This window comes from Sciurus carolinensis, chromosome 10 (assembly GCF_902686445.1).
Source record: "Sciurus carolinensis chromosome 10, mSciCar1.2, whole genome shotgun sequence".
NCBI classification, from domain to species: domain Eukaryota; kingdom Metazoa; phylum Chordata; class Mammalia; order Rodentia; family Sciuridae; genus Sciurus; species Sciurus carolinensis.
Genome location: NC_062222.1, coordinates 68882720 through 69009913, shown reverse-complemented (window position 1 = coordinate 69009913; position 127194 = coordinate 68882720). Strand labels below are relative to the sequence as shown.

At 36.7% G+C, this 127194-nt stretch overlaps 2 protein-coding genes and 1 long non-coding RNA gene across 7 annotated transcripts; 1 reads left to right on the top strand and 2 right to left on the bottom strand.

Annotated features, from left to right (window-relative positions):
• The first annotated feature begins 23681 nt into the window (after window positions 1–23681).
• On the top strand, window positions 23682–54772 carry Nudt9 (nudix hydrolase 9). Of its 5 annotated transcripts, none has more exons than XM_047566575.1 (9): window positions 23683–24086; window positions 30014–30095; window positions 31096–31296; window positions 35537–35632; window positions 37534–37620; window positions 45016–45127; window positions 47072–47218; window positions 48430–48514; window positions 51433–54772. In XM_047566575.1, the coding sequence occupies exons 3-9, from the start codon at window positions 31100–31102 to the stop codon at window positions 51609–51611; spliced, it is 903 nt and encodes a 300-aa protein (XP_047422531.1). In that variant the 5' UTR covers window positions 23683–24086; window positions 30014–30095; window positions 31096–31099; the 3' UTR covers window positions 51612–54772. The 5 variants fall into 5 exon arrangements, with proteins under 5 accessions (XP_047422527.1, XP_047422531.1, XP_047422528.1 ...); XM_047566572.1 differs by having other exon boundaries at window positions 31057–31296; window positions 51433–54771; XM_047566571.1 differs by lacking the exon at window positions 30014–30095 and having other exon boundaries at window positions 23682–24086.
• Window positions 54397–55936, bottom strand: LOC124994525 (uncharacterized). Its single transcript, XR_007110510.1, has 3 exons — window positions 55604–55936; window positions 54936–54965; window positions 54397–54832 (listed from the first exon to the last, which is right to left on the bottom strand). It is a non-coding gene; the product is annotated as an uncharacterized LOC124994525 (long non-coding RNA).
• An 8227-nt stretch (window positions 55937–64163) lies between these two features.
• On the bottom strand, window positions 64164–101379 carry Sparcl1 (SPARC like 1). Its single transcript, XM_047566989.1, has 11 exons — window positions 100998–101379; window positions 81415–81479; window positions 78687–78833; window positions 77324–78307; window positions 75671–75743; window positions 74846–74964; window positions 74354–74474; window positions 72903–73039; window positions 70197–70345; window positions 69452–69600; window positions 64164–64288 (listed from the first exon to the last, which is right to left on the bottom strand). Exons 2-11 carry the CDS (start codon window positions 81466–81468, stop codon window positions 64260–64262), a joined length of 1962 nt encoding a protein of 653 aa, XP_047422945.1. The 5' UTR covers window positions 81469–81479; window positions 100998–101379; the 3' UTR covers window positions 64164–64259.
• Window positions 101380–127194: the final 25815 nt, after the last annotated feature.

The following is a 127194-nucleotide window of genomic DNA, read 5'->3' as shown; positions in this document are numbered from 1 at the left end:
AGTCACCTTGGCCCATATTCACTTGCTTGTCCATGGCTATTACTTGGTATTTCCTAGGACTGAGTAATATGCCAGGAGCTTATTTTCAAACAACAAATAGTTCTCTGCCATGAAAGACGGAGTCCTGCTCCAGAGCCCTAAGGGTTTTGATCTTGACTCTCTTACTAGGACCAACCAGAGACTCTGCAGAGCCTTCCTGTCCATTGAGGGGGGTTCTCCTGCCATGTCCCGCATGGATGAGGGAAAGAGTTTCTGTTGGAGGACGGTGCCGGCTTTCAATTAATCACCAAGAAACTTATCTAATCAAATAAACACAAGAGTCAATAATCTTTTCAAATGGGAGGGGGCATGACAGATTGGGCCATGCCAGATCTGGCCTCTAAAACAACATGGAGGAGCCCACCTTTACTTTTCTTTATAGCCACACAGATAAAGAGGGACGAGGAGGGGCTTCTTCTGTGAGGAACAGGATGAGGTGGGGTTAGGGAAACCATTTGCTTAGAGAATTAACATTTCCTCAGGCGGTGAGCCACCTGCACAAGTCACCTGTACCAGGCTATCTGAAACAGTCTCTCATGACTGCCAGGTCCGGGGACTCAGACCCCTGTATCCCATGACTCAGCCAAACCTGATTCTGCTAAACATGGATGGCTTCCCATAGTCCACTGCTACAGTTTGTATCTTGAATGTCCCTTAAAGCCCATAAGTGAAAGATTAGTTGCTAGCCTATGGTGTAATGGGGAGGCTATAGATCGTTTAGGAGGTAGATCATGGTGTAAGGAAGTTAGATCATTGAGGGTATGCCCATAAAAGAGATATTGTACTCCTTTCTCTCTCTCTTTGCTTCCCAACTACCATGAGGTAAGCATCTTTGGTACACTGAGTACTCCTTGCCATGATGCTCTGCCTCAAAAGCAGTGGAACCAACTGACCATAGACTGAAACCTCTGAAACCATGAACCAAAACAAACCTTTCTTCCTTTAAGTTGATTTTTCTGAGGTATATTGTCATGGTGATGGAACCTGACTAACATATCCCCCGTGGATAACTCTTGTACCAACAAATCTTGAGGGTTATGTGGGCCAAGATGCAAGCAATCTTGTAACAACCTGGACTTGACATGTTACACTCTGTCCTCTTGCCTTAATAAAAATTTTAGCATTCCAAGTTAGTCTATAAATGTGTTAAAGCAGTGTCTCAATAGCCATACTTGTGAATATGTGACCTTCAAAAGCCAACGAGGCCATGATTAATTATCTCTCTTAGTAGTGGATGATATAACATATGACAACTTGTTATTTACCTTGGAGGGATTCTTCAGATTACTGAGCTTCTAAAATTCATAGATGTGGCAGATTTCTTAATTTGTATGGAGTTTATTTCCACCCTCTGGTAGTCACATGTTTCCCTAGGGACTCCAGAGTACATGCCCCTCTGCCCACTGGCTCCAGTACTTGTGATGTTGTCAACATAATGGACTGGAACATGCTAAGTAAGGCCCTGTGGACTGTATTTGTGAAAGAGAACTATAAAGTTACTAAAACACTGGTGTAAGTCTCTCTCCTTTCCAAAAGGGAACTGATTTTGATTCTCCTTAAAATTATAAGGATTAAAAAAAACAATACACAAACTTAACAATTATATACCAAGTGTCAGAGACTGTATTTTAGTAAAGATACCACAGTGGTAGAGCATCTAAAATTGGGGCTACTATCTGATTAGTCTTATTAGAAGCCATCTATAGCATCTACTACAATCCATTTGGTTTTGGCAAGGGCCATAAGAGTGACTTGAATGAGAATATTATGAGGACTACCACCCTTCTTCATAAAAACTGTGATAGTGGTGCTAATCTTTGCTGTCCTGTGAAGAATTAATTCTTATTTACTTGACCCTTCTCTTCATAATATCTCATCCATAGCTCAGGGAACCAATGCAAAGTATGTCTATTCAAGTTACTCATAATAAACCAGAGAAATAACCAAACAGTGGTCAGAGATGCAAAGGATCTCTTGGGACAAGATTTCATTTATCTCCTATTCTTCATAAACTTCTGAGGGGTCCTGATAATTTCTTAGGTTCCCTGGTAACATTGTTAGATCAAATACTGTTATTGGGAGGCCATAGATCATCTAACAGCCCTTAAAAAAGTCTGGGTATTACCTTTTTCCCCAGGATATGATTACTCTGGATTCCTAATTCTGTTGTTACCTCTGCAAGTTCCTGAAACACATGCTTCCTGACGTGCATGGAGGCCAACAGCACCAAGCACCCAGCAACTTCTGCAGGTACTCCATCCCCCAAACATCATTCCTTGGCACCCTAGAGGATATATTTCCCACAAGACCCAAAGGGTATTTCTACAGATGGGTACCAACACTCACTTGTCTGCCATCTAGTGAGCCATGGCCATAACCTTTTCAATAAGTTCTTAATCCCAACGTGGGAATGAAGAACTTTTCTTTGATCATTGTCTTTTACCCCTAGTGGTGTGACTTTTCCTTATTTCTGCTTTTCCTATGTACTTCAGCATTTTCTACTTTTTGTGTGCGTGTGTGTAGGGGGTGGCACTGAACCAAGGGGTGCTCTACTAATGAGCTCATCCTCAGTTCTTTTTATTTGATACAGGGTCTCAGTAATTGCTAAGGTTCTTGCTAAATTGTTGAGGTTGGTCTTTAAATTGTGGTACTCCTGTCTCAGTCTCCCAAGTTGTTAGGATTACAGGTGTGCACCACCATGCCCAGCAGTATTCTCTACTTCTAACTAGCCAATCACTCATCATGCCAATTCCCTCTTATAGTTATAATTATTCCTGTTAAACTTTTCCTGTTTACATTGCTGTGTGGGTTCACTGATTATACCCAGACTGATACCACCTTCAAGATTTATTCCTTTCTTGCCCCTCTGGTTCATGCCAGTACAAAAAAAAGCAGGACCTGTAAGTTTTAGATTATACTACATTTTCCTGGAGCAGGGACTGTCTCTCCCCATTATTGTTGTGCTGCAACCTGACCAGTATTTATTGGTCAAGAGAGAATGAAAGGAGGCAGGAGGTCTTTGCAGGGTTTTCCAGTGAAGGGAGACTTCTATACCTTTTATAAAAAGGGGGAGAGAGGGAAATACCCATGCAGGCCTGGAGAAGTCTGGGGAGTCTGGAAGTTCAAAATTCTTAGGTTCCCTACCCAAATATTCTGATTCCGGCTCCAAGTCTTGATCTTTTCCTATCAGGGCTCAAACTCTGTCCTCATATACATAGTGAACTGTGCATTCAGTCTTCTTTAAATTTCTCCTAGCTCTACAATTAAATCCTGTCTTCACTTTTTGTTCAGTCTATAATATGTTTGCTTCATGTAAGGTTTTCTTTAGTGCCAAGGAAGATTTCTGAATTTTATATCATACCTCCAGAAGATAATTAATCTGATTCTGTAATTTTTTTTTCATGACACTTCAAATCAGCACCTCTATTTCTCAGCAGAATGATTTCTCCTATAGTATTTAGGAGACAATGCCACCTGTAAAAGCCAAAGCTTCACTTAATACTTGCACTTCATCCACCACAAGTGAAGTCTTAGTAGATGTATTACTGTATACTCCAGTAGTTATCACCATTCAATCAGTTGCAGTAAGGTCCTTATTGCTGTGCATGATCCAGTTCCAGAATCCTATTCTGAGTGTCTTATTCCATGGTTACTTCCCACACCAACTCTCTTAGCCTAGGTTACCTCAGGAAAGCAGATCCCAAGGGTTTAAATGTGGAGAGTTTGTGAAGTGATCCTAGGAGAGTGAGTAGGAGAACTATAAAGTATACAAAAAGGGAAAAAAATAAAACCAGTATAGGGTGTGTTATGGATATAGTCACTGCAGTGGGCAATTGACAGTCATGATTCTGAAAAACCATAGAATTCAGAATTTTCCACCTCAGCATGGAAGAGAAGAGCATTTATCTACAGGTTTTTGGTCTCCATTTTCCAAAAGGTTACCTGTGGAGTGCACCTCCAGGTAGTGCAAGTAGCCTCCATGACAACCAGATTGGGTCCTTGTGGGTGTACCTTGCAGCGTTAGCATCTGAAAGGCCCCAGAGCAAAAAGAGAGATACGTTGTGCAGTTGAGTGGAAGTGCTATAAGTTTACTTCTGGGAAAAACTGGTTGTGGCACAAATGCTGGGGTAAAATATGGACAAGAGAATGTGGGGTGGGGCACAGTGGATGTCTGACATGTGAACAAGGAGAAGGGTATTATAAAATGAAGCTCCAAGAGGTAAACAAATGCTGGACTCTGCTGGATCTTGTAAGTTATGGTAAAATATTTGAATTTTATTCTAAATTTAACAGGAAACCATTAAGAAGGTTTTAAACAAATGGAATAATGTAATTTGACTTGGGATTTTAAAAGAAGGTTAAAAAAAAAAGAATGCTCTATTAACTGTGTAGAAAATGCAGCTGTGTCAATTTTGGGGCAGTAAAGAGGAAGTACAGAGATCAATTAGAAAGCTATTTCAGGAGCCCAAGAAAAAGATGCTGGTAGACAGGCATAGGATGATGATAGTAGAGGGCATATGTTTGAGTTGGAGAGATCATTCAGGTTTAAACCAGATAGGATTTACTGATGGCTTGGATGTAGAAATTAGCAAAATAGAGAACTCCAGTTTGATTCTTGGGTTTTTCTTATAGGAAATATGATATTCATATGATCCAGCAATTGCATTTCTGAGCATATACTAAAAAATAAATTGAACTGAGCATTGTTGTATGTGCCTGGTCCCAGCTACTCATGAGGTTGAGACAGAAGGATCACACGAACCCAGGAGTTCTATGCTAGCCTGAGAAACATAGCAAGACCTGATTTCGAGAAAATAATTAAAAAAAAGAAGAAACAAAAACAGAGACTCCCACTGATATTTGTATACCAATGTTCAAATCAGCCTTATTTACAATAGCCCCAAAGAGGAAACAACTTCAGATGCCCACTGATGATTAACAAATAAACAAAACGTGTCTACAAATACAGTGGAGCACGACTGAGCCATAAAATGAAATGACATTCTGATACATACAACGACATGGATGAAACATATTATTTTTCTTAGGGAAATAAGCCATGAAAAGACAGATATTGATTCTTATATCTTATGTGAGATATCTAGAATAGTCAAATTCAGAGAGACAGAATGTAGGAGACTTATTGTCAGGTTGGGAATGAGTATGGTGTTTCAGTTGGGAAAATGAAAAATTTCTAGAGATGGAGAATGGTGATGGTTACATGATATTGTGAATTATACACACTTAATGTCACTGAATTATACACTTAAATGGTTAAAATGGTAAAATTTTTATGTATGATTTACTAAAATAAAAGAAATGCAGTATTGTATTCAACATGGAAGATGCTGTACCCAAACTGTTAACAAATGAAAAGCACATATAGGCTGTTAGATAAGAATAGTGTAAGGTGGAAAGATGGGGAGGGAACTCATAATTATGGAAGCACATTCAGGTAGCTTTTCTACTATACACTTTAGTTTCTATTTGCTGTAAACTCACAGTTCTCAGTTCCTTCTCTAGCTATAAATTCTGACAAGAGGTCACTAATGGAACCTTATGGAACTTGCTAAAAAGAACAAAAATTATTTTCTTAAAATATAAAAACTATTTCATGTTTTGTTTTTGACTAGCAGTTAAACAAAGTAACTTTATTTTTTTCACATAACAAATGTCAGTGAAAACTTTGAAGTTTATTTTCAGCTGCAAAAACACTTTTTCTGAAATCTCTTTCATGTAACCCATAATAACAGTTGCAAAGATTGTCCTTGAACAACTTTATCTTGCACAATAACTAATCTGAGATAGAGTCAACAAGACCTTCTTTTTAAAAAATGTCCTGTTAATAGATTATCTGTTGGTCTCTGGGAATGTCCTTGATCATGTCTCCATCCTATTTTATAGCACTAACAGCATTGAGAAAATGCTTGTCACTTTACACAGCATACTAAGAGTTTATTTCTTGGTTCCTGCCTTGCTGAAGCAAGCAAGGTATATGAAAGATTAGTTAAAATTTACACTGATCAACTAAGACTTCTGAAGACATATGGAATATTGCATAGAGTGTGAATTAGAAAGACTCTCAAGGAACCTGTGTATTTTATAGTAATAACCCTGTAGGTACACTAGCAGACTTCCTAAAGAAGGGAGGGTAACGAGAGAGGGAACTTGATTTTCTGAGCACTTAAATGTGCCGAAACTACTCCTAGCAGAACTACAGAAGGGCTTTTGCTTGTTCTCATTTTATGTCTAAGGCGTCCTATTCTTCCTTGAGATCTCATCTCAAGTGTTACTTCTCATGTGGAAGGTTCCCAGACTTGGCCAGATTTCCCTATCATATGTTCTCAGAGCACCATGAACCTCTCAATACAACATATATCATATTCACAACTTGGTATTTATGTGATTTTTTTTTTTAACCAATGTTTATCTCCCCAGTTAACCTATAGGTTTATAGGGGCTGCCTCAATCCACCAATGGTCGTCGGTTTTGCTCACCATTACAGCACAGTATCTACCACAGTGCTTGCACATATCAGGTGTTTAATAAATAGTGAACAAATGCATGGTTAGGAAATTGAGCTTAGAACCATATAGACCTAAATTTTAATCTTGATATAGTAAACAGAGTGAGGACCCCAAAAGATGCGAGGTCCAAATTCCTGGAACCTATAGTATTACCTAACCTGTAATATTATCATTGAGATGATGATATTATCATGAACAATCTGGGAAGCCATGTGTCCTTATAAAACACAAGTCAAAACATAAAAGGGGGAAGACATCATGACCACAAAAACAGAGATTAGAGTGATGTGACTCTAAGCCATGGAATGCTGGCTGCCCTCAGAAGATGGAAGAGACAAAGAATGGAGCCTCTGGACTCCTGCTGACACCTTGATTTTGGTTCTGTGAAACTGATTTCAGATTTCTGATCTTCAGAACTGTGAGAGAATGGAATTATGTTGTTTTAAACTGCAAATTTGTAGGGTGCTAAAGATATAGCTCAGTGGTAGAGTACTTGCCTGGCATGCGCAAAGCTCTGAGTTTGATCCCAAGTACTGGGGGAAAAAATCAGCTAAACTACAAATTTGTGGTAACTTGTTAAGTAGTTAAAGATAATTAATATACGTGGTCCTACAAATTATTAGATAGATTTATGACCTTTAGCAAGTTATATACCTTTTAAGTTCTTTGAGTCTGTATTCTCATCTCTACAGTAGGGGCAACTACACCAGATGTCCTGGTAAATATAGTAATGTGTGTAAAGTACAGAGAAAATAGCAGGAACTGTATTGTAAATGCTTGAAAAGAATGATTACAATTTTTGTTATGCATTTTAAAAATCATCTTCTTTAAGAATTCTCATAGTTCCATGATGTCAAGGACCATACCTCCTTATTTTACAGGGGAAGAAATAGGTGTGGAGAAGTTAAACTATTTGCTCAAATTACATGGTCAAAATTTAAAATATTATAATTTGAATGTTTTTGAAATATTTTTTAATGTATTTTTAAATATTCTGAGTATCTTATTTCCCTGAGGCACCTTATCCATTGAAATAATGGTTTCAGTGTTTCAGAGGGAAGGTCAGACATGAATTAGAACAAAGACGTGTCTGTCAAATGGGATTTTTTGAGTTTCTAGCACAGGATTAATCTTGAAAGCAAGGCTTTGTGAAGTGAGAAAGGATTTAAAAAATTCTTTTAGCATTACCAACTAACAAGAAGCAGGACCAGTAGATGTGAAGTTTTTCCTGATTGAATGATCATAGATCAAATGAAGAAAATCCTTGCCACAAGGAAGAAAGAGGGTAGAAGCTACTAATGACCCAGTAGATTATGGATAGAAGGGAGAGATGATAGCAGTGAAAGCAATTATTAAGAATCCAGTAATCGGACTCCCTACTCTGCTGTAGTTTGAATTTTGGATACCCCACGTGGGCCCATGTGTGAACAATTGGCGTAGTCAGCAGTATCCCAAAAGAGGATGTGTTGGGTTGACTCCAGAGTTGGGAAAGGGCATGGGGGGATAGCTGTAGGGGACATCTCAGACTGGCCATAAGCCTCCATGAAGTTTGAGGTGACTTCCCCATCAGAGGGGTGGGGATTACCATGTGAGTACAGGAATGCCCTGAAAACACAAAGAAGGGTCCTACAAATGTTGGGAGCAGCACCCAAAGTAGTCACAGAAAAGCAAAAGGAATTCAAGGTAGTTATGGGATTCAAGCAGAGTAAATACTGTTTCTCTGTGGGGCAGCCATTACTGCCCACCTATATCCTGCTGTTTAGCCCCATTTGTCCCCCGAGATCACCGCCATCAGCCAACATATGGCCTGCCTTTTGAACAGAAGATTGCTACTGACTGCTACCTACCATCTGCCACTTGCCTGTTTGCTGCCTCTTGCCTGCCCACCACCTGCCTTTCACCTAACCATGGTCTGCCTCCCTGATGGTTCACCCACCAATGGTATGGTATGTTAACCTGCAGACCGCCTGCAGACTGCCAGTGGATTGCCCACTGCCTGCTGTTGCCTGGAGGTCCATTGTTACAGTACCCACAGATGAAGTACTAGAAGCCTTCAAGAACACTATAAGACTACAGGGTAGATACTGTACTGCTTCAATACCATACTGCTAGATGGGAAGACACACAAACAACATGAAAAAACAAGGGAACAAAATGCCTCAAACAAACCTAGATGTTCCAACAATAGAATCCATGGACAACACAGTAGAAGAAATGTCAGATAAGAAGTTTAGAAAATGCATAGATTGATCTTCAAAATAAAGGATAGTATTAGAAAATACAGGAAGTGAAAGATTACTTCAATAAAGAGGCAGAGATTATAAAAAGGGATCAAGCAGAATTCTCAAAATGAGGGAAACAATAAACCAAATTAAAAATTCAGTGGAAAGTATCACCAACAGACTAGACCACTTAGAAGACAGAAACCCAGACAATGAAGACAAAATATATACTCCTGAAAATAAAATTGACCACACAGAGAAGATGATAAGAAACCATGAACAGAACTTCCAAGAAATATGGGATAACATGAAAAGATCAAATGTAAGATTTATTGGAATAGACAAAGGCATGGAGATACAAACCAAAGGAATGCACAATCTATTCAATGACATAATATCAGAAAACTTCCCAAATCTAAACAATGAAATGGAACATCAACTACAAGAGGCTTAGAGGACCCCAAATGTACAATATTATGGCAGACCCACACCAAGGTCTTATTATAATAAGAATGACTAACATACAGAATAAGGATAGAATTTTAAAGACTTTGAGAGAAAAAAATCAAATTACATAATAGGAGAAACCAATTCAAATCTCAGCTGATTTCTCAACCCAGATCCTCAATGCCAGGAGGTCCTGGAATAATATATATCAAGCTCTGGAAGAAAATGGATGCCAACTGAGAATTTTATATCCAGCAAAATTAAGCTTCAAATTTAAAGATAAAATAAAAACCTTCCACAATAAACAAAAGTTAAAAGAATTCACACCTGGAAAGCCTGCACTACAGAACATTCTCAGCAAAATATTCCATGAGGAGGAAATGAAAACAAAAAACAAAAAAACAATGAAAACCAGGAAAAGGGAGGAACTACATTAAAGGAAAGGTCAATTAAAGGATAAACTAAGTCAAGTTAAAAACTGAAAATAAACCAAAATGACTGGGAATACATATCACATCTCAATAATAACCCTGAATGTTAATGGCCTAAACTAATCTATCAAAAGACATAGACTGGCAGATTGGATTTTAAAAAAGACCCAACAATATACTGTCTTCAAGAGAATCACCTCCTAGGAAAAGATATCCACAGACTGAAGGTGAAAGATTGGGAAAAACATCACTCATATGGACTGTGAAAACAAGCAGGGGTTTTCATCCTCATATCAGACAAAGTGGACTTCAAACCAAAGTTAGTCAGAAAGGATAAAGAAGGACATTTCATACTGCTTAAGGGACTCATACACCAACAAGACATAACAATCATAAATATATATGCCCCAAACAATGGAGTATCTACGTACATCAAACAAACCCTTCTCAATTTCAAGAATCAAAAAGACTACAACACAATAATACTGGGTGACTTTAACACACTTCACTCACCACTGGATAGATCTTCTAAACAAAAACTAAGCAAAGAAACTGTAGAATTAAATAATACAATCAATGATTTAGACTTAAGGAACATATATAGAGTATTTCATCCATCATGGAGTGAATACACTTTCTTCTCAGCAGCACATGGATCCTTCTCTAAAATAGACCATATGTTATGCCACAAAACAACTCTCAGCAAATACAAAAAAATAGAAATATTCCCCTGCATTCTATCAGATCATAATGGAATGAAACTAGAAATCAACAATAAAATAAAAAATAGAAGCTACTCCAACACCTGGAGACTAAATAGCATGCTGTTGAATGATGAATGAATAAAAGAAGAAGTCAGGGAGGAAATAAAAAAAATACTTAGAGGCAAATGAGAACACCAATACAACATATCAAAATCTCTGGGACACTATGAAGGCAGTGCTAAGAGGAAAGTTCATTGCATTGAGCTCATACATTAAAAGAATAAACAGTCAACAAATACATGACCTAACATTACATCTCAAAGCCCTAGAAAAAGAAGAACAAATGAACACCAAAAGCAGTAGAAGACATGAAATAATTAAAAGCAGAGCTGAAATCAATGAAATTGAAATAAAAGAAACAATTCAAAAAATTGACAAAATGAAAAGTTGATTCTTTAAAAAAATAAAATCGATAAACCCTTAGTCACAATAATGAAGAGAAGGAGAAAACTTGAATTATTAAAATTCAATGATGAAAAAGGAAATATCATGATGGACACTACTGAAATACAGAAGATAATTAGAAACTATTTTGAAAAGTTATGCTCAAATAAATTAGAAAGTCTTGAAGACATCAACAAATTTCTAGAGACATTTGAGACCCAAACTGAAGCAGGAGGACATACACAATTTAAACAGAACAAATTCAAGTAATGAAATATGAGACACCATCAAAAGCCTACCAACCAAGGAAAGCCCAGGACCAGATGGATTCTCAGCTGAGTTCTAAAAGACCCTCAAAGAAGAATTAACACCAATACTCCTCAAACTATCCCATGAAATAGAAAGGGAGGGAACCCTTCCAAACTCATTCTATGAGGCTAGTATCACCCTGATACTCAAATCAGAAAAAGACACATCAAGGAAAGAAAACTTCAGACCAATATCCCTGATGAACATAGAGGCAAAAATTCTCAATAAAATTCTGGCAAATTGCATACAAAAACATTAAAAAGACAATGCACTGTGATCAAGTGGGGTTCATCCCAGGGATGCAAAGCTGGTTCAACATATAGAAATAAATAAACGTAACAAATCACATCAATAGATTTAAGGACAAGAATCATATGGTTAAATAGATGCAGAAAAAAAGCATTTGACAAAATACATGATCAAAATACTAAAAGAAATACGGATAGCAGGAACATACCTCAACATTGTAAAAGCTATCTATGCTAAGCCCAAGGTCAACTTTGTTCTAAATGGAGAAAAATTGAAAGGATTCTCTCTAAAAACTGGAACAAGACAGGGATGCCCTCTTTCACCACTTCCACTGAAATACAGAAGATAATTAGAAACTACGTTGAAGTTATATTCAAACATCGTCCTTGAAACTCTAGACAGAGCAATTAGACAGACAAAAGAAATTAAAGGGATATGAATAAGAAAAGAAGAACTCAAGTTATCACTATTTGATGACAACATGATTCTATATTTAGAAGATCCAAAAAATTCCACCAGAAAGTTTCTAGAACTAATAAATGAATTCAGCAAAGTAGCAGGATATAAAATCAATACCCATAAATCAACTGTGTTTCCATACATAAGTGATGAATTCACTGCAAGAGAAATTAGGAAAACTACCCCATTCACAATAACCTCAAAAAAAAAAATTAAAACGCTAGGGAATCAATCTAACAAAAGATGTGAAAGACCTTTACAATGAAAACTATAGAACACTAAAGAAAGAAATTGAAGAAGACCTTAGAAGATGGAAATATCTCCCATGCTCTTTTATAGGCAGAATTAATATTGTCAAAATGGCCATACTACCAAAAGTGTTATACAGATTTAATGCAATTCCTGTTAAAATCCCAATGATATTCTTCATAGAACTAGAAAAAGCAATTATGAAATTCATTTGGAAAAATGAGACCCAGAATAGCCAAAGTAATCCTTAGCAAGAAAAGGGAAGCAGGAAGCATCAAAATATCAGACCTCAAACTATACTACAGAGCATTAGTAACAAAAACAGCATGATATTGGCACCAAAGTAGACATGTAGACTCATTAATCTCATTAGGTACAGAATAGAAGGCACAGAAAAAACCCCACATAAATATGGTTATCTCATATTAGACAAAAGTACCAAAAACATACATTGGAGAAATGATAGCCTCTTCAACAAATGGTGCTGGGAAAAATGGAAATCCATATGTAACCAAATGAAGTTAAACCTCTATCTCTCACCCTGCACAAAAATCAACTCAAAGTGGTTCAAAGATTTGGGCACTAGAATAGAGATCCTGTGACTAATAGAAGAAAAAGTAGGCCCAAATCTTCATCATGTTGACTTAGGACCTGACTTCCTTAACAAGACTCCTAAAGCGTAAGAAGTAAAATTAAGAATCAATAAATGGGTTGGATTCAAACTGAAAAGCTTCTCAGCAAAGGAAATAATCAATAATGTGAAGAGAGAGCACACAGAATGGAAGAAAATCTTTACCACTTGCACCTCAAATAGAGCACTAATCTCTAGGATATAAAAAGAACTCAAAAACTTAATACCAAAAAAACCAAATAACTCAATCAATAAATGGGCTAAGGAACTGAACAATTAACAGAGAAGAAATACAATCAATCAACAACATATGAAAATATGTCCATAATTCTTACAATTAGAGAGATGCAAATCAAAACCATTCCAAGATTTCATCTTACTCCAGTCAGAATGGCAATTTTCAAGAACATAAGCAGCAATAAGTGCTGGTGAGGATGTGGGGAAAAAGGTACTCTCATACATTGCTAGTATGACTGCAGATTAGTGAAACCATTATGGAAAGCAGTATGGAGATTCCTCAGAAAACTGGGAATGGAAAAGTTATCCCACTCCTCCATTTGTACCCAAAGGACTTAAAGTCAGCATACCACAGTGATGCAACCACATCAATGTTTATAGCAGCTCAATTCACAATATCTAAACTATGAAACCAACCTAGGCACCCTTCAACAGATGAATGGATAAAGAAATTGTGATACATATATACAATGGAATAGTACTCAGTCTTAAAGAAGAATGTAATTATGGCATTTGCAGATTAATAGAAAATATCATGCTAAGTGAAATAAGTCAATCCCAAAAAACCAAAGTCCAAATGCTTTCTCTGATACGCGGATGCTGATCCATAGTGGTGGTAGGGGGTTAGGGAAGAATGAGGGAACTTTGGATTATGCAGAGGGGAGTGAGGGGAGGGGTGGGGTTGTGGGGATGGGAAGGACTGTAGAATGAGACAGACATTATAACCCTATATGCATGTATGATTACATTATTGGTGTGACTCTGCACCATGTACAGTCAGAGGAATGAGAAGTTATGCTCCATTTGTGTACAATGTGTCAAAATGCATTCTACTGTCATGTGTGACCAAATAGAAAAGATAAAAAGAATTTAAAAAGAAAAGAAAAAAAGGTAACATAATGGAAAAAAAAGCTACAAAGAGAGGCCTGTTTAGCACAGATTGATGCAAAGATGAGCTGTTGCAGTGCATAGAACTTGCAGCTGAGTGTCTGCAGGTCATAGCATGCCATTATGCTAAACTGAATGGATGTCACTGACCCATAGTCCATATTGAGGCATGGGTGACTAGAGAAAACTGGGACCCTCAGATGTGGGATCCACTCAGGGAGTCCAATTGCCAGTGAACTAGAAGTTGAGGTGGAGGATGAAGATATAATAGCAGCTAGACCAGTGATGGTTCAAAACTTGAGGAAACAGCAGGAGTGGCTTAAGTAGCCGACCCAGATCTACTCCACATCCACAAAGAGATTTACATACCACCCTGAAACACTATAACCCAGCAGAGCTGGTGGAACTGGGGTTCAAGTTCAGTTAGAAAACAAAAGCAAGTACCTACGTGGTTACTCCACTTGTGGGACACAGGAGCCGATGGGCTTATGTTGAGTGATATAGAATTGTCTAAAATGGCTTGCACTGCTTTATGTCAACAGTTTTATACCAATGCCACTGATGAAAGTGTGTGGTATTACTAGCTTAGCTGCTTCTGGCCATTTGCAATACATGGTTAAATTCTGGAGTTATTCCTAGGCCCAGAGGCACCTGGGCCTCTGTGGAAGAACTACAGAGCTATTTATGTGCAGCCTTTCCCAGGATCAGACAATATGACTTTTACTGCCAGGATGAGGGATGCAGTGTTACACATGGTCCCTCCATGGTGCCCTAACAGCAGTATTATCCACATTAGTATGGCAGCTCCTCCAGTAAGCAACACGACTGATAACAGATCTAGGGGAAGCAGAAAGATTGCAGCAGAATTTGGGAGTCTAGAAAAAGCTCTTTAAGTCTCCAGTAAACAGATATGGGTGAACTTAATAGTAGCAAGAGTAGATGAAAGGAAAATAGATACACAATCTAAGGCTAACCTGGTATAATTGTAGAATCAATGACCAAAGAACAAGAGATTTCAGCCATTATCTCTCAATGAGAAAAATGAAGGTATCAGAAAGTCAAAATGAACTTCAACTCTAAAAAGAGATAAAGAGAAGCATCTCCTTAGGAGAGGCTGTGAAAGCAGAGACCACAGTTCTCCCTGAGGAGTCTTTGAGCCTTGGATGTGGGATGAGGAGGGGAAAAGTGAAGGTTCTTGGATTTGAGCCATGTCTCTGGATGGGAGGCCATAAATAGACTTGGCAGTACATTGGTCTTCAAAAAATATTCAGAAAGTAGCAGCACTGGTGGACACAGGAGCTGAATGTGTATTGATATATAGTAATCCCGACAAATCCTCAGGCAGGTAAACTGCTGTTGATGGATATAGGGGGGAGAACAGTCAGAGCCAAGCTGTCACATTGACATCAAAGCTTGGATGCCTGCCACCCACTGTAGCACAGAGCTTGAAATTAGGTTCTTTGTCTCATGAGTTTGAAGAATAAAATTCATAAACACAAGGGTGAGAGCAAAGTAACTGTATTTATCAGAGTAATAGAAAGAAAGCAGAGCTCCCAAAGAGGGAGGGGTTCTAAGCAAGAGATTCCGAAGAGTGGCTGTCATCTAGGGATTTATATAGATCTACTGGATTAAGGAAATCAGCTCCCTACCCAATCCGGGGTAAGGCATTCAGTGTCTACGAGGTATTCATGCAGCCTTTAGTCCAATCAAAACATCAGTCAGGCATTTTTCTTCTTTGGAAAGGCATGGACCCCAGTTTTATAGGTCCTGATTTTAAAATAGACTTTTGTAAATTCCTTAGCAAATATCTGAAGGTGTTGTTTGTGCTCTACTGGCCAGGAAGTCACCCAGTGGTCCATCTCCCTGTCCTCTCAGCTTTATCTCTTCCTCCCAATGTCATCACCCCTACCCTGCGTTCATAGATCCCATTCCTGAATATTTAATAGGTGTTGATATCTTGGGGTAAATGCCTACAAACTACCATAGGGGAATTCTATTTGCATTGCCAGGTGATTAAACATGTGTTTACTATAAAGCCAACATTAAGAGGGCTTGCTAACCAGCCGCCTTTTTTGACTGTACGCCGCTGAATTGTTGCCTCCCAAACAATATGGCTCCATGATGGCTCCCAAGATATAATAGACACTATATGTAAATTGGCTAAAGTAGACACAATTTTCCCAACCCACAGTCCTTTTAACTCCCCAGCATGAATGGTAAGAAACCCCAAAGAACTTTGCATATGATAGTGAATTATAGAGAATGAAATATGGTGATCTATCCTATCCACTTTATGAAGCCATTCCTAATGTAGCCACCATTCTATAAGGGAACATAACATTATCCATTAGACTTTGCTAATGCCATCTTTAGAATAAGTAAAGTCTCTGAGAATAAAGGTCCATTTGCTTTCATGAGGGGAGCTGGACGATTAATGTTTGCAATATTACCTAGAGCATGTCTCCATCATACCATCTTGTGTCACAGTATGGTAAGAAACCTGCTGCCGGCATTAACTGGTAAAAACGTTCACATAATGATCACATCAGATTCTCTTTCAGTGCTCACCAAGGATACTCACATGCTTTTTCTTCATTTGCAAAGGAGAGGGTAGGCCATGAATTCTGCCAAAGTGCAGGATTGTGGCTTATCAGTGAAATTCTTGGGTGTTGTTTGGTCAGGAAAGACAAAGGTTATCTATCACGTCAGGCTGTGATAGATAAAGTTTATGTGTTTCTGTTTTTCAAACATCATCATTGGATTGGCATTGGGGACAAGGACAAAAATTTGTGGGGTTACTGGGCTATTGGAGGGGTTTCACCCCTCATCTGGCTCAATTATTAGTACACCTCTATAATTTGTGTAGAAGGGTTACAGTACAGGATTGGACTGGCATACTGAGGCATTTATTTCATCAAACCAAACCAATAGTCAAGCAGGCACAAGTCCTTGGGACACTAGACTTGGAAACCTACTGTGCTTACCATCCATGTTACTCTAGATGGCTTTTGATGGGGCTATGGCAGTGGATTAAGGGACATAAGACATCCATTGAATGTCGGTCACAGTATGGAAATAGATAGAGGAATGCTATAGTTGTTGGAAAAAAACCCATGTGCTACTTGTGTTGCCTTCCTAGCCATGGAGCCCATCACCAATCAAGGTCATAACTACCTATATATGTGTAACAGGAGTTCACTTAATGCTTTAAACAACTCTTGCTGCTCTGCCACTGCGGCTTATTTTAAAACTGATATTTCCCCCCCTTTTTTCTTCTACCTCACCACCTTCCTAACCTTTGGAGAAACAAGGTTACCCTTCTTGCCATCGTAGGCCATGTTATCTGTCCTTGAGTACACATGCCAGCGGAATAAATAAATTCGGATCTTGGGACTGAACTGGCATCAGAAGAACTAAGAAACTGCTCTTTCTCTCTCAGGGCCACAAGAGAATTTCGACCCCCTAACAAGGTTCAACTGGAATGTGGCCTTTGAATCGCCTTTCTAAAAGCCCTCTGTTCCCCCTGACAAGCAGATTCACAGCCTCTAGGACAGGAATCCCCTGTGTTTCTCCTTGCGAGCAAAGAAATGAAACTTCGTTTTCCTTTTTTCCTCCAAATTTAGTCTTCATCATTGGATTGGCATTGGGGACAAGGACTAAGCTTTTGGTAACAAGTGGATGGCTACATCAAATGGCCAAGGCTCCATGATTGGGGGTAGCTCAGAGGGCAACCACTAAGAAATATGATAAATACCTTTGACAGAAAGGAATACAGAACACTTTGCCTCTCAACTTAGAACTTGAACAGTTCCTGGGACCCATTACATATGTAGCAGAACAGGATGAAACATCAGAAGACACACTTTTACTCCCTTCACCCATACAAAAAGGCCTTTCTCCAACATCAGAGCCAGCCTGGCACACTAATGGATCAGCAAAAGGAAACCCCCCAAAGTGAAGAGCTGTAGCCTCTCATCCAGTGACTGAGATTGTGGATTGATAGAGGACAAGGAAACAGCAGCCAGTAGAATGAATTGTGAGTGGTATGGATATTTATTGCTCACAAAAGTGGGCCATTAGCTATCTTTACAGATAGTGGAGTTATATTCAGAGAACTTAACAACAAGACTGCTTCAATGGAAACAATAGTAGATGATACATGGCAGACCTCTGTGGGGAAAGAGATATGATAAGATATTTGGTATGGTGTCCAAACCAAAATTGTTACAATGTACCATGTAATTGCCATTGTCCTTTCTGATTTATAGGAAATGATGAGGCTGACTAACTGGCGAAGATAAGATGACTAGAGCAAACCCCAGTAGAAGAAATTGCCACTTGGCTACATCATAGATTAAAGCATGCAAGTTGGAAGAGTATGTGAGCAGCTGTGACATACTGGGGGCTGCCCATAAAGATGTCTAATGTTGTTGCTGCATGCTAGAACCGGTCAGTCAACACTCTCCATCACAACTGCATACTACCAAGAGACATATTAAGCGAGGTGATGTCCCTCTTCAGCAATGGTGGATAGACTACATTGGCCCTCTCACATTATCAGAAGGGACCAAATATGCATTGACTTGTGTGGCTACTGTTACAACCTTGGTGCAGTCCTCCCTAGCAAAAAGAGTCAATCAAAAGGCAATTGTTAAGGGACTGACTGCCAGACTGCCATGTGTGGCACACCACTGGTAACTGAGAGTGACCAAGGAACTCATTTCACAGATCATGACATACAACAATGGGCTCAAGACTGGGTCATACTATGAATTTTTCAACTGCCATGAAATCCAACAGGAGCTGGATTAACTGAAAGAATTAATGGCCTGCTGAAACAAGTCTTAAAGACTGAGAATGACTCTATGCAGGGATGGATTTTCCCTAGGAGAAATCCAGACATGAGCTGCCTGAAGCCGTTTCTATTTTATCTTGTCCACAACTGCCAGTGTTAAGGTTACAGATAAAGAACACATCACTGAATGTTTTCTTAAACTGGGCTGGCGCACAAGTAACAATTTACCATTGCCAGCTCCTCAAGACATCACATCAGAGACAAGGAACATTAGCTGGCCATGAATGTAATCAGTAAACCCCCAGTGGTTTGCCTTTCTGGTCCCTTGTGGAGAGGAAGAATGTCTAAATGTAAAAGAAAAGCCTATAATGTTGGGAACCTGGCCTTCACAAGTGCAGGTGATGTTATTCTTGGTGCTATCACCTGAGAAAAATTTTCTATCAGTTTATGGCAGTTTTATATTCCAGAGTTGTCTTATTCCTTCTATACCCCTGAGATGCTAATAGATGGCATGGTTTACTTGCCCAGGCAAGCCTATTTGCAGGCTACTTTATGAACACAAGATTACACAGTAGCCTGCATACTGCCTCATGGAGTTGATTTGCTATTACTGATGTTTATTAAACATTTTTCATCTTCTCCATAGGTAAGCAATAAGTAATGTATTCTTAGACTGAGTAATAAAAATTGCACATCATGCCAAACAGAATGAATGTTGCATCTACTCAGAACTCTCTGTGACTGCAGCACAGAATTTCCTTGGATGTATCACCTGCAAATGAAATGGAATAGACTTGGATGCCACTGACTAGACAGAAAACACTCACCTGCAAAAATGGCCTTCATATGATTACAATAAAGAAAAAACTGTTTGATTTGATTAGAGACATTAAAGATTTCTCAAGTACCTGGGTATACTTATATATGGAATGGACTTTCATGGGAGGTAGCAATTAAGGTTGTAGTTAAAAAGTAAACTTTCCTTTGTGTTACCTAGTATGGTCATAATAACAAGATGGTGGATTTTATGCCTGCCCCTCTATGTGAGAAAAGTCAATTCAGCAGATGTCCTCGTTCATCACCCCATGTTGCTCATGGGGCTTTCCCTCTGCCATGGGATATATCACCTATATGTGATGGCTACTAAGGATGGCTTACCTACCTTACCACTCAATGTAAAGGTCTTATTTCCCAGCCCAAGTTCTGCCTCTTTTACCACATATACCTAGTAAATGGGATAGCATAACCATACAACATACCAGGCACTGGGCCATGCCTTCTGGTGATTTTAACCATTAGCTAATCTTTCCGCACAATCTACAGTGATTGATGTAGAAACTTAGGTCTTGACTTTAACCTCCCACACTGTTCATGTTCTTAATAAGACTAAACATGCCATAATGTTGTTAACTGAGGAAACTACTCTGATAAGAAAGGAAATTTTTACAAAATAAGATGGCATTATTCTCATGGCTGCCCAAAGTGGTATATGTTCAGTCTTGGGGACAGAATGATGTGTGTATATGCCTGATAATGGACACAATTACTCATGCTTAAACCCCTGTGTCTAAACAAATTAATGACATCTTTATTACTTTAGCAAGTTTGCAGATAGGTTCTTGCTATTGTAAAATATAGATGCAAGATTCCTCTGGAACCCTGTCCAAAAGACTTTTTTGAAGATGTAAAAAAATATTAGATTGTGAGGGATATGATGGGGCTTCTGGGGCATTGAAGGGGTGGAATGTTGGGTTAAATACTAATTTGTGCCTAAGAGAGCTAATAGTAAGAGAGGATCTCTAAAGAATGTGATGATGAAAGAAATGGAGAGGGGAAGCGTGTCACTTCCCTTATCTCCCATCTTTAGAAGAGGACATAAACAGAATGACACTTGTTGTAAACTAAAGGAACGTACTCATAAAACATCTGAGAAATCCACTGTACAGTGGGCATGCAACCTATCTTATATATTCCCCCTGCTTATAGATGAGTCATGGCCCTCCACTGGATGGCCTGTTGCCATGAAAAGTATGGGTAATAAAATGTCTAAAACCTCCCTTTTGAGTCATCCAAGTTCTTTCTTTGGGAATCTGTAAACAATGCATTGGGGCATTTGCAGTCCTGGGGCTGAACACCATCTTGTAAACAACTGTATTCCTGGCACCCATGACAGTGCTTGGTAAATAGTAAGTAAGTACTCAGTAAATATTTGTGGCACAATGCAATAATGGAAAAAGGGGGAAATAGTTAATATTCCTAATCATTCTTATTTTAAACATACATATTAATTTCAATAATCAGATACATGGTTATTCTACTTAAAAACTTTCATTTCTCAGTGTCTCTTGCCTATCTTAGTATTTTAAGATGCCTCTGTCCTTAAAGCTGATATGGTTTCTAAATTAAGAAGAAAATAAAAGTGCTCACTTTTCTTAGGATGATATGCACTTGATTAATTTTGGAATGTAAGTAAGTTGATGAGAAGGTGTTTAAGTTCTGCCCAAGAGTAACCTGCAGCATGTGTACTTGCTACACTCTCAGAGGGAGTATACCTCTCTGAAGGGAGGAGCCCAGAAGACCTGAGGTCTGAGTCCATTGTGGTTCAATTTCAGTGCACAGAATGGTTTTGTTTGCATATTGTGTGGTTCTAAAAACTAGCACCACTCTAGACTCCCCTCAATGTGGAGTTAGAAGAGTAAGGTGTAAGGGGCTTCCTGTGAGAACTTTCTGTTACTCCCTTTTATGAGAGGTGTTGAGAGTCTCTGCCTTACTCCTTTTCTCCCTAGTGACTAATTTGCCAGCAAACTTTTGATGAGCTGAACATTGCAAACAAAGCCTGCCTAACATGGGTCTGGTTGAAGTAGTGATTAATGGATGCTAAGAACATTGAAAACAAAGCTTATCTGAGCAAAGAAAGCCAAGTGCTCATATTTTATTTAAGACAGGGTTTCCCTACATTGCCTAGGCTATCCTGGAACTCCTGGTCTCAGGACAGGGTCTCCCTATGTTGCCTAGGCTATCCTGGAACTCCTGGGTTCCTGAGCAGCTGGAACCACAGCTACATCACTGCCATGCCTGGCTTGATATTTATCTTTGAAGTGCATATTTTAATAAAAGTACTTTGTTACCTGAATGAGTTGTCAATGATAAACAAAAGTTAGCTCTAGTTAAAATGTTAAGGAAAGATTTTATAAGTACTTTTTCCAAAAGGCAGAGAATACAGTATGAACTGAACTCTACTTCCCTGAAAGAAAAGGTGGGAGATGTTTTAAAGGCTGTGGCATGTTAAAGTAAAAGCACTGCAGAATCTAAAATGTTTGTGTGTGTGTGTGTTGATGTATATGACCAAGCTATTTGGACTTAACTGGCACTTATCCAGAGGAGAAACAAATTTCTATCTTTATGACAGAAGACAGTGGTGCAAATTGAAACAAGTCACTTCTCACAAGGACTCAGGTTAGTATGAGTTATGTTATGAGTGTCTCAAGTCCAACAGGGTTGTGTGGTAGGGAAAGAATTTATAATTGCAAGCTTTCTAAAGTAACTTCCCCTAGAGTGTTACAGCACTGGGGCCTTCTGGGAAACTGAGGCAGCATTACTGCTCTCTTCAAACCCTGATTCTTGGCATTAAGTCAGAAAGATTTAGACATGTCACTCACAGTAACAGGGATGAGTTTATTGAAGGGTTAAGAAAAGGGAAAAGGGAAACTCTCAAGGGAGAGAGTGGGTCCTTTCAGAGAGGAGAGGGACAGTGTGCCTCTCCTGTACTACAGTTTTATTGGGGATCCCAGAGAAATTTCCAGAGTCCCACGTAGGTCCTCTTCTTGACTTTTGTCTCACAGCTAGATGGCATCACACTTTCAAGTCCCTACTGCCATGGCAACTTGAGGTCACTTTGGTCCATGCTCACCAGTTCTAAATGGATTCTTAACCATAAATTCTTACAGATGGTTAGGAGGAACTATCCTTATTTCCCCGGGTTTTGGGATCTGGTCTGTGCAAAGGGTCATAAAATTCTCCCCCTTCAAGAGTAACTTGGGTTCCTTTTATGGACAGTATTTCAAGCCTGCATCTCTTCTGCAAAATAACAGGCAGTTTGCTGAGAAATGTGACATATCAAGTCCACTTAAGCTGAACTTGAAATAAAATGCTTCTTGGAAAAGAAAGCATATGGGGGGTGGTGGTTTTCAGCACAGTGAGCCCATTTTATACTCTTAATCTCCTGTTCCCACCATTCCCATTTGTCTCTTCTTAAGAGAAGTGAAGACACCTATCTGCATATGACTGGATTTTGACTGGAACAACAGTAAATTCTACTAGCTTCAGGTTCGGGCAGGCTTTTCAAGAGGGTCTGGGGTCATCTCAAAGACACGCCCTAATGCTGCTGAGAACCATGCTAGCGGGTGATCAAATCTTAGTGCATAGGTTTAGTCAGAGTCACTATGTGCCAAGAGTTCTGCAGCTTTCAGGAAAAGGGTTGTTAAAATTTGATTAACTGGTTTTTAAATAGTCAAATGTCTGTAAGATAGTACAATGTCTGCATCTGAGCTGTATCCCTTAAACAGTGGATTATGTATTTTAACATTACGAATTTGCTATATTAATCATGAATACAAAAAAAATATAAACCAGATCATGAACTGCTTTGGACAACTTAGGTTTCCAACTTGGCTAATGTCTGCTTTTCAAGTTTATTATCCAGGCTGTGTGCCTACTTTACATCCTGCTTATTCAGCCGCAAGTTTCCAAGGGCCACACCCAGCGAAGCCCTGCGAAATTTACCAATCGCAGAGAACGACTTGTTAAAAAAGGTAGGGAAGCGCCTCCAGGTGCGTGGACTCCAGGTTCCTTTTCTTCTTCTGAATATAACCACCGATTGTTCAACATATGACTATGACGCGCGTGGTTCTTCCTTTCGCTCAAGGGCTCTTTTCTCCTGCAGTCTGGGTACTCCCCTCCACCTCGCCGCAGTACGCTTGCGCAAATTCGGCCGTCAGCCAGGACAGGCGCTGCCAAGTCTGCACGGCTTTTGCTTTGCGACGGGGTCGTAAAGCACCGCCACGCACGTGGGTCGTCATGGGTGCCGGGTGGCTGTTCCCGGCAGCTGACCCTGGGCTAGTCAGCTGTACTTGAGTGGAGATTTCTGTATAGCACTGGGGAAAGCGGCGGTCTGTTTTGGGAGGGCTTCTGGGCTGTGTATATTTTTGGATAGACACAGCTGGAGAGCCGGAGAGGTTCCGGGTCCTAGTGCCCGTAGATATCCGGAGCCAGGGCTTGAGCGCTGGGGCCTGCGGACGCTGAGGCCCAAGCCAAGAGCTTAGCTCCGCGAAGCCGCCCGTGGGGCGCTGATGGCCGGACGCTCCCTGGGAAAGGCTTTAGCCACGGTGTCTCTCTCAGTGGCCTTGGCCTCTGTGACTGTCAGGTCCTCAGTCTGTCGCAGTATCCCGGCGTACAGGTATTCACCCCTCCAGGTGCCGGCCCCTATCCTGAGACCTTGGGTTCAGCGGGTGGGAATCCGCTTCCTTTCCGCGTTTTCAGTAGGCTTTGCTTCTGTCCCCGATTTACGCAGCCCCATACCAAAAACGAAACCAACCAAACAAACAAACAACAAAAAAAAAACCCTTCAAAATGTATTTGATTTTTGAGGGAAATTAGTTCTGGGACCCTTATTGACCTCTGATTTTGAAATTTGTCATCCCTTAGAAGTCATCAACATTGTAGTCATCAGAGAGATCAGCGCTTGTTTGGGGTTCTGTTGTCCTGTGTCATTTTCTTTTCTGGTTAATTTCGTGGACATTGGCTATATTTTATTAACATAAATAGTCGTTGTTTTCTCTATTCGGGAAGACTGATTGACATTGGCTGTTTGTATTTGGTTCCTAATCTGAAAGTTTTCAGTCGAGAGTGTGTGAGCTCGTACCAGGTGTACAGACCTGAATCCTTTTACCCCAGAATTTACAGTAGTGGTATAGTTTCCTCAACTTTATTTTCTAGTCTGATTTGTAAAGTTATTAAACTTGTTTCTGCTTTGTTTTCTAACACCCAATATTCATGGTAAGGGTCTTAAGCCAACAAATATGTGTGGAGTACCTAGTTTTTAATGTTGCAAAAGTATCCTGGAGGAGACAAAAGAAATGTATCATCAAGAATTTTAATATTCTTTAGTAATTGGGGAAAATCCAGACAGTGACAGTTTTACAGTTTTTTGAGTTGACCAGAAAGTTTCAAATGTCTGTTTTCTAGAAGAAGTGGTTGTATATGGATTATCATATTTCCAGGTTTCCCAAAAGGATCTACCACAACATAGCTTGGTGGAGAACATTGTATATTTTGTTTCTGTGAATATATGTAAACATGGCTGAACTAAAGATGAAGTAGAGATAGTATTGCATAGTGTTTAGACCCTGAACCTCTGAGCCAGTTTGCTATGATTTGGTTCTGATTCTGTTCTCAGTTGTGTGACCTTGGTCAACTTACTTAACCTCTCTGGGCCTTCATATTCTTTTTTATTTTATTTTTTTTCTAGATTAGCCTTAATGATCTTATTTCTAAAAGAAGAATAGTAGCACCTAAATTCAGTGTTGAGGATCAAATAAGTTAATAATATTACAATATTTGGAACAATGTCTCACACAGCATGCACTCACTATATATGTGTAGTTGTTATTATAACTATTATGATTATTGCAATTTTTTTGTTGTTTATATTTAAAGCACATGTCACTGTTACATTTCTTTTTTCTTTTTGGTACCAGGGATTGAACCTGGGGGCACTTAACCACTAAGCCATATCCCCAGCTTTTTTGCATTTTATTTAGAGACAGGGTCTCATTGAGTTTCTTAGGGCCCCAGTAAGTTGCTGAGGCTGTCTTTGAAATCAGGATCCTATTGCTTCAGCCTTCTGAGTCACTGGGATCATAGGTGGGTGCCACTGTGCCTGGCAATATTGTATTACTTTAAATTTGCCAGTTTTGGTAACTGGATTTTGCTTTGTAAGATGAACTTTATCAGCTACTTAATTGCCATTTGTTAGGCCAGATAAATTTCTTGCATCTATTCAGTAATGCAGTTGAGAGAGGCTTAGGCCATATATGTTAAGTATGTCACATTACACAGAAGATGTAAATGGCATTAGTGCTTCTTTGTAGGGTAAGATGAATTTTTGATGTTTTTCTTGCAAAATTAAAATTATTTAGAAAAGTGAACAATCAGGTGTGTTGAATTTTCTCATTTGAATAAGTAGCAGATTTGTGGAATTCCATATGTTTAACCTTGCTAAATCAGGGAACAGAGAACCCAGAGTCACTTAGAGAACATTTTTTGTACCTGTCGAGGTGGAGTGTAACAAGATCCATGTTGCCTGTGGACATTTTTTTTCCTTCCCTGCTCTCAAATATTGAAACATAATTCTTATTTGTAATAGAATTTATTTAGAGACCAGGGCTTCATATATTTTGCTTTTTAAATCACATACCTGAAATCTAATTTTGATAAATCTGTTTCATATTTGTACATTTTTATTGAGTATGAATTTTAGAATGAGTGAGAAAGATCTTTTCAGAGTAATCATTATTTGGATTTCCACAGTTGTGGCAGCTAAAGCAAGCAAGTTGTCATAACATGAAAACAGTGAATAAAACTACCACTTTTAATAGAGTTAATCACAAGTTGAAATTCTCCTACTTTACACTACTTTTCATTCTCTCAGGGGATATTAACTTCTTTACTAGTTAGGCTCTCCCTGAATTTTGGGTGTTTGACAATATTCACAGATGCAAAGGGAATGCAAAAACAAACTGGTGCTTGTTTCGAAGTCTTTAGGATGAAAGAAGCTTGAATTGTACAAGTGCTATAGATAAAAGAACAGGAAAGAATTAAACCATAAAAAAATCAAGGAAAAAAAGACAGTTTGGCAGTTTTTTAGAAAACTAAACATATTGTTATTGTGTGTCTCACAATTCTTGGTATTCATCCAAATTAATGAGGTTGTGTCCACACAAAAACCTGCACACAGATATCAACTTTATTCAGGAGTGCCAAAACTTGGATACAACCAAGATGTCCTTTCATAGGTGAATGGGTAAGCTGTGGTACATCCAGATAGCGGAATAATAATTTCTAAAAAAAAATGAACTAGTTAAGTCATGGAAAGATGTGGAGGAATCTTGTATGCCTATTATTAAGTGAAAGAAACCAATCTGAAAAGGTTATCTGATTCAAACTATATGACAAATCTTTTTTTTTAATGTTTTTAGTTGTAGATGGACACAATGCCTTTATTTTGTTTATTTAGTTTTATGTGCTGAGAATTCAGCCTAGTGCCTCACATGTGCTAGGCAAGCACTCTACCACTGAGCCTCAGCCCCAGCCCCTATATGACAATTCTTGAAAGCAAGACAATGAAAACAGTAACAAGATGAGGAGTTGCGGGGGAGAGATGAATGAATAGGGGGAGCACAGATGATTACTCTTTAATAGCTTATTTTTTTAGAGCAAAATTGAAGGGAAAGTACAGAGATTTCACATATATCCCTAACCCTTATGCATGCATAGCTTCCCCCTTATAGTGTATCCCACAGAATGGTACATTTGTTATAGCCGATGAACCTGTGTTGATGTGTCATTGTCACCTAGAGTCCTATAGTTTATATTAGAGTCACTCAGTGTTTTATTTATGGATTTGGATAAACTGTATAATTACATGTTTTCATATGTTCATCATATATATGAAACACATTGAAAAGTGGCCAGGAGGAGGTGTGATAGGCAGTCCTTGAAGGTCAGGTTAAGAATTTTAATCCTCAAACACCATTACCCTATGTAAATGTATGATTACACAAATGGTATGCCTCTACTTCCCGTACAGAGAAACAAGTTGTACAAGTTTTATTTACAATAAAATAAAGAGTTTGAAGAACAAAAACAAAACTTTTTAAGTAAAAAAAAGAATTTTAATCTGTTTTTAATAAGTTTAAATACATAATTTGACCTTAATTCATAAATTTGATCACTTGATTCATATCTCCCTTTATTTAATACGTTTTGAAAGTCCTTTTTCCCTTGCTTCCTTTTCTTATCCCTTCTTTCAACCTGCCCCCTTTTCTTCTTTCTCTTCCTTTTTCTTCCTCTTCCCCTTTTTCCTTTTTCTTCTCCCAACCTTTCCCTCATACTGTGCTTTTTTTCTGTCTCTACCTCACAGTGATACTATATTTTCTAATCCATACAGATATGATTAAGTTTAAAGACTTTGAGCTGGGAAATCATCCTGGATTATCCAGGTGCATTTGATCTATTCAAGTCCTTAGAAATGGAGTCATGTTCTAGACTGTGTTCAGAGAAAGAAGTGACTACTGAAAAATGGTCAGAGAGAGAGAGATTCAGTATTGTTGTCTTTGAAGATGATGAAAGGGGGCCATTGCTGTAGAACCATGGTACTCTCTAGAAACTGGGAAAGTCAAGGCAATGGATTTTCTCTAGAACCCCTAGAAAAGAATGCAGCCTTGTCAACATATTTGCTTCTGCCCTATGAGATCTGTGTTGGATTTCTAACACAGAATAATATAGAATTCTAACATAGAATTCTATGTTACAATTCTAACATAGAATTGTAAGATCATAAATTTGTATTGTTTTAAGCTGCTGAGTTTGTTATGGCAGCAGTAGAAAATGGTATATTATGTATATACTGTTACATAAAGTCATCATTTTATAAAATTAAGATCTTATTGTATACAGTTTTCTACATTTTTCTTTTTAAACATTACCATACAAAAATACAGCCAAGTCTTTGATGTTATTTTTAGCAGCAAATTAATTTCTCTACATCCTTTCCAGTACTTGCTCTGTTCTTTCTTTTTTCATAATGACCACCATAATGGGTATGAGATGACATCTCCTTGTGGTTTTGTGTTGCATTTTTGCTTATTTTATAATTGAATTGTTTTCTTGTTGAGTTATAGGAATTCTTTACATTTTCCAGATTTTAACCAACACTTTATCAGAGATATGATTTATACTTTTCTTCCATTTTATGAGTTCCCTTTTCACCATGTTGATTGTGTTCTTTGTTGGACAGAAATTTTAAATTTCAATGTCCAATTTACCTAGTTCTTACTTTTGTTGCCCATGTTTTGGTTGTCATATTTAAGGAATCTTTTCAGATCCACTATTGTGAAGCTTTCCTGTATGTGTTTTTCTAAGAGTTTTATCATTTTTGGTTTATGATTAGATCTTTGATTTTTTTTTTTGTTTTGTTGTTGTTGTTGTTGTACTGGGGTGGGGGTCAAACTCAGGGCTCACATGTTTTAGACAAGTGCACTGCCACTGAGCCGTATCGCCAGCTCTGATCTAGTTTTAGTTAATGTTTGTATATGGCATACAGAAAAGGTTCAACTTCATCTTTTTGCATGTGAATAGCCAGTTTTCCCAGTATAATTTGTTGAAAAGACTGTCCTTTCCTGGTTGTATGGTCCTGGCACACTTGTTGAAAACATTTGGGGAGTTAAGGAATCAGTGTAGGTGTCCATGAGTAGATGAGCGGATAAAGAAAATGTGGTATACCTACAAAATGGAGTTTTGTTCAGCCATAAAGGAGAATGAAACTATGTTGTTTGTGGGAAATTGGATGGCGCTTGAGAGTATTTTGTAAGTGAAATAAGCCAGACTCAGAAAGTCAAGGGTCATGTGTTTTCTTCTATGTTTGGAAGCTAGAGAGAATAAAGGAACAACAAAGGGGTTGGGGAATCTTATGAAATGAGAAAGGAGACCAACAGAGTAGAGAAAGGGGACAGGGAGGAAGGCTAGAAGGGAAAGTGAAAGTACTGGGGAAAAATTGACCAAATATCTTCACAATAATTATGTATAATTATATTTCATCAATAAAAAATAATTAAAAAAAAAACTTTTGGCCACATACATAAGAAGGTTTTTTTCTTGAACTTGCTATTCTATTCCATTTATCTTGTGCCAGTACCACACTTTTGTGAGTGCTGTGGTTTTGTAGTGAATTTTGAGATTGCAAAGTGTGAGACATTGAACTTTATTTTTCCTTTTCAAGATTGCTTTGACAGTTTGGGGTCCCTTGCGATTTCATATGAATTTTAGGATGGAGTTTTCTATTTTTGGAAAAAATAGAATTGGGGATTGAAGTGAATTTGTAGATTACTTTGGGTAGTTTTAACATCTTTACAATATGAAATCCTTCGAAGAACGTGGAATGTCTTTTTATTTATTAATATCTTATTTAATGTCTCTTAGCAACCTTATGTAGTATTCAACATGACAGGAATTTTGCCTCTTTGAAGTTAATCACTAAATAATAATTCTGTGCTATTTTAAATGGAATTGTTTCCTTAACTTCCTTTTTGGATTGTTCATTTTTAGTGTTTTGAATATAAATATTTTGTTGAATTCATTTATTCCAACAACTTTCTTCATGGAATCCTTTGCATTTTCTACATAAAAGGTAATGTGGGGTTGGGGATATAGCTCAGTTGGTAGAGTGCTTGCCTCGTATGCACAAGGCCCTGGGTTCAATCCCCAGCACCACAAAAAAAAAAAAAAAAGAAAGAAAGAAAAAAAATGATAATGTGATTTGCAAATAGATAATTTTATTTCTTGCTTTCCAATTTGAATGTATTTTATTTCAGAGCTGTCATCAGTTTACCATGTTCTCAGAGTCATTTTCTCCACATTAGGTGTTCTAATTTAGGGTCATTGGGAATTTTAATTTTTATTGTAAGAATATTGAGAATCTAAACTTTAAGGCAAGAGGAGATTTGTGTATGCTCTGAGGTGAGAGTGAAGGTTTAGTTATTTTTTTGCTGTGCTCTCCAAATATTTTCTATCCCTTAATTTCGTTAAATTTTGCTCTAAAGCTATTTATATAACTCACATGTATGTACATACATACACACACATACATATATCTATCACAGTCTAACTTCAAATATTACTACATCGATTATTTCACTACTTCATTTCATTGAATGGAAGAACTTTACAACAGTAAAATTTTCATCTTCCCATTCTTTGTGCTGTTTTTGTCATGTTCTACACATATGTTAGACTATAGATGCTTTTTAAAAAATATTCCTTCACATAAGCAGTTTTACTTCATTTTTATGGTTGAGTTATAACAAATTTTTGCTTCTCCAACAAATAATACAAAAGTAAATGTGTTCTTTTTTTTTCAATTAAAATCAGTGAGCAGCCTCCAATTAATAAAATTTAACTAAATTAAAATTTTTTTTTCATATTTAAAAACCTCTTACAGATGCCTGATATAAATATATATCAAATTGAATTTTCTGGTTTTTAAAAGCTTTTAAAATTGAAAACTGTTTTTTGTGGTCTTTGAATTAAGTTTTTAAATTAACATATTTTTGGTATTTCTGTAAAATGTTTCTCCTTTTTTTCCTTCCCAGAAACTCACTTTTATCCTCTTGGTTTCATCTTAACTCCAGCATAATGTCTAATTCTAATGGTGTCAAAGACAATTCCCACAACAAGGCGAGGACATCTCCCTACCCAGGTTCAAAAGTTCAAAGAAGCCAGGTTCCTAATGAGAAAGTAGGCTGGCTCGTTGAGTGGCAGGACTATAACCCTGTGGAATATACTGCAGTTTCTGTTTTGGCTGGTCCCCGGTGGGCAGATCCTCAAATCAGGTGAGCAAAGAACCTGTCATTAGCTGGGTATAAGACTTTTAGAAAAGTGAATATATTTGTAAAATTATTTTTATGATTTATACTTGAAACATTTTTTATCTGTTTGACTTTTATACAATTCAGTTTCAGTATTTGCTTGAATTTTTGCCAAAGCTAAGAAGTTCACATTTGTTAATTTTGGGGGGAATTTTATGAGTACCCTTTATAATAGGTAAGTCCATTTTGACCATTTGTTATGAAATAACAGCTGGTGGTATCTATTTTCATGTGTTTTTTGGGTTATCAATAGTTTATCTTTCAGAGCTAGACTTGTATTTGAAGTAGTGAAAATATTTTTCAGATACTTTTTCAGATTGTTGAGAACAGGATGATAAGAAATTACACCTCTGTGAAAAAATAGAAAAGGGATTGATAAAGGGTGGGCAGGGATGGGGATACAGAGAGGGAGAGGGAAAGAGAAATATTGATTGAGACTTGACTCAAGTAAAAATGATCTCTTGATTAAATTCATTGAAGTGCAGCATTGGTGCACATTTTATATTTCTTTTTTTCCCCTAACTTCATCAAAGTATAATAGACAAAAGTGTATATTTAAGGTATAAAACTTGATATTTTGATACATGTATATGTTGTGAAATGAGTGCCACAGTAAAACCAACTAACATACCTGTCACTTCACATCGTTACCTCTTTTTCTTTTTTTTGTGGTGCCAACATATGAGATCTACTTTCAGCAAGTTTTGGGGATACATTATATTATTATTAGCCATGGTCACTAAATCGTACATGAGATCTCTAGAATTTATTCATTCTGTGTAACTGAAACCTTGTATCCTTTGATCAACATCTCCCCATTTCATTCACCCATGTTTCTTTTAATAATAAATGTTATGATAAATATTTTTCTTTTTAAAAATTAGTTATTATTTTTCTATGGTACTGGGTATTGAACACAGGGCCTTGCATATGCTAGGCAAATGAGCTATTTCCTCAGCCTTTTCCTTTTTTTTTAAATTTCAATTTTGAGATAGGGTCTACTAAGTTGCCCAGACTGACTTTGAACTTGCGATTCTCCTGTCTCAACCTCCCACGTTGCTGGTGATAGAGTCGTGCCATCATGCCTGAGTAGTTACTGTTATTAATTAGATTTATTTTTATTATTATTATTATTTTTTAGTGTTGGGGAGTGCTAAGCTTGCACTCTTCAACTGAGATATACATCCAGGCTAAATTTATTTTTAAACTTATACATAGAAACTGTTCATCTTAATGAGGTACTATGTGACGTTTTGATGCACGTATACATTGTGTGATGTTTAAATGAGGTTAAACATACCTGTCTTCTCAAACATTTGTCCTTTCTTTATGGTAAAAACATTCAAAATCCTTTCTTCTAGCTTTTGTATACAGTACATACTGTTTTCTGTAGTCACTCTCCTTTGCAGCAACACACCAGAACTTGTTAGTTCTAAATGTAACTTAGGACCCATTGGTAAACCTTTTCCCATTCCTATTTTCCCAGCCTCTGGTGATGTCCATTCTACCCTCAACTTCTGTGAAATCAACTTTTTTTTAGATTCCATATGAGTGAGATAATGTGGTAATGATAGAGGCTTTTTATGTATTAACTGTGATCTGGGCAGTGTACTCCATGCTTTTTTTAAAAGCATTATTTTACCTTATTCTAATAACCTTTCTGGAAAGCAAACATGTTTATTTCTCTAGAAAAAAAAAAAAAGCAGAAAGACAAATACCACATGTTCTCACTCATATGTGGAAGCTAAAAAAGTCAATTTCAGAGGTTAGGAAGAGTAGGTGAGAGGTTGGATTAATGGTACCAAAGTATAGTTACACAGGGAGAATAAGTTAAAGTCTTGTACAGCACAGTAGGGTAGGGTGACATTAGTTCCTAATAATTTGTTATATGTCTTATAAAGAACTAGAAAGGAAAAGTTTGAAGATTCCTACCACAAAGAAATGATAAATGTTTAAGGAGATGGAAATGCTAATTACTCTAATTCAGTCATCATACTTCTGTACATGTATCAAATTATCACACTACCCATAAATATGTACTGTTTTTATGTCAATTAAAAAAAAACAACAGAAGATTGAAGCACAAAAAAATTGTCCTTTGCCTATGGTTACAGAGCTGGTAGATGGTATAGTTTGTACTTGAACTCAGACTGATTCCAGAATTGATTCTCTTTTAACTGTTTTGTTACAATGACATCTTACTTTTAGAACATTTAAAAAAGTTTGATTCATTGAGTAAGTTTATTATAAATGAAAGTCCTCACACAATAATTATTGTGAACTCCCTTGTGCTAAATAAGACATTTGCTAATTGAATAGGTCTAGTAATAGTTCATTAGGTTATTAAGCTTCAGCATGGGTTTATTTCTGTGATTTGATTTTGACTCATGGTTTCCTTATTGTATTCACAGATAATGTCTGTAACTTTATGATAGTCTTAGGATTATTAATCATGCAACCATCCTGTGGAGAAATTATTAGTTTTAAATAAGTTCCATTTTCCCCATTTTAGAGGTTGTACATATTTCTATATCTATTACACATAGACATTTGACTCAATTAAGATTAATAATATTGGCAGGATGTTATATAGTGTAAATAGAGGAAAAAGGAATTTTTTTTGTTCTTATTTATTTTTTAAGAGTTAACTTTGTATCTATCTAAGTCAAACCTTATTACTAATATTAATGCTTCAATTATAATTAGATTCACATTTTTTAAAAAATGGTGAATACTGAGAATCTCTTGAACATTGTAATCCTGGTTTTATAATTTCATGGTTTTTATCATTTAATTTTTAAATATTTGTGGCAGATTGGCTAAAAATCTTGAGAGAATGTCTGGATCATTCAAATTGTATATTATTCCTAAAACAGATCATAACCATTTCTGTATTTACTTATCGGAATTATTAAAGCAAGAAAAAAGTGAAACCTATGTCAAAACCCAGGAACTACCCAGTGCCACACAACTCTTTATCCACTATTGGTATAGTTATATCAGTGATGCCCTAGTGGTGAGCAAAGTACTTAAGTTACATAATTTAAATGAGAAAAAAATATTTTTGTCGAGGGTTGATATAAATGCAGTAAAGTGCATTTTTTTTAAGTGTGCAGGTGAAGCTTAATAAAATTTTGTTTGTATAGCTCTGTAACTACAACCCAGGCCAAGACCTAAAACATTTCTAGCATATATGTGTGTTTTTAATCTACCTAATGCTTTTTGTATAGTTGTGGGATGAATTCACTGTTTTAAGAGTATACTTTGATAACACTAATTAGTATACATTTGAAGAAATTAAGATTTTAAACAATAGAAACATCAAGATTATCAGATGTGGCAGTGCACACTTGTACTCCCAGCTACTTGGGAAGCTGAAGCAGGAGGATTGCCAAGTTTGATGCCAGCCTCAGCAATTAGTGAAACCTTGTCTAAAAATAAAATACAAAAGGGCAAGGGGTTTAGCTTAATGGTAGAGCCTGCCTTGTTTCAACCCCCAGTACAGAATAACAAAACAAGCAAACAAAAGAATATCAAAAGGAATCTTATTTTTGGAACTACAAAATACTAATCCTATAATGTTCTACAGACAACTTTTTGTTGCTGATGGTAATGTAGACTTTTTTTTTTTTATTGCATGGGGAGGATCTTTGGTTCTTTTGCCAGTAGTTCTTCTAAGAGTGATTTCTAAATCTAGTAATAATACACATCCTCGTAATTTTTTTTCCTTTTAAAGTAACTGTTCTGAAGAAATTAGATGGATTCGTAAATAAAAACTAACCCTTAAAAATTTATTCTTTCAAATAAGCCAGTCCCAAAAAACCAAAAGTCGAATGTGTTCTCTGATAAGCGGATGATGATACATAACTGGGGGTTGGTGGAGGGGTAAGAGAAGAATGGAGGAACTTCTGGTTGTGTAGAGGGAAATGGGGCAGGAGTGGGTGGGGGAAGGAAAGACAGTGGACTGAGACAGACATCATTACCCTATGTACATGTATGATTACACAAATGGTGTGAATCTACATTGTGTACAACCAGAGAAATAGTTGTACCCCATTTGTGTACAGTGAATCAAAATGCAGTCTGTAAAAATAAAAAAAATATTCTTTCAAGGAATTCACTTATGAATAATAGACTTATATTATTAAGTTATTGGTAGTATTGAATGATTATCTCTTATTTTGCATTGGTATTCTCATTACAGTGAAAGTAACTTTTCTCCCAAGTTTAATGAAAAGGATGGACACGTTGAGAGAAAGAGTCAGAATGGCCTGTATGAGATTGAAAATGGAAGACCTCGGTAGGTATCGGGAATGGAGCATCTTATAATAATGGGTCTGCAAAATGTAGAAAAGATAACTAACATTTATTATGTGATCATATGTGCCAAACATTGTACAAAAATTTGATATATATGATCTAAATAAATCTTCCCAAAACTGTGGTGGTATATTTTTAGTTTCAATTTATAGATAAGAAAAAAGTGTAAGTAGCAGAGGCCAAATTTGAATGCATTTTTTCATAATTTTATCTTCAAGGTAGAAATAATTAATTGAATAAGTTAACAGAAAGGATTGACAATTGTAGTTTTAGTTGTTATTGATGCTTTAAAGAAAGAATTTATCCAAAGTAAGACTAAGAATGTAACTAACCCAATAATTATGACAGTAATGTTTTTATGTACTTTGAAAAATGATTTTTCTGCACAACTCCACAATTATTTTCCTTAAGAAGACATAGAAGTGAGGAGTAAATGTAAAAATTAGCATACCCTACATAAAATAAGAGAGGAATTGCAATCATGGTTATAACCATATTTTTAGTTTCTTTAGGACAGGAAGTGGTAGTGTTTCTTTCACTCCAACCTGGCCTTCAGTTTTGCTAAGTTCTTTCCTTAGTAATAACTTATTCACTTTTCAATGATTGAGTCTCCTCAAGTTAACTCTTGAATTTGACTTATTCCTTAGGTTCTAGAAAAGAACCCAGAAAGGGTAAAATTTATGAAAGGATATATACACACATAAAACAATAGGCAGCAAAGCCAAGATAGGTTCTTGTTTTAGTTATGATTCTAACAGAAGCCAATTTCTATTTCCCTGTAGGTTGGCTTCATTTTTTTCTCTTTGCAAACAACTTTTTCTGCTTCTCAGGCTATAGGATAATTTCTGTATGTCTGTTTCACAGTTTCTAGTTTATAAGCTATAAACTTGGTCATTACACAAAGTGACATTCTCTTTATATTGGATTTGATTATTTGTATTCAAGGGTGTGTTTTTTATATGGAGTAGAAAATGTTTGGTGACTATCCTGCCCTTCTTCCTGTTATTACTAATTAGATCATTTTATTGGTATATAATGAAGGTTGAACATTTAAAGAATGTTGACTAGAATAAAGTTACTCAGGCATGAGTATTGATATATTTATCTGACAGACCTTTAACACTGGGTTATGGCATTAGATTATAAAGCAAATTGATTTCTATTAGATTTCTACTTCACTAAAATCTAATTTTATAAAAATGATACCAATATCTCACTTTGTGTTACATTTATGCAAGTGTGCCTGTGTACGTATAAACATATGTGAGCATATATATACATGTATACAAATACACCTATGTATATATGTGTATATATGTACATACACACACACAGGTAGGTTTTCATACCAGTATCACACTGTGTGTTACAAAATATATTTTACTGATACACTGATAATAGCAATGTTCAGAACCTACTTAGGCAAAATGGCCTTAAAAATGTAATATAAACTAATGGGAAGGGTTGTAGGAGACTGGAGTAGAAAAAGAGAATGATGAGAAAGTGAAGAGAAGTTGGCTATCCTGAAAGATAAACTGTTGTAGAGATAGATGATTAGGTACAGAGCATTAAGAGTCCAGTAAGGTTTAGTGTGAATTTCAAAGGACATATGAAAACTGAAACAAATTTGTATATTGTAGAAACACTTTGGAAATCAGGTCATATAGATCAAACCCAAAACTTAAGACAAGTGCAAAAGAAAATATAATGTGAATAATGATTTCAGTATAATGTGAATATGATTTCAGATATGTGACAGCACTGCTGGATTTATGAGGAAATACATTTTTCTCTTATAGCTTCTAGTGCATTTTGGGGGGTTATATCAAGTTGGGTTAAAAAAGATGAACATATGCAATTGATTTTATTTTTTTTCTCCAGAAATCCTGCAGGGCGAACAGGATTGGTTGGCCGGGGACTTTTGGGGCGATGGGGCCCAAATCATGCTGCAGATCCTATTATAACCAGGTGAGAACCAAATAAAATATTTCAGTAGTAAAGAGCTAAGTGATCAGAAATATGCACACTGTAGCTATATGTGTGTTTGCATGTGTATAGATACATATATATGTGTATGCATATATGTAAACCTACATGTTTTTATGTATACCCATATACATAGGTATATTTCTATGTGTATATATGTTTAATATATGTATGTGTAGATATGTATACACACATAAATCTGTATTTTAAAGGGACATGTAAAATTATCATGATATAAGTGTAAAGCTGTAGTTTTATGTTGTACGAGTAAAATAAGCATTTAAAGTTAGCTCGCCAGATATTTATTGGATTTTCTATTTGTTTTTGGCATTGAGTAGGCACTGTAGAGGGTATGTATAAGAATCCAAGGTCAATTATTTGATGTGGATTCTCGATGTAATCAAAAGATGCAGTAAACACAAGATATCTGAGATTGCTGCTGGTATAACATGGCATACTCTTTTTTTTTTTGTTGTTGTTTTTAGATATACATATAGTAGGGTGCATTTTGACATATAATCATGGAGTATAACTTCCCATTCTTGTGGCTGTATGTGATGTGGAGTTACACTGGTTGTATATTCATATATGAACATAAGTTATGTCTGATTCATTCTACTCTCTTTCCTATTCCCATCTTCCTTCCTTTCCCTTTTATTCCCCTTTGTCTAAGCTAATGAACTTCTATCCCCCAAACCCCTTATTGTAGGTTAGCATCTGCATATCAGAGGGAGTATTTGGCCTTTGATTTTTGGAATTGGCTTATTTCTTTAAGCATGATAGTCTCTAGTTCCATCCATTTACCAGCAAATGCCATAATTTCATTTTTCTTTATGGCTGAGTAATATTTCATTGTTTATATATACCACATTTTCTTTATTCGTCTGTTGAAGTGTACCTGAATTGGATCCATAGCTTAGCTATTGTGAATTGAGTTGCTATGAACATTGATGTGACTGCATCACTGTAGTATGGCATACTCTTTTATAGTAAACTTTTTAAAATAAATAGGAGTACACTCTAATGTGATAATAAAAAATACAGTAAATGTATTCATTTATTATTATTATTTAAAAAATTTTTTTAGTTGTAGATGGCCACAATATCTTTATTTTTTTATGTGGTGTTGAGGATGGAACCTCACACATGCAAAGCAAGTGCTCTGCCACCGAGGTATAGCCCCAACCCAAAACATACTCATTTATTAAATATCATTATTATTATGTACTGTACTTAATTGTATGTGCTATTCTTTACATGAACTTACAATAGATTTTTGTGTAATTTTGTTGCAAAAAATTTTAAATGCCAAAGTTAAGAAATATAAATTGGAGCCATTGAAGGTTTCAGAAAAAGGGAAATGCAGTCTTTTACTGAGGCATGCCTATCCAGTTAAACAAGATCTTGTTCAGAAGGCTGTTAGGAATCATGAATCAAAATAAAAGAAGGTAGGTGAATTTAATGTTTAGGTGGACTTAGCCATTTCCACAGGAATTATCTTTTGAGTGCATCTGGAATATTCTGTTATATCTATTATTCTTTTTTTTTTTTTTTTTCACTTTTACAGTTTCTTTATTGACCAGCTCTTTCTCCATCATGGAATTATTACTTTCCTTCTTTAAATGATGCAGATACCCTTAATGTTGTTACTTCCTTAGTTTTGATATTTTGGATGCCTTCCTTTCTTCAAGGAGATTTTGTTTTTCTCTGATCTGAGCTATAATAATGATTTGAAGCTCTAGGAAGTTTGATTCTAGGAAGGCAGCTTATTTGCCTTATTTTCAAGTTACTGAAAGAGGCACTAATACCCACCCTGTTATATTCTCTTACTTACCCTTTAAATTCCCTGCCCCAAGTGATCTTTACTCCTCAAGTTTTCCCTTTTTTCCATCTGTCTGTCCTTTTGTCCATCTATTCATCCACCTACTTACTAACTTATCTACCTACCATCATACATATTTTTCTATCTACAATTCTCTTAGAGCCTTTATGGTTTAAATGAGAAGGAAGAGTGAATGTATTCTTATGGATAAAGTAAAATATATTACCAGCAATACCAGTTTCATTCCAGTGTTGGTGAAGTTGGCTAAACGTAGGAAGTTTTGAAACTTTTGGAGGAGAACTATAATGCTAGTAAGAGGACAAGAAACAGAAGAGAGAATTTGAAAACTTGAATGTTAACAATCCTTATGGTTTGGATCTCAAATTTATCCCAAAGGCTCATGTGTTAAAAGCTTGTTCTCAACCTATGGTACTATTGGGGAGGTTGGTAGAACCTTTAAGAGGTGGGTACTAGGGGAAGTAAATTAGGTCACTGAGGGCCCTTGAAGAGGATGTTGGGATTCTGGCACCTCCCCCTACCACCACCACCTTTGGTTTCTGACCATCATGAAGTGAGTAGTTACCTCTGCCATATCCTCCCCCTTAAAATGTACTGACTTGCCACAGGACCAAGTGCACTGGGACCAACCCACCATGGGCTGAAATCATAGACCACAATAAATCTTTCACCCTTAGAATTTGATTTTCTCAGGTGTCTAATCACAGCAATAGAAATAAACACAGAAAATTAGTACTGAGAAGTGGGGTCATTGCTGGGATTATACCTGACAATGTGGTTCAGACCTTTGGAATTGGCTTATGGGAGAAATTTGGAGAAGTTTGGAGAAGCAGACTAGATAAAGCCTAGAATGTTGTAAACAGAACATAGTAGGTGATTCTGGTGAGAGCTTAGAAAACTGGAATGCTGGTAGGAATACAAAGAGTAAAAAACCAGGCTCATGAGGTTTCATGTGTGAATGAGGACTCTATTGGAAACTGGACTAGAGTTCATTTGTATGTGTTACATTTTGGCAAAGAACTTGACTACGTGCCCTGAGACTTTGTGGAAGGCTGAGTTTAAAGGTGATGGGTTAATTAATCTTATAGAGGAAATTTCAAGGCAGCACAGAAGGCAGTAGCAAGGTATTATTGGCTGCTTTTAGCCAGATTTGCAGTGAGATTTGGGAGCAAAAAGCAGAGTGGAAATATTTGGAAAACTTACAGTTCAGCCAGAATAGGAGAGCAGTTAGAGTTGTTTTCAAGGAGGGTGCAGTTGCTACAGAGATTAGCACCATTGAAAAGAAGCCAAGTGCTTTGCTCTGGGATAACAGAAAAGATGCCTTGTGGGTATTTCAAGCATCAGCTAGACCCCACCCATCATAGAGTCAAAGATATAAAAATGTACACTTGTTTCAGAGACTCTCATTTGAGAAGAGAGCCCTGAGGTATCCTGCTCACTCAGGGCCAGCTATAGAACTGTTTCCTTGGGATTCCTTCTTTAAAAAAATTGTTTATATATATATAAAATTATTTATAAATATATATATATATATTATATATATTTTAGTTGTTGATAGACCTTTATTTTTATTCATTTATTTATATGTGGTGCTGAGAATTGAACCCAATGCCTCACACATGCTAGGCAAGTGCTCCACCATCAAACCACAACCCAGCCCCTTCCTTGGGATTCTTTTCCCTACATTCCGGCACTCAGAGGCTATGCAGCCTTGGGTCTAGTGGGCCCTGGTATAGCTCCTACAGTTGGCAGACCTTGATGGTGTTCATGTGATGCTGGTTTTGAAGGTATCCAGAAAGCAGCAGGTATGTTTTCATGAAGACTTCCACCAAGATTGCAAAGGAAATCTTGGAAGGCCAGGTAGTGTATGGTAGTGTAGGCTCCCTGTAAGCATGCCCTTACAGGGTGATATGTGAAGCTGTGAGAGTGAAGCCAAGACTTTGATGGAGATTCCAGAAGTTAGAGATGCTAGGAACGTGGTACACCTGCTGAGGGAAGCTGCAGGCAGTGAGCAGAGTCAGCAAGACTGTAGGAATGAGGCTGCCTAGTCCTTTTGGAGGTCCCTTCATGTTACTCAGTAATTGCAGTGAAAGACATGGAGTTAACAGCATTTGATGTTTTCCCTGCTGTGTTTTAGTCTTATTTTGGTCCTCTTCTTCCTTTCTATGCGCCTATTCCTTCCTTTCAGAATGGGAATGTTTACCCTGTGCATGCCTAAGCATTGTATTTTGCCCAACCATTGTGTTTTGAAAGTATGTGACTTTTCGATTTTTACAGAAGTTCACAGCTAACAGTTGCCTTGAATCTCAGAGGAAACTTTGGACTTGAACTTTTCAGCAATGCTGGGAACTCTTGAAGATGGACTGAATGTATTTTGTATTGTGAAATGGACATGAGTCTTTGGGGGCCAGGGGCATAATGTTATGGTTTGAATCTTAAAATGTCTCATGAAGACTCATATGGTAAAGATTTGGTTGCCAGCCTGTGGTGTTTTGGGGAGGTAATGGAACTTCTAGGAGGTGGGGCCTAGAGGAAGAAAGCTAGGTTTTCAGGGGCATGCCTTTGAAGGGGGTACTGAGACCTTGGCCCCTCCTTCTCTCTGTTTGCTTTGTAGCCTCTATGAGGTGACAGAACTTCTCTACCACAAGCTCCTGACATGAGTTGTTTCCTCACCACAGGCCCAAAGTGATGGACCTGTACTTTTAGGTTGATGTTTATTATCTTTATTAAGATAATGTAATATAATGCATATATTAATTGATAAATTCCTCTAAATAGATGAGTGGCAGGAAAATGGAGAGACAAGAAGAAGGAAAGATGTTGAAGAAAGAATTAACAGGTCTTAAATGGATTATTAAAAATACTACTCTACTACAGCCATTCTGCTAGGTTCTACTCTGGGTTTCCCATAATAGGTATTAATATATCCATTTTACATATTTGAAAATGGAGTCTTAACCTGGGTAAGTGATTTACCTAAATATTTCAGATGTGAAATTTGAATCAGGGGTATGTAGCTTTAAATATTGTATTTTTTCCTTTACCCATAATGAGTAATCAGAATCACATGGGCATGAAGATTCCATTCCCTTTTCTTTCATATATTTCATGATTCAGAACAGCATTGTATGGTGCAGAGTTTCACAAACCTTCCAGTTCTGAATCTTCTGGGCAAGTAAGAGATTTTCAAATTCCCAGTAAGTTCCTTCACATTCTTTAAAGTTAAGATGAGATGGGAAGTGTTGTATGTTACTGTGAATAAACTTAGTTCAAATGATTAATGGCAATATCATTTTCTTTTCATTTTTGGTTAAACATAGGAAGGTATTTACCATCAAAAGTGGGTAGAGAATATTAATAGGGCATATGTTATCATATATCACATTGTTATCACATATTACATGTTAATGATAACAGTAAATAATAATGAGGTTTGTTAATTACAATGAAACATTACTTCTTTTGTATCAAGAAATATTACTTTTACTTTTATGTTATATATCAAGTACTTATTAATAAAGAATATAACAAAAAAATTTCTGCTTAAAATCCTTAAATAAGTTCCTTCAAAATAAAATCTGAGGACACAAACATTGTAGGCCAACTGCTCCTCATCATTTTGGTCCTGTCTTCTTACCTGGCAGCATCTCTGTCTTCTGCTTCTTGTTGCTCCTTTCTGGCCATGCGTGTTAGACTGCCTGGATGTGGAGCAGGGCTCTGTGTTATGTGTATTTTCCTATCTCCTAGTAGTAGGTGCCAGTAAATATTTATGAGTGAACAGAACTATCCTTTGTCTTATGACCTCTCATCTGATTAATGCATTCATTCTGCTTTTTGATTTAAATAGATAGCAATAGTAAGAACTCATATTTTAGAACCAGATTGCCTGGGTTCAAATCTTGGTTTATAGTCTTATTAACCCTTACCCTTATTGTCTTGGGTAAGTTATCTGACTTCTCTCTGCCTCATTTCCCATGTCTGTAAAATAAGATAATACAACTACTTTTATGGTGTTGTTTTGAAGCTTAAATGAGTAAATATCTTAAAGCACTTAGAATAGCATTGGGTATATAATAAGTACTATATAAATAACTTTTAGTAAAATAAAATAAATCTGTTCTCTCTCCATTTTTACTGTCTCCACCTTCAGTCCCATCCTTCTCATCTTTTACATGGATCCTGGTGACTTTTTAGCTGGCCTTCTTGTCCCTAGTCTTGATTCCTTCCCAACCAACCCCCTTGCTTGTCAAAATGAGTGAGTTTTCTAATATCCAAATTGTTGTGGCTTTATCCTGCTTAAAAATATTTTCTGGCTCTCAAAGCAGACGAATTTTATGACTCCCATGTAAACACTTTGCCTACTTCCTCATCCCCCATCTTTCCCCTCAGTGATACCCACAGTACCAGACCCCATATAGATGTTCAGTTTCTTGAACACATTATTTTATTTTATTGCTTTGCTTCTTGCATATGTTATTCTTCTGTCTGGTATTTTAAAGATAGATATTGTCTTTTAATAGTTATTCTTTCATTTCTATTTATCCTATTCATCAAACTGTTACCATCTTGTAACTTATTCATATACACACATTTAGCTCTACTGATAGAGACTGTAAGTTCTTTCAAGGGAGAATTTTGGGTTGGATATGATAGTCAGCTATTATATAACAAGCAGTCTGGAGACTCATCTGCAAAATAGAATATTTTGTTGAGTCTCATCCGGAGAGATGACTAGATCATAGATTTTTATTTTGAGTTAGTATTGGAAGTTTAAAATCTTTACTTCACTTAAGAGACCATCAGAACAGTTCTTAAAATTGGAGGTGAAAATTGGTATGATGGAGGTTGAAGGGGAAGGTATATTTGTCATCTCTGGGAAAGATGATCATAGAAAAAGTGTGTTCTGAAATTAACACTGCTTAAATACTTTTGATAAGATCATGTAATTCAATTCAAAACAAAATTCGATTATAAAATGGAGTGAGTTTTTTTTTTTAAATCAAAAGAGGGCATAAAGATAGAAAAACACTACTTTAGACACCACATGAAACTGTATAAGGTAATCTGCTTTTCTGATAACTCATGGGGAACTGTTAAATGCTAATGTTGCCAGGTCTTTTTTTTTTTTTTCAAACCTATAATTAAAAAAAAACAAAAAACCCTTGGATTTAAAAAGAAAAGTTTATGACCCTTCCTTTCAATTCTGTTTGCTTTTAAACTATTTTTTTTTTGGATAGTACTTTAGTAAAAACTTAATATCCTGAATTTTCGCTAAAGAAAGAATATAGTATCTTTTATGTGTAGTAGACGTCTGTTCTTGTTTTTAACAATGCTTAATATAGAATATTTCAAATGAAAAAAGAATAGTTTTTTTGGATAAAACTAATTTAAGGTAAATGTGTGTGTGTGTGTATATATATATATATATATATATATATTCTTACAAAGAAAAATATATCTTATAATTTTGCCTTGGCCTGAGCTAGAACCTTGGTCTTTGTTCTAAGTCAGTTGTGATTTTTCATTACTATTCTCAGGTGGAAAAAGGATAGCAGTGGAAATAAAGTCACCCACCCTGTTTCTGGCAAATATATCTTACAGTTTGTTGCAATAAAAAGGAAAGACTGTGGAGAGTGGGCAATTCCAGGGGTAAGCATTGCAATGAAATCAAATTAATGTTTAAGTCCTTTTAATTGCTTTATTTACTACAGAGTTATTGTGTGGGATCTTTACTAACCCATTTCTCCTGAGTTTCTCCCCATTTCCATTATTTTTCACTGTAATGAAGTGGCATTTTTCAATAACAATTGTAGAATCTGAGTTTAATTCCAACAACTTTGTAAAAACACACAGACTTTGAAGGTAGATTTAAGCTTGTGTTCTGGCCTTTCCACTTGTAACTGGATGACTTACACTTCAGACCTCATCTTTAAAATAAAAGTAATCATATCTACCTTACAAGATTATTAATAGCATAGGCACTTACAATGTGGGATCCCATCTCAACCTCTATTCCAAATCAAAGGTAGTATTTTTAAGCATTATTTATTGAATTCTGATACGTTAGACATAGTGAAAATGATAGCATTTATTACTTATTATTCCTTTTAGTTTAAAAAATTTCCATATTATCAGGAAAAATATACTTTTGTCAACCAAGTATACTTTTAGTTTGAATTTATGTCAGTAAGATATTTGAAGTAACTTTTAATATATGTATCATATATATGGTAGAGGTTCTCTATTTTGTGCTGTATTGTGAAATGGAGATTTTTTTTTTAAGTAAGAAAAGTTGTTTTCTATTTTTTATTTTTTAAAAATACCCTCTCCCTTTACCAAAGAAAGAAGAATATTATTCTCACCCTTGGTCATTGTGATGGTAGTTTTATTTTATTTTATTTGTTTAAATTTTATTTTTATTTTTACAGACTGCATTTTGATTCATTGTACACAAATGGGGTACATCTTTTCATTTCTATGGTTGTGCACAATGTAGATTCACACCATTCGTGTAATCATACATGAACATAGGGTAATGATGTCTGTGTCATTTCACTATCTTTCCTTTTCCCCTGTCTCCCCTTCATTTCCCTCTACACAATCCAAAGTTCCTCCATACTCTATAAATGTACTGCTATTGGTAAGAATTTTTTTTTTGTAGGATAAGAATAGAATGGAATTAAAAATCTTAGCTGACTCTGATAAAAACTTAGACTAATTATTATGAGTCAAATCATCAAACTTCACTTGTGCTCAGTGCAACAATATCATGATGTTTTCATCATAGTATCTTATATTTTGTCATTCTGATCAAAAGGTAACTGTGATCATTGATAAAATTTTGAGTTATTTATCTACTCAATGTAATTTGAGTATTTTCCCTTTGTTGACTAATATCTTAGACATTGAGGGTACAACACAGCAACATAAACAAACATTCCTATCTTATAGTGCTCACATTCCAGTAAGAGAGATAGTAGAAGTTAAATATATTTTATCTTAGAAGGGGCTAAGTATTAGGAAAGAAATTAAAGCAACGTAGAAGACTAAGACATGTCTGAGAATTCACGATTTTAAAAAGTGCAGTTAGTGAAGTCCTTCTTGAGGTGGTATTTGTAATCTGAAGGAAGTGAATGAGTGAACCATGTGGGCATCCAGGAAAAAACATCTTGGACAAAGGTTATAACAGGTGCAAAGGGCCTCAGGTGGGAGTAGGTCTGGTGTGTCCTGTGAACACCAAGGAGGTCAATATGATGGAATCCAATGAACAGTGGGGAAGACTCTTATTTGCTGTATTCTTTCTTACCCCTGGCCTTCTTTGCTTAATTTAAGTTTGGAGTGTGTCAGGAATGAATTTGATTGGCTCACCATAGGCTAACTTTGGGCAATCACTGTGGCCAAATAGATGAGGTACGTTTATGGCAGCTTCTACTAGAAACAAATGATTTAGAGAAGAGCATATCACAGAGGAATGGGGGCCATTATTATGGGCCAATTGAATAATAGTCTATTGTAACTCAGTAAATATTTCATGAATAAATCAAACCTATTATTCCTTTTTTTTTTTTTTTTTTTGAATAATGTGATTCTTAGGGGATGGTAGATCCAGGAGAGAAGATTAGTGCTACACTGAAAAGAGAATTTGGTGAGGAAGCTCTTAATTCATTACAGAAATCCAGTGCTGAAAAGAGAGAAATAGAGGAACAGTTGCACAAACTCTTCAGCCAGGAACATCTAGTGGTAAGAATTGGTGGTTCCCAGAAGGGATTTAGTCCTGTGAATTAATAAAAAATGACTTAAAATTCACCTGCAACCTAGAGGAACCTTTTCTAAAGAAAATTAAATCACTTGTATATTTGAAAAATATATTCATAAAAACAGATTGTAGATCTTCACTTTAAAATACATTTCTATTTAAACTTTCATAGCTTAACTTTAGGTCAATTTAATCATAATTTATTTGTTCCTTTTAATTTTTTCTTTAGACCAGGTATGACTAAATATGACAGATAAGCTGTTTTCTTATCTGCTGAGTACCCATCCAACAGAACCCTCTTCCTGCTTTTTTGTTTTTTGCATGAATCCGCTCTCTGAAAGGACATTCACATTTTGAGTTTTATAAGTCTTTCAGGTAGATAACTACTTAAGTCCCAGGTCTATTTTGTTTACATACTCTCTGTAATTAAAAAAAAAAAAAACCTTATAAGATATATGTGTATTAATAATAAGGAAAGGAATAGATTTTCTTTTCTTTTCATTGACTTTCATTTGGATTACTTTGTTTTCTTTCCAGAATTGGAATTTCTTAATCTTTTATCTCTGTTATTCAGTTTTATTTATTTTTTTGTTTGGATCACATTTGTGTTAGATCACTAGATCCAAATCTTTTCATGTATTAACAGCATGAATATCTTAGTTTTATTTATAGGTCTCCTTTGTTTGAATAGAAGAATCTACTTTTCTGCTTATGAACTTACAATCACAGAAATTATATTAAAATGGAAAAATGCCGAAATTGTGGAGCTTTTAAAAGAAATCTTATGACTCAAAAGGACTGTTTTCAATTTTTCCTGCTATTGGGGATTAAACCTAGACCCTCCCACATGCTAAAGCACATGCTGTACCATTTAACTACATCCCCAACCCCTCTTACATTTTGAAATTAGAAATCTAAGGTATGGAGAGTTTTGTGAATCTTAAAACTGCCTCAAAAGAAAATATTGTCTCCTGGGAAATTTAAAAGAAGTGTATGAAAGCTACATTAAAGGGTCTATGATATTTATGTTTCTTTTAAAAACTTTGATAAAATACACACAACAAATTTAACCATTGTTGTGCAACAGGATATTTACATTTCTGAATCTAGTGAATCTTCTAAACATGTTTTTGTTCTACCATTTCTGTTTTACCCTAGACTTTTTTTTTTTTTATCTGCCTCCTTTTAAAAATAGATATATAAGGGATATGTTGATGATCCTCGAAACACTGATAATGCATGGATGGAGACAGAAGCTGTGAACTACCATGATGAAACAGGTAATTTTATACTCATGTTTATTGGATTGACTGGAATTGAGGATCAGTGTAAGTCAAGAAGCCTGGGGCTGTTATACCTGGACTATTTTAGCATTTTAGTTAAATTAACTATTAGTTTTAGAACTATATTTATTTGAAAGCGAAGTTGTTGGCTTTGAAAGATTACATAGAATAAAGCCTCAAAAGTGTTATTGCCAGTAACTATTGGTAGTGTATGAAATTAAGAATTTATGGGCTAAAATGATGTGTTTTAAAAGATTATCGTATTATTTGTATAATATATTTCCATTTGCATAAGACAAAAATGAAAGCTATTAGGAATTTGTATGGGTTAGTAGGGCAATGATAAAGGAAATGGGATTCATATTTGTCTTATTGTTTGAATTATTTTAATAATAAGCACACATTGTTAAAATACTAAACAATATCAGAAAGATTCCAAATACTGAGAAAATTTAAAATGAATGCTTTTTTCAGGTCTGTGGATTTTAGAATTTATTTGGGGGAATCAAATCTGTTATAAAAAGAAGGAAATCTATCTTAAAAATTATTTTTATACATTGATTAACTTCTCTTGAAACATATTTGATTGCCAAATTGGACGATTTCTTAGGTATTTGGTATTTATCTGTAGCATAATGAAGTGAGAGTACTGTGTATCCAAGAACCAAATGTTCTACTCATGGTTACTCTGAGCTGTGCAGCCATGTGCAAATCGATTTTCCTCTTGGACTCAGTTTATTCATTTATAAAATGGACTAGATTAGAAGATCTGTGACTTCTCTGTGCTTTTGGTGGGGGAAACTCCTGGCACTATTTCCATTATACAACTACTTTAATATATTAAAAAAATCATCCTTCTGGTATCAAGAACTTAGAAGAAATATACAAGTAGAACTTAAGAGTCAGGTTTATACAACGTGAATAGTGACAAATTTGTTATTTTGTTTTGGTGGGGGTAGTTAAAAAAAAATAACTGATCCTCCAAAAAGGTTGATTACATAGTTTATATGTTGTTCACTGTTTTCATTTCACTTTCCTTTCTCTCTTTAAATAAATAAATAAATAAATAAATAAATAAATAAATATTTCTGAAGTAGGTATCTAACTTTGGTCTTGATGTTTACTTTGTCTCTTCAGACTGTGTTTTTGACTTTTAGCATTCCTGAAGTGTATTTTAAAAACTGGACACGATTTATCTGGTAAAAGAAATTAAGGCAAATAGGACTTTAGTGTGAAGTTTTGTTTTTAATCTGGCCAGAACAGCTGTGTTTATTGCTAAAGATATAGGAGTCAGAGAATAAAATTTCCTCTAGTGTCCTTGTTTTTTATCTCCTCTGTTGTTTTGGGGTTACCTTAGAAAATTCTTAATAAGGTCTGAGATGTGCCCTTCAGTTGTGTTCCCCTTTGATGGTGAGTTTTCGGGGAGAAGCCAGTGATTGTGTCTCAGCCTTTTAGTGAGCCTCTACCACTGCCTGTGACCTTTACTGGTGCTTCTCGGCTTCTCTTCCTTTCTCATCCTTAGGTCAGACAGGAAGGCAGAGTGCTGTGGAATTAGATATTTCCCTTTTCAAAGGTTGGTTAGGCCTCAGTAAAATAATTTTCCACAAGGGCAGTATACTCTGAGCACATTTTAAAATGGTTACTTTCATTTTGCCCTTCTGGAAACCAAGAGGGGATTTCCTCTAGACAGGGGGAAGCAGTGTGCCCTCTGTTGGATCTAAAAAGAATTGTTAATTTTCAATTCAGCTTTTTTCTGTGAAGATAGGCATTGTGACTTCTGAACTCTTTCAGACCATCTATCTCCTTTTAAACTTTTAAAATTTTTGTTTAGTATAATGTATTAAGTGTCCAGAGGGGTGAGTAAAAGAACCTTTCAGATATATTAGTTCTGATAAGACAATTAATATTAGAGAGTTATTATTTAGATAATTTGATTCTTTAACTTTTGGATTCAGGTTTACTTTTTAGTTCTTGTTGCCTGTGAATGCTTGGATGTTGCAGTTATAATGAGGATGCACATACAGCTGTCATTTTAACATTGGAATTTAGGAATCTATGTGCTAAAATATAAGAATAGTTCTTTCTTTTAAGCATTACCTTTATTATTTCATTAAAAGTAATTATTATACTGGTAAAGTTGATTGAAAGTTAGAGAATAGACGATGTAAAGAGGGAATGCCTTTAACAGGCTTGCCTCATTTCCTTTGGATAAATTCTTCAGAGTGGAATCCCTGGATTGTTATTTACCTTCAGTGCCCAGCTTAGTGTCTAGTACACACTCTGATATTTATTTAATGAATGCTTATCAAGGGACATTTGCTTTCTAAAAGTACCTGATAAACATTTCCAAATTGTCCTACAGAAATATGTTATTTATAGTCCTAAAAATGATGGAGAATGCTTATTTTAATTTTTAAAATAACTATAGTTAAGAGATTTTAATAAATGTATTTGTATGCATGTGTAAATATAAATATTTTCTGTTTTTAATTTTTTTGGTCATGCTGAGAAAAGTCCACTTAAGTCTCTAGTTATTTATGTTTGTGTGTGTATGTGTTTGTATGTCTGTGTGTGTGTGTGTGTGTGTGTGTGTGTGTTTCTCATTCAAGTCTAATTTCTCATGTATTTTTTTTTGATATAAGGTTTCATACTCATTGGATACATTTTCTTTCATAAACATACTATTCTTACCTTTTTAAAGAGAAAATCTTTTCTTATTGGTGTTCAACTTGAAATTTAGGAAGTTAATTAAAATGTGGGCAATTTGGAATATTTTAATTTTTAATTTTCTTGGCCACTAATACAGTAGTGATTTATGATTATTTTTATGAAGAATACTTGAAGATGTAGTTATGCTGGGAAAAAGAAACTAATGAATTCCGTTTTTTTTGGTGATACTTTTCTTTGGTAACCAGGTGAGATAATGGACAATCTTACCCTAGAAGCTGGAGATGATGCTGGAAAAGTGAAATGGGTCGACATCAGTGATAAACTCAAACTTTATGCCAGCCACTCCCAATTCATCAAACTTGTGACAGAGAAACGAGATGCACACTGGAGTGAGGACTCTGAAGCCGAGTGCAATGGGTCATAGCTTGTGGTGTCCATGTAAGCCAGAGGCCAGCAAAGGAATGTGCACTGAAAAGAAGGCAGTGACAGAATTCATCCTATAGAAGGGCAGGGTAGTTCGCTTGGAGGTCATTTTATTCACTTTCAAAATGGTTTGTATTTAGAAGGTTTTGCATCGGAAAAAAATCAGTAAATACAATAAAATGGAATTTCTACCTTTCTGGTCAAAAGGATTAGAAATAGTTATATTTTGTATGTATTCTACTTAAGCATGGCTTAACCCAAATTTATTAACTGATGCTCTTGAAGAATTGTAGTTAGAACAAAGATAAATTCCCTATCAGATGTAACTCCTGCTTTCTATCTTGTTCTTGTTTGTTAGTTCTTTTCCTCCCGCAATCTGAGGTTTGAAGGATGTTCATGCCACATCAATCTTTCTTTGGAGGAGTATTTCTGTTGGTTTTGTTGTTTAATGTCTAATATGATTTTTATTTAAATTATTTGCTTCATATTTTGCTTCGTATGATCTTGTTGAAGCTGATTTCAAAAGTGGAAACTGTATTTTTGTCTTTGAGTCATCCATTTTATAAGAAAATTTTCAGTTATTTTGGTCAATAAAGATCAAGATCAATGAATAAGAGCTCATATTCTCATTTTTCAGAACTTCTAAATTAAAAAAATATGTCTAGGGAATTAGTAATTTATGGAGATTTCACTCTACTGCAATTACTATATATCACAAATGAATTAAAGATGGATGTAAAAAGGAATTGAAATCAGGCAGAGACAGAAAGAGGTTGTTGTGAATTTAGAGTGCTTTTCATGAGAAATGAATGTTAAGGATTGAAGTTAGTTTTTGAGAGATACTTGGTTAATGTAAATCATGGAGGAAAGGAGAGGGTTGGTGTACTAAGGTCTTTTGGAGGCAGGGAAGAGGAAAGAAAAGAATATTACTTGTTCCAGTGGACATGTGTATCACACTTTGGCTAAGGATATCTATTGGAAAGTCCCATGGTATTGACTCCTGACAAACTGCAGTATGGACTCTCAGAATTCCTTCTTCCTCACAGTTAAATTATAGATGAGACATCTAAAGAAAAGGAGGTTTGGGGAAAAGGGGCATGGTACTTTTTTCAGATGTTTGAAAAGGGTACCAGGCTTACTGTGTAGCTACCAAGCAGAACTCGGGCTAAGGTAAAACAAAGTGGTGGGTTTTTTGTCTTGATTGTTGTTGATTTGATGTATTGACTTTTTTGGTGGTAAACCTGAACTGATCTGGGAAGAGGCTTTTTCCTCTTAGTGTAAGTTTTGCAAAGAAATATTGCTATGTTTGATTTTAGGATACCTTGGTCTCTCTGCAAGAGTTATATTGTGAGGCTTAATATGATATTATTTTAAAATTTCATAAAATCCTGGTCCTTAGGATTGTGCTCATTGGTTACCTTTTCCCAATGTGAAAGAGCTGGCTTCTACTTTTACTGTTTGACAAGAAGTAGTTGCTTCTTCCTGGCAATAAATAGAATTCTTTGAAATTGAAACTACTTATGAAAGCTCTCAAAAGAAAGTTTGAGAAATTGTATGAAAATGTCATTTACTTAATTTTTAATAATTTTGATATATTTGAAGTGAAATTAATAAAGACATTAGATTGTGTTGAAATTTTATTTAAAGTATGACTGAAGCAGATGGTTTATAGATAACAGATTCTTTGTGGTATTTTAGAATTTTCACTAGAACATTGACAGAATATGAAAAATGATAAAACCACTATCAGCTATAGATAAGACAGATGCAAATAATCTTCTGATAATTGTAACTATTCAGCACCATCTATAAGAAAGAAAAATCAGATTAAAATGTTAGTTTAAGACCTTCCTGTAGAAACATCTGGCATCTCTGTTGCTAGGTTATGTCCCCTTCATGTTTGCTTTTCTAATGTTTTTTAGATAATGAAATTTGTTTTTCTTTTAGAGACTGAGTAAGTAGCAATGATAGATCCCATTTTCTGAATATCTACCTCATTATCACTTAATCCTCACAACAGTCCTATGAAGTCAGGTGATATTCCATTTTATAGATGAAGAAATTGAGATTTTGAAAGATTGCCTAAGATTTTATTCAGTAAGGGACAGAGCTTAGGTTTGAATTCTGGTCTACCTAGTTACAGAATCTGTTCTCTTCTCTATTGTACAATAACCCTACTCAGGTTATGAATCTTTTGTGATTTATTACTTTAAGGATGCAGATAGGAAAAGTATGTCTTACATAAATGATTCTCATGTTAGTCAAAATAATGCAGTTTGTGACTTGAAATCTAAGAGCCACTCCTGATTTGGCTAGCATTGTTGAAATTGTTTGCATAATTTTGAACTGAAGACAGTTTATTTGGTAATATCTTTTAATCTAAGATATCAGTATTTGTCTTGCCAGCAGACATTCTTGAGCTTTTGAAAGAATTTCCAACTCAAATAAAAATGTATGCTAAGTTTATGTAAGGTCATAATTATCTTAAAAGCAAAACATTTGGTAGCTAAAGAGGGAATTTGAAAATTCTAGCACTTTTAGAGGCTACTGTTGTTTAGAAGTGTAAGTTCTTTTATGCATAGGACTTCTGGTTATTATTTTCTCATATTTCTGGAGTTTTAGTAAATAAACTGATTTAAAAATACATCCTTTGAAGAAATCCTTTGTAATTAGGTTGTCTTGTTTACACGATTTCATCATAGTATTAATATACCAACATGGACACAATCTCAGGTGATAAAACACTTATGATAAAATATTTAAAAATATATAACAATGCTCTCCAAATAGAAAAAATACTTAGAGATTTTACTAACCATGTATAATTTGTGGCATAACAGTGACAGGATTATTTCTGTTGAAATAGAAAATACAGATTATAGTTATATGAAACCTGTCTCTCCCATTTTATGGCTAATGTGTTAATATTGATGTGACTGTGTGGGTTGGGAGTAGAAAATAATGTGACTCTGCTGTACTTTAATGTTGCTAAATTGGACCTTGAACTGTCTTGTTTACAACATGGAACTTTATTTTTCCCACTTTGCCTCTGAGGGCTTTATAGAAGTATTTGAAGTGGTAAAAAAAAAAAAAAAAGTACTAAATTAAGATGGGTTAATTCTGCCATGTGTTTTTATAGTTCAGAGGAGTTATTACCTTTCTCGATATTGCCACTTACTTTTATAAATATAAATAGAGATAAAATCTTACCCCAAGGAAGCCCTATAAATAAAAAAAATATTTTAAATAAAATTAAAAAAAATAAGCTATTATCTTCAATTCATTCAGTAAATTTGTAGTTTATCATAGCATAAAATTTACTTACCCCTAGTTGGTTCAAAATAGAGGTGATTAACTGTAAAAGAAGAAAAATCAATGATCAGGACTATCAATGGATTTATTTTTAACTTTTATTTAATACATGTATAAATTAGATTATTTTGTATATGAAAATGGTTTTCTTGAAAATTTCATTTTATTGCTTAGGATTTTATTTACATAATGTAAGATTTTAAAATGAAGATGCAATACCAAGATTTACATTCTTTTAATTTATAGAAATGTTTTCTTCTGTCTTGTAAGTATATTCATTATGTTTGACTCTCACTCTCATCAGTCATAGAGGAAATTGTTTCATGCAGAAACTTTGATCTAAATGTCTTGGAGGAAATTGAGTTTATAACTCATGAGTTCTAATAAGGTGGGTTGATTCTGCCTTGTGTTGAGATGACTTGAGTAATAAGTGAATATAGAATTGTTCTCAGTCATTAAGATTGTTTTGGGGGTTCGAATTTAACAGCTGTGCTTTATTTTGTATCTAAATGAATTGGATTAATAATAATTTTGGGGGTTCGAATTTAACAGCTGTGCTTTATTTTGTATCTAAATGAATTGGATTAATAATAATTTTCAGAATGAATTGGCTCATTTTATGCAGGGTATTGTATATCATATACTTATAAGCTATAGGTTAATAAGGAAAAATATATTTACCATTATGAATTCATTAGGTGTCAGGACCTAGAATAAAGGAAATATAAAATAATCTAGGAGTTATAAATTCAGCATTTTAACTTTTTTGTTATAATTTTATATTAGCTTGGTAAATGAAAACATGCTTTTTAGAATTCTTAGCATTTAAAATATCTATCAAGATTCATATTCACTAATATTTTAAGTATCCCCTCTTGGTTTGGTGCCTCTTTCTCAAACCTATTTCTGGAAACATGTTCATGTTTTCTTTTGTGTACTCCAAACATAGTATGGACTTCTTTTGAAGATTGTTAAACCTGTGCTTACTAGATTGAAAAAATATATACTTTTGAGTTAACATTATGAAAGAAACTATAGTAATGTTATTTTCTATATTTTTAAGAAGAGTATCATTTTAAAAATTAGAATTAATATATTATAAAATATATAACATTTTTGTTTTTTGACTAAAATCAGTCTCATATAATTATCACTAATTCAGTAAAATCCCATCAAAAGTAAAATTTTAATATACCATATGTACCATGACCATAACCCTAAATACAGTTCAAAGTTTTCTAGGTCAGATTACATTTCAGTAAGAAAGTATCCCCACCCCCCCATTAAATGTCAAATGTAAGCATAACATTTTAGAGGCACAATGAATTTTATAAATCATCTATTTTTACTATTTTGCCTTTGAGAAGAAGGTAAGGCCCAAAGGAGCTTGATTATTCCAGTGTTAAAGAACAGACCTAGAGTTGGCATCTCCAGACCAATTTGCTTTCACATTTTCTATTGGTCCCAGGGTTTGTTCCACACAATCACTGAATGTATCAGGTTTTAGGTCTATATTTGTACATTGATTTGTTCAAATCAGACAAAATATCAATAACTAGTAGACCCCAAAAAAGAATGCTAATCATTAATTCTTGGTATAAAATCTCTTCAATTAAAATCTAGAGATTTTCAAGTTTATATTTTGTATTCATTTAAATATTTTCTTGAAGCTTTAAGTATAATTACCTGGTTTGGATCGTAAGGAAAAGGAAAAGGAATTGGAATCTAAAGAAGGGAAAAAAATGAATTATGAAAAAAAACAAACTACAGACATTTCCTTTGGGCTTTTTTCCTCACTACTCATTCACTTATTCTTCCAACCATCTCTTCATCCCCATGCTTGACATGTGTATTGAGCAATTGTTCTGTGTCTAGGACTGGGCATAACAGTACACAAGACACCTCCCTTAGGAAGCATAGGATTCTGTATGATTTATTTTTCTTTCAAGAGGTATGGTCATTTTGCTTGATCTTTCAAAAGTAAAGCCTGACAATCTGACTTGTGAATCAGTGTTACAGTTCTTGCAAATTCCAGTGGGCTTTACTTGCCTACTTTTAAATACTATTCTGCCCTCTAGTGGTAGGAAGAGTTTCCATTTCCAATACTAGTGATTCCTATATTCCTTTTTGTTCCTACATATAGATACATAATTTAAAATAAAAGATGTTAATGAGCCAGGAACAGAAATAATAGTGAATTTATCATTGCATTTTAAGTAATATTTATAATAATTTATTTTAATTTGTTGATATCCTGGATAATACTATTCTTTAACAAAAAATTCTATTTGATGAAATATAAACGCACATACACAGACTCAAAAAAGAAGATGTTAATGAAGACTACTAAATTATAATTAAAAACTAAAACTTTAGGGTTTTAAACTACTTAAATCATAGTGAATTTCAGCCAAAAAAGGGAGATAGTGTATTTAGCTCCTATTAGAAAAACAAAATAATTAGCAATTAATTATAAAAGCAAGTACCCAGAAATCAAGCAGCTAAAATTTGATATGTGAAAACATTAAAGGGAAAGAAATGTTCCATTGAGGACAACTTTAGCCACAAATTTCCAAAGCCTATTTACAGTTGAAACAGTTTGAAATGAACTATAAGGGGAAATGTTTTTTACACTTAGATATAAAACTAAGTTAAGAAAGTTATGTTTGTATTTTAAAGATATTTAGAGAATCAGACAAGAAATCGGACAAGGTGCTATTTTAAAATGTGTTTGAACTTTTTGGAACATCATTATTTAAGTATTGTCCAACTTTGACATGGTCCCAACCATGTGTTGCAGCCTCCTTGTATTAATTATTCTTTCCCCAAATTGCCTTGTGCTTTTCAGATCTGTGCCCCTGCACTTACTGTTCTTCCTCTCCAAATGTCCCACTCCTCATCCTTTGAGACCTGGCCCAGATGCTAACTCCTTCTTGAAGTCTGACTTGCAGCCTAATCTAGCTTTGTATGTGTGTAGGAGCATTTATCAAACTGTGTTGTAGTTTTCGTTGGTCAATCTGTCTTCCTTATCAGATTATGAACTTATCTAATGCTTTTTGTGTTTCTAGCATTCACCATCACCCCTATTATGTGGTAGACACTTAGTTGAATGAATGCTGTCTACAAAAGTGTTATATATAGACTAAAGGAAACTGTTTAGTGTTCTTCCAGCCTTTATTAAAAAGGTATATAAAATATATTAGGAGAGATAGGAGCAACCCCAACAAAAACAGAAATAGTTTGTTTGATCTTTGATAAAGAGTTGTAGAAAGCTGGGGAAAACTTTTTAGAGAAAAGAAAGCAGCAAAGATATTTAGTAAAAACAAAAGAATGGATGTCATAGAGGTGGTGTCTTATGAAGAGTAACTAGCGGGTATCAGAACGTAATCAGTGCAGATAACATCTTTTTGATGGCAGGCATAGAAAGACACTGGAGGAGGTTATTGATGATTTGGGGGAAATTTGCTCATCCTTTGTCACACCCCATCACAAGATATGCAGGAACAGGAGTGTGAATTGCTGATGCCTGGTGACCTATTTCCATTTGAAAATTCAGAAAGTTTCATAACCATTGTCCTACTAATCAATTTGATATTCCCAAACCCATGCTTACCGGGGGCACTTGTGGAGGTTGGGGAAATAAGATCTGAGGGAAAAACGGTGACACTTGTAGTGGGAAAAAGTTAAATCTCTATGAAAAGAAATATAATGTGAGTGATTCCGACAATGAAAACACTTAAAATGATGAATGTGTCATTTGAAGATACAACTAGAAGTTTACCTGTGCACTGGAACTTCCTCCAGATTGTTCAAACTTGTAAAATAACAAGAGCAATAAAGTAAGGCAGCAAAAGATAGTAAGTGATCCATTAATTTGGTTTTAAAAGAGAATAGATAACAATTCACCATTGAGCATTATACCTGACAGTGATGTAGCTTCACCTCTGAAATAGAAGCAGTTTAATATCTAATGGGAAAACCTGAATTAATTTTGTCCAATGATTTAGAACATTGGAGTACTTTTTGCCTTTAAACTTATATCCAATGCCTTTATTTACATTTCTTAAGATTAGTTGTGAATAACGTGCCTTAAAAAAATCTCTGAAATCAATAGTGTTCTCTGGTTTTTAACATTTTTAAGTTCAAAGTGAAGGGAATATGGGAGGGTAAAATTAAGTTTTGTATCCCCAAACTCAAATATTGAAAGATCCCTCACTCCTTTGAAATCTCATTTGTTATAAAATGTGCGGGGGAGAGGTTTTTTGCTTAGTTAGTAATGCATATTCAGACTACAGTAAACACAGATTGAACTTACAGGTCTCATACAAATGGGAAGGCATGGTTATAGTCAGTTGGTAGCAGAAGGTCTATAAAGATGAAGTTAACTGGTGTTCTGGAATTACTGTATTTCATGTATTCTAAGATGCCGTCATTCTAAAATGCAACATTATTTCATATATCACCACTCCAGAAGAAAAACACTGCTGTTTGGCTGCCATAATGCTTCATTACATCACATTTGAAAGATATTTCAATTTCAGTGATGCTAAAATATGAAAAGTACATATCAGAATTAATGAATTATGTATACTGGAACATTTCCAGGAGCATAATAATCTTAAAGAAACAGTCAATATAAATGGTTTGGAGCTTTAGACAGTTAATACTTGTCAGAGCTGAAGATGTAGCTCAGTGGTAGAGTGTTTCCCTAGCATGTGCTGAAGCCCTGGGTTCACTCCCTAGCACTGCAACAAAATAAAACAGTACTTGTCAACTGTGGCGTGAAGAATGTGGCCTGGATTAGATTTTTATCTAGGAGCACTATATATGAATATATCTTTTGATCCAGATATGGTTTTCAAAATTTGAACTTTATTTATTTTTAATTTTATTTATTTTTATTTTTACAGACTGAATTTTGATTCATTGTACACAAATGGGGTACAACTTTTTTATGGGTGTACATGATGTAGATTCACACAATTCATGTAATCATACATGTACTTAGAGTAATGATGTTTGTTTCATTCCACTATCTTTCCTTCCCTTGCCCCCTCCCCTCCCCTCATTTCTCTCTACACAATCCAAAGTTCCTCCATTTTTCTTTTACTCCCCTGGCTTCCACCCCCGCATTAGGTACAGAGTGGCAATTATCAAGAATACAAGTAACAATAAATGTTGGTGAGGATGTGGGGGAAAAGGTTCACTTATACATTGCTGGTGGGACTGCAAATTGGTGCAACCACTGTGGAAAGCAGTATGGAGATTTCTTAGAAAACTTGGAATGGAACCATCATTTGACCCAGTTATGCTACTCCTCAGTTTATACCCAAAAGGCTTAAAATCTGCATATTACATCTACATAGCCACTAAATGTTTATAGCAGCTCAATTCACAATAGCCAAACTATAGAACCAACTAGTGCCCTACAGTAGATGAATGAATAAAGGAAATGTGATATGTACATACACACACACACACACACACACACACACACACAATGAAATATTACTCAGCCAAAAAGAAGAATGAAATTATGGCATTTGCTGGTAAATGGATGAAAGAAGACTTTTATACTAAGTTAAAAAAGGCAATCCCCAAAACTAAAGACCAAATAAATGTTCTCTGTGATATGTGAATGCTAACCCACAACAAGGAAGGGTAACGAGGGGAAGAAAAGAAGTTCATTGGATTAGACAAAGGGAAATGAAGGGGGGAGGAGGGATGGGAATAGTAAAGACAGTAGAATGAATTGGTCATAACTTTCCTGTTCTTATATATGAATACACAACCAGTGTAACTCCACATCATGTACTACCAGAAGAATGGGACGCTAATTAGAATAAGTTATATTCCATGTATGCATTATATGTCACAATACACTCATGTATATTTAAAAAGAACAACAAAAAATTTTGGACGGGTTTATCTCTATACTGGACTCAAATATAATTCAAGCATACGTTTTTACATTTGTAACTTAGTAATCAGTACAGGTAGTCTTAAATATTCCTTGGTATAAAATCAGATCTAAAAGACTCTTATGGTGTCAGAGAATTTTTACAGAACAGCCTTTTAAGAAAACCTGAGATAGTTTAGGGGAAGGGTATTCTAAATGAAGATCAATTCAAACTGCTTAATTTAGACCAAAGTCACTGTAGAAACTTGTTCTCTATTGTGAAGTTTGCTGAGAGCTTCCTATGATTTGAGTTAGGACTTTTAAGTACTTGAGATATATTTTACCATCTCCACACTATTCTGAGATTGTTCTTTTAACTCATTTTACAGGCAGGAAAACCATGGGTTAGTTCCTTGACCAAGGTCACTTAGTAAATGGCACATGGAGCTGGGATTTGTACTAGGAAGTACATTGAACTGAGAGAGTGGTGAATTCCTGAGCTCACGACTTTCCTGGGTTCCACCCTCTTCTTTTGTGAGATGAGAAGACATAGGAAATGCTTTCTAGCCCAGAAATACAATGACTTTAAGACTCCAAATCTGAAATTGAGTCAACAGCTGAGGAGGGAGTACTCACAGGGATGGGCAGAGCAATGGCAGTGCTCAAAAGGCCAGCCACAATGAGAAATTTCATTCTGAAGGTAGAGCCTGGAATTGAAGGTCAGGAGATCATTTCCAGTTTTCTTTTAAGTCCTGTTTCCATTATAATTAGATAGTTGAGGTAGAGATGTTGAAATAATGGTCAAGTTAACTCCTGCCTCCAGATTCAGATTCAGGTTGTGTAAACCCAGAAGAGCATTTTAAAAAGTGTGGAATGCCTTTCAACCAGACATGCCGTCTCTGACTCCTAATACTGCTCGCCATCTCCTACCCTTTCTTATAACCCACAACCCAGCCTGTATCTGTTCAGTTGTTTGAATTGTGGTTTCTATACTCAAATCTTTAATCTTTAATGTTGCATAATGCTTATTATTAGCAATATTATTTATCATCGTGGCTGAAACGAGAGGACAATTTTTATGTAATACATAAATAAATCTGCTTGGAGCTTGTCTCTCCAAGAGACTTACCAGACCTTCACATAGTCTGTATGCTGTTATTGATGAACACAGTTTCTCAGGAAGAGAGTATATAGGAAAAAATTTGTAAGGTATAATGGGTTGGTAGAAAATAATTATAGTATGAATAAATTCAATAAAGCAACTCAACATAATATTTACTGACCTGTTGTTTGTGCAAGTAAACATTTAAATGTTTTAAAAATACACTTAATTCAAATGAACTTGCTGTGAGTTTCAAACCAAATCACTGTACCCCAGAATTTGATTTTGAAAGAACTTCATCATATTCTTATTAATGCTTACTTCCAGTATGTGAGATAAGTTATAACTATTTATAGATAATGCTTTAGCTTTTTATATATATTTAAAACTTAATTCTAAATTTTCTTAGTGCTACTTTGCTGGAATTTAGACAACTTATTTCCTTTCCATTTCTTTTTCATGTCTTTCCTTTGTATTTTTATTGCTCATGAATTAAAACTTTTGAAGTTCTTTCTTGCTTTGATAAGTGGATCTTATCATTAAATTAGCCAACACAAGAATATCTTACATTCTTTTATCTAGTGCAATAGAATCATCCAAATTCTCTCTCTTTAATTACCTTTGCTTCAAATGGCCTTCGGAGCAACAGATTCGGGAAGCAGTGTGATCTCCTAGAGCCTCTTTACCCATCAGGTGTTTAAATCATATTACTAATGCCTTTATAGTCACGGGCAATATGAGTCATACGATTCAAAGCTAAACCGAACAATTGGTTTTCGGACTGGGAATTCCAACTTTAGTATCTCAATTACACAGAGATTTAAAGCCTGATTACTAAGAAAATAACTTCATCTCTTTGGTTGAGGTTAGAGTGGATCTTTATCACAACAAACCCATAATTAAAAATGATATCTGTCAAGAATATTAATGTTTCTATAATGTGTCATCCAGGTATACATATGGAAGCCTTAGCTGCTAGAGAAATGTAAGGTTTAGAATGTTCTATGTTAAGTGCTATTTTCATTTCAAAATGAAAATTATCTTCAAATTAAAAAGTTTAGTAAATAGGCAGTGTCCTTAGCATTAAGATTAATTGAACTTAATTGTTTGGAAAGGACATGGTTTAATGTGACTCTGGTTAAAAGCAAGGGACTTACTGAGTGAAGAAAAAAGATAAAAATAAAGTTAATTGTAGTGATATCTTAAAAGTGAGATAGAAAGATGTTTTTGAAGACCCTCTTTTAAATATTGTAAGTGGAATAAAGTGGATGACAGCATCTTTTATTGCTTTGCTTCAGACTTTGGAAAACTGTATGGTCTCATTTATATAAATATTTCGGGGATCCAGCTTTAACCACAATAGTTACTAAAGAAGAGCACAAATAAAAGCACACATTTTCTATGACTTTTTCCCTATCAGTTTATAGTGGTAATGTCCATCTCTCACCACACTATCATGACACTTCATGGCTCTCCACTGACCTGTTTTATCTTTCATTAACTTTATTTTGAAAAAATGGATTGTGTAGAAATTTTTTAGATTCTCCTCCCCCATGCACACAAACAACTGTACAAAAGTTACAATTAGTTGGATCAAGATGTGCATAGTAATCCACATTTTAAATTGAGTTTGGCTTAAAAGCACTTTAATTCAATTTTTCCTGTTGAATTTATATAATGATGAAGGATTTTCATGAGCAACTACTATTTTTACCTCCAAGTATTGTTTTCCATTGGAAATGTCTCACACTTTTCAAATCACACTCACTCTTTTCTCTTGTAATAAGGACTAGAAAGCACAATTATAATTTGATTTGAATTGTGAGTCCTGGGTTGATCATTCACTGAGGGATTATCTAAATAAATTTGTTTATTTAAATAAATGCCTAGAAATAAAATTGAATAGGCATTTGGATTTTTTATGGACTGTTTATTAGGATATTAAGATATTAACAATACATGTTAAGCACAAATATTCCATTTTATTGAAGTGCACATTATGTTATGGACATTATGAACACATTATTTTTTAAGTTTTATAATTAGTAATTATGAATTGATGCAGAGAGTGAAATCACTATGAATTAAGCTCCTATTTATATAAATGGTTTACAGTCTTTTGTATATACTGACATTACTTAATTTTAAAGTTCTATTTCCTAAGTTAATGTTAAATGCTTGGTGTATATATTTTACCAAGCAGTTATTCTCATTGTCTTCTCATACATGCAGATATTTTGCTAAGTATATATCTACCAGTATCATGGCTGCATATATTTCAGAAGTGGTTAGAACAGAGGAGAATGCTGGAAAGTTTGACTTCTTCAAATCTTAATTCAAAACAGGAGGTTTTCATCTATGTCTTCTGTAAAAACAAAAACAAAACAAATATACTTTTAGAATGTCACCAAAGAAATGTCAACAAATACTGTTAGAGCTGGGAGATTAGACAGGCCACCAAATAAGGCAGGACAGTGGTGCTTGTGAACCCTGCTAGGACATCAACATCACCCATGAAGTTTAAACAATATAAATTCTTTGATCTCATTCCTGGCCTCTGGAATCAGAATTTCTAGGGGTGGACTGATGCCAGGTAGGTATGTAGATAACTCTGCAGGTAGTTTTGAATCACTGATAAAGGAAGGGCAGGTTAAGTGGCGGTCTAGCCAGGAAGTGCCAAATACAATAATCTATAAGGGCAGTTAAAATTTCATAGAGGCAGATGTATAGTGCCAATTCAATGAAACTTCCAATGGAATAATTTGCAGAAGAACCTATTACCACACCACTAGAAGAAAACATAAGATATCATGGATATATAAGATATAAGATATATATGATATACTATCCTGGTCTATCCAGCTGTACTTGGGTGTGCTTTGTTAGATATTTATAGCAGATTAATTTAAAACAAACTAAACTACTACCCTGCCTGGGGCACCAGGTAAATTTCCTGTCCATTGTAAGTCTTTAGCCCAGAGAGTTGAAAGAGTATAAACTTTAACATATTTTCTTTTGAGCACTGGCTTTATTATTAAAATGGAGATACTATCTTCATTACCTGTAAATTTATATTTGCACACACACACATGCTATTCTGTATTCTTTTGGTTGTTCAGATGAGAGATGTCTTTTCTTTCTTTCCTTTTCTTCCTTCCTTCCCCCTCTCTTTCTTTCTGTATACTGGATATTGAATCCAGAGCCATATACATGAAAAGCAAGTATTCTACCACTGAGCTACACCCCAAGCCCTTTTTATTCTGAGACGGTCTCACTATGTTGCTCAGACTGGACTTGAATTTGTGATCCTCCTGCCTCAGCTTCCCAAGTAGCTGCAATTATAGATATGTACCACTGTACCCTGTGAGAGATTTCCTTTCTGTTGACCTTAAGCCTAATTCCTCTACCTGTGCTCAAGATCTCTTCTGATCTCAGGATTCTCCTTCTATTTTCCTATTTTTTCCCTTATATTCAAAGCCTTCCCCCCTACCCGCCTCTCTCTTTACTAGATCCTTCCCCTTGACATTTAAATATCCTTTATATATTTAGTCTCTTGAATATTGCCTGGCTCTATGGAGACCACTGATAAAGTGAATGAATAATGAAAGAATGAGTGGACTGCTCAAGCCTTTTTTATTCTAAAAAATGCTTCCCTCAACTCTACATCCTCTTCTAGCTCTTTCCTGCCTCCAAACATTCATTCTTTATTCTGTTTCACTTTTCATTCTTTCTCAACATGTAGAATCTGGTTTCCAACCCTACCATTGCACCCAAACTGCTCATACCAAGTATTATGGTTTTGATATGGAATATCCCCCAAAGACTCATGTATTGAAAGCTTGGTACCCAGGGCGAAAATACTCAAGAGGTGGGGCTTTTCGGATCATGAGGGCTCCTAAGTCTATCAGTGGATTAATCCATTCATAGATTCATAATCTGATGGCATTTTTGGGAGGTGATGGGGCCTAGGTGTAAGAGGTAGGTCAGTGAGTGTGTACCCTGAGGGTTTATCTTGTCTCCAGTTCCCTCTATGCCTCCTTTCCCTCTGTTTCCCGCCCCCAGGAGGTGAGCAGCTCTACTCTTCCAGGTGCTCCTACATCACACCCATAATAATGGGACCAAGTGATTATGAACCCAAACCTCTGAAACCATGAGCTAATAAGAACAACTTCCTTCTGTAAGTTTCTTCCCTCAGGTATTTTGTCACAGTGGATGAAAAACTAACACACTAAGATCACCAGTATATCCTATTTCTGTGTTCAATGAATATTCTTAGTCTTTTTCCTCCTTGACATCTCAGCAGCTTTAGGCACACTCAAGATCTTCCTCCTTCTTGAAACACCCCCTTAACATGGCGCTCTTCTGATATTCTTCCTTCCTTTCAGTAGAGACTTTTCATTCTCCTTGGTGAACTCTTCTTCCTCCTATATCCATCATCTGGGTGGTGGCCTTTAGCATTCAACTCTGGACCCGTTTTCATGTAACTTGACTCGTTTTCCTTGAGAGAATTAATTCCCTTCCTGTTGTCAATTACTCTGTGTGTGCTCATAATCCCCAACTGTGTATTTCAAATCTAAAAATCTGTCTTGAAATGCTGACATATATTTAACTGCCAATGATACATTATCTCCTGAGTACTTCAAAATTCAATGTCATTTGAAAGGAAATTTGTCATTGCCCCCAAATCTGCTTCTGTCCTGTGTTTTCTATCTCAATAGACCTTGGCTCTAGTTATCCTGCCTGACCCAAGCCAGCACCTGAGGCATTGTTATCTCTCTTTCTCTCAGTCTCTCAACTGTCTACTCCCTGTCCCTACGTATTTCTTGTCAAATCTTGTCTTCTTGTTCTACATGTTATATATCTTGAGAATGCTTATATTTAAACATATATCTTTGAATATGTTATTTCTCTATCTCCCCATGGTCACTCCTCTAATTTGTCACAACTCTTACTTGTATTTAACACAATGTGTTCTCAACTATCTGTGGCTTCTCCACAATATAACCAGAAAAATCTTTCTTAAATAAAAACCCAGGGAAATCACTCCCTACTTAGTGATTCCCCAGTGCTCTTTGGATAATGTCTCTAAATGATTTAGTAGGATCTGCATGATCTGACTTGTTTACCCTATTAGTTTCATTTGGAGAGTTTTTCTAAAGATTAACATGTATAGATGTCAAAACATGGTATGTCCTGGGCTCTAAATAAATGAAGACTCCTCCACCAGGCACTTGAACCCCATTTTTTACAGGTTTAAAAAAATGAGACTCACTGAGTACAAGTGGCATGCCCTATGGCACATAGCTAGTTAATGGCAGAACTGAAATATTAAAACACAGTTAGCTAGATCAGATCACGGGCAGTTAAAATTCAGGAAAACACTTGCTAAAATCTGTCTTTTCCTGTGATTTTCCCAGCCCTGAGGGAAGGCAGGGTATACTTACAAAGAGATTTTTTTTTCTTTCCCTAGCTGTATCCCAAAGCAGTAACTTGTTTACTTGTTCTGCTGAATATTTAATATCTGTTTTATTGGTTTATTATGTGATAATTCTTTTTCTTTTTCAAAATAACATAATGACAGTCAAACCACACTACACAAACAAGATCATTAGTGGCTTTGCAAGTCACTGGACTTTAAGCGCTTCCTGTTCTCCCAGACAACCCCACAGCACAGAGCCTGGGTGAGCTCACACGCTGAAGAGCTGCCAGAAGATTTGCAAAAGAACAGTGAAATGCAACTCGTTTCCTTAAATAAACAGCATCTGTCCAAATTTGCCCTTTTATCAGGTCTTTAAAATCACATGTCCTATAAAAGGGCACACCTAAATATGTCCTATCCCAGTTAAGTTCTCCCCTCTTGATAATGGTGGGGGGATGCAAAAAGGTGGCACAGTTGTATTTGTATATTGTATATTTGTCTTTTTAATAGAGAAGTTTTAAAACAGTTTAAGCTATTTTTAGAAATACATTTGAAGTTTTGTAAGTACTCTGGTTGTAGAATAGATGTTGGAAAGGAAACTGACATTATCTCTATGGATATGGGTCTTAATAACTTACAAGTACTAATAGGGTTCAGCCTCCAGGGTAACTGCCATTAATTCCCTACCTCTTATGTTACAGCAGGGTTGGCCAGTGTGACCAACAGAACATGTCAGAAGTAATGGTATGGGCTTTTGTCTTGGATTCATGCTCTTTCTGATCACTCACTCTGGGGTCAGTCACATCCCATGCTGTAAGCAGTACTGTGGTGAGGCCCATATGGTGAGGCAGTGGAATCTGCAGATCACCAAATGAGTGAGCTTAGAAGCAGAGCCTTCCGTTCTAGTCAAGCCATTAGATGACTGCCATACTGACTGACAGCTTGATTTCATACTGAGAGTTACTAAGTTAGAACATCCAGGTAAGCTACTTCCAGATTCCTGACGCTTGAAAATTGTGAGAAATTTTAAACTGCTAAGTTTGGGGTAACTTGTTATGCAGCATAGATAGCTAATACACAGAATTAGGTGCTTACGTGAATAGACATTTTTCATTATGGTTGTGTTTATTTCACTGAATAATATTGTAGGGGAAAAGGACTACTCTTTTGGTTGACCTATTAATCAATAAACAGGAAACAATAATCTCTGTTAGGCCTTCCTCATGCTCTTAGTTCTTTCCAATTTCAAGGCTTTCTACATCAGCATGAAGAATATTTTTAAAGTATTGGCTTACCTCTTTTTGGAAAATTCTGACTTTGGATGAACTTACTTTTCTTTACTGTTTGATTGCATATTCATCCTACATCTGTGTCATACATATATTCCTAAAACCTCTGCTTTAGATGTTTTTGATGTTTAATGTTGATTTATATTCTGTGAACAGTTTTAGTGCTATCTTTTTGGAAATGCTTTATAACTCGATATTGAAAACATGCTTGCTCATAAAAGTCTACTCTAACTTAAGAAAAGGAAGTAGATTAAGACATAACCTAGCATAACAAATGTCTAAATTTAAATTCTTCCATTGCAAGAGTAAAGAAAGAACCATTTGATCCCTCTTGTTCCCTAACACACCAATCACTGAAGATGTAGGCATGAGCCAGTTTTGGATTAAAGGAATAATATCTGGTCACAATTTGTGATGTAAGATCCAATGTTTAATTAATAATGGATTCTAATGTGTCTTCTGACATCTCTCCTTGTCAGAAGCAGCCTTGCTGCGCATGTATGAGTTTGAAAAGTTTACCCGATAAAGAGATAAAATAAGTTATAGAGTCCTCTGAGACTTGGCACAGCTCTCTGGATTCCCATAGTTTCTTAGGCTTTTCCAACTGCTGAGAATGCAATGCATATTCACCCTTGCTCTGAAAAGCAGTGAAAAATGACCTTGCAATGACAGTCTGTGTATGAGATGGTCCTGTTTGGGATATGACACCTCATTGCCTCTAGGTTTCTTTTGGATCCTACAGCAGGACTTCTCTGTTAGGACCTTTAGGGTTTATTTGGGAAAAAGGACATCATTCTCCTTGGGCTGATGATGAATTTACCTTCTTTAATTCCAAAGCAGTGGCCCCACTCCTTCAAGGTGATGTGCTTATCCTTGTTGGGGTCACACTCCTCAAAGAAGCGGGTTATGCAGTGCTCCATGGGCACCAGGGATGCTCGCAGAGGAGCAAGCTCAGAATGTGTCAAGACTCTGCAAGGAAATAAATGGCAGCCTATTAATTGAGTGACTTGTGTATAAAGATTTAAATCTTAGGATCACCAAGGACAGTTTACTTCCACAAGGTTGCTGTGTGTGCCAAATAAACAGTATACAACTAAAAAGTCTAAAATGTTATAAATAATTTTGTGGGTGAGATGGAATGTCAGTACCCAATGTATGACTTTAGTGGGAACTGTCCTCCCTTCACCCTAAATCTAGAGCATACGTAGAGTCACGCTTGTATTGCCTCATTCCAACCCACTGGCTATACTTGATTGTTCCATATGTGGGCACTTGACCCATGTTGGGCCAGTCAGATTATCTTGAGAATTTAGAATCAAGAATGAAAAAGCTGGAGGAGTTTCTGTGGGAAAGTAGATCTTAGTATATAAATGTGGGAGCTGTAGTGTAGTCATATTCTCTTATTTTCAAAGCATTTTTGTGTTTTAGACTCCCAAACACCATTATTTGGCATTTAATTGTTCTAAAATGGAACCGAAAATTTTCCCAATTATATTTCCTTTTCCCTTTCACTAGATACCATTATATCAGAGAGTGACCTAGTAATGGGAAGGTAGAGTTTTTACCTGTCTGTAGGATGTTGGTCAAGTTCATTAAACTGCCAGTGCACAGGATAAACATACATGTGGTAGTTTTTCTTAAAGTCCCTTAAGAGAAGTTCAATGGGATGGTCCCCAGCCAAAAGTCTCTTTTCATCCAGATAAATTTTCTTGACCTGTTTTTAAGAAGGGAGAAGATTGTCAGAGCATCAGACAAGTGTAATGGAATTGCCACTTGTTCAGCTTCGCTTGAAGAGTAACAGTGACGTGACAGAGGAAAACACACTCAGGCATCATGTGCATCAAATTAAATGCCTTCTAGTCAATACTGTAGCCTTCCTTACATCTACATAGAATAACAGCTGATGTAAGAAACTTGTGGTTTTCAAAATAAATTCTTTTTGAGTTTTTCTTTTAACCAGTAACATTCCTTAAAACTATGAGAAGATTTTAATGAAAAGAACTGAACTGATTTGAGCAAAATATTTGATTACTTAGTGAAAAATTCTGCTCCTTCTACAATTGATATACTTCATTCTTCATCCCCTACGTGTTCCATCCAGTGCCTGGTTAGTCTGCTTAGCTCTGATTTGTGGCTGCCTGGCTACCCCATAGAGATTCCAATTTTCATATCTAATACTTGAAAGGCTATCTGTGACAATGTGTTAAAGAGGGGGGAGTCAGAAATTATCCATGAGCAGTGCATATGAGACTCTCAGCTTGTGACATTACCTATTATTTCATTGAGCAATTGGAAGTAAACAGAACTTCCACCTGTTCCCATGCCTAGCTGTCCCAGCTTCCCTCGCTGTTACCAGTGATGAACTTCCTGTGTTCCTGTTCTGAGCCTCACCCTTCTCCTCTGCCTGAAATACCTCCTCAAGAAAACCCTCTAGAAGTTGGGCACATTCTTTGCTCTTTATCAAATCCTCCTTACTAGTTTATTTGTAGAAACATACAATCATCCTCTGCCATCTCTAACTGGTCAACAGGACTTCTTGAACTCACTTTCTCCTCCAGTTGCCACTTCATTTCTCCTTACCCACTTCCAGTAGCACTCCTTGAAAGTATTGCCTATACTTGTTGCTTCTACATCCTTTCTCTTAGTCTCTCTTGAACTCTGTTCGTTCAGACTTCCTTTGCCTGGATCCACTCTGCTGCTTGTGTCAAGGCCAGTTATGACCACCATATGCTAAATCAGTGACAGTTAATGCACACCCTCCTTCTTTAATCTTTCTTCATGTTTTAAAGCACCTGACATATTTTATGCATGTTTGCTGATTTGATATATTTGCATAGGTTTATATTTACATACATATGTTTATACACACACACACACACACACACACACACACTTATTTGTTTGGAATCTGTCTCATCAGCTAGAATGTGGGCTTGTGAAGGCAGAGATTTGTTTGGCTCCTTGCTGTATCTCCGGTACTTAGATCAATTCCTGAAATCTAGGATATTCTCAATAACTCTGATGAAATATCTGGAATTAATATTCTTCACTTTTTAAGCTTAATATATTGTTATGGTTTAGATATTTGGTGTCCCCCAAAAGCTCTAGTGTAAGACAATACAAGAAGGTTTAGAGGTGAAATGATTGGGTTATGACAGCCTTAACTCAATCAGTGCATTAATTCCCCTGATAGGGATTAACTGGATGGTAACTGTAGGAAGGTGAAGTATGGCTGGAAGCGGTGGGTCATTGGGGGCTTGCCTTTGGGATTTATATTTTGTTCCTGGAGAGTGGAGCTATCTCTCTCTCTGCTTCCTGGTGGCCATGTCCTGAGCCACTTTCCTCTGTCATGTTTTTCTGTGTGATGTGCTACTTCATGTTGGACCCAAGCAATATAGTTGACTATCTATGAACTGAGACCTCTGAAACTATGAGTCCTAAATAAACTTGTCAATCTCTAAAATTGTTCTTATCAGTTTTTTTGGTCACAGCAGCAATAAAGCTGACTAAAACATATCACTGGCATTATGAATAATAGATTTTCCTTATATATCTATATCAGGCAAACAAAAAATCAGATTTAAATATGTTGGAGTTTATTCTAATTTGGATCTGTAATGTCTCCCAAAGTTCATGTGTTAAAGATTGGTCAGCCTGTGGCACTACTGGGAGGTGGTAGAAGGTTGAAAAGGTGGGACCAATTGTAATCCCTCTGTCATAAGGGAGGATACTGGGACTCTGGGCCCTCCTCTTTCTTTTTTTGTCTCCCAGTCCAACATGAGGTGAGCAACTTGCTCTACCACATGCTCTATGTCATGATGTGCAGCCTCGCCACAGAACTGAGAAACAGTGGGACCAATTGATCATGGACTGGAACCTCCAAAACTACAAGCTAAAATAAATCTATCTTTTTTAAGTTGTATTATCTCAGGTATTTGTTATTGTACAGAAAGCTGACAACACATGGCCTGGTTATACAAATGCTAAATATATGGTAACTTTGTTCAACCATGCTGGCTCTAGGTATGAATTAAAGAGCCCAGATTCAAAGGCCATTGCCCTTTCAGTAGGAATAGGGCAGTTTGACAGTGTCCCAAACCTTGGCAGCATGAATAGTGACCACTACTAGAATGTTAATCCCTGTGGGATAATCGTGTGTGGGAGGCAGAGTGGGCTTCTGCCGTTGAGTAGAGGTAGGTAGCTGCCACCACATCTTTTTTCCTCAGGCCCTCTGGACAGACCCTTAGGTAGCAGACCCATGAATAACTTACTTTACTTCTCTGCTTCTCATTTAGATAGCCAGCATGTTTAGGGTTAGGTTCATAAAGCTGCATGAGGATATTCTTGAGCCAGTCTCTCATCCGTAGAGGAAACTGAGCCACTTCAAAGTCCGTACAGGCGGGAATAGCTGTTATAAGCAGAAAACACACTGTGATCTTTGGGCACTAGTTCTGCCTGTGGCAGTCCTCATAACAGGAAGCTTGATAACTTCTGGAGACCTACGGGGCATTCTCACTGCCCCTTCATTCAGAGATCCTTAATTGTGGTGGCACCACAGATTTGCCTGGCATGTTTTAAAAACATATCAAATGCCAGACTCCATTTGAAGAGATTCTAATTATTCTAATTTGATTGCTGTAGGGTAGAACCTGTACATCAGGAGTTTTAAAACCTCCAAAAGTAATTTTGGTGTGCAGCTAGGGCTGAGAATCAGTGCTGTAGAACCAGAGAGCAGGAATTCAGAAAAGGAGGTCACAAGAGCTGTTTACTAGAGAATGAGAGGAAAAGGGACGGCTTAGGCTTCGTTTACACTATGGTAACAAGGAATGCTAATTCTCCATGGTTTAAAGAGACAAAAGCTTATTTCTCCATCCTGCTACAATTCTAGTACAAGTTGGTAGCAGGGTTCTGCTGCTGCCTCCCTGGGGCTCATCTTTGGCTGCTACCATCTCAACATAATACCTCCAGGTTTGTGGTGGTAAAGAGAGCAAACGTGGAGAACCACTCCAGCTTTGAAGTGCTTCTGCCCAGAATGCATATGGATGATTGTGCTTCATTCCAGTGAACAAAGCGAGTCATATGACCACACCTAACATCAAGGAGTCTGGCAAGTTTAATTCGCTTGAGTGTCTGCAAGGAGAGGAGAACCAGAAACATGGGTGAGCACTGCCAATGTGGAGAATCACTTATCTGTAAGGGGAGCCAAACACAATTGAGAGTATCCTGGGGAAGAAAGATAACTTAAAAACAAGACAAAACAAAACTAAAAAAACTTCTGGAAGAATATGTTGTCATAAAAACTTTTGATAGCATCATAACTTAAATTGGGAAGAGGGCAAATAATTTAGTAAAATTCCAGTATCTCATCTCTATTATTTATTAAAATTCCAGTATCTCATCTCTATTCATGGATAACATTATCATAGTGGTTCTGAGCCCTGGCTGTGTATTAGAATTGTCTAGGTTACTTGAAAAACAAATGAAAAGGCAATGCCAGGGTTCCAACCCAGTTCAATTAAATCAGAATTGCCTGTGGTTAAGCCCTGTGAATTCTTATTTTTTCAGAAAAAAAAAAATCAATCTCCCCAGTTGATTTAAATTTGCAGCTTGAGTTCATGACTATATTAGCCTTATCTTATTTGCATATGTAGGATTCAGGCATGTACAGATTCACCCAAAACCCTCCCAGAAATGGTGGTTGGCAGAAGGGATGGAATCTTACATTTGCAGACTCCAAAATAATCCAACTGCAGTTGGTGTCCTTTTTTGGTTCCCTCCAGTCTGCACTTAGTAGCAAACAGATGACAGGAGCTCGCATAGGTCTGGTTGTCTGTGCCACAAGCCTAGGAAAGACAAGTGAGAGAAAAAGTTGATAGACCCTAATGCTCTTTGGAGAGTATTCTGCTCCTGAAAGCTCACAGTGTGTCTGGTAAATGGTGCTGTGCCAAAGATGTAGTCAGGAAGGTGAGATTATTAAAATTGCTGTTCTCCAATTTGGTGTCAAACTATATTCATAGCCTAAATGCCACTGTTGTCTTTTTATGGAACCATTGAAATACTTTGATTTTTCTGGCATTTGTTTCTATTCAATATCACTTCAGATATTAGATTATAAACTATGCATCTACCTTTAAAAAAAATTCAATGCAAACTACTTTCATTCAAATTCCTGGCATTTTGGCGTGTCTTAAGGACTACTTTGATGAATACTTACTTGGTCAAGGGGTTTTGCTGGAGGACAAGTCGCTGGATCTTGGCAAACACAGTGGGGTTTTCCCTGTTGCTCTGCTTTGCAGATGTGTCCTCTTTTGCACTGGAAGTTTACACAAGAATCTAACAGAAAAGTTTGAACAGGAAACGTGGACTCAGCAAAATTGAGTATATAAATGCAAATTTATGTTAATTAGGCAGAAATTTTGAAATTCTGAAATTTGAAAATTTAAAAGCAAGAAAACATTAAGAAACTGCTTTAACTGATGTGTTGATTTCCAGATGGAGCCTTCTGGCATCAAACTTTGATATGATTGTTTAGCTTTCTTGCAGCCGTTTGGTTTGGTGATGTAAAAAGAACAAGCAGTTCTTCTTGGCCTGCCTAAGATGAGCATAGTCTGAAATATATAGTGCAGTGTTGTGTGAAATAGTTAGAAGTTAAATGAACCATAAGAATTTTATTGTGTTGAAATCCCAAATGTTTGTGATTAGGGTAGGAATTAGGCCCTTAGTTAAGTATGGAATCTAAATTTAATAGTAAGTTATGGATTTGAGAATAAATAAGGCAGAATTAATTCTCAGAAGCAAAAAGAGATAGAGAAAAGAATTCTAGCTGTGTACTGTATCTCAACAGGACTTTCAGTTTGTAAACACATTGTTTCATAGTTTATCAAATAGGCACAAGATAATATCAACAATTTATGGAAATATTTCCTTGGGGAGGGATGGGAAGAGGGAAATTTCTGGTCATGAAGTGAGGGACAAACCCAAGGTGGCAGACCACATCTCTTCCTTGGGATGGTTACAAACAGCTGGTTCAGGCACGTACCCACACTGTGAACCCCCACATTGCCTTCACTTGAAGCGTCATCTTCGTTTGATGAGCTGCCTGCTTTCTTGGCCTTTAAAATAACGAGAGCAGAAGTTATACTCTATTAAGAGGAGAGTTGTTACTTAACTGTATTCCTACTGTGTGTGTCTTCACAGAGTTTTTTTGTGGTCAACTAATGTCAGATCTCAAAAAGGAAAACAAGTCGCAACTGCAGAGAGATAGAGAATAACCTTTGGAGAACAGAACCCTTCTCTAGCTTCAGTCGAATTCAGTGCCATATCTGGGGGGATTATGTGATAGAAGTTAGGATCTTCTCTTTGGATTTGGGAAAACACTAGCAATGTGTTATTATCTTCTGATTCTGTAGTTAAGACAGTGTTACATCATTAATCTCCATCAAGTCGATAAAGCTTTTCTAGCAGGATTTTAAAATGTAAGAAAACTCCTATCTTAGAATGGCAGCAGAGTTCTCAGTATTCGAGATTAGTTTTGAATTTCTCACCAAAAGCTGTGCCAAATCCTTTGGATGGGTGGCTGCAAAGTTTTGCACAAAAGCTCCAAATGATTAAATAGTCAAATAGCAATATACTTATCCTTGCTCCCTGCTGCAATTTCTGGATTCTCATTTTGGTATGTGTTTGCTTAATAAAGTAGTACTTTTCATTTTTATAGCGGACTCAACAAACATTGCTGGCTCTCTCCCTATGTCAGAGGTACATTGTTTGACACTGAAGCTTCAATTGCAACAGCATGGCACCTGCCTTCAAGACATTAGAGCTGTGGCCATCAACATCTCCTATTTTTCAGGTCTGTCAGAGCCTATTCCAGCTAGCCCCAGGCACTTTCAACTGCCGTCATCTGCATTTCCCGCCCCAGAAAACCATGCGAATTTTCTTGGTCTGCTCCAAGGAGTGACTGGATGTGGTGGGAAAGTAATGCCTCTCTAGCATCCCTCAGCCAAAATAGATTCCCTAGTTACTTAATCTCAAATGGAAAAATTCTGAAGAATTTTCTTTAGATGAATAATGATGCTCCTTTCATTAGCTTAGTCTCCTTGCCTATATCATTTCTCCATTCCTCTGTTATTCCTTGTACCTCTCAAATAACTTTAGGGAAATACAAATAAAACAGGTGCTGTCAGTCTAATAATGGAGATGGACAGAAAAATAAATAATTGTACAGGTTGAGCATCCTTAATCTGAAAATTTGAAACCTGAAATACTCCAAAATCCAAAACATTTTGATCACTGATATGATACTACAATAGGAAAATTCCATACCTGACTTCATGTGATGGAATGCAGTCAAAAGGCAGACATGCTAAAAATATTACATGAAATTACTGTTAAGCCACACATATAAAGTATATATATGAAACGTAAATTAATTTTGTGTTGAGACATGGGTTCCATCTCCAAGATATCTCATTGTATATATGCACATGTTCCAAAATTTAAAAAAAAAATAAAAAGAAATTGGAAACACTTGGAATCCCAATTATTTCAGATAAGGGATGCTCAACTTATCATCAGTATTTTAATAATATACTGATAGAGATACTCACAAGAGACTGTGAGAGCACAGAGAAAGGTCATGGCTACTTATTGATAACTAACTTTCCTGGACAAGCATCGTTGTAAATAGTCTCACCTCTTGGTAGACTCCAGGCTCACTGGTGTCTACATGCTCATTCTCATGTGCTCTTTCTTTCGGCTCCTCATATTTGAGATGGTAGGAAATGGACTGAGCTCTTTCAGCCTCTATAAAGTCCTGGCTTGGGATGATGTCATCCTCACTTGCACTTTGCCTGGGACCATCATTACCGGCATCATCAGTCTCATGATTTCTGGGCATGATGTTCCCATCATCAGTAGGTTCCATGAACAAAGCCTCAGAAACAGTCTTTTTATCCATGTCTTTGTGCTTGCCAATAGCTTCAAGACCCATTTTTCCTTCTTGGCTCTGCCATTCAGTATCTTGAATGTGCTTATTGATGTTTGATGCATTGTCCTCTTCTGCTTCTGCATTGGAGTTATCCTCCTCTTGTTCTTGGTTACCCTGCCCAAATTCATCCTGCATTTTGCTTACCTGAGTTGGCTGATTGGACTCTTCCAAAATATCATCAGATTTCTTATCGTCTTCCTCTTGCTTACTGTTAGAATTCTCTTCAGGAAATTCTTTCTCCCATTCTTGGTTATCATCAGGGCTACCAATTCCCCCTGGCTCTTTTTCCTCTTCCTTTTCTTCATTGGGAGTATTAGAATCCTGCTCTTGGTTTCTCTGATCCCTTAGGTCTTGGCTGTGTGTATTGTTCTTGTTCAACTGATGATGTGGATCACTTATGGGTTGTTCTCGGTTTTCCTCTCCCTCTGTGATGTTTTCTTGTTGGTTAGAATCCACAGAGTCAGAAGCAGGGAAATCAGTGCTCTCAGGGAGGTTTTTCTCTTGAGGCTCACTTTTATCTTCTCTTAGATCCAAGCTACCTTCGGTTGGTGAATACTCCAAATTCACACTTAAGTCACCATCGCCATCCTCCTCATCCTTCAGTCCTAGCTCTTGGCTGTGAGTCTTGTCCTGTTCTGCTGACTGTTCATGGTTTTCCTCTTCTGACTTTAATATTGAATATGTTTCATCCTTAAAAGGAAAAATAAATGTTTGTTTTTTAAATAATTGATAATATAATCATATTTACAATTCCTAAGCTAACCTTTAATATTCATCCTTCTTTTTCTTCACACAAAATTTGTAAATGTATTAATGATGTTCTTCACATTCTGTGGCCACAGATTCAACCTGAACTTGAATTTTGTCAAGTGAAACAATTATATAGCCTGTTAGTCCAAGGAGTAAAACTCATTAATCTTCATATCTTCTAGTGATTGGAGGCAGTTGATGTGATCATCACATTTCAAGAATCTAAACTGAGGACATGAATAATGTAGTCTCTTTGACCATGATACTGAATCTTTTCTAGAAATAAACAATTACATAAATACAAGAATGCTATTTTTACCTTATGGTTGGGAAGGTTTTCCCTGGATACTGCAGCTTCCTTTTCATTTTCTGCGGCTTCAACACTTGCACTGGGAATTTCAGTATTGTCTGGTATTACTGATGTTTCAGTTGGTTTGGAATGATCAGATAGAAACCTTGCATTTGTCTGAAAAAATTAAAAATTTGCTTGTGTCATTCATCTCTAGGTACCAATTTAAAAAAATTATATAACACTTTTGTTATCATCATTATTAGTAGCAGTTTTCCTCATTCAGAGCATCACTAAATGATATTTTGTAGAATATTTGAGAATACAAGCAAATGCCCAGAATAATGTTAAGTTAAAGCAAATTTCCACTGTTAAGAAAAAGTTATATATGAAGAGATTAGATGAAAATTATTCAATCAAAAAACAAACAAAAACCTTCAATAATTATGTAATGATTTGATAATTCAATAATAATTATTTCTGAATTTTGGAATTATTTTCTGTTTTTCAAACTTTTAGAATGCATTAATACTTAATAATTTTGAAAAGAATTGTTTTGCAAAAAGTTGGAATCAAATAAAACTTGCCATAGGATATAGTATTGTTCATTTCCATAACATTTAAGGATTCACTGAAAATTAACAGAAAAAGTTATAAAACTTTTTACTATCAACAAACTTTTAACACTGTTGGCCTTAATATCCATCAGGAAGTCTATTAATAAAAAAGTTGATCTAGAATTAATTCAAAGATTGTGTGAAGTAGAGCACCCAGTCTAGTAGAGAAAGGCAGCTATGGACTATTTCCATGACAGCGATGGTGGTGTCTGTTTCTAGAAAGACAGGGCACTAAGATGGAGATTTGGGCAGTGATGCATGATGGGTAGGTGTGATCTTGTGGATGGGGAGAGCAGTGGAAAGTCATCTACTAAAAAACCTAAAATCCCCCCCATCTGTTGCTTTTCATGAGGGCCCTTGTTGGCAATTCATCAAAATAGTCACCTTTCTTTCTCCTTGCTCCTCACTTTTTTTTTTTTTAATGTGGTAGTAGTGCTGGGGACTGAACCCAGGATCTCATGCACACTGGATAAGCACTCTGCCCATTTCTTTATGACTTCTTTCAAAACTTTTATGAAAACTATTAATTCTCTTAGTTATAAAGGGGACAAGAAGCAAAAGAACAAACCAAATTTAAAACAGATTTATACCCCATGGATCATTTTATAGTACACAGCACTAAAGGACCTGCTCGTGAAGTAAAAATGAGCCAATACAAGTAGTCTGAGTTTTACACTTACCTCAGTTGCTAAGTATCCACTGCAACTCTATAACAGAGATCCCATGCCAAATACCTGCCTCATTTTCTTTCATAAAATATCTGGTAATTGAAATTATTATATCCACATCTATATTTATTTAACATTCTCTCTGGAAGTCTCCTGACCACTCAGAGTTCACTTACCTCTGGAGAATTCATGCTGGTGAGGAAAATGATACAAGATTTTTTAATAGCTCAAAACTATGAAAAGATATTTAGCTTTTTAATATTTGCCTGGGTCTGCGTATAACAAATTACCGTGGAAAAGAAACATCTGGCATGTCTTTAGGCAGACATGTCATTCAAACATTTGGTTCACATACAGTTTTAACGCCTATTTTCAATGCTGCAACCCTTGCAAAGGCAAAACACATTTTCAAGAGAAAGCAATGGCTCTGTGGGATCTCCTTTCTTTATTAACTTGTCCCAATTTTGTAATTTCAAAGTACATTGTGTAATTTCAACTGGCGTAGTTCCCTACTATTTAAGCAGGATTCTTCGTGGTGGTCAGAAAATCTGTTTTCTATGGACCACTTGATCTGGGTGGCATGTAGCTTATTTTTGCTGATGCAGCTGTCAACCTGAAGCAGCAACCAGTTATCCAAAAAGCAAGGACAGGATCTTAAACTTAGAGATGAAGGGAGGGAAGGGGCTATAGAGAAATTACTTTGTTCGAGGGAGGGAAGGGACTATAGAGAAATTACTTTGTTCGTTGATAAAAAAGAAAAACACAACACAATTTTTTTGCTTTAATTAAAGGTGATATGGATCATTTGTAGAGCATCTAAAATGATTATACAAACAATTTTTCTTAAAACTTTGGTGTCGTTTTGAGTTTTCTAACATGGTCTGATTTGTGTGTGGCAGCTTGATGGCTTGTGAATGCTGAACTCAGTGTATCTTACCACGACGTGGAGAATGCTTTAGTCCTGTCTACTCTCAGCCTACTTGTTTGGACAGTGCCTCAAAAATGAGTTAGGAATCCATTTGTGATTACCATCGTTCCCACTGGTTCCTGTTTTTATTGTAAGACTATCAGAATTTCTCAGCCAGCATGTGTTTGATCTTGACGAAAATGCTATATGAGTATGGATGTATATATATATGCCCTCAAGTTAAATTCATAGATTTCTTATACCAATATGAGATCCATAGGAGAATTTATTTTTCCTGTTCTTTTGGTATTTGTCCTATTCCATGGTTAATAAACTGACAGCCAACACTTTCAGCTGTATTGATTGTATCTTATAGAACCAGATAGACCTGAAAAAATATTATCTTGATTTTTAGTCATGCATTCACTGTTTGCACAGGAAGGAATGTAATTGAAATAAAAACCAGAATTTCAAGCCACTATATAAGAACATTTCCTTTTAAATAGTAGGTTTCTGAAGTAAATGTCAGGAGGGAGAGATGTAATAACAGAGGAAAGGAAATTTACCGGGATTGCAACTGCAGTTCCCAAGATGTATAGGAAAACCAGCAGCGTCTTCATGCTTTCTAGGCCTGTGAACCAAGAAGATAATTTTAGTGATGGGTAAAAGTTGCCTTTAGAAAGATTAAAAGATAATCTTAGCAAATACTGAGTTTGATATTGTCTTCTTTATTTGGAGGAGATTATTGTCTTTGTGGAATAGTATGTCTGAAAAGTCAGATAATGACAGTTCTTACCAGTTTTGTCCCTCAGAAAATTACTTCTTAATTTTTTTGCCTTTACAACTAAAAGAAGTTTTGAACTTTCAGGAGAACTGGACTCTGGCTCTGGCAATGTCCCTAACCAGCCAAGAGATCTTAAGACAATTTTCTTATTCTTTCTTAGATACAGCTTTCTCATGTGATGAACTGTGAAGAGACAGCTTAGATGATCCTCTTGCTGTAATATTTTAGAACTCTAAAACTGAAAATCTATGAATTTCATGAGCTCCTAAATACTGCTATCTATTCCCCTCAAATTATTAAACCTAAAATATATTCTATGATTATTGTATCAAAATAAAATATTTTATATACAGAATTTAATGTTCAGAGAAAATATGTAAGATCTTCTTATATCTCTATTATTGAAGATCAATTAAATATTTTATTCTTTTAATAAATGCTAATTGTAAACAATCACTGAAAACTGAAGTTTCCTTCCTCTATTTCAAAATTTAACATTCATCATTCATTCCAAAAGTATTTATTAAATTTATGGAAATTTAGTTACTTATAGGTCAGTGTATTATTGTTCTAATTGTTCTTGAAAACCAACAAATCTGAAACAATATAGTTCAGTGTAGTTTGGTGTATAGTTGAATAACATTTGGAGCTGCAATACTCTCTATTGTGAAGGTCTGTGCTATGCATTGTGGTGTTTAGCAGCATTCCTGGCCTTGACCCACTAGATGTCAGTGTCAATCCACTAGCCCTCACTAGTTGTAACAACCCAAACTGTCCCCAGGCATTGACAAATATCCTATGCAAAGTGACTTTGCCACAATTGAGGAATACTGGTTTAGCAGAAGAAGACTAGTGCTCTCAGTGTAGATCTGAGTTTGGACCCAGGACCAACACTTGCCATCCATGGGATCTTTGGCAAGTTGCTTAATGCCCTCAGATTCTCAGATTCCCCATCTTAAAATGGGGATAACATCTCTGATGGTTAATTTTGTATTTCAAATTGACTAGGTCATGAGGTGCTCAGATATCTGGTAAGACATTGTTTCCAGGTATCTCTGTAAGGGTTTGTTTGAAAGACATTAGGATTTGAATCAGTAGATTGAATAAATCAGATTTCCCTACCCCTTGTGAGTAAGCATCTTTCAATCTGTTGAGGGTCTGAATAGAACAAAAAACAGAGGAAGGAAGAATTCTCTTTGCCTCTCTGCTCAAGTTGGGACATTTGGCCTTCTCTTGCTCTCAGGCTGGACTAAGCCATCAGTCTTCTAGTTCTTAGGCTTTGGATTTAGGCAGAACTGAGACCTTCAGTTCTCCTGGTTCTCTGATTGTTATAGTTAGACCGGAGCTATACTATTGGCCTCTCTGGGTTTCCAGAAAGGGAAGATATGGGAAGTTTTTGGCATCATAATCTTGTAAGCCAAGTCCTCATAATAAATCTCTCTTCCTCAGTTGTATTTTTCTGGAGAACCCTAATAAAATATTTGATTTAGTTTTGAAAATTTTATAAGTGCTATTCATAATAATACCTGATATGCAGGAATTGCTCAATAAATTTTAATTCTTTCCACTCTCATCTTCCAAAGAAGTTGTGATTCTTAAATAAACAACTTTGAATTCAAGAAAATAATACAAAATTTGCTGTAAGTCAGAAAAAACTTTCCAGTGGAACATTTAGCATCTATTTTGGCCACAAACTTACCAAATTTCCCTTTAACTTCAAGATCTTTCTTACATTTATCATAAATAACAATGGACTGGAAATTAGGCTAAAAGAATCTTAACACTTTTTTTTTTTTTTTTTTTACAAATGGGCAGCAAGAATAACCAAAAGTGTTGTGGATCAAAAAGCTTTTTTTTGAGTTTGGTTTTTATAGTGGTTTTATAGTTTTAAATTTGGGAAAGTATTACCTTTTTAAAAATTATTTATTTTTTAAATTTTTTACAGACTGCATTTTGATTAATTGTACACAAATGGGGTACATCATTTCATTTCTTTGGTTGTGCACGATGTAGATTCACACTATTCATGTAATCATACACGTACATAGGGTAATGATGTCTGTCTCATTCCACCATCTTTCATACCCCACTCCCTCTCATTTCCTTCTACATAAACTAAAGTTTCTCCATTCTTCTCTCACGCCCCACCCCCAACCCCCATTCATCTTACTCCAATTAGAATGGCCATTTTAAACAACACAAACAATAATAGATGTTTGTGTGGATGTGGGGAGAAAGGCACACTTTTACATTGCTGGTGGAGTTGCAAATTGGTGCAGCCACTCTGGAAAGCAGTGTGGAGAATTCTCAGAAAACTTAGAATGGACCCACCTTTTGACCCAGTTATCCCACTCCTCAGCTTATATCCAAAAGACTTAAGATTAGCATACTATAGTAACACAGCCACATCAATGTTTACAGCAGCTCAGTTCACAATAGCTAGATTGTGGAACCAAATATTCCCTTTTAATTTGACCACAGGAGGGTTGGAATTGCCTCCACATTCCTAACTCTAAGTGTAGCTGAATGTGTCAAGAAGAAATGTATCTATTTGGCTAGAACTCGCATACTCATTCACTATTTCCTTATTTATTGAATGTTTCCTAGACGCTAAGTACAAGGATACAGTTTCTGCTTTAAGAGTTTTGAAGGAGGGCTAGATTTGGTATCCCAGAGGCTCAGGAGACTGAGGCAGGAGGTTCATAAATTCAAAGTCAGTCTCAGCAACTTAGCAAGGCCTTAAGCAACTCACCGAGATCCTGTCTTTAAATAAACTATAAAAAAGGGGCTTATTCATAAGTGATGAAACATCTGAAAGGGAAATGAGGAAAACAACTCCATTCACAATAGCCTCAAAAAACAAACAAACAAAACAAAAAAAAACCAAACTTGGGAATCAATCTAACCAAAGAGGTGAAAGATCTCTACAATGAAAACTACAGAATATTAAAGAAAGAAATTGAAGAAGACCTTAGAAGATGGAAAGATCTCCCATGTTCTTGGATAGGCAGAATTAATGTTATCAAAATGGTCATACTTCCAAAGGTGCTATATAGATTTAACGCAATTCGAATTAAAATCCCAATGACATTTCTCATAGAAATAGAGAAAGCAATCATGAAATTCATCTGGAAGAACTGTTTCATTTCATGTCTGTGTTCCTAATTATTGTGCTATACAGAAGACATCCAGAGAAGGTAATTCTTGAACTGGAATTTGAAAACTAATAAATAGTAGTGTCTAGTCTGTTTTTAAGTTACTATAACAGAATACCTGAAACCAGATAATGTATAAAGAATACAGATTTATTTGGATTTATATGGATCTAGAGACTGACTGGGAAGTCCAAGAGCATGGTACTGGACTCTGCTCAGCATCTGATGAGAGTTTTCTTGCTGCATCATAAAAGGAGGTGGATATCACATGGCAAGACAGGGCAAGAATGCCAGAGAGAGCTTACTTACAATGAAGTGATTCCTTCAATAACCCACTAATCCATTCATGAACTTATTCATTTATGAGAGCAGAACCCTCATGATCCAATCATCTCCCAAAGGCCCTGCTTCCAAATATCATTAATATATGTGTTTAAAGACTAAGTTTCCAACCTGTGAAATTTGGGAGACACCTTCAAAGCACAGCACCTTCAAAGTAGTTAGCTATATGAAGCATGGGAAGTTCAGGTGGAAACAGCATGTGTGAAGATTCGGGGGCAGAAATCCTAAAAATTTTGGGGGGGAATTGGAGGAAGATAAAGCTCAAAATTAAGGCAGATATGTGGCTTGTGAAAACCTTTGTGCATTAAACTAGGAATTTTAAATTCCAACTAAAAAACTATGGGAATCCAATGAACGACTGTAAATGTGGAGGTGATATAATTAGATCTGTACTTTAGAAAGGGCTTTTGGGACAACCGTTTGGAAGAAAGACCAGCAAAGAGACCTTTAGGAGTCAAGTACAATATCAAAGTGAGATCGTATTAAGAGTTTTGAATTTTAGCTGTGGTTTTGGAAATGGTGAAGGGAGGGATAGGTCCAATTTGTACTGCTTCATAAAAGTCAATTGTCAAATTTCAGGAATTCTGTATGCCAGGAATTTGTCAATGCCAGAAATAAAAATTTAACTATATACACTTATAAATTAATTATATTAAAATTAATGGAAATAATAACTCAGAGCACAGGATTTTATAATTATTTTACTATTATCTAATAGTAAGGTATTTATACCTTTATTTTTAGGTGCAAATACTACATAATGTGTGCTTCCAGTATACATCTCTTCCTGTTTCTGTTCCAGGATATCATATAGGAGTTTAAAGTCAGTCATTATGGGAGGATTCCATCATGGAAACCATGAAATGTTACCCTTACCCACTCAGAGAGCTGACTGTTAAACATTTGCCAGAACATCTCTGGATAGTTGTGAGAAATACCTAAAGGAAGAGCAGACAAGACTTCATGACCAGTTAGACACTGAGGAGATGAGAAGGAAGAATCTTAGGTTAGCATATTTCTACTTTAGACATCTGGGTAAATGGTGATGTTAATCATAAAGATGAGGGATTATTAGGGAGAAAATGTGGTTTTAGAAGAAAGACGATTTAATTTTAAACTTGTTGAATTTGAGTAGAGATATCTAGTAGACACTTGGATAAACTGGTGTATAGATAAGCATAGAGTTTGGAGCTAAAAATATGGTTTGGGTACTATTTGCTTGAGAAGATATACAGTGAACAAAGAAGTCTGGAGATCAAACCCAGGTAAATAAAGGCTTTTAGGTGTCATCAGAGAATGAAAAGAGCTAAAGATACAAAGGAGGGTCACATAAGAAAAAGAAAATGTTAAATGTCACAGAGAGGTCAGAGCAAATAAAGCCAGGAAATTATCAATTGTGGTTGGAAATGCAGAGATTATGAAATCCTCAGATAGAACAAGTTTTTATTTTTATTTTTTCAACAGGGTTGGTGAAAGAGAGTCTGAATTGAAAAGGGTAAGACAGTGATGAAGTGAAGACAGTGAGTGTGGACCATTTTTTACAGAAGTTTGATTTTGAAAGGAAGGAGAATAGAATAGTAGCTAAAACTGAATGTGCAGTCTTGGGACATTTTCATGTTTAAAAATGGTCATTCAACTATCGTCCATGCTGAGGGGAAAGCATAAGTAAAGAATGAGAAATTGGAGGTAAGAGAAAAGAGAGAAGATATGGTAAATACTGATGGCCCTCCATGAACCACAGCTCATGGGCTTCACACCCTTGTGACTTGTGGCTTGCTTGGGCTCATGTGACATCAGCAAGCATGATGTAGCAGAGGCTTGTTAAACCCTTGCACATTGGGGTGTGTCCTCCTGTGGAAGCCTCCATCATGCTCTACAAATGCTTGGACTAGATTACTAAATGCTGAGCCACGGTGTGGAGAGAACCCTAGAGGATGAGGATATCTTGGATGGGTCAGTCTCAACTGTGCTTCCAGTTCACTTGGGCCACAAGTGATCCAGACAAAACTCAACTGAAGAACCACTCGGCTGAGTTCAGTCCAGACCGCAGAACCAGGAGAAAACAAGGGTCTATAATTTAAAGCCATTTAATTTTGGAGTGGATTGTTAAACATCAATGGGGAACTGAATCAGAGGAAAATAGACAAGTTGCCTGAGCCATGGCAGGACAGTATTACATAGAGTTCAAAGATATAGCCTCTGAAACAGAACTTTCTGGGCTTTAATACTTAATTTGCAGAATCTTGGGAAAGTGTTTTAGTTTGGGGGGGGCTTTAACTCATTATGCATAAAACGATGTGAACATTAAGTAGACTGATGCAACCCCAGTAAGCCCTTGATAAATATTTGCTGGTCTGATAATAAAGAATAGGGAGAAGGCGTAACTTTGCAGAGAAGGAGGGATTCTTTATTCTTTAGGAAAAAAAGCATGCCTTTAAGGACAGATTGAGACAGGGCCCCAGAAACATCAATTCATTAAGATGGATTTAATTATGGCTTCTTTATAGCATTTCAGTGTATAAAGTATCTTCCTATATACAGTCTCTTTTGATTCAATGAGGAAAGGAAGGTACACAATGTTTAAATATAAAGAAAAATTAGATTGAAGAATCTAAATGATTTGGCCAAATGTACAAGGCCTAAGAGGTGGTCAAGAATAAGAATGCTGAGTTTTAGACTTAGTGTCCGGTGTTCACACAGCACAAACTAGTGGGACAGGTTACAGGCTAGAAGTCAGAAGTTGTGGCTTCAGGCCTGGATTTGCCAAGTACTAAATGCCAGCATGAACAAATTAATTAAAACTCTGCAACCTTTATCTACTGAGTGGGAATAATAATTCCTTTCAGTGTCAAAGGAGCCATTGAAGCAGAGAGGCACTTTGCAAACTCTGAAGTACCATGTGATTATTATTTCCCTTATTCTGCCTGCTGTCCCTCAACAATATTATCATTATAATCACTTATGTCTTATATTGTTTGATGTAAGAGTAACGAATATGCCTTAAGTGTGATCACAGGAAAAGAACCTTTCTTTGTCTCCATCGTCCTTCCAAGCCTTCCTCCCCTAGGTGATTTCAAGCTACCCAGGAGCCCGAGATCGGGGACATATTTACATTTGATTCACTCTTTAAAAACAAACCTACTTGACTGATAATCTTTACATTTGATAAGAAAATTCCTGAATGAATGTGTTTCTATTCTCAAGTAAGAGGTATTTTCCTATTAGCTTTAACTCAAAGGAGCAGGTAGAATACTGAGACTCCTGGAATCCTTTCCACAGATGTAGCGAGATGTTTAAGGTATAGAGCAAATATAGAGTTTGCTGGGTAACTTTGGGTGGCTGGTTGTGCAGGCGTTTTGAGAGCCCATAATCCAGGCATGGGTCCTGATCGCTTCCAGCATTGTCCCAGGATGGAACTGATTTTTAGGAGTCTTGTGTTTATTTTCACTCTGAAATTGAAAACACAATTTAAAGACAGAATATGTCCATGTCATTTAGAATGATTCAAGTAGGAAACCATCTCATGTTTCAATTATAAAGAAGATGCCTGTGTTGAATTTATAATGTCTGGACAGTGTGGAGCAATCCAATATTTAGAATTTAGAAGGCCTTGACTTCTATTGTTTTCTGCTTTGTCCTTCAGACCAGTCATGGGACATTTTGGGCTCATTTAGCTAATTGTATTTGCCACACATCGATGAAGACAATTTCATGGTCTTTAGAGTCTTATTTGAAGAACTAAACAAATGTGCTGATTTGCATAAATAAGAGAGAGTAGAACTGTACTGGGAAATGAATGATATTTTGAAAACAAGTGAGTGTCATATTGAAGACTAAGGGAGACTTAATTTGCTGATGCTTGCAAAGTACTTTGAAAATGAAAACCATGATGTCCTTGCTCAATATGATGAATACCATTTATTCTTGGATATGTAAAAAGTCACTTATTTTGAGATATTCAAATTTGGTGTGCTGTGTCTACAAAATGCAGGTTTTTATTTTGCAGAAAGGGAAAATAAAATTCTAGATGAAAAATGCACAAATGAGACAAGTTTTTGAATATACATAATAATTATTCTTGAAGATTTAAATATGTGACATCCATGTGAAATTAGATAAATGCTATTTCCCCAAATAAATGAACTTATTCAACAATGACAGCACAGGATGAAATTGGAATATCTATCTTCCAGGCCTGCAATGCCTTTTATCAGTCAGGAGATTTTGGTCAAGTCACTGGTTTCTTTTTCTACAAAAACAGGAGAAAAAATAATATATTTTTCCATTTGTCTTCTAGAGTTGTTTTGAGACTGAAATGTGATCATCTAGTCATTTGGCAATTTTAACAACTATAAAAATGAAGTGAAAAAATGTCATTTCTTGAAATACTTTAAGGCAGAAAATTGCTTAACCCCAATAATTAATAATGCACGGAGACTAATTCATCTCATTACTTAGTGTCCTTCAGTAATTTCTTTCTTTTCTTCCCTTATGCCTCTGTCTATTTTCCTGGATCTAGAGAGGCTAAAGATGAGGGAAGGTGGGAAACTTAAAGGAGGATCTTGTCTTGTTAGGAACAAGGTCTCTTAATTGCCCAACTTCACAGAGTTGGAAGTTGAAACTTTAAAAGATGACAGCTAGATTGCATCTTGTAGGCCAGGCCATTCTGGGGAAACCTAGATTTCAAATGCCTACGATTTGGAATTTCAAATGCCTAGTGTTCTTTCATTGGCTTTCCAATGTACCCTTAAAACAAATATCTAGGTGAAACATTTGGTCTGAGAGAAGTAGGTCTCCCACCAAGAAACAAACATTCACAAATGTCAACTTCAACTCACATTGGGTAACTGTCTTGAGATAGTTTCTTATATTTTCATTTAATACACATAAACATCATGGTCCAGAAAAGATGGCTGTAAATTCCTTGTTGCTCATCTCATTGAGAGGTGGTTTAATTCTTCTCCCCTTGACTCTGCACTGTCCTTGGTGACTTGCTTGACATAGTGACTGAGTTGGAAGTGATAGATATTCTGGGACTTTTGAGGCCAGGTCATAAGAACTCTGGAGTTTTTATCTGAATTTCTTGGAATAGTTGTTTAGGAGCCCTGAGTCAGTTGTAAGAGACTGTCATGCCACAGAAAACCATTTAGCAGTTCCTGATGATTTCTGCTTTCTATTTGTCCTTGCAAAATACAGGACATGTGAGTGGAGCCAACTAGGAGACTCCAGGTCAGTTCATTTGTCAACTGAGTAACCCTGAGTGACCTGCCCAATTTTGTGACCTACAAAATCTTGAAACATTATAAAATGGTTATTGTTTTAAGTCACTAAATTTATAATTGGAATAAATATTAATATTATGTGTGAAATAGCACTCAGGTATATTCATTAAGTTATATTAAGGGGAGAAACACTTATGTTCATCAAATATTATTTTATTGATAAACTATACATTTTAAAAATTGACTTTAAAGGTAGCTAATACTATATATGCCAGGTACTGTGATAAACCCTTCACCTATGTACCACCTATGCATTCGTACCTGTGATCTCATGTCAACTTCCTAGCAATATCCATCCAGTGGAAACTTTCTGAGTATCCTACTTTGCCTGTGTTCACAGTCTTTTCCACTGTGCACATTCCAGTCATGGAAGTCAACGGACACCCCAAAAGGATGGATTTTCAGGGACATTCTCAATGATCTTGCTCTCTTTCTTGCTCAGAACTTAGTACATTCCTTCTCTTCTATAATTGTAATTGAGGGATTTCTTTAATTACATCTAGATGAGTCCCACCATCTTCTCACAGCAAGACGGTGCAATGACCACCTCTCCACGCCTCTTCATCATTCCTTCAGAGCTCCTCATCATACCACTCACTAATCTCACTGTGCCTCATTCTAGAACTCCATAAGGCATGGATCCATGCACCAGTTCTTTGTTTTCTCCTCAGTCATTTGCCTTCAGAAGCCCCTGCCCCTCCCTGCCCCATAGTGTAGTGGGGGAAATTGTTTTGGTCATATTTATTGTTCGTTGCTGTCCTTTTGTTTCCTCTTTCTCTATGATTGCAGGGTTTTCTCACATTTACATTAATTTATCCCCCCCACACTATGTTTGTGTGTTCTTTGGGGCACAGATATTTTCGTACAGAGTGGATATACCACAAAACTAAGAAGTTTGAGTTTCAGGATTTTTATAAAAGGCCCTATACAAAATCCTATACATGATTTTGACTCTTCTATTTTTTAAAAATAAGATCCCACACATTGTATGAACTCCTGGTTTCACAAATCCTGTGCCCACTCCTAAGTATGGCATGCCTGAAAGCCTGTAGCATTTGCAATGTTGTGGGATTTAATAATGTCTAAATGATTTGCTTCATGTTATTAATAGTGTGACAACTCTTTTTGTAAAGTCTAGGTCATAAAATGATCAAACAGATGAACCCTATTCTTTTTCTGCCTTTAGCTCTACTCTCTACCCCTTAATTTATTTTATTTTCTACCTCCTTGCAATTTCTTTCCTCTGAATACCCAATTCTTGGCTTTCTCTTCTGACTACTTTTATTTGAATTTCCTTCATTAGTTAAAATCTACCAGTATAATATAAAACCTCTTTGGATTCAGTGGAAATTGTCTCCCTTTTGTTAATAAGTAAGTCAGTTGTTAAAGGCTGCTACTTGGGAGAGGAATTTCAAGTGCTTTCAGCTCTGTGAATTGACCAAGAATTATTCATTGGGGGAATTCTCTTCCAGGATTAAGAAAAACAGCAAATAATACCTAAGAATGGTTCCCAGTAGACTCATTCTCATGTATTTGGACCTTATGGGGATAATGGTGTGCTTTGAGGAGATTGTAGTTCTGATGTGAACCACCAATGAAGTACTTACTGCAAGCAGGAGACCCCTCAGGATGCAGCCTGTGGATGAAGCTCCTCCACACAATCTTCCTTGATTGGGCCCAAAACGTTTAATAAGGGAAACAACTGCTTGCCCAATGGGGTAACATTATCCTTTGCCCACCTTCCCAAAAGAAGCAGATATTATAACTCCTGATGGACTTTAGGGCTGGAGTTTAAGGAGTTCTTTGAAAATTGGGTAAAAAACCGTATGTAGCTTATTTGTGCCTTCAGAGGGAAAGCTCTAGGAAGCTTCCCTCAGGCAAGGAAAAGGCAGCTGGTTTACAGCTGGTCCTTGGCTATTCCTTTTTCTTCTCCCACCCTGGGAGGAGATTTTCCCTGTGAATATCTAGTCATAGCCTCTCATGGTGATCCTCTAATAATGGGTTCAGAAAATGTTCCCTCATCTGTTCCTACAACCCCTGTGGCCTCTGCTTAATCTGTCCAAACTTTGGAAAATAACTACTTAATCATACTCTTCTCAAGTTTCCAAATTTGAGTTTCCTGCATCAATCCATCATTTTCTTTCTGGGTTCTTGACTGATTTAAAATTTATGATTCATTTGAATATCTGCGGCCAATGAAGTTGCCGCTCTCCTGCCAAGAGTGCCCCGTTTTTAAGTCAGTGTAGAGCCACCTTAACAGCTACACTTGGTTTTTAAAATTTTTAATATATATATTAAATATATATTTAATATATATATATAGATAGATAGTTCAGCATGCATGCTAAGCACATGCTCTACCACTGAGTGATACCCCTAGGCACTAATTTCAGTTTTTAATGGACTATAGCAGCCTTCATATTTGAAGATAATTAGAAGCTCAAGATACTCAAATGTGATAAACCACCCAAAACATGATTTTACTGATAACATCACAAAATTTGAAAATGCTGTGTAATGGAGGAGCTTCAGAAAGAAAGATGGACAACTAGTCCTGGTACTTTATTAGTATTCTCCCTTTTCTCTTTGCATGGCGTCTCCAGCATGTTGACACCAGGATTAGTATGGGACCTTGGGAAGTAGTTAGTAATTTTATTATTTCAGCAATTATAGATGTGTGGTAGGCACATATATAATATGTATTTCCATAAATAACATAAAATTTGAGAACTGCCTCCATTTGCCTCAGGTTTTAGGAATTTAGGGGTGACCCTTTGCCAAGATGCACTGTTACTTCTCACTAACCTCGAGTGACAAGCTTGGACAAAGGGTCGTACACAGTGTTAAGGTTATCAGAAGTAGTATAGGAGAATGATGCCCTAAATAGCTCCCTTCTTGCATTTTTCTTATTTATCATGGCATTCCAAGTTCAGTAACGAAAGTCATTTTTTTGAATAAGAAATGTGTGGGTGGAGGGAGTAGATGTTGGTTCAAGATTCACTTTGCTTCATTAATAGATCACTAGAAAATTCCCCAAACTCCTGGTATCAGATATAAAAATAGTTTTCTTTTTTATAGGAGTGGGGATACTAGTAGATTTAGGACCATTGTTCTTAAGCAAGGTAAATCAAGGTCACTGTAACCTTTCTGCATAGTCGCCTAAGAAAGAAGGCAGAACAGGCATATCCCCTGCTTGAAGCCCTTTTGTTTTGCTTCTCTTTGTATTAAAAGGATTGGCTTTCACCATAGGAGAGGTTGTAATTAGATTTCACCATGAAAGGAAGTAGTAATTAGATTTCTCAGCAGCTCCACAAGTCTGTTTCCTTGGAAAAACAAGGAAAGGGGACTGAATATCCTTTCAAGTAGCTGGAAATGTAACCCAGCCCAGCCTGCATACAGCCCAGCCTGCATACAGCCTGAAAGGCACCGTGGAGCGGGCCATGCACATAACAGCTACTCCCAATCTCTGATAGAGAAATTTCCACTTTGGCCTCTCAGACAAAGTACTCAGTCTTCCAGGTGAGGGTTGGAAAAGTCTATGTGTAATTGCTACGTATTGCTTGGGCAATGCATTAGGTAGGAAACATAAGACATTCCTCCCAATGAGACTCTCTGACTCATTTCTATCTCTTTGTCCTGAAATTTCTATGTACTGGAGAAGAAAAGGGTGTCCAAAGTTTGGCGTACCCAAAAAAATCATTCTCCATTTAGACAGAGTAGTGAATTTACACAACCAGAATCTGTTTGGGGTCCTGTGGTTAATTCTGTGTTCTTTCTTGTAATTGCTTTCCTTTCAGGTATATAGTATTTTTTCAGAAATTTAAACTAGAATAAGATTAGGTGAGAGCAAATTTTTTTCTGATTTCAGTTCCTAAGTTTTTAGAACATTAATTATTGTATTAATTAGAACATAAACTTAAATATAAAGATATACATTTTATTTTTGAAGTTCTGTGTACTGCCTGGTCACTTAAACTTACTGAGCATAAACCTGTCTCCACTGGCCACTTCGCCTCACTGTTCCTCTTCTTTCATTTTCTCTCCCTTCTCATTCTTTTTCTCCTAAGAATGAACAAGCTTTGTGAACACTGAGCTGGGGTTGGGATAGTCACTCACACCTCTGGAAGGATTGCTTCTTTCTATTGGCCACATCAATGGCTCTTTGGCAATTTTGGTGCTTGTAGTTTTGCTTCGGATCTTTCTAACTGAATTTTCATGTGGGTGCCTTGATTTCCAGTTGCTGGCTCCTCCACTGAGAGCCTCAAGAAAACTCTAAAGTCCTCCTTCCTTCTAGACCATGGAGTTCTGCTTTAGTGTTTTTGGTTTTCAAGGCAGATGATGATGATTTAGTATATTTTTCTCATTTTTTTCTGAAGTCAAATCATCTAGGAAAGATATACCATGTATCCTAGAGAAAGGAGACATTTGCTCCGACTCTTGTCCCTGCTATTTTCTTTTTCTTCTTCTGGTTGGTATTTTGTTTCCTGGAGGATGTACATCCACACTTCCAAATAAGGCCAGGTATCCTCTGTTGAATTTGTTTATATCAAAGGAAGCCTGTAGGCTGCTATTTTTAGTAGTTATTATAACTATGGAAAAATTTCCTTTCTGAGAAAGGTAGCAAACAAAATGATTATTATAGATACTTCATAATCAGACTCAGACAGAACATGCTCCTTCACCTTGTCTTTACATGAGAGTCAAAGGCTTTGTTATCAAAGACCAAATCCCTTAGTCATATTTTGGCTACTAAATACATGCTGTTACCTGATCCAGAGTTAACAGTGATACTTTGGGGCTTTTAAAGTATTAATGAGTCTCTGGGGAGAGCTCAATGGTTTGGCATTCAAGTTTTCTGAAGGATGAAAACAAAGCCCTTTTTGAGTTCTCTGCTGACATCAAGGTGTCCTGCTCTGGGAATGTATATGACATGCTCTGACTCAATGATAAGCTTTTCTGACATTTATCTGCCCACCATTCTTCCTAACTGAACTTACCACCATCTGGGTCTCAGCTAAGGATAGACATAGCTCCTGCCTGTTGGGGGTTTGTAGTCTAACCAAAATTCCACAGAAATGTTAAAGTTATACATTTAACTGGGCTCAAGCATAGTACATATATTTAGGGGACAGAGAAGAGGGTTTTATGGGGAGTTGCTAAGGACATACATCTCCCACTTCCCTGTCCTGGCACTTAGAGGAGTTGATTATCAGTTAGTCAAGTAGGCCATGATCCATCTTACTTCAGGGTTTTTGCACAAGATTTTCAAGCTTCTGAAAAATTCTTTTACCAGCACTCAGTCCTCTCATTCACCACCCAATGCCCTGCTCCCAACACCCACGTAGAGTTAACCTGTATTCAGGGGAAGCCATGTTGACCTTGAGTGGAGGTCAATTGGTTCCTTTACAATACTGTCTTAGAACAAAGGTGCTATGTCCTCGTAACATTTATTTCAGCATATAATTATATATGATATGTGTTCAAATATAATGTGAATTTTTTCATTCCCCCAAATCATGCCATAAAAGAGACGGATCTGTTGCATAAGCTAGTGCTTCCGAAGTCTCTCACATTAAAGGACACTGTGTCAATTACTTCATTCTGAACAACAAAGTACCATTTAAGAGATCAATCTGAAATAGTCTCAAGCAATGCTTGTTTTGTTCATAGGAAGGTCACCTTGGCAGAATGGATGATAAAGGAGTTAAGGATATTTAAAGAGGACTCAGTCATTCTAGAGGTATGACTTCATTACTGCAAGTGTTGAAATTACACACTTTCAGAAAACCACACTTACAGATTCAAGTGGTTTTACATAAGTCCTTTAAAGAGTAGTGGAAAAAGCAATATGGTGAGTAATTAGAATGTGGAGAGCATCACCACAGAATGAGGACTTATGCCTCAGGATTACATCTGCAGCATCAGCAGGTTTTTTAAAGGTGTGTTATAAACAACCTGCAAAAGGATTGATGATGTGCTCAGTATTAGATAATTACGGAGTGGATCCAGTGCATACTGATGACACTGATGTAAATGTGTATGTATGTGAAGAGTTTTAACAACATTTTTTCAGGATATGTGAGACTGGAATCACTTTTATAAGTGTAAAATATTTGAGATGAAATGAGATTTTAAATATGTATGTATAAAAATAGATCAAGTATTCTAAGTATACATTATAATACATTATCCATTTGTGCATTCAGGTTGGTCAAAATTTTTCATTAGAAAAATGAAGATGGCTTTGGATTCAAGGTCACTTTATGTTTGGGCATTTGTAATTTTCCTTAATGTGATGATTTGATTAATAATCATTTCCCTAAGGACATTGTAAGCTCCTCAAGGACACAGCCCTCTCTGGCTTGGCTCCCTGTGCATCTCTGGCATTTCACAGCGTGTGGAATACTGGGTGAATATTGGGTATGTTTGTTGATTGAGACACCAGATAAAAATATTATTTACACAGTTGCATGACCTAGAAAACGCTTGGGGCTCTAAAAAAGAAACTTTAATAAAAAGCATTCTCATTAATGATGTTTTAATACCTCTTGCCCTAGTGTTAATCAAGATGAGAAGAATCTTCTTTACTTTTTAATAGAGCAAAAAATCATATTTACTTCTTTTTTTTTTCTCTTTAGAAGTCGGTGCTTCACATTTATGCGATGATATTTCAGAGGTCACTATTACAATGTGTTCAATGGGAAATTCCAGGTTGAAAAAGAACTAGCAGAGTTAGACCCAACCGTGAAAAGAACTGTAAAAACTGCTACTTACTGGGCATTCACATCCATCATTTCGATTAATCCTACAATGATTTTTATGAATTAGCTGTTATCCCCTTATAACAAGTAAGGGAAATTGAGGCTCTTGAGCCGAGCGACCAGCCTTTGGGTTAGATACTGTCATAAGTTTCAGATGCAGACTATCTCATTCAACTCCCATGCCAATTTTATGACTGTTATTTTTCTCTATTTTACAGATGAGAAGACAGAGGCCCAGAGGGGATAAGATTAAAAAAACTAGAGAGGGTGAGTGCCAGGATTCGAACGGAGGCATTCCCCTGAATGGCAGGGGCGATGAGAAGAGGCAGTGGGAACTTGGAAAGTGCATTGATTGTGGTGCTCAGTGTGTTTTATTAAGTGAGGCCATTTCTATTTCTCCTTCTTTGCCTTCCCAGTTGTTTATTCCTTGCACCCCACAGTAGGCTGGCCTCTGTTTTAGTAGCTTTCTTGTTCACTTTCTTAGTACCTATTCACTGAATCTTTAAAGGAAACACTTAGCTACTGCTACTGGTGTACATAAGTTGGTTGCCTAATAGGAAAGGGACAAGCCAGGACTGGAGACTTCATTTCTAAAGAAGGATTTTGAAGCCGACTAAGCTATTTCACAGAGCCGGTCATGACTCCGGAGTCTCTCTATGCTCTTTCATCACTATGACGACAGGCTGCTCCTGCTTCACACAGCCAGAAAAAGCAGCTGACATCTCAATGCTAGGAACATAGGGGAGAGGTTGACAAAGAAAACAAGAAACAAAATAAAAAAATCCCTTTCTTTTGAATTCTGGTGAGAGAGGAAAAAATACCCTCTAGAGTAAGTCAAAACCCCCTATTCTTGCCTCCAGAAAAGATTTGAAAGGAAAAACGTTGGGGGCCTTCTTCTCTGTCCAAGTGGGCCAATAAAGCAGGATTGACTGCAGAGCGGCAGGTCTTCTCTCTGCCTGATGGTAACTGTGGCAGAAACGCTCCCTGGTGACTTGGAGGTTAAGAAGCTGCTAATTGATGAAGCAGTGGAGACCCACCGTAACAAACACCTCAAGTTGGATGCCCCCAGGGGAATCCAGTAGCACCAGATTTACTTTTACATTTTTTGGATTAAGAAAAATGTCCACTCACAGACTGTTTCCTTCTGGATCTCAGTTTTACTCCTGAAAACATCATTCCAAGTGCATAATAGATATCTCACTGGTATATGAGATTTCCTATGAGTAATCAATAAAATTTCCTGTGTTTTGAGTACTCTGCCAGGTGCTCTACTTGGTATTAAATAAATATCTCATTTGATTCTTCAATGACCTCATCTGTGAACAGTATTATCATCACTTTGCTTAAACAGTCCTGGAGGTCTGAGACTGCCTAAGTTCACACAGTTTGTAAGAGGCAGTGTGAGGATTCCAGCCCAGGTCAGTAAGATTCTGAAGCCCATGCTCTGTCCATGCTGCTGTGCTGGCTCAGAGGCACAGACCTGGCACTGACATATTTTTATGGAACAACATATACAAGTCAAAGGAATGAGCCTTGAGGGAAAGCTAGAGTCAGCTATCTTCTTAAAGTTTTGACACAAACACATAGGTAGGCCAGTACTTTCATGTTAACATTGATTGATTAGTTACTATGTACCAGGCACAGCTGCTTTCTTCTCCTATTTCTCATAATAAATGTCTAAGATTGCTAATTTTAAGAATTCCATTACACAAACGAGGACACTGAGTCACAAAGAGGTTAAGTCATTTGTTTAAAGTCACAGAGCAGTTTAGTGGTAAAGTCTGAATATTAATCAGGTCTATGTGGTCTTAAGTAAAGCAGACCTCTATGGTCATGTTCAACCAGGACCCACAGTCTTATTTGCTTTACTAGACCAGCCCCCTACCTTTGGTATAATCGGTCAAGACCACATACTCTGTTTTCCATAGTTGTGTCCAGGTTTTGATGCCCAAGACAAAAACCAGGCTAGTGATAGCTGGGACCATCATTGTGAGCTCAGCCTTTGGCAGAAGATGCCCTGTGAGACCTCTGGCCTGGCTGGGCATCTCTTAGAAAGCCAGATCCACCAAAGAAGTTCTTTCAGATTTATGGGGTCCCATTTTCCTCCTCTGAAGATTGTTCCAGAGTGATATGTGAAAATAAAGTGCACCTCAAGTCTTTTAACAAGTTGTTTGTTTTTGATGGAAAATGTTCCCAACATGTTCTGGACATTGTGCTTAACTTCTCTAAAATAGCAATGTCCATGTACTGCTACAAGTCAACTCAGTAAAAATAGCACTCAAGAGGAAATGAAGCAAATAATGTTTTGGAGTTGCCCAGATATATCACTATGCATTTCATTTCTGTCATCACTATTTATTATTTTTACTTAGTTGATACATGAAACTGGGGCATGAAAAGCTATTGAGGATTAAATCCCAAAGGACAAGGAAAAAAAAAATCCCCAAGTATTCTAATTGCTCAAAGGTTGTACAAAAATTCTCTAAAGGAAAAAGTCAAACTTCATGAATGATATGTACATACTCTTTTCCAAACTATGGAATGCAGCATTAGTTAATCAAATAATAAGCAGATGAGATAGATTGCTCTGCTTTGCTAGATCTTGTTGGATGATCAGAAATAAAAACATAAATCTTTCCCAGGAAGGGTGCCTTTAAAAAAATTGTCATAGTTAACAATAGTCATAACCACCACTGTTTAACTGAGCTGTGAACAAAAAAAGCTGTTAAACGTGAGAAAAGGGGAGAATTAAAAAAAAAAAAAGATTTTGCTGAGTTGGACTGAGTGAACATTTCTATTCAGTGTGCTTAGGCCCCGGATCAGAGCAGAGTGCAGATACATTGCCAAGGTGACATATTTAACCTCTGCAGATGAAAGGCAATGCAAACGAGATACTTCTTCTGCAGTACCCTTGGTGTATAGTTTCAACAGTATTGATCTGCAGTTGAAAGCAGTGTTTTCTCCTGCAGGGTGACCTTTAATGCCTGAAGGAATGAGTAAGCCCTCCTTGCATTATTGCTATATTTTAAAAAGGGAGAACCAGAAATGATAAAATCTTGTAATGTAAGAATTATTGTATCCCTTTAGCTCTGAAATTCTCTTTCCTCCTTTTTGCTTTTCTAAATAAGACTTCATCAGGAATCAGAGAAATTTTATGTCCCTTTGTGTGCATTTAAAAAAAATGATAGAAGGGAGCAAGAAACAGTTAAAAACCTATAAAAGGAAATGAGGAAAGAGATAACCTAAAATAACTTAAAAATAACAAATAAGAATATAGTATGAGAGGGATTTTTCTACCTCTTAGAAAAGCAAAATGTTCCAGTTCTACATTGCTGTTAGGTACAGACTGGCGCTATGGTGGTGATTGAATAACTTTAGATAATTTAAATATCGAAAACATACAACTTAAAAAACTATTTAATTGGGAAGTTTTTAAAAAAATCCTTTTCTTATGGTTTATCATACATTTCAGGATTCAGACTTCATCAAGATCTGAATGCTTCTCTGATTAACAATAGTTCTATTTCTGTTCTTGGTCTTTACTAAAACTATCATTTATTAGTACTTGCTACTTAATCTTGTAGGAAAAAACAAGGAAACATGAATAACAAAAGGTGAAATTCTCTATTCAGTAGCTTTCTGTAAATCAGGTAAAAAGGTTTTGTTTTTTTTTTTTTTGGTAAATAAATGACTTTATATTATTTAGGCAAAAATATTAAATAGCTTTATCAGATTCAGATTCATGTAAATCAGCTTAACAAAGTAGCAAGTAGACAATATAGTAGACAATTAATTAGACAATATAGTAAACTTGATAAAATTTACCTTCAGATAGGTGGCTGGATGCAGAGCCTCGATAGAAAATTGAAGTTGAATCCCCTCTTTGCACACAGCCAGGAAATAAAAGTTTGACAAATACCCAAGAGAAACTCTTTAAATCCCTTCCATCGTTAGCTGTGCTTCTTTGCCCAGAAGCACATTCAAGTCTATTGGAGTTGAAATTCTGCTGCTCTGTCAACTAGTCAGGGTCTGAAGTGACAGACGAGAATTTGGAGGTTGGCACCGGGGAGTATTTCAGATTGTCACCGTTTTTGTTGCAGATTCCTGGATTTCTCTAGCAGGCTAACCTCTCACTCTGAGGGCAGGGTGAGCTTTGCAGACAGTGCAAGCTCGAAGGGAAAGAGCTAATTCTGCTGGCATGCATGGAGTTAACAGCCTCTCCTCAAACCCTTGTTCTCACAGGCTCATAACTTGGCCAGAATATAAGCACTTGGCTCTTTATGCGTTTTTCCCTTTTTTTTTTAAACCACTCTGAAAGGTTTCATAGGCAGGATGCCTTTATGGGGGATTTTGATTTTAAGACCGTGAAAAGAAACTTCATGCTGTTGTTTCTTCCAAAAGGCAATTGGGGAGCAGGAGTTAAAGAAGAGGAGAATAATTGCAACAGATGCATTTTTACATTGCTCGATTGGAAATTGTTCTCGCAAATGCAGTCTGAATTTTAATAGTGGGGTGCTTCAGCTACTTTAGCATTTCTCTGAGGGAGCGTTGCTCCTTATGGTACAGAGATGATTCAGAGATGTTGCAATTTGTAGACTCTTCTCCCCACAATGCAGCTCCCTCTTATAAGCCCGTGGTTATAATGTTTGGTTTATAAGAAGGGATTTTCCTGAGAAATAAACTGGGAGGGTGTGCTTGTGTTTGACATGCATTTTGATTATTTATGATGTGTCTAATCGCTTCTACTGCTACTTCTGCATTTAATTTATTATGTGCCAGACACTGTGCTAGTGGCTTTTTATACAGTATAGCAGTTGATACTCCTAACTCTATCAGAGGTAAGTTTCACCCTTTCTACTTGAGGGTAGTGTAGTTCGGTGGTTAGGTATTCAGACACTGAGCCCATGCAGCTTGGGTTTGCATTGTGGCTTCACCAATTCCTAAAGGTAAGACCCGGAACAGGCTTTACCAGCTTTCTAAGCTTCAGTGTCCTTAGCTTAAGACGAGACTATGAGTATGAAAACCATAATAGTATCTATCTCAGGCAATTGTTCTGAGTTAAAAGTACTTTAATACAAGTAAACTGCACAGAACACCCACTGCCACCTCATAAGCACTCTAAATGTTAGCTCTTATGGTTTGAATGAGGAGAAACAATGCTGGCTAACCTAAGTGGTTTTCCCCGGGTCTCCAATCATAACTAGGAGGGTGGAATTCCAAGTCAGCTACCTTGTCCACTTGTGCTATTCAACTGTAAACCTTCTAAGTTCCTTGAAGGTGGGGGATGTGCCTCCTTTTCTGCAGATGCCTAGCACAGGTGCTTTGCACACTGTAAATGTTCTATTAACATTAGACGAATGGTTCTAACTTAATTTAGATTTTCTAAATGTATGCCAAAATCTGACAAAAGCAAAACAACCCAACAAAAGCAAAACGAAATAAAACAACGACAACAAAAAAAACCCCCCAAAATCAGCAATAATCCGAGGCAAGTATCTCCTCAGTCAAATCCCTCAAAGAACTTCAGAAACATTTACCTTATTTATTTTAAAAATACTGAAAAATAAAGGTGACAAGAATTATCTCTATTTTGCAGTTGGGGAAATTTGGGAGCAGAGGAAACTGGGCAATTTGCCTAGGACCAAAAACATGTCGCAGTGCAGCTGGGAACTGTCTCACTCCTCTAGAATCAAGATTACTTGCTCCAAATTGCCTTTCCAGGGACAGGATGAAAGCATGTGACCTCTCTTTGACTCAGACAATAGGATGTTTTTCCTTACTCAAGGTCTGGGATGTGAGCAGTCTTTGGGAGGAAGGATAAAGGGGTGGGCTGTATTTGTCTTTGCTTCTTCCCGGCCTCTCAGCACATCTGGTTTTTGAGATGTGGAAGACACAGGCACCTTTTCTCTTAAATCTCCCAAGGGGCCTGGGAATGGTGAGACCATTGCAGGGTATGTAGGAAAAGCGTTTCTGAGGATTTGTCCTAATTGGTTAAGGACATTTTCTCAGGGACCCAAGTGTTAGCTTCTCTGACATTTCTCATTTATTTGAAATGGATTTATGAGGTTGATTTCAATTGATTACATCAATTCAATGAAAATGCAGAGAAAGTTTTAGCTAGAGAGCTATGGAAAAATATTTGACAAACCAAAGTGTTTTTCCTAACACTAAAATTCAGACATTTCTATGAAATGATCAAAATAAAATTTCTCATAAAAATCTGTTAACAAAAAAGTAATTTGGTTAAAGCAAACTGAATTCAGTCTTAAATGTACATATATATGTAGAGAGTTCATTTGTAGGTTGCAAGCTTGAGAATTTTGATTTTCAGTTTTACGGGATATCTTATTAATCTATAACATGATTAAAAAATCCACTGTATTTCTTACAGATAAGAGTGAAAACTGAATTTAAAAATAAATAAAAGGACTTTGAATTTACAATGTCTTTGAAGTATGGCTTTATTTTGGGAATGTTCATTGGCACATATCCAAACTCTTATTGTTTCTGAACCTGTCATTTCTAAAACAGTTTATAGCTCATAGCTGAGGACAATAAAAGTACAACAATAGCCACCTAACAGAACTGTAGCTCAGATTCAGAAAACTTACACAATCTCTATGCATGATGAGGGAATTTTGACAAAGAGCTTATTCCACTCCAGTATATGAACCAACCCACATAGAGTCAACATTGGCCAGAGATCTGAAAATATCAACATCAAAGTTGAATCTGATGAAAGCTGTAGGGAAATATCTGAAGCCTATCTGTGAACTGTACCCCTGTCTCCTGTCCCACTCAGGGGTTCTGTGAAGTGGACAGCCTTCAATGGCAGGACCAGAGAACACAGTTTAGTCATCCCTTCAGGCCTTGGCATCCGTAGATTTAATCAGCCATGGATCAAAAATGTTTGGAAAAAAATTGCAGTGGTACTGAACATATACAAACTTTTCCCTTGTCATCATTCCCTAAACAATACAGTATAATAACTATTTATCTAGCATTTATATTGAACTAGGTTTTTATTTTTTATTTTTGTGGAGTACCAGGGATTGGACCCAGGGGTACTTAACCATGACTGAGTTACATCCCTGCCCTTTTAATTAATGAATTATTTTTAAAATTTTGAGACAGGTTCTCACTAAGTTGTTTAGAGCCTTGCTAAATGGCTGAGGCTGGCTTTGAACTTGGGATTCTCCTGTTTTGGCCTCCTGAATTGCTGGGATTACAGGTGTGTACCACTGAGCCTGTGGACCAGGTATTAGAGGTAATCTAGACATGATTTAAAGTATACAGTAAGATATGTGTAGGTTATATGTAACAACATCATTTTATATCAGACTTGAGCATCCCCTATTTTGATTCTGAGAGACAACTGAGCTCAATCGTCTTTGTTGTGGATAGAACAAGTCTCTGAATGTTGTGAAAGAAATATCATAGTTCCTGCCTACTGAGAATCTAAGACTCAAGGCATAATATCATTGTCAAAAGGTGGCACAATTGCTAGGTGCAGTGGCACATGCCTGTAATCCCAGTGGCTTGGGAGGTTGAGACAGAAGGATCGCAAGTTCGAGGCCAGCCTCAGCAACTTAGTGATACCCTATCTCAAAATAAGAAATAAAAAGGACTGGGGATATAACTCAGTGGTAAAGCATTCCTGGGTTCAATCCCAGGTATTAAAAAAAAAAAAAAAAAAAAAAAAAAAAAGAAGATGACACCGTTCCTTGGAGTGGTTGAGTGTCCTAGGTAAAGGAAAGTTGCAGGGAAAAAAGAAATGTCTATAACAATCTTGGCTGGGACCTGACCTATAGGACCCTCTTCCTTACTTACCCAACACATTAGTTTGCTTGCTATAACAAATACCACTAACTGAGTGGCTTAAACTATAGTTCTAGAAGCTGGAATTCTAAGATCAAGGTGTTGGCAGATTTGGTTTCTCCTGAGGCCTCTGTGCTTAGCTTGTTGATGGCTGCCATCAGGCTGTGTCCTCACAAGGTCTTTCCCCAGTGCATGTGTGCTTCTGGTGTCTCTCTTATAAGAACACCAGTCCTATTAGGTTAGGGCCTCAACCACATGCCCTCATTTAATAACTCTTCAAAGTTCCCATCTTCAAATAGAGGTACAGTAGAGATTAGAGCTTCGATTTATGAATTTTTTGGGGGGGGCAATTCAGTCTATAATTTCAATTATGTCTTATAGACCTTGATATTTAGTTCTCTGTGGGTCTTTTTTTCTTTTTTCCTTAAACCCACACTCAAGTCTTAATTCTGGTTTACTAACCTATGCCTGCCTGTATAATCTCCCCCATCCCCCACAACTTATCTGACACTGAACCAGTTCAGGACTCTCATCTTGATCTTGGTTATCAACCTCCTAGGTCAATTCCTGGCTATGGGTTCTTGAAAGCAATTACTCTGGCCATTGTTTCCCAGCCCAACCCTTCTATGGGATCAGTCATACATTCCATTGTCTTATGCAGAGGCTAGACATATAGGAGGCAACCAACAAGCCAGAGAGTAGCAAAATGTGTACAATATTCTTCTAAATATAATGTTGCTAATGTAATTCACTGCTAGTTTTCTAATAAAAACCTTTGAAGCAAAAGAAGAAAAAAAAAAAAAAAAGAGAGAGAAAGGTCTGAAGTAGATGTATTTTAGATGTCAGACCAAGAAGTTTGACCTTTTTACCTTAGGTAAATGTATCTCTGAAAAGTTTTTCCATTGATGGTTAGGAACTGTAGGAAGTATCTATCTTAATTACACCTATCTATACTTGATGTTGTAGTAACAAATAACCACAAAGTCTCAGGGACTCACAACAACAAAGGTATTGTTGTTTGTTTTATTCATGATACCTGTTTATTGCAAATCTACTACAATTCCGTTACATGTCTTCACTCTGGGATTCGGGCTGATAGAGCAGTTCCCTTGGGGAAAAAAAAGAGATATGGAAAACTATACTTAATTTTTAAAGCTTCTGCTTGATAATGTATATCACTTGGTTGTGATATACTTTAGCTCCACCTGCATTTTATTGACTGAAGCTAGCTATATGATCACACTTGATTTCAATGGGGGTGGGGAGTATATTCTTCCTGCCTAGAGGAGGAACCATAGGCAAGAAAACCAGTAAGCAGAAGGCAAAGGACTGAGTAGACATTTCTTAAATGAAGACATACAAATGGCCAATACACTTATTTAAAAAATGTTCACTATCACTAATCATCAGGAAAAAGCAAATCAAAACCACAATGAGATATCACACTTTAGTTAGAATAGCAACTATCAAGAAGACAAAGGATAACATGTACTGGTGAGGATGTGGAGAAGAGGAAACCCCTGCATGTTGTTGGTAGGAATGTAAATTAGTGTAGCCATTCGGAAAACAGTAAGGAGGTTCCTCAAAAAATTGAAAACAGACTGCCATATGATCTAGCAATCCCACTACTGGGAATATATCCAAAGGAAATAAAATCAGTATGTTGAAGAGACATCTGCAATCCCACATTTATCACAGCACCATCTATAATAACTAAATTATGGAATCAACCTAAATATCCAACAATAGATAAATAGATAAGTGAATAAAGATTGGCATTTACACAATGAAATACTTTTAAGTTATTAAAAGAGAAGGAAATTGTGCCATTTGCTACAACCTGTGTGGCCCTGGAGGATTTTGTTAAGTGAAATAAACCAAGCACAGAAAGGCAATACCACATGATATCACTCCTATGTAGAATCTAGAAGAGTTGATCTCATAAAGGTAGAGACTATCATGGTGGCTACCCAAGGATGAAGTCGTTGGGGGCTGGGATGTTGGTCAAAGATTACATAATTATAGTCAGGTAGAAGGAACAAACTGTAAGATACTTATTGTATGGCAAGGTTTTTTATAGTTAATAGTGACATATTGGGTTCTTTAAAAATATAAAAATAGAGGATACTATGTGTTCTTACCACAAAAATGATAACAAATGGGATGTACACTTGTTCATTATCCAGGTTTAACCGCTCTACAATGTATATACAGTCATGCAGTACATAACAATATTTTGGTCATCAATGCACCACTCATACGATATTTTTCCCATAGACCATATGGCCTAATGATATTATAATCATTTTAGTTTATGTAAGGACATTCTATGATGTTTGCACAATGATAAAATCACCTAACAATACTCTTCTTAGAATGTGTCCTTGCTATTAAGTGACACATTATTATACTTAAAAATATCATGTTGTACACAATAAAACATGAGTTGCCAATTGAAATTATAAAAAATAAAAAGAAGGGTTTAGATTAGCTACGAGTGATTTCAATTATATGGTTCTATATCATTTTAAGAGTTACACATCATTTTCCTAGATCTGCTGTAACAAAACTATCATGAACTGGCCAGCTTAAAAAATAATAATTAATATTCTTGAAGTTCTGAAGGCGTCAAGGTATCAGCAGCACATGCTCCTTCCAAAGCTCTAGGAGAAATGCTTGCTTGTGTCTTCCTGGCTTCTGGTGGCTCCTAGAAATCCTTGATATTTGCTTATAGCTGCATCCTACCAACCCTGCTTCTGTCTTCACATAACCTTCTTTCCTTGTGTGTCTTCTCTTAATCTCTTTGGGAGAAGAAGTTCTGTTGTAAGGACACCAATCTTTGGATTTAGAGCCTACCATAATCCAGTATGACCTTATATTATCTTGGTTACATTTGCAAAGACCAGTTTTCAAATAATGACACATTCACAGGAACCAGGTGTTGACACTTGTATATATCTTTTTTGAGGGTCACAATTTAACTACAGTCTCTGGCCCCTCCAAATTCATGTTTTTTCCCACATGCACAATACATTCATGCCATCTCAATATTCTTAATGTATTCCAAACTTCTTAACTCAGTCAGTCCCTCATCAATTCTAAGTCCCAAATCTAAATATTATGAACTAAGTTCCAAATGTAAATATTATCAAAAGTTCTAAATCTTACCTTCTAAATTATTTAAATTAGGTATGTAGGAAATTTATATTGGGAAAAATTTTCTCTCCATCTATAAAACTATAGAGCAAATGATCTGAGCTGGGCATAAGAGGATCTCAAGTCCGAGACCAGTCTGCAACTTAGCAAAAACCTCTCTTGAAAGAAAAGAAAAAAAATATGCTCCCCAAATACAATGGCATAGTTGAGATATTTTCATTCTGAAAGGAATAAAATGGAAGAAATAAAGGGAATAATGGGTTCTCTTATTCCAAGCAAATTTAAAACTCAGCAGGGTACAATATGGACCTGATAATGATCCTCTGTGGCTCAGTCCTCTGACCTCTGGCCTACAGAGGTGCTGCTCTCTGGGCCTGCTGAGGTCCCCCTCCACCAGGCCCTTTGGAGTTGCATTACTTTTCTAGAGTTGCCATAACAAAATACCATAGACCTAGTGGCTTAAAGAACTGAAAAACATTTTTTGTCTTACAGTTTTAGAGGTTCTAACGCTAAGCTCCAGGTTTTGGGAGGGCTGGTTTCTTCAGAAGCCACTTTCTTTGGTTGCAGGTGACTGTCTATTTCAGATGTCCTCATATAGTCTTTGTTCTGTGTGTCTTTGTTTTGATCTCCTCTATCAGTTCATGAGTCATATTGGATTAGGTCATATGGATAGGACTTATTTTTGCTATCATTACTTTAAAGGCCCCATTTCCAAGTACAGTCATATTCTGAGGTAATTCAACATATGAATTTTGGTGGGGGGGACACAAATTCAATCCAAAGCAGGAGTCATGACTCCCTTTTCTCAAAGTATAACATATGCTTGTACCCATAAAGAATTCTGGAAATCTGACACCTTCCTCTTATCTTGTCTCTGTCCCTGTCATCCCAGATCAGCAGTATTTCTGCTGATGTAACATTCTTAAAAACCTTGTGGGTCTTTTCACAGGAGTTAAGCCATCAGACCAGAGGATCCTATATGGGTCAGTCCTAGGTAAACCCATCTGTACTTCTGGCTGTGCTGAGAAGATTGACTGGATCCTCAAGTCTCACTCACATGCCTAATCTTTATAGCCAAAGTTTGCCGCCAGTATTCTCTCTCCAGTATGCGTTCTCTTATTTTTGCTATCTGGATAAGCTGAGAAATTTCAAAATAAACAAGTTCTGGTCACTTTTTGTTAACAATTTCTTGCTCCATATATACCTTTCTTCTCATATCTTCCTATAAGTGGCCAAAGGAGATGAGGCCACACTCACCATATGTTGTTTGGAAATCTCAGTTAGATATCTAAGTTCATCACTTGCTCTTTCTGCTTTCATCGACCAGTAGAATGTAATTCAGCCAAGTTCCTGATACTTTGTAACAAGGACCACCTTTCCTCCAGGGTGAAATAACTTGTTCATCACTTCCTGTTTATATTATTCACCAGAGGCACCTTGAATATTTGTATTTCTATTGATATTCTGGTCATGATAATATATTCTCTAAGATGATAAAAGAAACATCTATAGTTCTCCTCACTTCTGTATGAACCCTTAACAGAATCTCCTTTAATGTCCATATATCTACTAATAACTCTTTTTTGTGGGGTGGGGGATACTGGGAGTTGAACTCAGGGGCACTTTATCACTTTGCCCTATTCCTTTTTATTTTTATTCTTAAAAAAATTTGAGGCAGGTTCTCACTAAGTTGCTGAGGGCCTTGCTAAATTGCTGGGGCTGGCCTCAAATTTGCAATCCTCTTACCTCAGATGAACCAGTAGCTGAGATTACAGCTGTGTGCCACCACGCCTGTCTTACCAAAAATTCTTCAAAGCAATCTAGACTTTTTCTATCATGTGTTTCAAAATTCTCCCTACCACTTCCATTATCCAATTCTAAAGACACCTTAATGTTTTTTCAGAATTTATTAAAATGGTACCCTACTCTCAGTACCAAAATGTGTCTTACCACAAAATTACCACAAAATGGATGACTTTAAAAAATAAATCAGTTTTTTTTTTGAGTTCTGGGGGTTAAACATCAAAGATCAAGCTATAGAAAAGGCCACGTTCTCTCCAAAGTCTTTCCTTGCCTTTCCTAAAATCCTGGCGACCCCCAGTAACCTTCCGCATTCCTTTTCTTAGGGCTGTTAACACTCCAATCTCTCCTTCTATCTTCACCTTTCCCTCTGTGTGTCTCCTCTGAATCTCTGTGTATCCTTATCCAAGGACACCAGTGACCTTATCTTAACTTTAGCATATCTACAAAGACTCTATTTCCAACAAAGTCGCATCCACAGGTACCAGGCATTGAAACACAAGTGTAACTTTGTGAGGCACACAATTTAACCCAGAAATGGTGGTTGCAGATTTGACTCTAAACTTTCGATTGACCAAAGGAATGAGGATATATGATTAGTGGGAGAATTCATAATGTCCCATAATATAAGCGAATTTCAGAAAACAAACAAACAAACATATAAAGGCACTATGTAAAGCCAAAGATAGTGACCTTGCAGATCCTTAACATTCTAAGTTTTGTTTTGCTCTTTCCTACATCCCCATGTGAATAGGTAATAAATAAGTCCAAATTCCAATTCAGTTAAAGAACTGAATAGCAAACAATGATCTGTGACAGTTTAGCTTTTATTACATAATGTTGACATTAGCAAAACTCCAAATGTAATTTCTATTTGTGATTCGATTCTAATCTTTGTTCTTTGGGTTTGGTTTGAGCTGAGTGTTCTGTACTGTTGGATGAATTTGGACTGGTCTGCAGGATGAGTGGGATGAGTCCTTTAGGAGGATCCAAGGAAAGACTCATTCTAAGTGAACAGGAAGTTAGGCAGACAGGATTATCTCAATAACAGTTGCTGGAGGGGTGGAACTGTTTGTTTTTCTTAGATTTGACCTCAGCCCAGCTTTCAATGGATCAATTTGCATCCTTTTAAGAAGGGAACTTGATTTAAACAGAACAAGTCATTTTAATGTAGTTTCTTTTAAACCCTGGAGCATATACAGCCCATCTTTGATACCCATATGACTTAGTATAAAGAAAAGCACCACAAGCTTTGGTGGCGTGGATGCTTCCTCAGTACACAGAACTACCCTGGCATCTCAGCTGTGCTCCATGCTTTGGTACACTCCAGCCATTGGCAGCAACGCTCAGTGGACACACTCGGAGTGCAGGTGGTTCAGGTGTTGCCTGGCAGAGGCAGAGCGCCTGGTGGGGTTGGCAGTGTCTAGCAGTGATAATGGTGCCCACTAGAAGAGGCAGGAGCTGGCAATGCCTGGTGAGAGGTGACCAAATTGTGGACCTCAGAGCTGTGCTGACCTCATCTACTTTCCAGGCAGAGGATACCCCAAAGAGACTATAGCAAGGGATCGTGACACCAGAGACATGTGGTCACTGGGAAATTGGGGAAGACGCATAGCAGATTTCCAAGGTTGGCCAGGAAATAATGACTGAGTGTAACGTTGAGGCTTAATTTGTCTAAATTTAATGACATTTGGAACTGAAGTTCAATGCCTTCTGTTTTCTTGTCCCTTCAATTCTTCCTGCATCCATATCAGGTGCCAGAATATCAAAAGACATCAAAAAGGCCTGATGGGATCTTGCTAATTTCTGATGCCATTGAGCACTATCAGAACACCATAAATTCTACTACCATTCTAGCTAAATCACGCTAACTTTCCTGAAGATAAAGTGCGTTTTAAAATCATTGGTCTTGCTGGAGGAAGTATAGCAGAGAGTTGATGACTCAGAACTGAATTCAAGTCCCAGCTCTGATATTTCCTAGTTGTGTGACCTCTCTGTGTCTTGGTGTTTTATCTGTAAAATGAGGATGATAAATATCTACCTCATAGGATAATCTCAAGGAACAGATACTATTTGTACAGTGTTTTACTCAATGAATGATTGGACTAGGACTCAATAAATAATGATGATAATGATGATGGCCACCAATAAGGAGTCTAAACATTGCTGGAGATTGTGTCATGGAACCTTCTGTAATAGGACATAAAGCGCATCCTCTTTTCCCATGGATTGCCTCTATACTTGGTGAGGAATGATTTTCAGGCAGAAGGGTGAAACATATCCTATTAGTCAAGCTCTGCAACACTGCAGCTGCTCACAATGAGTCCTAAGTGGTTTCTTTCTCAGACAGAGCCCTCATTGAGTTTTGGGGGATTTGGATTGGCTATGCACAAGCAGCATGAGCTTTGTAGCTACCCTTTTGTTCTGACCTCACCTTGGGATAGACACGGAGCCCAATTTATGAAAGCTCCTGGCATTTGGCCCTCTTATCCAAGTGAGGTGCAGCTGGACTTTATATTTCTGTGCATTTGACTAGCACGATGTGTCTTGTTCACCAGAACGGAAGTTTATATCCTCAGGCCTTCTAATGGGTGAGGTCACTTTGCTGTTATTAGCCAAAAACCGCCTTCCTCCCAATCTGTCTGATTTTTTTTTCCCCCTATAGTGCTGAGTTCCCAGAGCAAGATATTTTAGACTATGAAGGGCTGCTTGTGTAATGAACTGATTCTGGAAATTTGTTCTGGTGGGCGTGTTTTCTTCCTGGTTTTGAGCAAGGGTTTTCATATTTTAGTTATTTCAGTTGTGAAAGAGCAACGGGTTTGGTAGAGAGGTTTTGCATAGTCTGGTTGTATTCATCATCAGTGCAATGGAAGCCAGTCTCCAGCAAATGTCAGGAGAGCCGAGTTATGGCTATTTGAAGTCCACATTGACATTAACTGATGGGCAACTTCAAAGGAGGCAAATTGAATAATTAGTACAATGCCTGTTGGTCCTTGCTAGTCTAGTATTTTTTAAAAATTCTTTTTCATTATTACTTCCCCAAGAGATTTTGATCATTTTCTCCAAGTGTCTCCCTCTCCCATGAAATTGTAATACCACAGATAATATATCTATTCAAGTTCACCTACATCTGTATTTTATGTACAAAAGAATAGGATTTCAGTCATGTCTCCTCCTCCCAATGAAATTTGCCCCCTTGACTGATGAGCCTCATCAATTGATTAAAACATGTGTCATACTTAAAAACACCCAAGTGTTGTGGTGGAATCCACTGGTTATGGCTGGAGAAACTGAGTCATGCATGTTTTCCCATGGATCTCTATACAATACTTCAAAAGCCCTCATTACTCTATTAATTTTTATGAAAGAATAAGGCAGAAGCACTATTTTAAAAACACTACAGTAGTTTTTCTGAGGAAATACAGTTGAAATTTTCCCAATTATAATTTTTTTCCATTTTTTTAGCACTATTCATGTCGTGTGCTTAAGTTGTTAGAAATCTGGCAAAAACACAGCACAAATAGCTCTCACACACACCCTTAGTCATTCCTGTGATCAGCATCCTGATGAAAGCCCTGATAGACTCATTGGGTCGTTTTTCCTACTCCAGACTCACATTCATGAATGTAATTACCCTTGAGGGCCAGGGAGGTCCATGAATTAATGAAGAGTGTCAGAAGTCAGAAAAGGGCACACATATACACACACCCGGCAGTGATGACTGGCAGGTGACATTTGGCCTTTGGCAATGCATGGGACTTGGGAACTGGAAAATATGCAGCCTTCCATCTAAAGGTCACAGGCCCTACTCACTCCTGTAGTCTTATTGTCATGGAGAAACCACAGTCCTGTGTTGCCAGAGGATTTTACTGTTTTTAAAGAGAAACCAGAATATAAATTTTTGTATGATTATTAAATATTGACCAATCTCTTTTGGATAAAATAAAAAGGGTCTATGAACTGGGTTGGGCTACAGCACTAACTTTTGACCATTGTTCCAGATATTCTCCCTGACCCCTGAGTCCAATCCATCCAAACACCATTTTGTGCTCCCTCTCCCCATGTCCCTCTTCTTTTTCAAAGCTTTCCATAACTTTCCCTTGCCCACCAAGTCACTTCTGTACTCGGAAGTCATGCATTTAAAGCCATCTGCCACTTTATGTAATATCTTTCCTTCCCTTATCTGAACACCAGTGTCTTCTCTTTGCTTAGTAATTTTCTGCCTCTATGCTTTAACCTAGCACTAAGTAAAATATTGAAACATTGACCAATGTTTTCTATATCTGAAAACTTTATGCTTAAATCCTACCAATCTGTCAAGATCCAACTTAGATGTCCCTTTCCAGGAAGCCTTCCTTGCTGGGTCTGGTAGGAAGTTATTCTTTCTGCAAACTTCAATAGCATATTATTTTTGATAAAGTTCTTGGACCACCTGTACACCGTCAGTGTTGCATCCATATTTAACCTGTGCTAGAATGTGTTGGCTCACAGAAGCAGCTCATCCACTGTCCCCATTCACTTTCCATCTTGGGACTTGTCCTGTGTCATAGGGGAGTAGCATTTAATTTAGGTTTTTTTTTTTCCCTTTGGTATTTTTCACTTTTTAATCACACATTATGGTTATTCGTATAGGGGTTCTTTCTCACCTACTAGGTAGCATTTTCAAGCAGAGATAATTTCTTATACGATCTTGATTTCTCCCAGTGGCATGTACTTAATATTTGTGAAATGATTCTTGCAACTTCACTGATTGCTTTATTCCTAGATCACTCCTTCCCACATTCCCCAAATGTTCCTAATCTGCTTATATGTTATTGGAAGAGGGCCAAATTGAGAAGGAAATTGTAGCTACGAAGGGTAACGTATAGGGAACCATCAGGCTTCCCGTGGATTTGTATCGATCCCTCTACATGCTCTAGTTCAAAAGTTAAGCCTTTTAAATGTTTTAAAACATTGACCAATGAATATTTAATACAAAGTCAATAGATCTATGTTTTAACATGGTGTTAAACATCTACCAGGGGATTTTTAATTTTTTTAATTTTAAAGAATGGCCTGAAATAGAACTGAAGACTGAGTGATTCCCGAGTTACCCGACTTGAACAAAGGCACTTGATTTCTCATTCCTTGCCATGTATACAGGCCAGTATACTTGGAAATGGCCACAAGAGGGGAGTATGAACCACAGTCATCTTTTACAGATGAATGGGATCAAGGAGTCCTTTGTCCAGAATGGAGAAAGTTCCATCCTGAACTAAGGTCAAGGTTATAATCGTATGCTTTCCAGTTGGTTGTCAAAGAATGAAAGTGGATCTGCTCTTTCTGTGTTCACAGAGACTCTAACCTCAGTGAGCAGCTGTCTAGGTATACCATGATCCTGACTGCAAAAATATATTTACGGAGAACTTCAAGGACCTGCGGTCCCCACCCGTTGTTTTCTCTACAGTTATTTTACCTGCATTAGAACCCTGAGAAAATTGTGTTCTTAGATCCCTTTGTTTTGGCTCCTTTAGAATTATTCATATTGAATTGTGACTTGCCATTGCTCAATCCTTGTATTGAAGGATGTTAAGAAGTAGTTGATAAAAATGTATTATATCAATGTATGGTCGCTGTCCATAATTTCATTAAATCTTCTCTTTTTGAGTATCCATGGGAGATATTTCACTCAAAACCTGGAATGTTCTATTTTTCCTGAAAAACTCGTTTGTGTTTACTTGACTTTGCTGATATTTTAAACTGTCTTGCTTTTCTCTTTTGGTTGAGAGGAGGCTTCATTTATCTAACCGATTTGTATGGAGCATCTATCTATGTCAGGCACGGCTGTTTCCTGATAGGAAAGGAGATAGGATGAGGAATAAAAGGAGAAGGATTTCCGTTCTCATGAAGCTTCCAGTTCAGAGAGAGATACTCATTTATCACTCAGATGGATGTATAGACTATAAGCTGAAACATGCTAGGAGTTCAGAACCTTGCTCTGAGAGCGTAACAGGAAGGTTGGCCTCCCTCGAAGAAAGTGCCCTTAAAGCCCAAGGATGTGTAGGCGTCACCTGAGGGAAAGGGGATGGGGCCCTGGCATTCCTGACAAAGGTGACCACTTGGTGGGGAGGGTCCAATGTGCATTCTGGTAACTGGGAGAATTCCAGGTGGACTGAGGTGCACTATACATGGGTAGGAAAGTATGGGTTAAAGTTTGAGAGAGAGTGAGGTTTGGTGTCTTGTTATGTGTTTCTGCTTGTCAGTTTTACCCAGGCTTTTGTTTTCTCCTAAATTCCTTGTTCTATGTCATCTTTCCATCAAATATATTTTTGTAGAAAAAGATAGAGTATAAATGAAAATTTATTATTCCAAGTTGCATCATAAGCAGACTCCATCTAGAATTAAATGAAACCAGTTCTGCACTTGACCACCACCACCGAGGCTCCCCCACGTCCATGGTGCTCACGTGTGGATGCAGGTATACTGTCCCACCCTGGCTGTGTCTCTGGACTGCAGCATGGCCTGGCTTTGCTCTGATGTCACGAGGAGGCTCAAGCTACTCCTCTTTCCCAGCACATCAGAGCGCTTCTTAGAAGATGGGTTTATTGACATTTAGAAATAAGATTCCTGCCTTCTGGTTCTGTGAAATGTTATAGCCAGTTGTCTTGAAAAACATCCCAGGAATTAACAGGTCAAGTGAATAATAAGGGAGTATTTCATAGTTGCTTTTTTTGGTAAATCCTTCATTCTGCCAGCTTTGCCAAGGCTTAGAAGGTGTTGGTGAAGGCTCCTGAAGGACACTTCCATGGTTAAGTGTTCTTGCCCTCATCTGTCATCTCTGTTTTTGGTACTGAATTGAACCAAGGCCCTAATGGAGACAAAAAAACCAAAACATAGCAATGTCTCTTACCTTTCCTACATCAGGAAAAAGCCTGATTCTGAGCTCTTATTCATAGTAGTAGTCCTTGCTTCTTTTAAAAGAAGAAGGTGAAAAGAAAGAAAAGAAAATTAATTGGAGATCACAATTGGAAGTAGTTACCCAGAGGGCTACTCACTCATTCTGCCTCAGCCAGCCAGGGCTCCTTCCTGGACTTCAAAGTACACCAAGCACATCAGTGCCACAGGACTTTTGCACAAGTCACTCCCTCTATCCAGAATGTTCTTCCTCTACATGATCACAAATTCAACTTGTTACCATCTTCTAGTTTTTGATTGAACCTTATTTTCTCAGTGAGGCTTACCATGATAAACCAATTCAAAATTGGTTCTCTTGAACTCCTGATTCCTTTAACCTTATCTTAGGGGTCAGAAAATTATGGCTTCTAATAATCTGTTTTTATAAAGTTTTACACACTCAGTTTAAAAAATGTCTTGAATATTACTTATCCAACTTGGCAGAGATGAGAGGCAATATGGGCTACAAAGTCTAAAATATTTTCTACCTGGATCTTTATAGAACATTTGCTGACATTGCCCGAGTTAGTCTACTTTTCATCTTTATGACAAAATACCCGAGAAAGTCAACTTAAAGAAGGAAAAACAGGGCTAGGGTATAGCTCAGTTGGTAGAGTGCTTGCCTCACAAGCACAAGGCCCTGGGTTCAAATCCCCAGCACCACAAAAGAAAAAAAAAGAGAAGGAAAAACATTTTTTAACTTACAGTTTTAAAAGTTTCAGTCCACGGCCGGCAGGCTCCATTTCTGAGCCCATGGTGAGGCAGAATATCATGGCAGAAGGGCACAGTGGAGGAAAGCTGCTCATCTTGTGGTGACCAGGAAAGAAAGAGGTGGGAAGGAAGGGACCAGGGACAACATAAACTCTTCCTGGCACATCCCTAAGGACCTACTTCCTCCAAGGAGGCCCTGCTTTCTGAAGTTTCCACCACCTTCCAATATTGCCATCAGGTATAAACCCATCAATGGATTAATCTATTGATGAAATCAGTGTCCTCATGATCCAATTTCCAAAAGCTGCACCTTTGAAACTTGCTGCAATGGGGACCAAACCTTCAACACATGAACCTCTGGAGGATATTTTAGATCCAAACTATGACTCTGCCCTGTTCAATATTTTCTTGTTTCATTTATAACCTTCTAGAGTATAGAAGTATCTATCTATCTGTCTCTCTATCTACCTACCTATTTGTTTTTTTTTTTTTTCAATTTCCATAAGGGTAGAGATTTTTGTTTGTTTATTAATACATTTCAAGAATCAACAATGCATGGCAGATGGCCAATAATTATTTGTAGAATGAACAAATGATGAATGAATAAATATAAAGTGTTCCACAAAGATTAGGAATCAGTTTTGATTGCTATGATTATTTAAATATTGCCACAACTTCCAAAGGGGAAGATGTGCCTGGCACCAGCATATATATTCTTGACCTAACATGTAGGAAGTTGTGAATGTCACAGGCCCCCTCAGCAGGAAGTGTAGTCTTATAGGTCTGTCTCTGAATCTTATATACCTGCTTACCTCTACTAGAACACCCACACAATCTCAAAATAAACCCCGGAGGAAAAGGCTCTTTTATAAAAGTAAACATTTTTTTGCAGCTCTAAAACTTTTGGCTTTGGTTGGGGAAGTGCTATTTTCACATTCAGACAGAGGAATAACTATTTTTACACTAAAGCCAGACAAGACTTAATTATTGAGCTGAATGGGCAGGTGTATTTTCAAGCTATGTCTTTATTTCACTTAAAAGAAGAGAGGAAAGGATAAACTTGCCTTTAGACCCAGGAAATAAAAGGCTTGGTCTTCCAGTTCCTTTCAGCAATTGATAAATTTTTTCCATGGGTTACATTTCTTGAACACGTCCACAAACCTCAGTTTACACAAATGGCCTCTGGACTGTGTGAAATAGCCACGTAGTCACTGCAAGGGCATTGAAGAGGACAGCATTTAAACAGAATTGTGAAGCTCATTTTTATATCTGCTCACTTTTTGATCATCACTCCAGCTGTAGCTTTCAGAAGCTGGGATACCTCATAACTGCTGGTCTCAGCTAGGGTGATGTGACATTGAGCAAAATCTGGGGATGGTTTGTTGTCACGACTGGGAAGGTGCTGCTGGCATCTTGATGGGAGAGACCAGAGGCTGTTTGACATTCCACAGTGCCCTGGATGAGTCCCTCACATACCCCTCAGCCCAAACTCCTCGTTAAGAATTGTGCCATTCAAGATGTTGGCAGTACCATGGTCGAGAAATGGTACCCTATGAAACAATTAACATGTTCATTCTTCTTCCTTTGAAGCCACTTTCTTTCTTGTTGCCTTGGCGATGTCATCACTTGCAACCCAGGGTTCATATAGAAGCCTGTTACTCCTTTACTGGAGGAGACAATGCTCATAAAACCCCAGGAGCCATTTGAGCACTGAGCAGACCCAGGGAAGAACATCATTACTGTTGATTAGAGAGGATTATGTGTCTCCAGGTTTTACAGCTGTATTTGTTCAGGGCTGATTTTTAAAAGTTTAAATAGTGCAAGGAAGCCTGGAATTCATAAGTCAGATATCCCCTGTTGGGATCACGGAACATAGGCTGCAGGAATCCACTGTAAACTCCACATCCGAGGTGTTTGTTCTTCTCAATCTTTCCTTGCATGTCCTGTTCCAGAGCATCCCCTGCCCTCTCTCCAAACTTATCCCCTAGGTGACCTCCTGGCTTTCTTCACTTCTTGTTTTTCCTGAAGGCTGCCTCTGTTCCATCCTCCAACTCCTCTCCCCTTGATTCACTGGATTCAGTATTCCATTGACTCTTTTTTGCTACTCGAGAATTCCTTTGGGGTTTCACATTTCACTGAAGCCACTTGTCAGCAATTCTTACCCTTACTAGGAGAATTTTGATGACTAAAATGTCCATCTTAATGTAAATGTTTTCTCTCAAAAGTTTAATCATTTCCTTCTACCCAGTCCAGCTCAATTAATTGACAACCAGATAGTAATTAGTACAAAAAAAGAGGAACAAAGAAAAGAATCACTTCACTTAAATGTTAGTTTGGGGCACAAAAGTTACTTTTATGGTTCTAAACCAGATTTCTGATACCATAGATACCTAAATCCCCAAGGTTTTGGTGGAATAAACCATGTTTGTTTGTTTTTAATTTTGTAGAGGTCTTGGGTTCTTGGGGACAGAATGTGGCAGTGACCATCACATAAATGAAGGCTGTGGCTGACAATCCTGAAGTGTTGGAATCTCCTATTGTTGACATAGAGTATCGTCTCACTAAAAGAATACATCTTAAGGTAGGATTATGTGCATTTCTACAAAGGTCTCTAATAGTTGTTAAGGGAAGGTTAGTGATTCCTGTCCTTCAGGGTGTAAGAGAGATATAAAGGAAGGCTCTCCCACCCCACAAGTGGGAAACACTCTAGATGAGAAGATTAAGTTGGATGGTCATTGGTACTCCCCAATATAAATTTTTATATGCGTTCTTAAAAGAGAAGTTTGCTATCTATATTCATTAAATTCAAGGGACGATGGGATTTACCTTTTATTTGTGCCTTATCTCACTCAAAGTAACATCCAAAGTCCCTATGTTGGTCTACAAGGTCCAGAGGTGGTGACACCATGATCTTGCTGACCCATCTGCTACTACTTTCCACCTACTCACTCCCTACTCACTCGCTGTGCTCTACAACACTGGCCTCCTTGCAGCTGCTCAGACCTCTGGACATTCCGTCCCAAGGCCTTTGTGCCAGCTTTTCTCTCTGCCTGGAATGTTCTTCACTTGGCTCACTCCCTCATCAACTTTAAGTCTTTGCTCCAATCCTCCTCAATGAGACCTCTTCTGGCCATACTATTTAATATTTCAAACCATTCCTTTTCCTTCTCTCCTCAGTTCTTCGGAGCCTTCTTCTTGGCCTAACTTCTTTTGAACCCCTTTTTACATTAATGATATTCTAAGAAACTAAATAATTTAACCATTTTTGATACATTACGTTTGTTTATTTCCTGCCTGATTCCTGGGAACTTTTGACTGCTTTGTTTACAAATGTATCTCAAGAGCCTAGAGAAACAGTGCCTGGCTCCTGGTGACCTTTGGGGACATAACTGCTGACAAAGTAAATGGGTTAGTTAAGCACCACAGGGATAAGAGGTGCATAGGGCAAGAGTTTTTATGAAGAATTCCTGATGTGAGTGGTTTGAAGATACCACTCAACTAGGATGAAAGGAAAACAAAATGGAGATGAGTACCATGTATTGCACGTTACAAATTTTCCTAGGATTTACCTTTCTGGCAGGTATCCATGGGATAGAAAAATGGTTAGCTAGAACTAAGAGATGCTCAGAGGCAGCTATTTCTAATGGATTTTAGGTGCGTGTGTATGTCTGATGGAGTCCAAAGAGAGAAGGACGTAGGCATTGGCTAGTATGGCTAAGACATTTCTGGTCGCTCATGTGACTTCTTATACCTGCCACCTGGATATGCTCAAGCCTTGTGCCTGTACCTGTGGCATGCCATTCGATTTTATTTTTATACTCAGACAAAGATGACAAACTCAAGATATCTCTGGATATAACCTTAAATACCTCTCAGGGCCAGAATGAGACAAAACAACTTCGTTTTTACCAGACACAAGACAAAGATGACTCATCAGACAAAACAAATCTAGTTTTACAAACCCACCTGCTCACCCTTATGGAGCTGTTTTAATTCAACACTTCAGTGTGCTCTTGCTGAATTAGAAGGAAGATGGAAAAGTTATGAGAAGATGAAAAAATCTTGTTGGTTTATGCTTTTACCTCCCCTACCCCAGTCTACGGATGCTGCCAGTAAGTTCCTTTTGTGCGTGGAGCTCTGCGTCTGAGCTCTGTATCAATGTAGCGGACTAGAGTCTGGCTGCCTGGGCTCACATCTTCTTTCCATCATTTATTAGCTGTGTGACTTTAGGAAAGTTATATAACTTTTAAAATCCCATTTTCCCACCTGTAAATGTATTGGATTATTGTGAGGAAAAATGAACTAACACATGCATACAGAGTCTGCTGCAGTGTCTTAATAAAGCATTATTAAAGCAGACTGCCCATATTACACTTCTGACTTTACTCCTTACTTTCTGGGCAACTTGGGGCAAGGAACTTCACCTCACTTTGCTTCATCTCCCTTGTTCTCAAAAGAGGCAAATTGCTTACTGCATGGGACTTGTTAAGAGAATCCAATGAAGTGGTTTAGATTGACAATTCAGGAAATACTGGGCATATAGCAAGTGTGCAATGAAAGGTCACCTCCATTATTCTTTGTTTCTCCTAATTTTTTTTTATCATGGTAAAATAATCTAGCATATAAAATTTCCATTGTAACCATTTTTAAGTGTATAATTTAGTGGTATTAAATATACTTGTAATGTGTAACCATCACCAACATCCATCTCAGAACTCTTTTTATCTTGTAAAGATGAGACTCTATATGTGAAACAGTAACATCTCACCCAGCCCACGGCCACTGGTGGCCACCATGCTACTTTCTGTGTCTGACTTTTCTAGGGGGTTAACTTATCTCACTTAGCGTAATGTCCTCAAGGTTCATTCGTGTATCAGAATTTCTTTTCCTTTTAAGGTTATGTCAGCATTTCTTTTCTTTTAAGGTTGAATAATACTCCAGTGTGTGTATGTGCCACCTTTCTTCACTGATGCATACTTGGGTTGTTTCTAAGTCTTAGCTATTGTGAACAATACTGCTAAAACAGGGTTGTACGAATATTTCTCAAGAACTCACTATCAACTATTTTGGTTATGTATCTAGAAATGTAATTGCTGGATTATGTGGTAATTTTCTTTTAAAATTTTTAAGGAACCACCTTACGATTTTGCACAGTGGCTGTGCCTTTTTACATTCGTAACAATACATAAGAGTTCTGATTACCCTACATCCTCTTCACCACTTGTTATAGTCTATTTTTTATAGTAGTCATCTTAACGAATGTGAAGTGATAACTTCTGTACTCTTATCTACCACCACCATTACTGCTATTACTATTTCTATTACTACAATCACTGCTGTTGGAGAACTATTTACTATTTTCTAATTTCAGAGCATTTTATAAGACTTTTTCTCTTACTTCCATAATGAAGGCCCATCTCTAAAGACCAAAAGTAACTCACAGTTATATTTGCAATGTTATCAGTTACCAGAACTCTTTTGAATTTGTGATTAGATGCTATTTTGTATGATTGGAACTCTGGCATGTACCAGTGTGATTATCTACATAGCCTATATTTAGAATTTTAACATATTTCATCTATGGATAGACTGATGTTGAATCAAAGCATTATAGAATCTAAAATTTGGAGTAAAGATAGATAACTGTGTTAAAATGCCAGTAAGAGGTAAATATAATCACATCAGGAAATGGCATCCTTAAGACTACTAAGTCTGACTTATTTACTGTAGACATGTATTGTTTTTATATTTAAAACAAACTTTTAAAAAATTACAGACAAAGTTTATGGTTAGTTATTTACAAGTTGAGAATCACCCTACAATTTATAGGTAGTATTCTGTTCCATAAGAGCACATCCAGAACATTCTTAGGGAGTTAGCATTTTAAAATATAATCAATGGAAATTAATATATTTGAGAACTAACATATTAATGAAAGTTGAAAAAAGAGGGTTAGTGTTGCAATGGTAAGTCCAAAAGAAGGTAAGTGACTCTTTTATAGAAAGAAATTAAAAGTGAGTCTTTTTCTGCAGCATGGACATGGCCCAAGAATGATTTAACCCTATTGACTGTGATTGTAATTCATCCAGGAATATCTAAAATGAAGGGAGCCTTTCACTGGGCAAGCATGGCTTCATATGTTCCTGTAAGAACATCCCACGTCCTGTACTTTCCTTCTGTAAACATTTGCTCTGAGGTTTGGGCTGTTGCATGAACTCATCAAGCCAGAGGAAATGGGTACCCTTTCTGTGGGCTGGCTTTGTCTGATATTGTTATATGTGACATGCTAGCTTGCAGATAAGTCTCTTGGGATTTTTTTTAAATACTATTCTTGAGTTCATATTATCACAGGTACTTATTATAATTTTGTGTTAGGAAGTACTATTTCTAATATTTATTTATTTTTTTTTCAATTTTAAATTGGACATACAATAAAGGAAAGGTAATGAAGAATACTGGTAATAGTAGATGCTGACAAGAATGCAGAGAAACTTGGATGGCTCCTATCATACTGGTAGGAATGTAAACTGGGACAGCTACTCTGGAAGACAGTTTAACATTTTCTTATGAAACATCAAACATATACTTACCACTGTTGGGCATTTATCATGGAGAAATGAAAACTTATGTTCACAGAAAAACCTTTACATAAATATTCTTATTATTTATAATAACCCTAATTGGACACAACCCCATTCTTCCAAAAGGTGAATGGAGGATGAAGAAACTGTGATAAATCTATGAAATGTAGTATTACTTTGAAATACAAAGGAGTGAATTATTGATGCACACACCAGCTTGGATAGACATCAAGAGCATTTGCTAAGTAATAAATGCCAAACTTGGTAGGTTATCTACTGCATGATTCCATGTGTGTCATATTTTCAAAATGCCCCAATCCTGGACATGAGGATAGTGAATACAGATCAGTGGTTGCCAGGTGTTAGGGACAGAGATGGAAGGAGGGTATAACTATAAAAGGACATGACAGTGGAGTTCCTTTGTGGTGATGGAATTCATAAACATGATAAAATTTCAAAGAACCATATGAAGCCATGAGTGCATGAAGATCAGTAAAAATTTGAATAAAGTCTATAATCCAGTTAATAGTCTTCCTGTTTATTTTGGAGTTTTTTTTTTTTTTTTTTTTTTTTTTTTTTTTTTTTTTTTTTGCAATGATAGGGATTGAACCCAGGACCTCTTGTATGGTAAGTGTATTCTCTATATCTGAGTCACATCCCAGCCCCTTATTCCTGGTTTTGATAAAGTGATATAGTTATTTAAGATGTTACTTTTGAAGAAAGCTGGGGGAAGCATCCAAAGTACCTTTGTGTGTTATTTTTGCAACTTCTTGTGAGTAGATTTCAAAATAAGTTAAAATAATGATTACATTAACACATCAACTATGACAGATTTAGTTATTTCTTTAGTGGAGGGTAAGGCAGGGAAGAGGGACAGAATGAAAACTAAACTGATAATCTGAACATTCCTACTTCTATCTGTTTATCCTTCTGAGAGTATTTCTTATGAAGAAAAAATTTCTGGGATACAGTTTGAAAACTATTTCTGAAAAGGTTGTAGAAATTTCTTGAGAGAATGAAAACAACCAAGTAAATAAGTAATCTAATTTTTAATGAAGAAAAAAATCTTCATAGCTAAAGTGATTTGATGTATTATTTATTTTGACTCAGGGTTATAGCTTCCAAGAAAAATGATTACAAATAACCTCATGTTAGACATGGTAACAGAATCAGATTCTTTGTTACGAAATTACCAGTGTCAATCTAACCATAGCTAAAATACTATTTCTTCTATTTCAGGGAAATGAAATTGTTGGTGGGCTTTCCTTAGAATTCGTTTAAAGCATCAGTTAGCTGGTAGAGCAGTGATTTTTTGATCTGAGATCCTGATTGGTAAGATAAGACTGTTACAGAACTGTTTAGCATAGCCAAGCACAGAATTGATTGCCAATAAAAATTGTATCTCAAAATATTCAAGAAATCTTTGCTTCCATGAAAATTTCCTCCCATTTTGGTGTTTGAACTGCCAGGCGAGTAGAAATGTTTCCAGCAGTATTGGTACAAATGCTTTCCTGCTCAGATGTACACAAACGTGGTTTTGACCTCTCACTCTCCACACCAGGCCTATCTACCCAGGGCCCCAATATGTCTCTTCTTCTGGTGACCAAGGCCTGATTGCTGCTGTGGGACAGAGGCAGGGCCTGGGAGTAATTACAGAGTCAGCCCTGCGGTCGTCTTCCAGGAAATGGCAAGTAGCACTTGCCCTAGTGTGTCCCGGCAGACTTCACTCAGGGGACAACAGGAAACGTATGCCTTATAAGGACATCCTGCGGCTGCTGCTGCTGTTTCCTGCAGGACTGGAAGGTAGACATGTTTTCTTTTACCATTTCCACTAGCCCTTTCTAAATCCATTGGGGGCTTGTCATTAAGAAAGATTTGTGCATGTATGGTGAGCCCCAAAAGAACCTGAATGCCCTTTCACATGAGAATTTTTGATATTTGCTTTTTGACTTTCTTCTGACTTCCAGTGACTTTGAGGATGTTTTTGCAGTCCTTTCAACACTATTATCTCATTGCCAAGTCTCCTGGAAAGTTCTTCAAAGAGCTTCTCTGCTTTTATCATTTATTTGGAAGAACAGTAGCTTCATTAGTTTCTGGCCAGAAATGAATTACAAAAATATAGTTCAATTCTCAGAATTAAGCTTATTGGTTGCAGAAATTCAGCTATTCTCTGAGGTGTTAAATTTCAATGTGTGATATGAAATTAGAGCAGGAGGAGAGGAAGTAGGTTGTTTGTGGGGAGACAAGTCAGACAGGATCTTCTCAGGTGTCCTCACTGTCTACTGCCCTTGGCAACATGTCCCAGTTTCCTCCCACAAAAGGGATTTTATAGGATTGCAATGTAAAAGGAGGCCATGGCAGGAAAAACCTTGGGATAATACTATGGGATAGTATGTGGTCATTAAAAATAATGTATTAGTGCTCATCTAAATAATTTGCAGGAATTTCTACAAATTAATGTCGAAAAAGAAAAACAATGAGAGAGAGAGAGAGAAAGAGAGAGAGAGAGAGAACAGAATGTGATGGTGTATGGACACTCAGCATTGATTTCTTTCCCTTGTGGCTTGCACCTTTGGCAGGGGCAGTGGTGATTGAGAGCCTATGTTGGACACACACAGTTCCTCTCCCTGTCCCAGTGGCTCTTTCATCCGCCCAGACAGGAGTGACAGTGGGTTGTGGATGGCAGAGGCTGACTGATGTCAACCAACCAAGACAGTTTTTCTTCCTGGTTGTAGGTGCATGTGTTGCAGGTGGTGTTATCCTGTGATAGGAAACACTTCATACTTCAGCCTTGTTCTCTACTGTCCAACTACATGACTATTTCCAAAATTTCTTTTTTTCCCCCTATGTTTCAATATTTTTCCCCTATGTTTCAGTATTTTTCCTTTTAGGCCCCTATAGTGACTTGAACAGTGTCACCCTACCCACAAATTCTGGTCTACCTGGAACCTCAGAACATGACCTTGCTTAGAAATAGTCTTGGCAGCTATTATTGTTTTAAAATGATGAGATGAAATCATCCT

Coding starts and splice junctions, on each gene's coding strand:
- Nudt9 (XM_047566570.1), top strand. CDS start 23,980: ATGGCCGGACGCTCCCTGGGAAAGGCTTTAGCCACGGTGTCTCTCTCA. Junction 35,633..37,533: donor ATTGAAAATGGAAGACCTCG/GTAGGTATCGGG, acceptor TTTTTTCTCCAG/AAATCCTGCAGGGCGAACAG. Junction 47,219..48,429: donor TCAGCCAGGAACATCTAGTG/GTAAGAATTGGT, acceptor TTTTAAAAATAG/ATATATAAGGGATATGTTGA.
- Sparcl1 (XM_047566989.1), bottom strand. CDS start 81,468: ATGAAGACGCTGCTGGTTTTCCTATACATCTTGGGAACTGCAGTTGCA. Junction 73,040..74,353: donor TTATTTTGGAGTCTGCAAAT/GTAAGATTCCAT, acceptor TGCTTATAACAG/CTATTCCCGCCTGTACGGAC. Junction 69,601..70,196: donor GACCAACATCCTACAGACAG/GTAAAAACTCTA, acceptor ATTTCCTTGCAG/AGTCTTGACACATTCTGAGC.